Below are 144,179 nucleotides of genomic sequence, written 5' to 3'. Positions count from 1 at the left end.
TTGTTGCTCTGTTAACTGAGCCTATCTTTCATAGAAAATTTGTTGCTCTGTTAACAGAGCCTAATCTTCATAGAAAATTTGTTGCTCAGTTAACAGAGCCTAATTTTCATAGAAAATGTGTTGCACTGTTAACAGAGCCTATCTTTCATAGAAAATTTTTTGCTCTGTTAACAGAACATTATTTTCATAGAAAATTTGTGGCTCTGTTAACAGAGCATAATTTTTATAGAAAATTTGTGGCTCTGTTAACAGAGCATAATTTTTATAGAAAATTTGTGGCTCTATTAACAGAGCATAATTTTTATAGAAAATTTGTGGCTCTGTTAACAGAGCATACTTTTTATAGAAAATTGTATCCTCTGTTAACAGTATAATTTTCATTGAAAATTGGTAGCTCTGTTAACACAGACTTATCTTGAAAGCCTATCTTTCATAGAAAATTTGTTGCTCTGTTAACAGAGCCTATCTTTCATAGAAAATTTGTTGCTCTGTTAACAGAGCCTAATCTTCATAGAAGATTTGTTGCTCTATTAACAGAGCCTAATTTTCATAGAAAATGTGTTGCTCTGTCAACAGAATCTAATTTTCATAGAAAATTCGTGGCTCTGTTAACTGAGCCTATTTTTCATAGAAAATTTGTTGCTCTGTTAACAGAGGCTAATCTTCATAAAAAATTTGTTGCCCTATTAACAGAGCCTAATTTTCATAAAAAAGTTGATGCTCTGTTAACAGAGCCTGATTTTCATAGAAAATGTGTTGCTCTGTTAACAGAGCCTATCTATAATACAAAATTTGTTGCTCTGTTAACAGAGTCTAATTTTCATAGAAAATGTGTGGCTCTGTTAACGGAGCATAATTTTTATAGAAAATTTGTGGCTCTGTTAACAGAGCATAATTTTCATAGAAAATTTGTTGTTCTGTTAACAGAGCATAATTTTTATAGAAAATTTGTGGCTCTGTTAACAGAGCATACTTTTTATAGAAAATTGTATTCTCTGTTAACAGTATAATTTTCATTGAAAATTGGTAGCTCTGTTAACACAGACTTATCTTAATAGACAATCTGCAGTTCTGTTAACAGAGCCTAATATCTATAGAAAATTTGTTGCTATGTTAACAGATTCTAATTTTCACAAAAATTATGTTTGCTCTGTTAACAGAGTATAATATTCATAAACAAATTTTGTTGCTGTATTAACGGAGTCTAATTTGCATACAAAATTCTGGCTCTGTTAAGAGAGCCTAATAGAACATTTTTGCGCTGTTAACAAACTTTAATTTTCATAGAAATTATGTTGCTCTGTTAACAGAACCTACTATTCAGAGCTAATTTGTTGCCCTGTTAACAGACCCTTATTATTGTAGAAAGATAATTGCTCTGTTAGTAGTTCCGAATTTCCACAGAAAATTTGTAGCAGACCCTTATTTTCATAGAAAATTTGTACCTCTGAACCTAGGCAGTTTTTGTTATTGAACTTTAAGACCTGCAGCAAGTTGAGCCGAAGGTGTCAGCTTTTTCGTTATTTAAATTTCTTAATAACCACATTTCATTAAATACTTTTGTATGTCAAAAATTTGCAACACAAATTGCAAAATGCTTCTCTTTTGTACAGTAAAAAAATCTCTAGCGAGTTCATGTCACCAACCATCCTGCCAGCTACTAGTCACTCATCATCAACATTAAATAAATGTCCTTTTAGTGTAATTCACCGACCAGTCAAGTGTCAGAATTTATGTGTTAAATTGTTTGAAGCATTAAAACAAAACAAAGAACAACAACTGGACGGCAAGCAGCAGCAACAAACCATGACAATATAAAATGCAATAAAGTCTAAAGTTTTTTTTTTTATTTAAACAAAAAATAAATGCATGTTCGGTTAGAGGACTTTAGGACAACAGAACAGAATGTTTTTGAAAAATAAAAAAACGAAACAAACGAAATACGAATGAGCAGCCACTATTTGGCCTGCGGTCCTCTGTGCTGTTTAATGGATACTTGACTTGGATGATGTTGTTGTTTTTGCAGCTCTCTATGTTAGTAATGTTGCAATAATTGTTGAGCTTGTCAGTGTATCTGGGTGTTAAATTACAGAGGTTGTTTTGGGAAAAATGAGTACAAGAGTCATTTGGAAAAATGGGACTTGTTTTTGGGACCTTTGTTGCTGTTGTTGTTTTTGTTGTAGTTATTATAAATAATAGTGCATACAAAATATTTCATGTGAAGTGCATGTTCAGAGTTTGTTTTTGTTTGTTTTGTTTCTGTTTTTAATAGGGCTCACTCTTTGCAGGACATTCAAACTCCCTTATATTTGTATGTGTTTAATAGAAATTAAATTGAGTAACTATTGGTGGACGCATAACATTATTTAAGACGGTCTTTAATCTGTAGAACTCACAGAAAACCTAACAAAGGCCTTCTTTATATGTCGAATCTTATAAAGGACTTTTGTCTGTAGAATATCATATAAAGGTCTATAGAAGATCTCGCAAAAAAATTTAGAAGACTTCGAAAAAGCCTTCTGTCTATAGAAATCCGCGTAAAGATCTTTTTACCTTTCAAAGAACTCATAAATAATTTGAAATCTCATAAATGCTTTATAAAAGTCTTTGACTATAGGTGACCTCATAAAGGCCGCCTGTCTGCGGAAGACCTCAAAAAGGTCATAAATCTATAGAAGACCTCCTAAATGTATTCTATCTATGAAAGACCGTATCAAGGTCTTTGTCTGCAGGAGACCTCATAAAGGTGTTCTGTCTATAGAAGACCTCACACAGTTCTAAGCATTTTCTAAAAAAAATTAGACTTTGTTAAATATAATAAATAGTTGTTCCACAAACATCCCAGACGGTACAAGGCAGACTTCTGTCATATCAATAAGGGCACCCCGATTCATATTAGCTCAATGATATTGGACCTATTGTTTATCGCCGAGTCCGAACGGCGCGTGTTAAGACACCGCCTGTAGAGAAGTTTTACATGGCAGAAATACTCAGTAAAGGTCGCCAACATTACCGAGGGTTTTTTGACACCGTTGAAATTTTGACGTTGCCTGGCCGGGAATCGATCCCACGGCCTTCACCGTGTAAGGCGGGAGTGCATACCATTGCACCACGGTGGTACCCAGGCTTTGTTAAATAACAAAGCTAATCTTTTTCTATGAAAACTAGGCTCCGTTAAAAGAGATACCAGTTTTGCATGTAAATTAGGCTGTGTTATAAATTGTCTATGACAGAGCTTCAAATGTTCTATGAACATTAGGCCTTGTTAACAGAGCTAACATTTTTCTATGAAAATTGGGCTATAATTGGGCTATAATTTTTTTATGAAAATTAGGCTCTGTTAACAGAGCCAGACATTTTCTACTATAATTAGGCTCTGCTAACAGATTATACATTTTCCATGAAAATTAGGCTCTTTTAAAAGAGCTAAAAATTTTCTATGAATATTAGGCTCTGTTAACAGAGCTGTAGATTTTTCATGAAAATTAGGCTCTGTTAACAGAGTAACGAATTTTCTATTATAATTAGGCTCTGCTAACATATAACATTTTCTATAAAAATTAGGTTCTTTGAAAAGAGCTTAAAATTTTCTATGAAAATTAGGCTCTGTTAACTGAGTTAAAATTTTTCAGTGAAACTTAGGTTCTATTAACTCAGCTAAAAATGTTGTATGGAAATTAGGCTCTGTTAACAGGTCTACAAATTTTCTATGAAAATTAGGCTCTATTATCAGAGCTACAAATTTTGTATGAAAATTAGGATCTGTTAACAGATCTACAAATTTTCTATGAAAATTAAGCTCTGTTAACAGAGCTACAAATTTTCTATGAAAATTAAGCTCTGTTAACAGAGCTACAAATTTTCTATGAAAATTAAGCTCTGTTAACAGAGCTACAAATTTTCTATGAAAATTAGGCTTTTTACACTTTTTCTATGAAAATTAACTTCGGTTAACAGAGCAAAACATTTTCTATGAAATGTAGACTCTGTTAACAGATCTAAAAATTTCCTAAGAAAATGAGGCTCTGTTAACAAAGCTCCATATTTTCTATGAAAATTAGGCTCTGTTAACAGAGCTATACATTTTTTATGGAAATTAGGCTCTGCCAACAGAGCTACAAATTTTCTATGAAAATTGGGCTCTTTTTACAGAGCTACAAATTTTCTATGAAAATTAAGCCTTTTAACAGAGCTACAAAATTTCTGTGAAAATTAGGCTCTGTTAACAGAGCAAAACATTTTTCTTTGTTTGAAATTTTGACTCTGTTAACAGATATAAAAATTTCCTAAGAAAGTTCGGCTCTGTTAACAGAGCTAAATTTTATTTAATCGAGCTTTTATGACCTCAGGAGATTACATTGAAAAATTGATATCTAGCGAAGTCCTACACACATATCAACCGCTATGCGACGATCGTTTCGTTAGCTGGTTAGGCTAACATCCTCAGGCATATTAGATGTTGTTGTTGCTAGACAATTTTCGCCATTTGGAGCCCCTATTTATACATCCAATATTGCAAATTTGCATTTGTGAATTTCAAATTGAAGCTTTTTTAACTCATTTTTTTATTATACCCTATACCACAATGTGGAAAAGGGTATTATAAGTTTGTTTTGGTAAAAATTATGTAACACCGCGAAATATTCGTCGGAGACCCCCAATGTGGTATACCAATCTTCATATCTCGACGAGATAAAGCGATTTTGAGATGTGTGTCCGTCCTTCCGTCTGTCTGTCCATTATAAATTGTAAACACGCTCCAGGCCGCTATTATGGACCGATCGTCACGAAATTTTGTATGGAGGTCGGGTTCAGATCAGAATAGATCCCTATTCTTATTGGTGATGATCGTAAAATATTTAGCGGGTGAAATGGACCAAAAACATAATATTTATCCAATTTTCTAGCGGCTCTGTAGGTCTCAATAATAGTCCGATCAACGCGTAATTTTAAATAAGGTAAAAGTATATCACAAAGGAGAAGCTTGCAATTTGAGATGGCGATCGGATAATATTTAGAGGGTTAAATGGACTAAGACTTTTGTGTGAAAATTGTGAAAATTTTTAATATACAGCATATATCTTAATTCCTGGAAGTGACATTCCGGACAAGTGAGATATACTTGAAAGTGGAACGCTTGACCTTTCAATTGATGCCAATTATGTTGGTGAGCATGATCAGATAACAGAGTTACAGCCTAATATATTCCGTTATTTGTTTGTAGTGTAATAATAAACTCGCTAGAAGTCGCAATTATACATCAATAGTCACGAAATTTTGCACCTGGTAAGAGTATAGGTCGAAAAAAATGCCTACAATATTGAATGATGATCTGATATTATTTAGCGGGTAAAATGGACCATTACTTTTGTATGAAAAATATAAAAATTTTATTTTTGGTCAATATTTTAATTCCTTGAGGACATATATATTTTGCAAAGTAGCCTACATATGGAAAAAAACTACTGACCTTTCCTGTGATGTAAATTGCAATAAAGTGTTTGCTAGATAACGGGCCTACTGCTTATATATAATGGGTTGTGTGTAGAGAACCACATTTTTATCCCATGCTACATATTGTCTCTCCAAAGGTGTATGTAACACCACGAAATATTCGTCCTAGACCTCTTTTTTGGTATGCCAAAATGCATATCTCGACGAGATAAAGCTATTTAGCGATGTGTGTCCGTCCATTAAAAATTGCAAACAAGCTGAAGGCCGCAATTATGGACCGATTGTAACGAATTTTTTAAGGAGGTTGGGTTCGGGCCAGAATAGAAATGATTAGTTTTTGGTGATGATCGTGAAATGTTGTGAAATGGACCAAAAACAAAATTTTAACCAATTTTGTAGCGGCTCTGTAGGTCAAAATAATAACCCGCAAAATTTTAAACAAAGTTGGAGTTTATGATGAAGAAGAAGCGTACAAACTAACGTGAAGATCAGATAATACTTAGCGGGTTAAATGGACTGAAACTTTTGTGTGAAATTGGTAAAAATTTTAATAACGTAGCGGTTAAACAACAGAAGTAGTACTACAACATAAGTGGGTTTCATTACATTTTAGTTTGTGCGAACTAAATTTCCCTTTCCTGCTACAAAAATGTCTTTGTCATGCTAGATAACTTTTTGGTTTTGGTCATAAGTATTATACATTACATCTCTGATATTTGATAATTAAATTTTCACAATCATTGATAAGAAGTTCCGTGGAGAGCGATTGTCCAGAAATAGTGGCATTGGGTATCCCATGGTCGGCTCCGTCCAACTATAGACTTTTTTCTATGAAAATTAGGTTCTGTTAATAGAGCTACAAATTTTTTATGACAATTAGGCTCTTTAATAGAGCTACAAAATTTCTATGAAAATTAGGGTCTGTTAACAGAGCAAAACTTTTTTTGAAATTTAGACTTTGTTAACAGATCCAAAAAATCCTAAGAAAATAAGGCCCTGTTAACAGAGCTAAACATTTTCTATGAAAATTAGGCTCTTTTAACAGAGCAAAGCATTTTTTTGAAATTTAGACTCTGTTAACAGATCTAAAAATTTCCTAAGAAAATTAGGCTCTGGTAACAGAGCTAAATTTTTTATTAAAATTAGGCTCTGTTAAAAAAGTTGCAAATTTTCTATGTAAATTAGGCTCTGTTAACAAAGTTGCAAATGTTCTATGCAAATTTTCTACAGAGTTAAAATTTTTCTATGAAAATTAGGCTCTGTTAACAGAGCTAAAATAAAATAAATAAAATAAGGTAAATCGATGAAAAATATGCTAACATTTATCTGTTCTTATGTACTCTGTTATTAACAGAGCACCAAAATTGTTTTCTTTAAAAGCAAAAACTATATAAATTATTATTTATTTCAATAATTTAAATATATATCGACTCAAAATTTCAAAAATGTCCTTTCGTCGCAAGTGAAACATTGTAATAGCTTTTTTGGCGTGTATGAGTGCCATTAAATGCTCGGTGTTTGCATAATTTGTTGTTTCCGTTAATAGACATGACTGTTTTTTCACTCATTCTCTTTTTCGCTTCCATACTCCACTTAATATTCTACAGTAAACGGACACACAATGTGTCTTGTTCGTCGTAGTTTTTTGTCTTTTGATTTAAAAAAGTTTTTAGTTTTCTATCTCTATTTAAATTTTATACTCATTTCTAAGAGAGATAGAGAGTTAGTAAAAAATCCCATGAAATACAGGCTAAAAATAGAAAGAATAGTTGCGGCATCAGCAGTATAAGAAGCATGGAAAAAATAGAAAAAAACAATTTCGTTGCCATCAACAATGTCGTGATGGTAAAAGTAAGCTTAGCGTAACGTTATTGTGACAAAGTCATGGAAACGGATTGTATATTGCCTTAAGCAGTGCAAGTTGTGGACCGACCATACCCAAGGAGACCAGAGGCTTTGCCTAGTCGCCATGTTTTTTGCGCCTTCCTTCCTTCTTTACCACAAAACACCAACGTTAAGTGCCCAACCAAAATTTAATATCATTTTCATCATATATAAATGCAAATAAGCATTACGCCCCCTTTCCACTCTCTCCATTACTTTTGTCAATTGGCCTTATTTGCCTTGAAGTGCTGCCTGGTTTCTGTCTGTCTTTTGTTGTCTATTTTCCATTATTTCTAAGAAAAAAATTGAAAATATTTTCAAAAGGCTTTACACGGTAATTGCTTGTAAAGGCGCGGGCCAGCCCAGCACAAACTAGTCTTTATAGATAAAAAAAAATAGCAACGCAATGAAATGCTAATACCGCGATAATAGAATTTTCAGTTGTTTTTTTTTCTTAACAGACAGAAACGGACTACCATCTGCAACAAAACAGGATATTGTTAGCTTAAATATTCAATTTTGTTTTTGAAATAGAATTGAAAATAAATCGCATGAAAGGCTTTATTGTTAACAGAGCAATCTAAAGCATATTTATATGGACTCTGTTAATTGCAGAAAAATACACTGCGGGGATAAGCAAAAAAATATAGGGAAGACATTAAAAGGTCAAAAAGCTCTGTTAACAGAACCTAATTTCCATAGAAAATTGTTTGTTAACTTTCATAGAAAATTTATTTCTCTTTTAACAGAGCCTTATTTTCACAGAAAATTTGTTGCTCTGTTAACAGAGCCTTATTTTCATAGAAAATTTGTTGTTCTGTTAACACAGCTTAATTGTCATAGAGTATTTGTTGTTCTGTTAACAGAGCCTAATTCTCATAGAAAATTAGTTGCTCTGTTAACAGAGCCTAATTTTCATAGAAAATTTTTTGCCTATAACAGAGCATAATTTTCATAGAAAATTTGTTGCTCTGTTAACACAGCCTAATTTTCATAGAAAATTTGTTGCTCTGTTAACAGAGCCTAATTTACATAGAAAACTTGTTGCTCTGTTAACAGAGCCTAATTTTCATAGAAAATTTGTTGCTCTGTTAACAAAGCCTATCTTTCATAGAAAATTAGTTGCTCTGTTAACAGAGCCTAGTTTTCATAGAAAATTTGTTGCTCTGTTAACAGAGCCTAATTTTCATAGCAGAGCCTAATTTTCATTGAAAAATTGTTGCTCTGTTAACAGAGCCTAATTTTCATAGAAAATTTGTTGCTCTGTTAACAGAGCCTAATTTTCATAGAAAATATGTAGCTCTGTTAGCAGAGCCTTATTTGCATAGAAAATTTGTTGCTCTGTTAACAGATTCTAATTTTCATGGAAAATTTGTTGATCTGTTAACAGAGCCTAATTTTCATAGAAAAATTGTTGCTCTGTTAACTGAGCATAATTTCCATAGAAAATTTGTAGTTCTGTTAACGGAGCTTAATTTTCATAGAAAATTTGTTGCTCTGTTAACGGAGCTTAATTTTCATAGAAAATTTTTTGCTTTGTTAACAGAGCCTAATTTTCGTAGAAAATTTGCTGCTCTGTTTACAAAGCCTATCTTTCATAGAAAATTTGTTGCTCTGATAGCAGAGGCTAATTTTTGTAGAAAATTTGTTGCTCTGTTAACAGAGCCTAATTTTCATAGAAAATTTGTTGCTCTGTTAACGGAGCTTAATTTTCATAGAAAATTTCTTGCTCTGTTAACGGAGCTTAATTTTCATAGAAAATGTGTTGCTCTGTTAACAGACCTGATCTTTCATAGAAAATTTGTTGCTCTGTTAACAGAGCCTAATTTTCCTAGAAAATTTGTTGCTCAGTTAACAGAGCCTAGTTTTCATAGAAAATGTGTTGCTCTGTTAACAGAGCCTAATTTTCATAGAAAATGTGTTGCTCTGTTAACAGAGCCTAATTTTCATAGAAAATTTGTTGCTCTGTTAACAGAGCCTAAAAATTTGTTGCTCTGGTAACAGAGCCTAATTTTCATAGAAAATTTGTTGCTCTGTTAACAGAGCCTAATTTTCATAGAAAATTTGTTGCTCTGTTAACAGAGCCTAATTTTCATAGAAAATTTGTTGCTCTGTTAACAGAGCCTAATTTTCATAGAAAATTTGTTGCTCTGTTAACAGAGCCTAATTTTCATAGAAAATTTGTTGCTCTGTTAACAGAGCCTAATTTTCATAGAAAATTTGTTGCTCTGTTAACAGAGCCTAATTTTCATAGAAAATGTGTTGCTCTGTTAACAGAGCCTAATTTTCATAGAAAATGTGTTGCTCTGTTAACATAGCCTAATTTTCATAGAAAATTTGTTGCTCTGTTAACAGAGCCTAATTTTCATAGAAAATTTGTTGCTCTGTTAACAGAGCCTAAAAATTTGTTGCTCTGTTAACAGAGCCTAAAAATTTGTTGCTCTGGTAACAGAGCCTAATTTTCATAGAAAATTTGTTGCTCTGTTAACAGAGCCTAATTTTCATAGAAAATTTGTTGCTCTGTTAACAGAGCCTAATTTTCATAGAAAATTTGTTGCTCTGTTAACAGAGCCTAATTTTCATAGAAAATTTGTTGCTCTGTTAACAGAGCCTAATTTTCATAGAAAATTTGTTGCTCTGTTAACAGAGCCTAATTTTCATAGAAAATTTGTTGCTCTGTTAACAGAGCCTAATTTTCATAGAAAATTTGTTGCTCTGTTAACAGAGCCTAATTTTCATAGAAAATTTGTTGCTCTGTTAACAGAGCCTAATTTTCATAGAAAATTTGTTGCTCTGTTAACAGAGCCTAATTTTCATAGAAAATTTTTTGCTCAGTTAACAGAGCCTAATTTTCATAGAAAATGTGTTGCTCTGTTAACAGAGCCTAATTTTCATAGAAAATGTGTTGCTCTGTTAACAGAGCCTAATTTTCATAGAAAATTTGTTGCTCTGTTAACAGAGCCTAAAAATTTGTTGCTCTGGTAACAGAGCCTAATTTTCATAGAAAATTTGTTGCTCTGTTAACAGAGCCTAATTTTCATAGAAAATTTGTTGCTCTGTTAACAGAGCCTAATTTTCATAGAAAATTTGTTGCTCTGTTAACAGAGCCTAATTTTCATAGAAAATTTGTTGCTCTGTTAACAGAACCTAATTTTCCTAGAAAATTTGTTGCTCAGTTAACAGAGCCTAATTTTCATAGAAAATGTGTTGCTCTGTTAACAGAGCCTAATTTTCATAGAAAATGTGTTGCTCTGTTAACAGAGCCTAATTTTCATAGAAAATTTTTTGCTCTGTTAACAGAGCCTAATTTTCATAGAAAATTTGTTGCTCTGTTAACAGAGCCTAATTTTCATAGAAAATTTGTTGCTCTGTTAACAGAGCCTAATTTTCATAGAAAATTTGTTGCTCAGTTAACAGAGCCTAATTTTCATAGAAAATGTGTTGCTCTGTTAACAGAGCCTAATTTTCATAGAAAATGTGTTGCTCTGTTAACAGAGCCTAATTTTCATAGAAAATTTGTTGCTCTGTTAACAGAGCCTAAAAATTTGTTGCTCTGGTAACAGAGCCTAATTTTCATAGAAAATTTGTTGCTCTGTTAACAGAGCCTAATTTTCATAGAAAATTTGTTGCTCTGTTAACAGAGCCTAATTTTCATAGAAAATTTGTTGCTCTGTTAACAGAGCCTAATTTTCATAGAAAATTTGTTGCTCTGTTAACAGAGCCTAATTTTCCTAGAAAATTTGTTGCTCAGTTAACAGAGCCTAATTTTCATAGAAAATGTGTTGCTCTGTTAACAGAGCCTAATTTTCATAGAAAATGTGTTGCTCTGTTAACAGAGCCTAATTTTCATAGAAAATGTGTTGCTCTGTTAACAGAGCCTAATTTTCATAGAAAATTTTTTGCTCTGTTAACAGAGCCTAATTTTCATAGAAAATTTGTTGCTCTGTTAACAGAGCCTAATTTTCATAGAAAATTTGTTGCTCTGTTAACAGAGCCTAATTTTCATAGAAAAATTGTTGCTCTGTTAACTGAGCCTACCTTTCATAGAAAAATTTTTGCTCTGTTTACAGAGCCTAATCTTCATAGAAAATTTGTTGCTCTATTAACAGAGCCTAATTTTCATAGAAAATGTGTTGCTCTGTTAACAGAGCCTAATTTTCATAGAATATTTGTTGCTCTGTTAACAAAGCCTATTTTTCATAGCCTAATTTTCATAGAAAAATGTTTGCTCTCTTAAAAGAGCCTTATTTTCATAGAAAATTGTTTTTTCTGTCATAGAGTCTAATTTTCATAGAAAATTTGTTGCTCTGTTAACAGAGCCTAATTTTTATAGAAAATGTATTCCTATTTTGTTACATTGAAAAAATGAAAATCAATTTTTTCCTAGTCCACGAAACAAATAAAAATCAGTCAATTTAAATTTTTCCTTAAAAAAAGATACAACAACAAACAATCACAATTCCTCAAACTTGAGTAATCACACGTAAGCATTTATTTCGTTTTCAATTTGCTCCGTAAAGTAAAAGAAAAATAAAGCTTTTTTCTTGCTATGCCTAGTTGTCAACGTTAATTGATATTTAAATACTCGAAATGTCACAAGGAAATGTGTTGGCATTCATTTGTCTGCTCTTGAGAGTTGGATCATCAGTTGAGGGAGGGAGGAAAAATGATAAATAAGAAACTAATGGAAAAGACAGTGCACATGTTTCAAAAAGGAAATTATAGGAAAGTTAAAAGGAATTTGTGGGAAAATTACTGAGAATTGAATTTAATGTTTGAGGATTTAAGAATATTTGCACAAAAAATACTTTTTTTCTGAAAACCATTTTAAAATTCAATAAAACAAACTGTAACATCCTCATCTTCCAGTTAATTAAACAAGGCGTCCCACTAACCCAATTACCTCCCAATTCAAACTACCCTCTTTGTGTATTTTATTATTATTGCAAACATGTAAATGCCAAAATAACAGAACCAGAAGAAGAACAACAACAACAAATATAACTTTTAATTACTTAAGTTATTATAACATTCCCATAAAAATGTATATGTGTACATTTTTGCACTTTTTATCCTCATAAAAGTGTGAAGGTATGCATATGTATGTGTGCCTGTGTTTTTTTTTGCATAAATAAATATTCTTTTTCCTTGAAATCATATTAAACCATGGATGGATCCATGTGAAAAGCTTTTTACTCCAGCTTCATATTTTTCCCACTCACATCCATATGAATCTTGGCTTTTTTGTGTAATAGCTGAGCATTATACGGTCCAGCACTCAACTTCTGTTATACATACAAACACTTAGGAAGGTAGTTAAAATACCCTAAAAGCATAAAAATAAATAAAACTAAAGTTAAATGGAGTGAACCACTACAGAATTTAAAAAATAAATTCAAAACTAGTGTACTCCGCCCGGGGGTAAGAGAATGAATAATAACAGAGACTAATTTTCACAGAAAATGTTAAGCTCTGTTAACAGAGTGTGGTTTTCCACTAACCGCCCTTAATATCGATTTTTAAGGATATTTTTTCGAATAATTTTGGATTTTTTAAGAATATTCTTTACAATATATTTTTATCTCTCCGAAAATATTAGAAAAATTATTGCGGAAATTTAATATATACTTTTATACCCTCCACCATAGTATGGAGCAGGGACGTACGCAGGATTTCATTTCGGGGGGGGTCCCAACTTCACCAAAAATCATGGAAACTAAAAATGTTATGTATCGTTACGTAAAGCTATTTTAAAGGGTTTTTTATGATTTTATGTATGAGGGGCCCTAAAAACCTTCTGGCCTAGGCAACACGCAGTGTCGCCAGACGTCATTTGACATAAGCATACTCAGGACAGTTTGACATACGACCATGTGTTGTGTTGTTGAGGCTATTAGCATAATTTTTAAAAATTTGGATTTTGGAAATCCTTTTGGTGGAAGAACTTCCATGCAAAAAGTGCGAATATGTGGAATAGATATATACAGTGTTTTGAGGATATAAACAGTTCGACCCGAGAATAACGCCGTTTATTCTTTAAAGTACATATGGTAAATTTCAAATTTCTTTGCAATTCCATTGGAAGAAATGTTAAAAATTTTTTGCGAGCTCATCCGCAATTTTTGGAACAGAGATTATGAAAAAAGTTGTGTTTTCAAACCTTTTCGCTTTCACAAAATTGGATGCAGCGCTCCAAATTATTGGGAGTTTTATTTCCTTATAAAGAACAAATATTTAAAAATTCAATTTTTGCTGTAATAAGAAAATGTATATATAAAGCGTTAACAGCATTTAATATCTATCCGTAGATGCCTAAATATTTACTAAATTTATTTCTATTTTCGCGGAGAATCAAGGAATACTGAAAAAAATCTTGGAGTAAATTTAATTTATTCTAATTTAGAGTCCAAATAAAACTCGAAAAAATAAATTAAAAATACGTACAGATTCTAGACAACGCGTAGAAAAATATGAGACCAACATTTTAACGATAGGATTTATAACTGCCATATTACAGCAACAACAAAAGACGAAAACTTATTGTTGGAATATTATTTCAAAAATATATTTTTTGTTTAAAACGAAAAATAGAAAAAACATTTTTGGGAGTTATTCTACTATTTCGCTAAATTGCGATGCATGGACTGACGGACTTCGCTGAAACTTCTTCAGGGTAAATGCGATGACAAACCCGAAAGTGTATTTGCTTACTTTGATAAACAATAGGATAATGAAATAGAAAGTAATATTGAAATTACAACCAAAGAAAAAAAATACAAGTTAAAAAACGTATAATTCGCGAATTCTTTAAAATTAGTTAAGGCGCATGCGCTTTTCAGATGCAGCGAGTGCATCTCTATCAATATGTAGCGATTTTCCACTTTTCATTCAGCGGCAAAAGTGTGCCGTCAGCTGCATCTTACTGTTCAAAAAACCTTAATGTGGGTAAAAATTTCGCGATGTACATAAGATTATAAGGCGCATCCGATTTCAGTGACCGCCTACAAAAATACGTCATTATAACAAATTTTAAACAAATTCGTCAAGAACCGCGGATGTGCTACCAAATTCTATTTTATACGAAATACGAATATTACTCCAGAATCTCGGTAATTTATGCCACACGTTTTTGGAAAATAATATAATCTCGTATAAAGGATTACATTTATGTAAAAATAACCAAAGAAAATCGAGGTTCCATGCGCGGAATACTTTCAAAGTATCTATAACCGCCGTTTTAGTGGTTGGCTTTGAAAGCGTGAGGGTTCGTTAGATCAGGCGCGTAAAAAAACTAAAATCACGCGGGGTTCAAGGGTACCTGAGTCACAGTTGTAAATTTTGTAGCCAAAAAATATGTTTTTAAAGAAAATTTACGCACCAAAAAAATCCTATTACTAGGGAACTGTATGAAGCACACTCATGAGATATACATCAAACGACGTTGAATCACCAGTTCTACATTCCAATAAATAGTTTGGGTATTTATCTGGTTGCGCCCTCCAATTATAAGAAAAATTCAAAAAACCCATATTTCAAAACTTCAAAAGGTCAGCATCGATTTTAGGGGGATGCAGTGTATATATCGAAAAGTCATACATTATAGCCATGTTGCCCAAGGGGTATTCTTCAATTCTTTCTTTGATCTCAGGTCTGAATTTTCCGTGGTTTGACCAGAAATCAAGAAAGAACACAAAAAAACTTGTAAGGTTAGGTTAGGTTCAGGATGTGCAGCTGCCATGTTGACAGCTACTCCACTCGGAGACCTTAAGGTCCATTGTGATCATCCAAACTATTAAATTATGTGTGTTGTAGAGGTGGAAGATGTTGTATTGATGTGTGATGTGTGTTGTGTGGTTTGGGCTATTTGATTGTAGATGCTGGATATGGCTGTGTGTGTTGATGTTGGTTGAGTTGTAGGTGGTGATGATATGTAACTGATGTGAAAATAAAGGTGGTATTGAGGGCAAGTGATGGGGTGCCTGTTGTGGATAGAGCTATGTGATGCTGTGTGACTGTGGGTGATGATATAAGTCTGTTGATGTGCTGTGCTCATAGATGGTGGTGATGTGTAGCTGCTGGTTATATGGTGATTTTGTGCATTCAGGTGATGACAAGGAGATGTGTTAGGTATTGGTGATGTGGAGGACAAGTGATGAGGTGCCTGTTGTGGATAGAGCTGTGGATGATGATATGTGTCTGTTGGTGTGATGTGCTGTGTGGGAGGAAAGTGATTAGGTTGGAAAGGTTGGACAGGAAGGGAAGCGGAAGAGAGAGAGAAGAGTAAGAATAATTAGAATGATTAGTGACTGTATTGGAGAAGTCAGGTTATTTAAAGAGGGAAGATGGTTTAGTAGCTAACTACGATTTAGTTACTAACGGTTTTAGGTCTGTGTTGGCCTGCCCCAGAGCATCTTAAGGCTCTTGCAGTAAACCACCAACACTGTGGGGTCAATAGAGGCGAAGTAGGAAAGAGATTCAATCACATGTTCACCAAATAGTCTATGTCTTTTGACCATCAGTCTAGGACATCTGCATAGAAGGTGCTCGATTGTCTCCGTTTCCTCCTCATCCTCACATAACCTACAGTACTCAATGTTGTTGCCATCCCACTTGCAAGTCATGGATCTTATTCCGCAGTGACCGGTTATTACCCCCACAGCGGTTCTGATTTCTGATTTGCACAGCGAGAGGAGGGACGAAGTTCTACGCCATGAGATAACCGGCCAGATTGACTTAGATACCTTACAACCAGGCACATCCTGCCAAACTTTAACGGTTTCCTCTGCGTAGAGCTTACTGAGTTTGTCGAGGAAGAAGCAGAGAGGTGGCTTGACACTATCCTTGTAAAACTTGTAAACTTCAACACATTTTTACCCATTTTTTTAAATTACCACCAACACAGCTTCCATATAAATTATTTGTTATGGTTCATTTTATGCGACCCCAGCTAAACACTTCAATTAATATAAATATATTCATATTGTATAAAATATATTGACAGTTCGCGACTTATTAAATGGTGAACCTCAACTTCAACGATTGTAAAACATTTTTGAATATTACCATCTATAACACACTAATTTCAGTGCCATTAAAAACGTTTTGTATCATTGTAAGAAAATAACATTCTTTAAGTTATTTAAAAACACCAAAGTTTTACTATTTTACCAGAAGTGATAGAGTCAATGAAATCCAACTAAACATTCAGAAAGTTACATTAAATAAAATTATCAGGAGCTGGGCGATGCAATCTACGACTCATTGACTCCGAATCCAACTCGTAGTACTGTTTGAAACTTTGCAAAAACATTTTAGCTAAATCCTGAAAAAATAGGTTGAGTCAAAAAACTCCATCTGATACATCAATGGTTTCCAACAACCAATCACTTCTGTCAGCACAGCGGAGGCAAACTTATAAAAATTCATAACTTTTGATTTCTGAAAAACAAGAAAAAGTAACAGTCGGGTTTGTCTACAGAGATATACCCTCAGCATGTGTGAGTTGAGACTTTTACGAGTATATATAGACAGATCGAATACGGGATACATAGCCAATTTTTGTTCTGTAAATTGTATACCCAGGAAGTTTCAGAATTTCGTCTCCTTTCTTGGACGTATAAACTTTCCGACAATAACTTCGAAATATTTGGGGTGTACAACTTCTCGATTGTTGGCGTTCTGATAAAAAATGTGACTTCGATGAAAGCGCAAAAGTTTTGAATTTTTGTACAGACGATACCTGAAAGAATCTACTGATATCGTCCATTTTGGAAGTGGGCCTAATTTTAATTCGGTCAGCGTAAGATTTACAGCTTTTGGACCAATACTGATATAACCATTGACTCACCCACAAAAAAACAATATCGCTGTAAACAAGCCCTCAAGTGAATCGAACCATATTCGAAAGTACTCTAGGTCTCGAAAAAATCGAATTGGACTTTGCTCGCGATTTTAGGGAAACATTTTGAAGTCTGGCTGGGAAGTGTCCAAAGGAAGTTTGAACAAAATATTGCGAGATCCAAATTTTGGACAAAATATTTTGATCTGTTCGAGAGTTATAATGCGCTCGAGCCATACAGACTGACGGACGGACGAACTGGGATAAATCGACTCCAAATTGTAACGCGGGTTACATTTTTATCATTAGCCTAACAGCTGAGGGTACACTTGAACCAACGTTAAACCGGGAAGTTCTTGCGGATTCTGAAACAAAAAAATCGCTGGAGGGATTTTTAAATAAATCGCGGTCAAAGTTCACATTTTTAGGTTTTCGCGACTTTGCTTGGAAACTGCAAGTCCTATCGAAATGGGGCTAAGGGAAATTGCTGTCATGACATTGTTTTATAAGGAGACGATACAGTCAGTGAATTGTCCCAACTTGAATTTCTATATCTCAAAAATAGTAAAACGTTGGAAAATATCATAAAAGAACAAGAATTTTCACTGCTACAACATTTTCTTTATTTCCATTTGGATAACGCTTGTGGTTTTCCAGCAAAATGGTCAAAACCTGAAAAACCCTAAAAATGCGTTTTTTTATTTTTTTCATCTATAAACCCAGGTAGGTGTAAGCTTCATTCGTTTAAAGTTGATTCAAGAGCACCGTTATATACAATACAAATAACAGCAGATTTTAATACAAATAACCAAAGTTTGAGCATTAATTTCGTTTACGGTTGCTTTCAGCTACGAATTTGTTACTGATAGGATAAAATTCAGATGGGCATGCTATTTATAGCAGATATCATCACTGGATACCTGGAGAAGAACTGTTTTAAAAGAATTACAAAATCAAAACATAAACTTTGAACATATTAAATTTTTATGACGGATCCCAAAACCAAGCGTTTCCGCGGTTTTGGTTTCATTACTTACTCACTGGTAAACATTTCTTTTAGGGAATATAATTCGACTACCACCAAACACAATATGCCCCTTTCTCTCTGGGACCCCCATAAACAACCAAAATTTCGTGACCATCCGATCAAAATTACGACCTGTAGCGTGATTGAAAAAAATGGAAGATTTGGATGCATTACCGACTATTGTGGTATCTCCCTTGTTTGCCCACCTTCGCCAACCTACTTTACACCAATGTAAAGCCAATATTTTCTTCTTCCATTGACTGGCTTTGCCGTTGGATACCCCTACTAGAAGCCGATATATTCACAAAGAATAAAACTTTCAATTTGTCTCCACATGAGTTTTTCCCCATTCCGATCCCTAAATATTATCCGACTATCCCAAAATCAATAGGCTTCTTCCTCTGTGGGGTCCCCATCTACTCCCAAAATTTCGTGACTATCCGATCAAAATTCCAACCTGTAGCGTGATTACAAAAAATGGAAAAATTGGATATATTACTGACTTTTGCGATATCTCGGTTGTTTGGCCACTTACGTCAACATACTTTGCATCAATATAAAGGAGATCTTTTCTTCTTCCATTGACGGGCATTCCTTTTGGAATACTTCTACCAGAAGCGGAGATATTCGCATAAGAAAAAATGTTGACTTTTCTCCACATAAGCTTTTTTTTCTTCCGACTCCTGAATATTATCCGACTATCACCATCATCATCAACTCCCAAAAATTCGTGACGATCCGATCAGAATTGCGACCTCCCAGCGAAAATTCGGATCCGTTAGTCATTACGTAACCCATTACAAAGTAATGTAAACAAGCTTCTTTTCGCATTACCAGTAATCTGAAAGTAATGGGTTACTTCTTAAAAAATTTACAAGGCAAACCTACTTACTTTACTCCTCACTAAGTAATGAGGACGGCGGTACAGTGCGTGTGTGTCCGACTATAAATCCTAGGGTTGTGTGTTCAACGCTCACCGTCGGCACACGAGTTTTTGTTAATTAAAAAAATAACAGTTCGTGGTGCACATGTGCACTTCCCAAATCGCATACAAACCCATGATTTTGGGAGGACTTTTTTTGCTGGGCTGTAGCGCGATTTCGAAAAAAAAATTGAAAAATGGGATGTATTACCGACTATTGCTATATCTCCGTTATTTGGCCACCTACGCCAATCTACTTTGCATCATTGTAAAGGTGGGATATTCTACTTTCATAGTCAGGCTTTGCTTTTGGAAGCTCTCCATCCAAAGCACAATGGTCCCAAATCCAAATTTTCTGGCCAAAACTATTTTAACGTCCAATTTGTATTGAAATTAATTATTATTTATAATAAATGTGTATAAACAGCAATTCTTACGTTTTATCGACCAAAATGTCGAAAAACTGCCAAAATTTGTTGAACAGGGTGGTCCCGTTGTGTGGGGTCTAAACCAAAACATTGACTTATGTTAATAACTTTTGGTACGAAGGATTCATATCTTCCAAGAGGTCAAAATACCAAATTTCAGCCGAATCGGTCAAAAGTGTCGCTAAAATCCACAAAATATCTAAAATCGGACGGTACTTTTATGTGAGAGCTATGACAAAAAATGGACCTATTTTCAAAAAAATTATACATACTTGTTTTTTACACTCTGAAACCCATAAATATGAATTTTAAGGAAAGTCGGTTGATAGATGTGGGTATTACCGTTCTATTTCATTTGGATACTACGTACAGTCACAACAGGTATTTACAAAAAATTCTCCCATCTTAAAATAAAAAAATCCACTTTATTTTAACTGTGGCAAATTTGAGCACGATTTGACTTCTGAATTTATTAGTACAGACCCCCTGCTATCTTTCATATTTGATTTGGAGGTGGACATATTTGAACATTTTTTTAAAAGATATTTGTAAAAAATAATTTTTAATAGATATAAAAACATTGATTTTATTACGCTAATTTTACAAATTTCATCGTTCTTTTTGTAAATATTGTGAAAGTACTCATTAACAGCTTCCCGATTCATAATAACTTTGGTCTCACTTCTGTATATTTATGCAGCTACGCAATACAACAAAAATTGTATATTTTACAGCACAAAGTCTGTTTTATTTTTACATAAAAAAGTGTCAACTTTGGTACTGCGCCAATCAACGAATACTAACGTTATTTACAAAAACTAAATATTTTCAGATTACTTGATGTGTTTTTTATTATTCTGTGCAAAAAAAATTAAAATTTCGAAACTTCAAAAATAGGGGTTTGGCCAAAAATTTCCTGATTGAAACCTATGTGCAAAGCTGTGATATTTGTCATTATAATTAAAATCGCAAAAATGAAAAGTTGGGTTGTATTACCGACTATTGCTATATCTCCGTTGTTTGACCACCTACGACAACCTACTATACATCGTTGTAAAGACGATATTTTCTACTTTCAGTAGCAGGTTGGTGACGATCCGATCAAAATAGCAACCTGTAGCGTGATTACAAGGTTTAGATGGACAGACGGACGGACGGACACACATAGCCAGATCAACTTATTCATTATACCCTACACCACCTTGTGGTAAGGGTTATTATGTCTTTCTGCATTAGTTTGTAACATGCAAAAGGAAACGAGGTAGACCCATAGTTCCTTTTAGCGATATACATAGAATCACTTTCTGAGTTAATTTACGCATGTCCGTCCGTCTGTCTGTCAGTCTGTCCATGTATTTTTGTAAACAAAGTACAGGTCGCATTTATTGCCCGATTCGCATGAAAATTGGGGAAGATAGTTTTTTTGGACAAAGGACGAACGCTATTTATTTTGGTAAAAATCGGTTCAGATTTGGATATAGCCCCCATATATATCTTCGCCCGATTTAAGGCATTTGGAGCACGAAACACGCTATATATGTCCGATTTCAATTAAATTTGGAATGCGCGACGGTATTTAGTCTAGAAATAAGTGTGCCAAATTATATAGAAATCGGTTCGATTTTAGATATTTGATGCACGAAACGCGCTATATATGTCCGATTTCTATAAAATTTGGAACGTTTGCCGGGATTTGGCCTAAAAATAAGTGTGTCAATCCAAATCTGAACCGATTTCGATATAGCTCTCATATATATTTTAGGCAAATTTGAGGTATTTGATGCATGATGCTATATATGTCCAATTTTGATGAAATTTGGACTATGTGATGGAATTTGGTTTACAAACAAATGCGAAAAATTATATGGAAATCTGTTCTGATTTGGATTTAGCTCCCATATATTCATATTTTACATATTCACAGTGGGTATTATATAGTCGGCCCAGCCCAACTTTGATCCTTTCCTTACTGGTTTTGGTATATGGTAATATTCAAAAATGTTTTACAATCGTTGAAGTTGAGGTTCACCAATTAATAAGTCGCGAACTGTCAATATATTTTATATAATATGAATATATTTATATTAATTGTAGTGTTTTAGCCGGGGTCTCATAATATAGACCATAATAAATAAATTACGTGGAAGCTGTGTTGGTGGTAATATAAAAAAATGGGTAAAATGTGTTGAAGTTAGCAAGTTTTTTTGTATTTTTTCTTGATTTCTAGTCAAATCAGGGAAAATTCACACCTGAGCTCAAAGAAAGAATTGAAGAATACCCCTTGGGCAACATGGTTCTAATGTATGACTTCTCGATATATACAGTGCATCCCACTAAAATCGATGCTGACATTTTGAAGTTTTGAAATCCGGGTTTTTTGAATTTTTCTTATAATTGGAGGGCGTAACCAGATAATGACCTAAACTATTTATTGGATTGTAGAACTCGTGATTCCACGTCGTTTGATGTATATCTCATGAGTGTGCTCCGTACAGCTCCCTAGTAATAGGAGTCCAAAATCGAATTTTTGGTGCGTAAATTTTCTTTAAAAACCTATTTTTTGGCTTCAAAATTTACAACTGTGACTCAGGTACCCTTGAACCCCGCGTGATTTTAGTTTTTTTACGCGCCGGATCTAATGAAACCTTCTGCTCTCAAATCCATCCACTAAAACGGCGGTTATAGATACCTTGAAAGTAGGAAATTATGCCAAATTATATTTTTATGATTCCGCGCATTGAACCGCGAGGTTCTTTGGTTATTTTTACATAAATGGAATCCTTTATACGCGATTATATTATTTTCCAACACCGTGTGGCATAACTTACCGAGATTCTGGAGTAATATTCGTATTTCGTATAAAATAGAATTTGGTAGCACATCCGCGGTTCTTGACGAATTTGTTTAAAATTTATTATAATGACGTATTTTTTGTAGGCGGTCACTGAAATCGGATGCGCCTTATAATCATATGAACATCGCGTTATTTTTACCCACATGAAGCATTCTTGTGTAGTAAGATGCAACTGATGGCCCACTTTGGTCGCTGAATGAAACATGGAAAAATGCAAACATATTGACAGAGATGCACTCGCTCTATGCGAAAAGCACGTGCGCCTCAACTGATTTTAACTATTTCGCGCGTTATACGGTTTTTAACTTGTATGTTTTTTCTTTGGTTGTAATATCAATATCACTCTTTATTTCCTAATTCTATTGCTTATCACACTAAGCAAATATACTTTCACGATGATAAACTATTTTCCTTGAAGAGGTATTAGCAAAATAATTCAGGTTTTGTTTGGAAATTTAGCGAAATAGTAGAATAACTCCCAAAAAATGTTCTCAAATTTTTTGTATTAAACCAAAAAATATATTTTTGAAATAATGTTCCAACAATAAACTTTTGTCTTTTGTTGTAGCCGCAATATGCAATTTAAAATCCTAATCTATAAAATTTTGGTCTCACATTTTCCTGGACATTGTCTAGATTCTGTACGTATTTTTAATTTATTTTTTAGAGATTTTTATGGACTCTGAGTTAGAATAAATAAAATTTACTCCAAGATTCCTTCATTATTTTTTGTTTTTTTTCGCGAAAATGAAAATAAATTCAGCAAATATTTAGGCGTCTACGGATAGATATTAAATGTTGTTACCGATTTATATATACATTTTGGTATTACAACACAAAGGGAATTTTTAAATATTTTTTCTTTATAGGGGAATAAAACCCCCCATAACTTTTGGGCGCAGCATCCAATTTTGTGAACGCGAACAGATTTGGAACCACGATTTTTTTCTTATCCCATGTACCAAAAATCGTGAATGTGCTTGTAAAAAAATTTTTTAATTTTTTTTCGATGGAATTGTAAAGGAAATTTGAAATTTACCATATATAAGTATGGGTCTACGACCATTATTTCGATGCTTTACAAACTTTTTGGCAAAAACCAACTTATAATACCCTCCCCACATAGTGGTGTAGGGTATTAAAACTGTGAAATAATAGAAGAAAAGTGAATTTGTATGTTTTATGTAATCACTCTAGCGGTCGTAATAGTTGAGATAGAACGCTAAAATTTTGCACCCGAGTGTCTTTTTTCCATAGGCAGATCTAGTTCGAAGATGGGCTATATAGTTCCACGTTTTGGTATAGCCTCCACATAACGGTACCCCCCATTTTTTAAGGTATTTTGAGGATTTTATCTCCATTTTTTACCAAACTAGTTCAAATTTGACATTTGAGGTTCTTAATGGACTAGAACTTCACAAAAAAAATGTCAAGATAGGTCTACGTTTTGGCAAAGTCCCCATATAACGGTAACTCCCGATTTAAGATATTTTGAGGATTTTAGCTACATTTTCCTCCCAAATTGGCTCCAATTTGGAACTTGGAATTTCAAGAGACCAAGAAAGTTCTGTATGGTGACGGTAGGTTCACGTTTTGGTATAGGTCATATATAACGGTACCTCCCGATTTACGGTATTTTGAGGCTTTTACCTGCTTTTTTGACCAAAAATCTTCTCTACTCAAAATTGCCAAGAGAGGTGAACATTTTGGTATAGCCCCCATATAACGGTACCTCCTGATTTAAAGTATTTTGAGGCTTTTAGATACATTTTCTGACCGAATTAGTTGAAATTTGACATTTGAGGTTTCCATTTGAGGTTCTCCAACAAAAATTATGGACATAGGTCCACGTTTTATTGAAGCCCCTATCAGGGACGTACGCAGGAATTCATTTCGGGGGGGGCCCAACTTGACCAAAAATCACGAAATTTTAAAATGTTGTGAAAGGTTACGTAAAGCTATTTTAAAGGTTGTTAGCTGATTTTTTATTAATTATTGAGGCCCTAAATTGGCATTTTGCTTTCTTATTTCCGCACAGAGTAGCAGTTGTTTTCGCTATCGCAAAGATTTTCAGTATTCAAAGGTCTTACATTAATTTCTAAGAGTATCGGCTGTAATACGGAGTTTGGGATTTTGTTTGGTTGGAGAGCCTCCATGCTAAAAGGGGTTAAAATAGATCCACGTTTTAATGCATATTGATATAACGCCCTCTAATTTCAGTCCCATTATTAAAAAAAGTTCTTAGTTGGACAAATCTTTGAGCCTTTTAATGGTATTTGGTATACTGTAATACGTCAAGGTATTTTATTTTAATTATCTCTTTTAAATTATTTATCTAAATAGACACTAAACATCTTCTATGAAGTAAATACCTCCAAAAAGGAGAATAACTCGCATCCGCGAGTGCATATTGCACTTGTATCGAATAATTCCTATCGAAAATTGTCTAATGCTATTCTGTCAATAACCGAAGTGATTAAGTCCGTGCAATCTAACAAAAAGTACATTAAAACAAGGGAGCCAAGGCTATAGTCGGGTCGGAGCCGACTATGTGATTCTTTACACCACAGGGGTGCATAAGCTTTTGATTGGTAAAATTCAAAATATTAAAATTGGGATAGCTTAGCGCCTTTGCTCTGAATGTCTTCATTAACACAGGTCAATTTTTTTGAAACGCATTTAAGTGCATCGTCAGTACAACTCAAATAAAAAAAATGGAAAAGTGGGAGGTATGCCAGCCATCAATAGAATTCTTTTTCTGTGAGACCCCATCAACCCCCAAAAATTTCGTGAGGATCCGATCAAAATTTCGACCTGTAGTGTGATTGCACAAAAATGGAAAAAGGGATGTATTACCGACTATTGCGATATCTCTTTTGTTTGACCACCTATGAAATAATTTTTCAGAAGAAGCGTTTTTTATTTATTAGCTGTACGAGAAGAAGCTTTTGAACTCGATGACATTAACAATTTTCTGAATATCGGTTTTGCTATTTATTGGAATTCAAATATTTTGTAAAAAATAAGCAAATATCTCTATTCTGCCCACACCGATTAAGCAATCACTTGTGCCCAAAGTCGTAACTTGTAAACTGTTGGAAGTAAACTCATGAAAACTTGTCAATTATATTTCGAAAAGCAAGTAAAATCGTATCAGTCGGCTTTGACTTTTATCTATTGACAAGATTTGTATTCTGGAGGTTTTCAGAATTTTTGTGGCCTTTTTCGGACACATATCTTACCGACAAAAATATCGAAACTTTTGGGTATTTATCTTAACGATTGTGGAAGTTCTGAACAAATGTTTTTTCTTAAACTAACTTTGGAAAAATATTACGTCGTCCAAAATTTTTACCAAATCGGTTAATCCGTTTGAGAAATGTCAAGCGCTCCAGCCAGAGAGACAGACTGGGATAAATGACTGCAGATTGTCTGACCCGGATTTCGTCCAAACATTTGTGGAGTCTAAAACATTATTTCGATTAGGGAAATTTGTATTGTATCAAAGTGTATATATGTATAATCTCGTTAGCCTAATGGCTGAGGGTAAAATTATACACATACAATAGGAAAAAAATTCAAGCAGATTTTAGAAGTTTTTAAACCACAACAATTAATTTTTCTTTATTATTTTCTCCTACTTTTTATTTATTTTGTTTAGTTTCAAACTGAGCCTGCGTGGTTTATATGTTTCTAGATATACAATAAATAGTTACAAAAGTTGCTTATAATAACGACTAAAAATAAAAAAAAATCCTTAACGAACGTTTTTTTGACGAAAAGGGAAAAATATGAAGCAATTAACAAATCAACAGTGTCAATGATGACAGAAATAGAAAAGATAAGTATTTTTAAGGAATTTCATTGAAATAATTCAATCTGTTTTTGAAAGTCTGTTGAGAAACTGAAAACGACAATACTTGAAGTAAAGAGATTTTTTGTAACTGAGAGTTTCTAGAAATAGAAAGAAACTGGAAATAAGGCATCAGACATGAAGGTTGCCCACGTTTTAAAGAAACAGAGGCAGAGGATTTCAAGAAACCGATCAAATGAAGAGCCTAAAAACTGAAGAAAAAGCTGTGAATAATTATTTCTATCACACACAAATTTTAACATTTTACGAAAGCAGGACATAAGTTGGTTTATATTATTCTCGGAGGTACCCAGTATTACCTCAATACCACAAAGAATGTGAACAACAAAATTGTAGAAATAAATTTCTAATGGTTTTCGAGATATATTCCACGAAAACTCCTTGATATATCGACGCCTCCAAACAATAGTATGCTAAGTCGACTTAGCATGTTTTCAATTTCTTTAAATTTTTATATTTAACGTCCTTTAACTTAAATTCTGTCAAATTTTGGTAATAATCGGACTATCCGAACAGAAGTTATAAACAAATATTTACTTGGCATAGTACTGAAGGTCAAAGAAATTTCCAAACTTTGAGAGCTTCTCCTGCAAAACTCACTTTTTAGACTTAGCATACTATTATTTGGAGGTGTCGATATGGTGGAAGTATGGAAGTGCATGAAATGAACAATCTACAAAATGTAAGATTGTTCATTTCATGCACTTGCATTCTCACAATATTGAACCCGTAACATTTTTTAATACAGGATACCATAAAATTCGAAAATGACATAGCAAATACGGAGTATATTCAGGGCGGAACTCCGAATTTGTTTATTTTTTGATACTGGAACGATATGGCCTAAATTCAGAAAAATTTGAAAATTTCAAACAGAAATTTGAAAATGTTTCTTACAAAACTTGTAAATGAAGTACATTTTTAGTACATAAATTTCAAAACCACATTTCATTTAAAATCTCCACAACTAAAAAATATTTACGATAAACAAAAAGGTAATAATTTGTTGAAGTAGCTCAGCAAATTTTGTTCGACCAAATCATTTCGGGGGGGGCCCGGGCCCCCTGTGCCCCCCCCCCCCTGCGTACGTCCCTGGCCCCTATATAACGGTACCTACCCATCAGAGTATTTCATGGTTTCAGGGTATAAAAAGTTGAGCCAGGCCGAACTTACCGTTTTTTTTTTAATTAATTTCTCGTTAGAGACGAGCTTACTGACCAAGATGCTTTTTGAAAAAGGAAAGCCGACGATACGAACCCACACAATCACCACTGTGTGACATGCATGTTTCGCCTTTGGTTTAGGAAGGCTCCTCAGACACATCGACTGTGGGGCGGCTTCGCTATCCTCTAACTTATTTCCTCTTTCAAATGCAAGTTGTTTTTTTTACAAAGTTGAATTTTTTGTTCAAATCTTTGTATGGCTTTCATGACAAACGCTTAGCGTAGCCTTTGAAAGTTATGAGTTTGGTTCTGAACACTAACACGCCGTGACAACACTTTTTTCCATGTGTTTTTCAAGGACGTGGGTTCGAACCCCAGCCTGGCTCAAGCTGATTTTTATTTTTATTTGAAAATTTTGCCTATTAGGCGAAGGTCATTTTTTATTAATTTTTTTAATTAATTTCTCGTTAGAGACGAGCTTACTGACCAAGATGCTTTTTGAAAAAGGAAAGCCGACGATACGAACCCACACAATCACCACTGTGTGACATGCATGTTTCGCCTTTGGTTTAGGAAGGCTCCTCAGACACATCGACTGTGGGGCGGCTTCGCTATCCTCTAACTTATTTCCTCTTTCAAATGCAAGTTGTTTTTTTTACAAAGTTGAATTTTTTGTTCAAATCTTTGTATGGCTTTCATGACAAACGCTTAGCGTAGCCTTTGAAAGTTATGAGTTTGGTTCTGAACACTAACACGCCGTGACAACACTTTTTTCCATGTGTTTTTCAAGGACGTGGGTTCGAACCCCAGCCTGGCTCAAGCTGATTTTTATTTTTATTTGAAAATTTTGCCTATTAGGCGAAGGTCATTTTTTATTAATTTTTTTAATTAATTTCTCGTTAGAGACGAGCTTACTGACCAAGATGCTTTTTGAAAAAGGAAAGCCGACGATACGAACCCACACAATCACCACTGTGTGACATGCATGTTTCGCCTTTGGTTTAGGAAGGCTCCTCAGACACATCGACTGTGGGGCGGCTTCGCTATCCTCTAACTTATTTCCTCTTTCAAATGCAAGTTGTTTTTTTTACAAAGTTGAATTTTTTGTTCAAATCTTTGTATGGCTTTCATGACAAACGCTTAGCGTAGCCTTTGAAAGTTATGAGTTTGGTTCTGAACACTAACACGCCGTGACAACACTTTTTTCCATGTGTTTTTCAAGGACGTGGGTTCGAACCCCAGCCTGGCTCAAGCTGATTTTTATTTTTATTTGAAAATTTTGCCTATTAGGCTAATAATAATGGGGTTTTTAAGGTATTTTTTAATAATCGTGAATTTTTTAAATTATTTTTCTAATAATCGTGAAATTTTTAAAAATTGATGTTTTAACAAACATGGTTTTCTTAAAGAATATTTTTACAAAAATCGTCGATTTTTTAAAAATCATGGAATTTTAAATAATATATTTCCAAAATCTTGGATTTTTTAAAGAAAATTTTTTCAAAATTCGTGGATTTTTTTAAAGGAATGATTTTTCTAAAATCTTGGATTTTTTAATGAATATTTTTCAAAAACTGTGGATTTTAAAAGAATATTTATTAAATTCATGAATTTTTTAAATAATATATTTCAAAAATCTTGAATTTTTTAAAGAATATTTTTTAAAAATCGTTGATTTTTAAAGAAATTTTTTCAAAAATATTTTAAACAAGTAAAAAAGTATGAGTCAGCTTTGCCGACAGAGATATACCCTCAGCCTGTGTATAGTGAAAAAATTTTTTCCCAAAAAACGTATGTGTTTGGGGGGTTTTAAAAATTTTGGACATTTGAACCGACAAAAATGTTGATTAGGATTAAAGATCAAAAGTTTTGCGGAGGAGATACTAAAAGGAATGGATCGACATTGACCGTTATGGAAGTGGATCTCCAGCCACAACATATGGTGCCATATGGGGTTTTTACACTCTTCGGGCTGTTTGCTCAAGAAGTATGGACTTGCCCCTAAAAAAACTTTTACCATCGTAAATGAGGCAGCGAATGCAAGTTGCTTCAAAAAAATTCAAAGTGTTTCGATATCAGGTCTAAAAGTGAACTTATCCGAAATTTTGTGTGGGAGGTACCGGATAGAGTGGACAAATATAGTCCATATTTGAACCTGATCTATATCTGGTAGATATATTAGGATGTGTAAAATATAGACCAATTCTGCCACTCCCTTTAAGAGTTACCGTGCGAACAATTTTTCCGAACATTTTTGAACTTTTGTGGGGGAGGTACCTGAAGGAGTGGATCGATATGGCTTATCTTCAAACTTAAAGTATGTTTGGACAAAATATTACTAAGACCCTATTTTGGACCGAATCGGCAGATCCGGTCGAGAGTTATCGTGTGCTCCAACCACCTTACACGGTGTTATTGGGGTTTTTTGCAACTTTCATGCTATTTTCTCAGGAAGTATGGACTTGCCCTTTATGAAACTTGTACCATCGTATGGAGGGCAGTGAATACAAGTTGTTGAAACAAAAATCAAAGCGATTCGAGAGATGGCCCTAAACTGAATTTTTCCGAAATTTTGTGTGGGAGGTACCCGAAGGAGTGGACCTATTGAGACCATATTGGAACCTCATATTACTCTGGTAGAAAGTTTACACTATACAAAGTATGGACCAAATCGGTCACTCCCTTCAAGAGTTATCGTGCGCACAAACTTTCCGAACATTTTCGAACTTTTGTGGGGGAGGTACCGGAAGGAGTGAACCGATGTAGCTCATCTTCGAACTTAAACTAAGTTTGGGCTAAATATCACGAAAGCCAAAATTTGAATCGAATCGGTTCATCCGTTCGAGAGTTATCGTTCCAGCCAGCGGGACAGACAGACAGACAGACGGACGGACATGGCTAGATCGACTCTAAATTGTCTGAAACACATTTCGTCCAAACATACTTGGGGTCTAAAACCATTATTTCGATGAGGCACATTTTCATCGTATCAAAGTGTATATACCCTCCTTAGCCTAAAGGCTGAGGGTATAAAAATCGTGGATTTTTGAAGAACATTTTTTTAGGAAAATTTTAAAAGAAAAGTAATTTTTAAGAACATTTCTCCGAAAATCTTTTTATACGTGAAATTTGAAAAAAAAAATAATTTTCAAAGAATAATTTTCGAAAAGTCTTTTTATTTCAGAACATTTAAAAAGATCGTATTTTTTAAAAGAATTTTAATAAAAGATTTGATTTTGTTTTAATCGCGGTTTTTTATATTAGAAATGAAAAAAATTATTGATTTTTAAATATTTTTTAATCTTGGATTTTTAAAATATTTGTTTAAGGAAAACATTTTAAAGAAAATTAAATATTTTGCTTTTTTTGGAGTTAAACAATTCTCAGCTAATATAGAATAATTTATGAACACAAATTTCCTTATTTTTTACTAGTGACCCATTTCTGTAAATTTCTTCGAATCTTTTTTAAATCGAATTGAATTTCGTTTGAAGGAACATACGCCCTTCAAAAATTAAACTGCATAGTACGAAAAATGTATCTCATTTTCATTACAATACATTCCCCTCCATTCCATATACTCCAAGTGGCCACAAAGAAGGGAACAAAATAAAAAAAACAACACCACGACACATTTCATACCTCTGTGTATTTAAATAACAACTTTTCGGTTTGACGCGCACACTGGGCGACATACACACTCATTGGCGCTTGTGAATTTATTCAACCACAAAAATGTCACAATAAATTTCCGACCTTTTGCTGCCACTTAAATGCGTTACACAAAAAAGCCAACAACTGGAAAAAGGCAAACAACTTAACCATATCGATAACTAATGACAAAGAAGTGAGCGGTAGAAAATTCCGTAGCGTTATGTATGTAGATAAAAGATAAAATATTCGCAGTTGGGTTTTTAATACGGCTGTCGATGTTGGTTATTTTGTTGTTGAATTCTTATTTATTTTATTTCCTTTTAAGAGTATCATCGTCATTATCCGACTGCTGCTGCTCTTTACCACACAGAATGCAGAATGGTTTTTTCATTATGTTAACAAAATGAAGCATCCTTTAAGGCTGTGGTTTTTATTGAAAATACCAAAAAACGAAGTGGGGTGGTAGGAGTAAATAACGGTAAAATACATTGGTTCAGATGGCACAATCTACCACAATACTCAGTACAGCAACCATTACACAGTGTCATATATTCTGTACATACATACACATACATATGTATGCATGTATGTACCCAGCAAACCAATCGTACCGACATCTTAACGAAATCGGAACAAAATTCGGACGATGCGTCCGATGTCTGATCCGAAATCGTAACTATATCTTAACTAAAGTTGTATGAAGTAGTTGCCATAATTTCGGAACGAAGTGTCGGAGCGACATCGTATCGATTTCGATCCGATTTCGTAACGAAATCTGAAGAAAATCCTTGGGAAATTCGGAAAGGAAATTTCTTTCCGACATTCGTTCCGAAATCGGAACGAAATCGGTACAAAATCTGAACTACTTCCGCTCCGAAAAATCGTTTAGAAATCGGAACGAAATCTGAACGACGTTGCTTCCGAAATTGTTCAGACGTGTCGGACATCCGACATTTGGTTTGCTGGGTATGTCTGTATCCCACACACCATTTACGGAAAATATACTTTTGTATTCTAATGAATTTTAATGTATCACTTGAGCATTTTGTAAAAATTTTCCTGCAGTTTTGCTTTTAAACGTTCGTGGCTTTATCTCTTTCTGGTTTCTCAGAGTTTCGCATATTTTCTTCACTGGTAGTTGTTGTCAGGCTTGTTTGCGTTTTTTTATTCATATATGAATGTGATCTAAAGTGTTTTTGACATCGTTGACAATCACTTGACTCAGCTCTAATAATAAAGGGGTGCTTGGAAAAAAGTGTCATATTTTTTCGGTTGGTAGGAGAGAAACTCAAGTCAGATGTAAGGCAAAACTTTCGGAAAATTGCAAATTTAACATTTGACTTGAAAATTTTCGCATTCAACCACATCAAAGAAAAAAAGACACCCACACACATACATACGTATATAAAGTACTTCATTTATTTCAGTTTTTTTAACCTCCGCCGTGGCTGAGATACTTTTGAGTTGGTGTCATACGGGATTGACAAAAGCAGCTTCATAGTATTCATGCAATGAATGGGAGGAAAGTCTTGGAAAAATTTTGCTTAAAGAGAATAAATTACTTTGTAAAGATAGGAATAATTTAAAACAAATCCGTAATTATTAAAAATATTATATAAAAGAATGTTTGGGAGAAGTCCAGGAATATTAAAAATAAAATAAACTACTTTAAACAAAATATTTAAAAATCCAGGAATATCGACAAAATATTTTTAAAGAATTATTTAGAAATTCAAAATTAATAAAAATATTTAAATACACTATTTAATAAAACATATTTTTAAATAATGCACAATTGATTAATTTTTTTTATATCCACGATTTCATAATAGATGTATTTCATAAATGTAATATTTATAGAAAAATATTATTTTTTATTAAAAAATATTTTTAAAAGATCAACGATTTAAAAAAATATATTTTTAAAAATACACGATTTCTTTAAACATAATTTTTAAAAAATTACCTATTTATTAAAAAATATTTTTAAAAAATCCACGATTTATTAAAAAATATTTTCAAAAACCCCACGATCTATAAAAAAATATTCTTAAGAAATCCTCGATTTATTTTAAAAAATATTTATTTAAAAAATATTTTCAACAAAATCACCATTTATAAAATAATATTTAAAACAAGTAAAAAAGTATCAGTCGGCTTTGCCGACAGAGATATACCCTCAGCCTATGTGAATTTAGGGTCTTTTCACAATTTTGTGTCCCTTTTTGGACATATCAACTTGCCTTTGAACTTAGAAGTTAAACTAAATTTGACTAAGTATTAGGAGATCCCAAGTTTGGACCAAATTGGTTAGCCCGTTCAAGAGATATCGTGCATACAATTTTAGTGACATTTTTTTAAGTACTGGGAGGGAGCAGCGGAAGTTGTGGTATTGCCCATCTTCGAACTGAAACTAAATTTGGACAAAATATGTCGAAGGCCAAATTTTGGACCACATCGGTTGATCAGTTCGAGAGTTATCTCCAGCCACTACATATGGCTAGGGGTTCTAACACCTTTCTGGCTGTTTTCTCAAGAAGTATGGATTTGCCCTGAAACAACTTTTATCGTCGCAATAGATGCAGCAAATGCAATTTTGTTCAAAAAAAAAAGTAAATGTACCATGCTACAACCTAGTACAATACATCGGTAAAATCCTGAAGTCGTTAATTTCAACAAACTACAATATAAAAAATAGTATAAACTTAAAAGAAAAACTAAACAATATTCATTTGGAAAAAGACGAAATACTTGTGTCTTTCGACGTAATATCTTTGTTTACTAATATTCCAACCCATTTGGCAATAAAAAATATCATGGAAAAATGGAAAGTAATTCAAGAAAGCACAAAAATACCAAAGCAAACGTTTTTGAAAATTCTAAACTTTGTCCTGAAGGACAACAACTATTTTAAATGCAACGATAAATTCTACCAACAGACGTATGGTATGCCAATGGGCAATCCCTTGTCACCTACGATAGCAGATATCGTACTAGACACACTTCTTGACGATGTTATTACGGAACTTTACAAAAATGGTATTAAAATTAAACTTCTGACGAAATATGTGGACGACATTTTTGCGATCATAAACAAAAACGATGAAAACATTATCCTCAATCTATTAAATAACTACCACCAGAAACTCAAATTTACAATAGAAAAGGAAAATAACAAAAAACTACCATACCTTGATATGTGGATAATAAGAGATGAGGAGAAACTGGTAACAGAATGGTATACGAAAGATACTTCTTCAGGACGAATTATTAACTTTCACTCAACACAACCAAAAACTATGAAAATTAATACTGCGAAAAGCCTATTTAACAAGATAAATTTAATAACGGACAAAAAATTCATGGACAAAAATATTAAAAAATTTATAGGAATACTGAAGAAAAACAGTTACCCGCAAAACATAATAAATAATATAATTAGCAATCCGAAAAACAATAAAATTGAAAACCATAATAATAACGAAATCAAATCACAACTTTTTATCAGTGTACCATATTTACCCAATCTGACAGAATCAAAGAACTTAAAAAATATCATAAAAGGAACAACAACAATGATAGCACACAAATCGAACGAGACGTTGCAAACGATATTTAAGCGAACCAAAACCAAAGAAGAGAAACTTAAACAAAACAATGTAGTATATGAAATAACTTGTAAGGGTAATGACAATGAAGAATGTTGGAGAGTGTACGTAGGCACAACAAAACGTCAGTTAAGTGTGAGAGTGGGAGAACATGAAACAGATATCAATAAAGGAACAGAAAAAACCGCGCTTTCACAACACATAAAGGAAACTAAGCACACAGCAGATCTTAAAAATGTCAAAATTTTGGATAGGGAGAAAAAGGAGAACAAACGATACACATTAGAAAGCCTACGAATACAACAGAGGATAAGAAAATCAATAAACACAAAAGAAGACAAAGATAACACTAAGCTTCAGTATTCAATTGCGATAATGTAGGAACGGTTCTGTGATAAAATTAGCTTAAGTTTAACTGTGATTTTATTTATTTATTTAATTATTTATTAATTATTGTATTAAATGTATGTTGTGGAGTCCAGTTTTTAATACTATAAGGAATAAATAACGATGAAGAAATAAGAAAAGTGAGTTAAACTTAAGTGCAATAATTAACAACAAGCCATACACTAAAAAAATGTTAACTTTCATTTATTTTGTTACCAGAATTTCAAATAAAAGACGCTCTTGATAAAGTTGGAAAAAAGCCAACGAAACGTCGAGCAAAAATGAAATAAAATTCTTTTTATTATCATTTAAAACTATTACTGACCAAAAAAGCCCAGTAACCAACAATTTTAAAAAAAAAATCAAAGTGATTCGAGAGCAGGTCTTAAAGTGAACCTCTCCGATATTTTGTGTGGGAGGTACCCGAATGAGTGGACAAATATAGTCCATATTAAAACCTGATCTATGTCTGGTAGATATGGTAGGATGTGTAAAGTATGGACCAAATCTGTCGCTCCCATCAAGTGTTATCGTGCGCACACTTTTTCCGAACATTTTTGAACTTTTGTGGGGGAGGTACCTGAAGGCTTATGGCTTATCTTCGAACTTAAAATAAGTTTGGGCAAAATATTATGAAGGCCAAATTTTGGAAATCCTTAAAAAATTGTTTTAAAGAATTCACGTTTTATTAAAAAAATATTTTAAAAATTCACGTTTTATTAAAAAATATTTTAAAGATTTATTAAAAAACATTTTAAAAATTATTTAAAAAAAATCCACGATTTATTAAAAAGAATATTTTTAAAAATCCACGATGTATTAAAAATATTTTTAAAAAATCCACAATATTAAAAAATATTTTTAAAAAATCCACGATTTATTAAAAAATATTTTTAAAATCCACGATTTATTAAAAAAATATATTTAAAAAATTCACGATTTATTAAAAAATATTTTTGAAAGATCCACGACTTATTAAAAAATATTTTTAAAAAATTCACGATTTTTTTAATAATAATATTTAAAAAATACACGATTTATTAAAAAATAGTTTTAAAAAGTCCCCGATTTATTAAAAAAATAGTTTTAAAAAACCACGATTAATTAAAAAATATTTTAAAAAAATCCACGATTTATTAAAAAATATTTAAAAAAATAACTTGATTTATCAAAATATACTTTTAAAAAATCCACGATTTATTAAAAAATATTTGAAACAAATCCACGATTTTTTAAAAAATATTTAAAAAAATCCAAGATTTACCAAAACATACTTTTAAAAATCCATGATTTATTAAAAAATATTTGAAAAAAATCCACGATTTATTAAAAAATATTTGAAAAAAATCCACGATTTATTAAAAAATATTTGAAAAAAATCCACGATTTATTAAAAAATATTTGAAAAAAATCCACGATTTATTAAAAAACTATTTTTACAAAATCCACGATTTAATAAAAAAATATTTGAAAAAAATCCACGTTTTATTAAAAAATATTTGAAAAAAATCCACGATTTAATAAAAAAATATTTAAAAAAAAACAACGATTTAATAAAAAAATATTTAAAAAAAAAAACAACGATTTAATAAAAAAAATATTTAAAAAAAACAACGATTTAATAAAAAAAGTTTTTTTTAAAAAATCCTCGATTTATTTAAAAAATATTTTTAAAAAATCCTCGATTTATTTAAAAAATATTATTAAAAAATCCTCGATTTATTTAAAAAATATTATTAAAAAATTCACGATTTAGCTTGCCTGCAAGACGCCTCTATACATGGAAATCACCCCTGGACAGAAAGGACAATATTATTAGAAATCAGATTGATTATATTCTTATTAATAAACGCTTCAGCTCAAGCGTAAAAAAGACTTCGACGTACCCGGGGGCGGACGTGCCATCGGATCACAACTTATTAATGTCTAAATTACGAATTAAACTTTCTGCACATGCTAAGCGGGCCAACCACAAGAAAAAGATTGATGTACAGAAACTAGAGGAGCCAACAGTTCGAACAAATGTAAAGCAACTCTTAAGCAACGAACTCACCTCAGTAAACAGTGAAGATGCAGAAAATATTTGGGAATCCATAAAATGTGTCATTAAAACAATTGCTGACAACAATCATTCCTACACAGGAAAACCACAAAAAAAAAAGATTGGATGACAAAACAGATACTGGACATAATGGAAGAACGGCGAAAATATAAAAACACGAATTACGAATTGTACTACGAAATAAACAGGGAAATACAAATTAATATACGCCATGCCAAATATGAATACCTTAATGGCCAATGCAGGGAAATAGAGCGACTGCAACAATTACACGACGACTTCAATCTTCACAAAAAAATTAAGGAAGCTGCTGGGATATACTACAGAGGAATACCAAAAGTGGTATATAATGAAAATAATCAAGCGGTCTTGGATACTACTGAACAGAAAAATATATGGAGCAATTACATAAAAACCATTTTTACTGACGAAAATCGGTCAATCTATGAAAGACGGGTAGACCAACAATTATCCGGGATACCTATCACAAGAACAGAGGTTGAAACAGCCATAAAGGCATTAAAAGATAAAAAAGCGTGCGGTCCTGACGAGATTCCTTCAGAATTGTTAAAGTTAATTGATGGTAATAACGTAAACCTTCTTACGAAACTTTTTAACTACGTTCACGAAACTGGTAAATATCCCAAAGATTGGCTTACATCAACTTTTATAACCATCCCTAAAAAAAGTCGTCCAAAATTCTGTAATGACTACCGACTAATTAGCCTAATGAGCCATGCACTCAAAATATTTCTGAAGATCATTCACTCCAGAATCTACATGAAATGTGAAAAGTAGGGTGGGGCGATTTGTGTGGAAAAAAACCTTAATGAGCCCTTCGCGTTTCTGATTCCTGGGATTGAACTGAGCAAAAAAGTCCACTGGACCATATATCTACCGTGAAAATCGAGCCTCCCGATTTTGACTTTAAGTTTTTTATTGACGTTTTTTGGATATTTTGGCATATAACAGCCAAAACATTGGGAAATTCGATCCAACACAAAGACAAACATTGTAGCCAAGACAGTAATTGAAAACTCTTTAATACATCGCAAAAGCATTGGAACGCTCCTACAGGCAGTTTTGGCCTTAAGAATGTGCAAACTTTTCGGAAAATGTCGATAAATGACATTGTGCTACAAAATTTGACCCGAAAAATATTCAAGTGTTCTGATGCAAAACTATATCGTGTTGGGATCCATGGACAACGACAGTGCCTTTATTTCATTTGGGTCACTTCGTTTTATTTTTTTATAACGGTAAAATTAGTGAAAATCTGGTTTTGTTACATTTTCAAATTTAAACGGGCATATCTTATTTTTTTCCACAACGGATTTCTTTTGATCCTTCTTCCTTTTAAAGGGGTGCATAATGTCTTGTGAATAAGCTATTATTGTTTTAAATCGGTTAACAAATGGCTAAGTTATAGTGGTTTATGTCTGAAAAAACCCCACAAAAAAACTATAAAGGAATTTCTCATAATTTTCAAAAATATAATGTTTTTTGTTTTGTTCAATATTTATTTTGCAAATTATGAGAAATTCCTTTATAGTTTTTTTGTGGGGTTTTTCAGACATAAACCACTATAACTTAGCCATTTGTTAACCGATTTAAAACAATAATAGCTTATTCACAAGACATTATGCACCCCTTTAAAAGGAAGAAGGATCAAAAGAAATCCGTTGTGGAAAAAAAATAAGATATGCCCGTTTAAATTTGAAAATGTAACAAAACCAGATTTTCACTAATTTTACCGTTATAAAAAAATAAAACGAAGTGACCCAAATGAAATAAAGGCACTGTCGTTGTCCATGGATCCCAACACGATATAGTTTTGCATCAGAACACTTGAATATTTTTCGGGTCAAATTTTGTAGCACAATGTCATTTATCGACATTTTCCGAAAAGTTTGCACCTTCTCAAGCCCAAAACTGCCTGAAAAAGCGTTCCAATGCTTTTGCGATATATTAGAGAGTTCATAACTGCTGTCTTGGCTACAATTTTTGTCTTTGTGTTGGCTCGAAAATCTCAATGGTTTGGCTGTTATATGCCAAGATGTCAAAAAAACGTAGATAAATAACTTAAAGTCAAAATCGGGAGGCTCGATTTTCATCGTAGACATATGGTCCAGTAGACTTTTTTGCTCAGTTCAACCCCAGGAATCAGAAACGCGAAGGGCCCATTAAGGTTTTCAAATCGCCCCGGCCTAGTGAAAAGGCTATGGGGACCGGCCAGTTTGGGTTTAAAGATGGGATGGGAACCCGCGAAGCTCTACTCGCTTTACAAGCGTTAGTTCAACAAGTAAAAAAGTTTCAGTCGGCTTTGCCGACAGAGATATACCCTCAGCCTGTGCAAATTGAAACACTTTTTTCACAAAAAAACTTATGTATTTAGGGGGTTTCAAAATTTTGGTCTTATGAACAGACAAAAATTTTGATTAGGATTAAAGTTAAAACATTTTGCGGGAAAGGTACTTAAAGGAATGGACCGACATAGACCATAGGGGTGCCATAGGGGGTTTTTACACCCTTCGGGCTGTTTTCTCAAGAAGTATGGACTTGCCCCTGAAACAACTTTTACCATCGTAATTGAGGCAGCGAATGTAAGTTGCTTCAACAAAAATCAAAGTAATTCAATAGCAGGTCTTAAAGTGAACTTATTCCACCCATAAACATGGTGTCATAGGGTTGGTTTTCAACTTTCAGGCTATTTTTTCAGAAAGTATGGACTTGCCCCTGAGGAAACTTGTACCTTCGTATAGGGACCAGTGAATACAAGATGTTACCACAAAAACCAAAGCGATTCGAGAGCAGGTCCTAAACTGAACTTTTCCGAAATTTTGTGTGGGAGGTACTCGAAGTAGTTTACCGATTGAGTCCATACTGAAACCTCATCTAAGTTTGGTAGAAGTTACACGATCTGCAAAGAATGGACCAAATCGGCTATTCCCTACAAGAGTTATCGTGCGCACAAATTTTGCGACAATTTTTGAACATTTGTGGGGGAGGTACCTGAAGGAGTGGACCTATATGGCCCATCTTCGAACTTAAATCGAATCTGGACAAAATATTTCGATACCCAAAATTTGAACCGAATCGATTGATCCGTTCGAGAGTTATCGTGCGCACCAGCCAGCCAGCCAGACAGACCGACAGACAGACAGACAGACGGACGGACATTGCTAGATCTACTCAAAATTGTCTGAAACAGATATCGTACAAACATACTTGGGGTCTAAAACCATTATTTCGATGAGGCACATTTTTGGTCGTATCAAAGTGTAAATACCCTCTTTAGCCTAAAGGCTGAGGGTATAAAAATGCCGAAATTCGCAGAAAGACGTGTTCCTATGCTTTATTGATTATGAAAAAGCCTTTGACACGGTCCAACATGACAAAATGTTCGAGATTTTATTGTCCATTGGAGTAGAAGAGAAGGAGGTTGAATGCACAAAAAATTTGTACTGGCACCAAACAGCGCAAGTCAACGTCAATGACGAACTGACCGAAAATATTAATATTTCCAGAGGTGTTAGACAAGGTTGTGTCCTTTCCCCTCTATTATTCAACATATACGCTGAACGAATATTCCACGAATCAATAAATGGTGTCCGGAAAGGAATATATGTAAATGGAACGTTCATTAACAACGTAAGGTATGCCGATGACACCATTCTCATAGCCGATAATATGACAGCACTTCAAGAACTGGTTAACAGATTGACCACTTGCAGCGAAAAATACGGTCTTAAAATCAACATAAAAAAAAACGAAATACATGGTCATCAGTAAACATCATACATATGCTAATACGGCCCTATTAAAAATTAATGAAATAAATGTGGAAAGAGTCCAAAGTTTTAAATATCTTGGAGCGATAATCAACGACGAATGGGACATTTCTAAAGAAATAGCCTGCAGGATTGAAATGGCCAGAGACACATTCTTTAAATATAAAAAAGTTTTCACAAGCCATAACGTAAACTTAAAAACCAAAATAAGATATATGAAAACATATGTATGGTCTGTCCTATTGTATGGCATGGAAACATGGACCTTAAAATCCGTAGATATGAAAAAACTGGAAGCATTTGAGATGTGGACATATCGCCGCATCTTAAAGATATCATGGACACAATTCATATCAAATAATGAGGTTCTAAGAAGATTACATAAAGAAAAAGAACTGCTGAACAACATAAAGAGACGGAAAACGGCATACTTGGGCCACATTATGAGGAATCCGAAATACAAACTGCTGCAAAGTATTATCCGTGTAAACATTGAAGGAAGGCCTACTAGAGGGAGGAAACAACTACTATGGATCAACAACATCCAAGAATGGACCGGTATACGTGATGTCATAAATCTGCTAAGCGAAGCCAGAAACAGAGAGACTTTTGCCGATATTATAAACAATATTTAATAATTTAAGTACTATAATATAAAACTATTGTAATAATATTCTTATATTTGCATTTTGGTCGCCAACATTCGAAAATCGAATAGGCAAATAAAGAAGAAGAAGATTAAAAAAATAATTTAAAAAAATCCATGATTTATTAAAAAATAATTTTAAAAAATCCACGATTTATTAAAAAATAATTTTAAAAAATCCACGATTTATTGAAAAATAATTTTAAAAAATCCACTATTTAATAAAAAAATATTATAAAAAAATCCACGAATTATTAAAATAATATTTTAAAAAAAATCCACTATTTAATAAAAAAATATTATAAAAAAATCCACGAATTATTAAAATAATATTTTAAAAAAAATCCACTATTTAATAAAAAAATATTATAAAAAAAATCCACGAATTATTAAAAAAATAATATTAAAAAATCCACGATTTATTAAAAAAATAATTTTAAAAAATCCACGAATTATTAAAAAAATAATTTTAAAAAATCTACGATTTATTAAAAAAATAATTTTAAAAAATCCACGATTTATTAAAAAAATAATTTTAAAAAATCCACGATTTATTAAAAAAATAATTTTAAAAAATCCACGATTTATTAAAAAAATAATTTTAAAAAATCCACGATTTATTAAAAAAATAATTTTAAAAAATCCACGATTTATTAAAAAAATAATTTTAAAAAATCCACGATTTATTAAAAAAATTATTTTAAAAAATCCACGATTTATTAAAAAAATAATTTTAAAAAATCCACGATTTATTAAATAAATAATTTTAAAAAATCCACGATTTATTAAAAAAATAATTTTAAAAAATCCACGATTTATTAAAAAAATAATTTTAAAAAATCCACGATTTATTAAAAAAATAATTTTAAAAAATCCACGATTTATTAAAAAAATAATTTTAAAAAATCCACGATTTATTAAAAAAATAACTTTAAAAAATCCACGATTTATTAAAAAAATAATTTTAAAAAATCCACGATTTATTAAAAAAATAATTTTAAAAAATCCACGATTTATTAAAAAAATAATTTTAAAAAATCCACGATTTATTAAAAAAATAATTTTAAAAAATCCACGATTTATTAAAAAAATAATTTTAAAAAATCCACGATTTATAAAAAAAATTATTTTAAAAAATCCATGATTTATTAAAAAAATAATTTTAAAAAATCCACGATTTATTAAAAAAATAATTTTAAAAAATCCACGATTTATTAAAAAAATAATTTTAAAAAATCCACGATTTATTAAAAAAATAATTTTAAAAAATCCACGATTTATTAAAAAAATAATTTTAAAAAATCCACGATTTATTAAAAAAATAATTTTAAAAAATCCACGATTTATTAAAAAAATGATTTTAAAAAATCCACGATTTATTAAAAAAATAATTTTAAAAAATCCACGATTTATTAAAAAAATAATTTTAAAAATCCACGATTTATTAAAAAAATAATTTTAAAAAATCCACGATTTATTAAAAAAATAATTTTAAAAAATCCACGATTTATTAAAAAAATAATTTTAAAAAATCCACGATTTATTAAAAAAATAATTTTAAAAAATCCACGATTTATTAAAAAAATAATTTTAAAAAATCCACGATTTATTAAAAAAATAATTTTAAAAAATCCACGATTTATTAAAAAAATAATTTTAAAAAATCCACGATTTATTAAAAAAATAATTTTAAAAAATCCACGATTTATTAAAAAAATAATTTTAAAAAATCCACGATTTATTAAAAAAATAATTTTAAAAAATCCACGATTTATTAAAAAATAATTTTAAAAAATCCACGATTTATTAAAAAAATAATTTTAAAAAATCCACGATTTATTAAAAACATAATTTTAAAAAATCCACGATTTATTAAAAAAATAATTTTAAAAAATTCACGATTTATTAAAAAAATAATTTTAAAAAATCCACGATTTATTAAAAAAATAATATTAAAAAATCCACGATTTATTAAAAAAATAATTTTAAAAAATCCACGATTTATTAAAAAAATAATTTTAAAAAAATCCACGAATTATTAAAAAAAATAATTTTAAAAAATCCACGATTTATTAAAAAAATAATTTTAAAAAATCCATGATTTATTAAAAAAATAATTTTAAAAAATCCACGATTTATTAAAAAATAATTTTAAAAAATCCACGATTTATTAAAAAAATAATTTTAAAAAATCCACGATTTATTAAAAAAATAATTTTAAAAAATCCACGATTTATTAAAAAAATAATTTTATAAAATCCACGATTTATTAAAAAAATAATTTTACAAAATCCACGATTTATTAAAAAAATAATTTTAAAAAATCCACGATTTATTAAAAAAATAATTTTAAAAAATCCACGATTTATTAAAAAAATAATTTTAAAAAATCCACGATTTATTAAAAAAATAATTTTAAAAAATCCACGATTTATTAAAAAAATAATTTTAAAAAATCCACGATTTATTAAAAAAATAATTTTAAAAAATCCACGATTTATTAAAAAAATAATTTTAAAAAATCCACGATTTATTAAAAAAATAATTTTAAAAAATCCACGATTTAATAAAAAAATAATATTAAAAAATCCACGATTTATTAAAAAAATAATTTTAAAAAATCCACGATTTATTAAAAAAATAATTTTAAAAAATCTACGATTTATTAAAAAAATAATTTTAAAAAATCCACGATTTATTAAAAAAATAATTTTAAAAAATCCACGATTTATTAAAAAAATAATTTTAAAAAATCCACGATTTATTAAAAAAATAATTTTAAAAAATCCACGATTTATTAAAAAAATAATTTTAAAAAATCCACGATTTATTAAAAAAATAATTTTAAAAAATCCACGATTTATTAAAAAAATTATTTTAAAAAATCCACGATTTATTAAAAAAATAATTTTAAAAAATCCACGATTTATTAAAAAAATAATTTTAAAAAATCCACGATTTATTAAAAAAATAATTTTAAAAAATCCACGATTTATTAAAAAAATAATTTTAAAAAATCCACGATTTATTAAAAAAAATAATTTTAAAAAATCCACGATTTATTAAAAAAATAATTTTAAAAAATCCACGATTTATTAAAAAAATAATTTTAAAAAATCCACGATTTATTAAAAAAATAATTTTAAAAAATCCACGATTTATTAAAAAAATAATTTTAAAAAATCCACGATTTATTAAAAAAAATAATTTTAAAAAATCCACGATTTATTAAAAAAATAATTTAAAAAAATCCACGATTTATTAAAAAAATAATTTTAAAAAATCCACGATTTATTAAAAAAATAATTTTAAAAAATCCACGATTTATTAAAAAAATAATTTTAAAAAATCCACGATTTATTAAAAAAATAATTTTAAAAAATCCACGATTTATTAAAAAAATAATTTTAAAAAATCCACGATTTATTAAAAAATAATTTTAAAAAATCCACGATTTATTAAAAAAATAATTTTAAAAAATCCACGATTTATTAAAAAAATAATTTTAAAAAATCCACGATTTATTAAAAAAATAATTTTAAAAAATCCACGATTTATTAAAAAAATAATTTTAAAAAATCCACGATTTATTAAAAAAATAATTTTAAAAAATCCACGATTTATTAAAAAAATAATTTTAAAAAATCCACGATTTATTAAAAAAATAATTTTAAAAAATCCACGATTTATTAAAAAAATAATTTTAAAAAATCCACGATTTATTAAAAAAATAATTTTAAAAAATCCACGATTTATTAAAAAAATAATTTTAAAAAATCCACGATTTATTAAAAAAATAATTTTAAAAAATCCACGATTTATTAAAAAAATAATTTTAAAAAATCCACGATTTATTAAAAAAATAATTTTAAAAAATCCACGATTTATTAAAAAAATAATTTTAAAAAATCCACGATTTATTAAAAAAATAATTTTAAAAAATCCACGATTTATTAAAAAAATAATTTTAAAAAATCCACGATTTATTAAAAAAATAATTTTAAAAAATCCACGATTTATTAAAAAAATAATTTTAAAAAATCCACGATTTATTAAAAAAATAATTTTAAAAAATCCACGATTTATTAAAAAAATAATTTTAAAAAATCCACGATTTATTAAAAAAATAATTTTAAAAAATCCACGATTTATTAAAAAAATAATTTTAAAAAATCCACGATTTATTAAAAAAACAATTTTAAAAAATCCACGATTTATTAAAAAAATAATTTTAAAAAATCCACGATTTATTAAAAAAATAATTTTAAAAAATCCACGATTTATTAAAAAAATAATTTTAAAAAATCCACGATTTATTAAAAAAATAATTTTAAAAAATCCACGATTTATTAAAAAAATAATTTTAAAAAATCCACGATTTATTAAAAAAATAATTTTAAAAAATCCACGATTTATTAAAAAAATAATTTTAAAAAATCCACGATTTATTAAAAAAATAATTTTAAAAAATCCACGATTTATTAAAAAATTAATTTAGAAAATCCACGATTTATTAAAAAAATAATTTTAAAAAATCCACGATTTATTAAAAAAAATAATTTTAAAAAATCCACGATTTATTAAAAAAAATAATTTTAAAAAATCCACGATTTATTAAAAAAATAATTTTAAAAAATCCACGATTTATTAAAAAATAATTTTAAAAAATCCACGATTTATTAAAAAAATAATTTTAAAAAATCCACGATTTATTAAAAAATAATTTTAAAAAATCCACGATTTATTAAAAAAATAATTTTAAAAAATCCACGATTTATTAAAAAAATAATTGTAAAAAATCCACGATTTATTAAAAAAATAATTTTAAAAAATCCACGATTTATTAAAAAAATAATTTTAAAAAATCCACGATTTATTAAAAAAATAATTTTAAAAAATCCACGATTTATTAAAAAAATAATTTTAAAAAATCCACGATTTATTAAAAAAATAATTTTAAAAAATCCACGATTTATTAAAAAAATAATTTTAAAAAATCCACGATTTATTAAAAAAATAATTTTAAAAAATCCACGATTTATTAAAAAAATAATTTTAAAAAATCCACGATTTATTAAAAAAATAATTTTAAAAAATCCACGATTTATTAAAAAAATAATTTTAAAAAATCCACGATTTATTAAAAAAATAATTTTAAAAAATCCACGATTTATTAAAAAAATAATTTTAAAAATCCACGATTTATTAAAAAAATAATTTTAAAAAATCCACGATTTATTAAAAAAATAATTTTAAAAAATCCACGATTTATTAAAAAAATAATTTTAAAAAATCCACGATTTATTAAAAAAATAATTTTAAAAAATCCACGATTTATTAAAAAAATAATTTTAAAAAATCCACGATTTATTAAAAAAATAATTTTAAAAAATCCACGATTTATTAAAAAAATAATTTTAAAAAATCCACGATTTTTTAAGAAAATATTTAAAAAGAACCACGATTTTTTAAAATCAATTTTTACAAAATCCACGATTTATTAAAAAAATAATTTTAAAAATCCACGATTTATTAAAAAAATAATTTTAAAAATCCACGATTTATTAAAAAAATAATTTTAAAAATCCACGATTTATTAAAAAAATAATTTTAAAAATCCACGATTTATTAAAAAAATAATTTTAAAAATCCACGATTTATTAAAAAAATAATTTTAAAAATCCACGATTTATTAAAAAAATAATTTTAAAAATCCACGATTTATTAAAAAAATAATTTTAAAAATCCACGATTTATTAAAAAAATAATTTTAAAAATCCACGATTTATTAAAAAAAATAATTTTAAAAATCCACGATTTATTAAAAAAATAATTTTAAAAAATCCACGATTTATTAAAAAAATAATTTTAAAAAATCCACGATTTATTAAAAAAATAATTTTAAAAAATCCACGATTTATTAAAAAAATAATTTTAAAAATCCACGATTTATTAAAAAATAATTTTAAAAATCCACGATTTATTAAAAAAATAATTTTAAAAATCCACGATTTATTAAAAAAATAATTTTAAAAATCCACGATTTATTAAAAAAATAATTTTGAAAAATCCACGATTTATTAAAAAAATAATTTTAAAAATCTACGATTTATTAAAAAAATAATTTTAAAAATCTACGATTTATTAAAAAAATAATTTTAAAAATCCACGATTTATTAAAAAAATTATTTTAAAAAATCCACGATTTATTAAAAAAATAATTTAAAAAATCCACGATTTATTAAAAAAATAATTTAAAAAAATCCACGATTTATTAAAAAAATAATTTTAAAAAATCCACGATTTATTAAAAAAATAATTTTAAAAAATCCAGGATTTATTAAAAAAAATAATTTTAAAAAATCCACGATTTATTAAAAAAATAATTTTAAAAAATCCACGATTTATTAAAAAAATAATTTTAAAAAATCCACGATTTATTAAAAAAATAATTTTAAAAAATCCACGATTTATTAAAAAAATAATTTTAAAAAATCCACGATTTATTAAAAAAATAATTTTAAAAAATCCACGATTTATTAAAAAAATAATTTTAAAAAATCCACGATTTATTAAAAAAATAATTTTAAAAAATCCACGATTTATTAAAAAAAAATAATTTTAAAAAAATAATTTTAAAAAATCCACGATTTATTAAAAAAATAATTTTAAAAAATCCACGATTTATTAAAAAAATAATTTTAAAAAATCCACGATTTATTAAAAAAATAATTTTAAAAAATCCACGATTTATTAAAAAAATAATTTTAAAAAATCCACGATTTATTAAAAAAATAATTTTAAAAAATCCACGATTTATTAAAAAAATAATTTTAAAAAATCCACGATTTATTAAAAAAATAATTTTAAAAAATCCACGATTTATTAAAAAAATAATTTTAAAAAATCCACGATTTATTAAAAAAATAATTTTAAAAAATCCACGATTTATTAAAAAAATAATTTTAAAAAATCCACGATTTATTAAAAAAATAATTTTAAAAAATCCACGATTTATTAAAAAAATAATTTTAAAAAATCCACGATTTATTAAAAAAATAATTTTAAAAAATCCACGATTTATTAAAAAAATAATTTTAAAAAATCCACGATTTATTAAAAAAATAATTTTAAAAAATCCACGATTTATTAAAAAAATAATTTTAAAAAATCCACGATTTATTAAAAAAATAATTTTAAAAAATCCACGATTTATTAAAAAAATAATTTTAAAAAATCCACGATTTATTAAAAAAATAATTTTAAAAAATCCACGATTTATTAAAAAAATAATTTTAAAAAATCCACGATTTATTAAAAAAATAATTTTAAAAAATCCACGATTTATTAAAAAAATAATTTTAAAAAATCCACGATTTATTAAAAAAATAATTTTAAAAAATCCACGATTTATTAAAAAAATAATTTTAAAAAATCCACGATTTATTAAAAAAATAATTTTAAAAAATCCACGATTTATTAAAAAAATAATTTTAAAAAATCCACGATTTATTAAAAAAATAATTTTAAAAAATCCACGATTTATTAAAAAAATAATCTTAAAAAATCCACGATTTATTAAAAAAATAATCTTAAAAAATCCACGATTTATTAAAAAAATGATCTTAAAAAATCCACGATTTATTAAAAAAATAATTTTAAAAAATCCACGATTTATTAAAAAAATAATTTTAAAAAATCCACGATTTATTAAAAAAATAATTTTAAAAAATCCACGATTTATTAAAAAAATAATTTTAAAAAATCCACGATTTATTAAAAAAATAATTTTAAAAAATCCACGATTTATTAAAAAAATAATTTTAAAAAATCCACGATTTATTAAAAAAATAATTTTAAAAAATCCACGATTTATTAAAAAAATAATTTTAAAAAATCCACGATTTATTAAAAAAATAATTTTAAAAAATCCACGATTTATTAAAAAAATAATTTTAAAAAATCCACGATTTATTAAAAAAATAATTTTAAAAAATCCACGATTTATTAAAAAAATAATTTTAAAAAATCCACGATTTATTAAAAAAATAATTTTAAAAAATCCACGATTTATTAAAAAAATAATTTTAAAAAATCCACGATTTATTAAAAAAATAATTTTAAAAAATCCACGATTTATTAAGAAAATAATTTTAAAAAATCCACGATTTATTAAAAAAATAATTTTAAAAAATCCACGATTTATTAAAAAAATAATTTTAAAAAATCCACGATTTATTAAAAAAATAATTTTAAAAAATCCACGATTTATTAAAAAAATAATTTTAAAAAATCCACGATTTATTAAAAAAATAATTTTAAAAAATCCACGATTTATTAAAAAAATAATTTTAAAAAATCCACGATTTATTAAAAAAATAATTTTAAAAAATCCACGATTTATTAAAAAAATAATTTTAAAAAATCCACGATTTATTAAAAAAATAATTTTAAAAAATCCACGATTTATTAAAAAAATAATTTTAAAAAATCCACGATTTATTAAAAAAATAATTTTAAAAAATCCACGATTTATTAAAAAAATAATTTTAAAAAATCCACGATTTATTAAAAAAATAATTTTAAAAAATCCACGATTTATTAAAAAAATAATTTTAAAAAATCCACGATTTATTAAAAAAATAATTTTAAAAAATCCACGATTTATTAAAAAAATAATTTTAAAAAATCCACGATTTATTAAAAAAATAATTTTAAAAAATCCACGATTTATTAAAAAAATAATTTTAAAAAATCCACGATTTATTAAAAAAATAATTTTAAAAAATCCACGATTTATTAAAAAAATAATTTTAAAAAATCCACGATTTATTAAAAAAATAATTTTAAAAAATCCACGATTTATTAAAAAAATAATTTTAAAAAATCCACGATTTATTAAAAAAATAATTTTAAAAAATCCACGATTTATTAAAAAAATAATTTTAAAAAATCCACGATTTATTAAAAAAATAATTTTAAAAAATCCACGATTTATTAAAAAAATAATTTTAAAAAATCCACGATTTATTAAAAAAATAATTTTAAAAAATCCACGATTTATTAAAAAAATAATTTTAAAAAATCCACGATTTATTAAAAAAATAATTTTAAAAAATCCACGATTTATTAAAAAAATAATTTTAAAAAATCCACGATTTATTAAAAAAATAATTTTAAAAAATCCACGATTTATTAAAAAAATAATTTTAAAAAATCCACGATTTATTAAAAAAATAATTTTAAAAAATCCACGATTTATTAAAAAAATAATTTTAAAAAATCCACGATTTATTAAAAAAATAATTTTAAAAAATCCACGATTTATTAAAAAAATAATTTTAAAAAATCCACGATTTATTAAAAAAATAATTTTAAAAAATCCACGATTTATTAAAAAAATAATTTTAAAAAATCCACGATTTATTAAAAAAATAATTTTAAAAAATCCACGATTTATTAAAAAAATAATTTTAAAAAATCCACGATTTATTAAAAAAATAATTTTAAAAAATCCACGATTTATTAAAAAAATAATTTTAAAAAATCCACGATTTATTAAAAAAATAATTTAAAAAAAAATCCTCGATTTTCTAAAAAAACATTTTTAAAAAATCCACTATCGATGAAAAAAATATTTTTAAAAAATCTATTATTTATTAAAAATATTTTTAAAAATCCACGATTTATTGAAAAAAAACACTCGATTTATTTATTACTAAAAATATTTTTAAAATATCCACGATTTACTAAAAAATATATTTTTAAAAAACCCACGATTTACTAAAAAATATATTTTTAAAAAACCCACGATTTACTAAAAAATATATTTTTAAAAAATCTACGATTTACTAAAAAATATATTTTTAAAAAATCCACGATTTACTAAAAAAATATTTTTAAAAAATCCACATTTTATTAAAAAAAAATTTAAATAAATAAATATTTTTAAAAAATCCACGTATTTTAAATATTTTTAAAAAAATCAACGATTTATTATTTTTTTTTTTAAAACACGATTTATAAAAAAAAATTTAAAACATCTACGATTTATTAAAAAAATATTTAAAAAAAATCAACGCTTTAATAAAAAAGATTTTTAAAAATACACGGCTTACTGAAAAAATATTTGCTATAAAATCCAAGATTTATTAAAAAAAATTTATTAAATTCCACAATTTATTAAAAAAATATTTTAAGAAAATCCACGATTTATTAAAAATATTTTTAATAAATCCACAATTTATTAAAAATCTTTTAAGAAAATCCACGAATTATTAATAAAATATTTTAAGAAAATCCACGATTTATTAAAAAAAATCCACGATTTATTAAAAAAACCACGATTTATTAAAAAAATCCATGATTTATTAAAAAATATTTTTAGAAAATGCACGATTTATTGAAAAAGTATTTAATAAAAAAGATTTTTAAAAATACACGACTTACTGAAAAAATATTTGCTATAATATCCAAGATTTATTACAAAAAATTTTATTAAATTTCACAATTTATTAAAAAAATATTTTAAGAAAATCCACGATTTATTAAAAAATATTTTTAAAAAATCCATGATTTATTAAAAAAATGTTTTTTTAAAAAATCCACGATTTATTAAAAATATTTTTAATAAATCCACAATTTATTAAAAAAAATATTTTAAGAATATCCACGATTTATTAAAAAATATCCACGATTTATTAAAAAATAATTTTAGAAAACGCACGATTTATTGAAAATGTATTTAAAAAAACCGATTTGCTAAAAAATATTTTAAAAAATCCACGATTTATTACAAAGCCAGACTATTTTGAAAAAACAAAAAAAAAAAATATAAAATCTGCGGTTTGTTAAACAAAATTTTTATAAACTCCACAATTTGTTAAAAAATTCCACATTTAAAAAAAATTATAAAATCCACGACTTGTAAAAAAATGTACGATTTGTTAAAAAAAAATATTTTTAAAAAATCCACTTTTTATTAAAAAAGTATTTTTAAAAAATCCACGATTTATTAAAAATATTTTTGAAAAAGTCCACGATTTATTAAAAAATGTAATTAAATAATCCACGATTTATTAAACATTTCTTTTAAAAAATACGCCATCTATTATAATTTAAAAAAAACGCGATATATTAAATAAATATTTTTAAATCAATGATTTTTTAAAAAATATTTTTAAAAAATTCAGGATTTATTAAAAAATATTTTTAAAAAATCCACTATTTATTTAAAATGTTTTTAAAGAATCAGCGATTTATACAAATATTTAAAAATTCTTAGTTCACTTTGCTTTTTACAACCCCCACAACAGAATATTTTACATGTCACTTAAAGCTCGCTTGCCTCGAACAAATGTAAAATTAATGTATATTTTCTTGCCAAAAAAATCTGTCATATCTTGTCAAGACCCATCCATACATTTCCTTTTAAAGAAGAAACCCTGCGGAAGATGCCTCACTTATTGCAACAAATGTAGGCGTTTTTTGTGGTATGAAAGAGATATTATAAAACCAAAACGCTGTTTGGGATAATGTTCAAATACATATTGCATTTTACAAAGTGTCAGGATTTTCAATGAAATTGTGGTGATGTTTTGTAATGCTCTAAGCCATATGTTGGTCTCATATCCTGTTCTGACTGACTTCATTTCCTTTTTTATGGCAAATTTTTCATATGGAATTTCCTACACCAAAGTGTAGAGTTTTGCATTACACATGTTGAGATTTGGCAATAGGATTTAACATTTTTTATTTAATAATTTAAATTGTTAAATTTGTTTGACTTTTTTCAATACTAATTAACATTCAGTCTGCAAAAGAAAACATAGTTAAATTATTGCTATTTACATAAAAAGGCCTTTAAATCTCTAGGGTAATTAATTGAACAATTCATTGGAATTGAGGAAAAACTAAATGTTAAAATGTAATTGTTGCTTTTTTGACTTTCGAATTATTTCACCTGCATTCATTTATTCATTCATTTGGGATTTTTTTATGCGAAATCATCATACAGATGTTATGAATACCCATGGGTATGGGTTTTGCAACATTATCCGGGAAATGTGTTTAAAAAACCCAAGCACAGGGTTTTTATCTTTGAATACTTTTTCGCCATAAGAATGTGTCAATATGCCAAAAGTTAAATGCATGTTTTCAAGCTTTCCTTTTGCCACTAATGGAATTCCATTAACTGTTTTTTCAGATGCTACATTTTTTTGATACAAAATTGCGTTGGGGATATATAAAAATATTATATAAACATTCAGGTAAGTAAACATTTAAATACATTTTTTTATATTCTTAAATAACAAAGTCAAACTACATTTTTGGCAAAAAATAAAATGTGGCGTTCTACTTTCAACATTGAATTTCCAAATTAAATATTATTATTTAGAATTGTATGTCTAAAATTATTATGACTACATTAAGATCACAAACACTTATTCCACAGTAAAACTGTAATGGATTTTTTAGGAATTCATTCACACAACAAATATTAAATAGAAAAGCAATAACACTTCTTTTTTATTTTTGAAAGCAAAAGGAAGCTCTTTCTCTAACATTGACTAACAGATTGTTTACTGTTAGTCAATTTCATATTTAACAATTTCCTTCCGTTTTCATTTAAAATAAATTTGTAAACCAACAGAAAAAATATTGTCGTTTTTTACAAACACAAAGTTTATATAAAATATTCATATAACCACAAATGCACATAAAATCCACATTTACACACACATATGCATGCATATGAAAAGTGTGTAGCATATGGTTTCTTTTGAGCGGGGACGGGTAACAAAAAAAATTATTTAATATGAACAGAAAATATCAAAATTTTGTTTTTTGTTTCTTTTTTCTATAAGGATTTTTTTAGAAAAGGAAACAAATTTGATTTAATTAAAAATAATATTAGATTAAATAAAACAAGTGAGCAAATTCTATAGTCGGGACGGGGCCGACTATGTGATACCCTACAACACTACCTCTATGCATAAGCTTTTCACTCGTAAACATTTCATTTAGGGAGATACTAAAGTTTTTACCTATCTGGCTTTTGTACCAAATGACTTAAAGCGAACTGAACCAAAATAATTAATATTTATTGTTTGTTTTGTTTTGCTTGAAGTTTCAATCTCATTTTGTTGTTTTTATACCCTCCACCAGAGTATGGAGGGTATATTAAGTTTGTTTTTCTGTTTTTAACGCATCGAACTAATCATTTGCGACCATATAAAATATATATATTCTTGATCAGGATCAAATTCTAAGACGATCTAGCCATGTCCGTCTGTCCGTCTTTTGTAATCACTCTAGCGTTCGCAATAATTTTGCACCCGAGCGTATTTTTTCCATAGGCAGGTCAAGTTCGAAGATGGGCTATAGCGGAACACTTTTTGGTAAAGCCCCCATATAACGGCAACTCCCGATTTTCGGTATGTTATGGATTTTAACTACATTTTTTGATCGAACTACCTGTAATTTCACGTTTGTGGTTCCCAGTGGTCACGAAACATCTCCACCAAAAACCGTCAACATAGGTCCATGTTTTGGTATAGCCCCCATATAACGGTATCCGCCGATTACCGGTATTTTGAGGATATTAGCTAAAATTTTTGTCCGAACTACCTGTAGTTTGACAGTTGAGGTTCCTAGTAATCACAAAATATCTCCACCAAAAACTGTCAACATAGGACCATGTTTTGGTAGAGCCCCTATAAACGGTACCTCCCCATTTTCGGTATTTTGTGGATTTTAACTACATTTTTTGACCGAACTATCTGTAATTTCGGGTTTGGGGTTCCCAGTGGTCACAAAGTATATCCACCTAAAACTGTCAACATAAGACCATGTTTTGGTAGAGCCCCTATAAACGGTACCTCCCAATTTTCGGTATTTTGTAGATTTTAACTACATTTTCTGACCGAACTATCTGTAATTTCAGGTTTGGGGTTCCCAGTGGTCACAAAGTATATCCACTAAAAACTGTCAACATAGGCCCATGTTTTGGTATAGCCCCTATATAGCGGTACCTCCCGATTTTCGGTATTTTGAGGATTTTAGCTAAAATTTTTGATGGAACTACCTGTAATTTGAGAGTTAAGGTTTCTAGTAATCACAAAACATCTCCACCAGAAACTGTCAACATAGGTCCATGTTTAGGTATAGCCCCCATATAACGGTACCTCCGACTTTCGGTATTTTGTGGATTTTAACTACATTTTTGACCGAACTACATGTAGTTTTACGTTTGGGCTTTCCAGTGGTCACAAAATATCTCCACTAAAAACAGTCAACATAGGTCCATGTTTAGGTATAGCCCCCTATATAACTGTACCTCCCGATTTATTCTTTTATATAGCCCCATATAAGGTTCCCTACCGAGTATATACATTTTTTATGTTTTTTTTACCTAATTTAGGTATCAGTGGTCACAAGATATCTTTGCCTAAAATTGTGGACAGGAAAGAATATAATTTTTCCGTTTTAGTTCAGAATATTTTATGGTGGAGGGTATAAAACGCTTTTTTACTTGTTAAGTCTGAAGTATTACACCAACGGCTTAAACTTCATCATTACTTCCTGTTACAGAGAGTAATGTTTTCAAAACGAAATGAAAGTGTTGCAAAAGTTTACTGATCGCTACCAATATTATGATTTCATCCCGTCGAAGGGAATTATCAATTTGCTTTTCAGCTTTTTGAAATTATGCCTTTTTTAGCGAAAACCCGAACTTTTTAAGTGTCTAGTATTCTCAAATAAAACAGAATCACACTCACTTTTCGGCTTTCCCAAAAAACATCAGAACAAAAATATTTGCAAACAACTATCAGCACGTATCAACTAAGAACTCATGGAACAAGTTGAAAAAAAGGAAGTAAAAAAGAATCAGTCGGCTTTGCCGACAGAGATATACCCTCAGCCTGTGCAAATTGAAACACTTTTTTTCACAAAAAACTTATGTATTTAGGGGGTTTCAAAATTTTGGTCTCGTATGAACCGACAAAAATGTTGATTAGGATTAAAGTTCAAAAATTTTGCTGAAAAGGTACTTAGAGGAATGGACCGACATAGACCATGGGGGTGCCTTAGGGAGTTTTTACACCCTTCGGGCTGTTTTCTCAAGAAGTATGGACTTGCCCCTGAAACAACTTTTACCATCGTAATTGAGGCAGCGAATGTAAGTTGCTTCAACAAAAATCAAAGCGATTCAATAGCAGGTCTTAAAGTGAACTTATCCAAAATTTTGTGTGGGAGGTACGGGATGGAGTGGACAAATATAGTCCATATTCGAACCTGACCTATATCTGGTAGATATTATGAGAATGTGTAAAGTATGGACCAAATCGGTCACTCCCATCAAGAGTTACCGTGCCCACAATTTTTCCGAATATGTTTTGAACTTTTGTGGGGTAGGTGCCTGAAGGAGTGGACCGATATGGCTTTTCTTCGAACTTAAAATATGTTTGGAAACAATATTACGAAGGCCAAATTTTGGCCGGAACCGGCATTTCCGTTCGAGAATTATCTTGCGCTTCCACCCATAAACATGGTGTCATAGGGTTTGTTTTTCAAATTTCAGGCTATTTTTTTTCAGGAAGTATGGACTTGCCCCTGTGGAAACTTGTACCTTCGTATAGGGGACAGTGAATACAAGATGTTACAACAAAAACCAAGGCGATTCGAGAGCAGGTCCTAAACTCAACTTTTCCGAAATTTTGTGTGGGAGGTACTCGAAGGAGTTTACCGATTGAGTCCATATTGGAACCTCATCTAAGTCTGGTAGAAATTTCATAATGTGCAAAGTATGGACCAAATCGGTTACTCCCTTCAAGAGTTATCGTACACACAAATTTTCCGAACATTTTCGAACTTCTGTGGGGGAGGTACCGGAAGGAGTGGACCGATATAATCCATCTTTGAACTTGAACTAAGTTTGGACAAAATATTACGAAAGCCAAATTTTGGACCGAATCGGCAGATCCGTTCGAGAGTTATCTTGCGCTCCAACCACTACACACGGTGTCATAGGGTTTTTTGTAACTTTCAGGCTATTTTCTCAGGAAGTATGGACTTGCCCCTAATGAAACTTACAGCGTCGTATAGAGGACAGCGAATACAACTTGCGTAAACAAAAATCAAAGCGATTCGAGACCAGGTCCTAAACTGAACTTTTCCGAAATTTTGTGTGGGAGGTACCCGAAGGAGTGGACCGATTGAGTCCATATTGGAACCTAATCTAAGTTTGGTAGAAATTACACGATGTGCAAAGTATGGACCAAATCGGTTATTCCCTACAAGAGTTATCGTGCGCACAAGTTTTGCGACAATTTTTGAACATTTGTGGGGGAGGTACCTTAAGAAGTGGACCTATATGGCTCATCTTCGAACTTAAATCGAATCTGGACAAAATATTTCGATACCCACAATTTGAACCGAATCGATTGATCCGTTCGAAAGTTATCGTGCGCACCAGCCAGCCAGCCAGACAGACAGGCAGACGGACGGACATTGCTAGATCTACTCAAAATTGTCGGAAACGGATATCGTGCAAACATACTTGGGGTCTAAAACCATTATTTCGATGAGGCACATTTTTGGTTGTATCAAAGTGTAAATACCCTCTTTAGCCTAAAGGCTGAGGGTATAAAAACATCACCACAGTTGCCTGTGAGTGAGTGTTTTTGGAATTGATTTCACATTCCTCATTGGATTGTTTTAAGTCTTTTTTTATACCCTACACCACCTTGTGGTAAGGGGTATTATGTCTTTGTGCATTAGTTTGTAACATACAAAAGGAAACGAAATAGACCCATAGTTCCTTTTAGGGATATACATAGAATTACTTTCTGAGTCGATTTACGCATGTCCGTCTGTCCATGTATTTTTGTAAACAAAGTACAGGTCGCATTTATTGTCCGATTCGCATGAAAATTGGGGAAGATAGTTTTTTATATATATATATATATATATCTTCGCCCGATTTAAGGCATTTGGTGCACGAACCCCGCTATATATGTCCGATTTCAATGAAATTTGGAATGTGCGACGGAATTTAGTCTACAAATTAGTGTGCCAAATTATATAGAAATCGGTTCAGATTTGGATATAGCCCCCATATATATCTTCGCCCGATTTAAGGCATTTGGTGTACGAAACACGCTATATGTGACCGATTTCAATTAAATTTGGAATGTTTGCCGGGATTTGGCCTAGAAATAAGTGTGCCAAATTATATCGAAATCGGTTCAGATTTGGATATAGCCCTCATATATATTTTCGCCCGATTTAAGGCATTTGGTGCACGAAACACGCTATATATGTCCGATTTCAATGAAATTTGGAATGTGCCACGGAATTTAGTCTAGAAATAAGTGTGCCAAATTATATAGAAATCGGTTTAGATTTGGATATAGCCCCCATATATATTTTCGCCCGATTTAAGGCATTTGGTGCACAAAACACGCTATATATGACCGATTTCAATTAAATTTGGAATGTGCGATGGTATTTAGTCTAGAAATAAGTGTACAGATATCGGTTAAAATTTGGATATAGCTCCCATATATATTCTCGGCCGATTTTAGGTATTTGATGCACGAAAACCGATTTCAATAAAATTTGAAATGTTTGCCGGGATTTGGCCTAGAAATAAGTGTGCCAAATTATATCGAAATCGGTTCCGATTTGGATATAGCTCCCATATATATTTTAGGCAGATTTGAGGTATTTGATGCACGAAACACGCTATATATGTCCGATTTTGATGAAATTTGGACTATGTGACGGAATTTGGTCTACAAATAAATGTGAAAAATTATATCGAAATCTGTTCTGATTTGGATTTAGCCCCCACATATATTTTATATATTCACAGTGGTGTAGGGTATTATATAGTCGGCCCCGCCCGACTTTGATCCTTCCCTTACTGTTTTTTTTTTTTTTTTTTTTTTATTTTCCTCATCTGTGAACATTGTAGATTCAGAATCCCAGGTTTAAGCACCTTCCATATAAAGTTGGTTCAGACGCACCGTGATGTTAGACAGTAATTCCTTTATCTAAATGCTACATTGATATAATTTGCATCAAGTGAGAGGTCAAGATTTGGTTCGCTTGTTTAGTTTTCGTAAGTTGTCCGAATATACCACCAGAATTTAAATTAATGATTAAAAATTAAATTTGGATATTTTTCCCACAAAATTTATGGTACATTTTACCCGCTAAATACTATCCGATCATTATCAACTATTATTGGCGCCATCCTTGATCAAAACTATTACCTCGTGCAAACATTTATCAGTATTGAACTATAACTGTGGCCTCTAGCGTGATTAAGGTTACACTACCCACAACTAAAACTGAGGGATCCCTGTATATACTAGGATGTAACCCTGTTATCTGACCCTGTACATCAACATACTTAGCATCAATGGAAAAGTAAATCGTTTCTCTTCTAAATATAACTTACATTGGTTTAACATAGTTTCCAGGAATAAAGATTTATGTATGTAGTTATTTCACTAAAAACTTTACCAATTTACACACAAAAGTTCTGGTCAATTTAACCCGTCATCACGTTAAATTGAAAACTACTTCTCTGTCGTAAACCCAAACTTTACATAAAATTTCACGCCGATCAGGCTACCTTTGCTACCTACACAGCCGCTACAAAATTGGATAAAAATAGTTTTTGGTGAACCCCCTAAATATTTAACGATCTATTCTGCTCTGAACCGGAGGAAATCGTGAAGATTAGCCCATAATAGCGGCTTGTGGCATGATTGAAATTTTTAATGGACAGACGGACACACATCTCAAAATCTAATTTAGTTTGGTTGCTATTCGTTCCCCAAAAAGTACTTTTTTTAAAAGTCTACTAAATATTGTTTTTATATAATCTTTGGAGGTTTTTAAATGATTTTTGTAGAGTTGGGCAATCTCGTTCAATTGAACGATCCGGATCACTATCTCGTTCAATGGACACCGGTAATTTCTTTGACAAAACTGCGTATACTTAATTTCACACGTTGGTTTTTATGATGTTACTCATTAGTCTTTGAACGAGGACAGTGATCCGAATCGTTCAATGGAACGAGATTGCCCAACACTACATTTTTGGTGATTTTCAGAAAAAAAAAAATTGCATATTTTCTGAGAGGTAGGATATTTTTCTTTGGGTAAACCAAAAAATAGGTGCAGGTTCACGTAGGTTTGAGAGATATGCGACTTTTTCAGAAAGTCGTTGAAATATTCATATATCTATATTTTTGAAAATATGACAGAAGAATCGGCATTAGACGTCATTGTTGGTTTCGTTTATGCCAAAATGTGTTCACCAATACTAAGAAATGTGGCTTTTTATAGTTTAAAGACCATTCTTGCTAATTTCATTCATATTATAGAGAAAAAAATGGTCACATTGGATCAGTTTTCGAAAGACATCGTAAAGTACCTAAAAAAATCATAGTTACACCAGATGCTTTTAGGTGATAGACTCATTTGCAGAACCGTGTAATAAGATAAACATATCCTCAATCGAAACGTTCATTTTGTAAAATGAATGTTATATAAATGACACTATACTAAAAATAAAAAAATCTCAAAAATGCTGTAATTTTTTTTATTAGAACATTTTCTATTCAACGAATACAAATTTTCAAGTAAACTAAACTGGCAATAAATCCCTAACACCTTCAAAATATCTCGAATGGGGGACCCCCCATATTGGAGCTATAGCAAAACGATAACCTACGTTGCTAATAATATGAACAAAAAAAATGTCAAAATACAAACAAATATGTTGGTAAATGTGCATTGAACCTTTAAAACATGTCATATCGGCCGGTATCGCTCAATGGGGACTATACCAAAATACAAACATATATTCACAAAATTTTGTACAGATGTTCTCCATCCACTGAAACCCCAATATACCAATTTGCAGCAAAATCGGTTGAAAAATGAACCTAATACGTAAAAACGATTGCCACCGATACGGAGGGACTATAGGAAACCGTGGGTCTAGGTGGCCCATATTTATCCACGTAAGCCCCGCAAATATAAGAAACATTTTTTGGAAAAATTTAGTAAGCTACGTCCTTTACATTAAAAGTTATGAGTATAGTTCCGCTAAAGTGCCCACATTTCGCACTGTGAGTTGTTTGAAAAATAAGTATTTAAAAAATTAACGATAATTGAAAAAACATTCCTAAAAAGATCCAATTTTATTGAAAAAAAAAATATTTTTATAAAAACCTTTTCAATTAAAATTTTTTTTTTTAAATATCCAATTCAATCTCAAAATATGCTAAAAATCCTCGTTAATTGAAAAAAAAAAATATTTTTTATTTTTTTTTTAAATCCATATGAATACAAAAAAAAAATATTCTTAAAACATCCTAGTTAATTGTAAAATCCACCTTAATTGAAAATATACATTTAAAAAAACCACGTTAATTAAAAAAATTTTATAAAAAAATCCACGTTAATTAAAAAAAATCATAAAAAATCCACGTTAATAAAAAATGTTCACAAAAAACCACGTTAATTTAATAAAACTACTCTAGAAAATCCGCTTTAATTGAAAAAAAAACTGTTTTAAAAAGTCCACGTTATTTGAAAAAAATATGCTCAAAAAATCCACGTTAATTGAAAAAATATACTTAAAAAACCATTTTAATTGAAAAAAAAAATATATTCTTCAAAAACCCACGTCCATTAAAAAATACACTTTAACTGAAAAAACATTCTTAAAAAAACAAAGTATTTAAAAAATTCACGTTAATTGAAAAAAATCTTATAAAAATGTACTCTATTGAAAAAATATTATTACAGAATCCACATTAATTGAAAAAATATTCTAAAAAGGTTACTTTTATTGAAAGAATATTTTTAAAACATCCTCCTTAATAAAAAATGGTTCTTAAAAAGCCAAGTCATTTGAAAAAAAAATATTTTCAAAAAATTCACGTTAATTTAAAAAAAAAATATTTAAAAATCCAAGTTAAAAAAATGTTCATAAAAATTCCATTATTTTAGAAAATCCACGTTAATTTAATAAAACTATTTTAGAAAATCCACGTTAATTTAATAAAACTATTTTAGAAAATCCACGTTAATTTAATAAAACTATTTTAGAAAATCCACGTTAATTTAATAAAACTATTTTAGAAAATCCACGTTAATTTAATAAAACTATTTTAGAAAATCCACGTTAATTTAATAAAACTATTTTAGAAAATCCACGTTAATTTAATAAAACTATTTTAGAAAATCCACGTTAATTTAATAAAACTATTTTAGAAAATCCACGTTAATTTAATAAAACTATTTTAGAAAATCCACGTTAATTTAATAAAACTATTTTAGAAAATCCACGTTAATTTAATAAAACTATTTTAGAAAATCCACGTTAATTTAATAAAACTATTTTAGAAAATCCACGTTAATTTAATAAAACTAGTTTAGAAAATCCACGTTAATTTAATAAAACTATTTTAGAAAATCCACGTTAATTTAATAAAACTATTTTAGAAAATCCACGTTAATTTAATAAAACTATTTTAGAAAATCCACGTTAATTTAATAAAACTATTTTAGAAAATCCACGTTAATTTAATAAAACTATTTTAGAAAATCCACGTTAATTTAATAAAACTATTTTAGAAAATCCACGTTAATTTAATAAAACTATTTTAGAAAATCCACGCTAATTTAATAAAACTATTTTAGAAAATCCACGCTAATTTAATAAAACTATTTTAGAAAATCCACCCTAATTTAATAAAACTATTTTAGAAAATTCACGTTAATTTAATAAAACTAATTTAATAAAACTATTTTAGAAAATCCACCCTAATTTAATAAAACTATTTTAGAAAATTCACGTTAATTTAATAAAACTAATTAAATAAAACTATTTTAGAAAATTCACGTTAATTTAATAAAACTATTTTAGAAAATTCACGTTAATTAAAAAAAAAATTTAATACAACTATTTTAGAAAATTCGCGTTAATTTAATACAACTATTTTAGAAAATTCACGTTAATTTAATAAAACTATTTTAGAAAATCAACGATAATTTAATAAAACTATTTTAGAAAATCCACGTTAATTTAATAAAACAATTTTAGAAAATCCACGTTAAGTTAATAAAACAATTTTAGAAAATCCACGTTAAGTTAATAAAACTATTTTAGAAAATCCACGTTAATTTAATAAAACTATTTTAGAAAATCCACGTTAATTTAATAAAACTATTTTAGAAAATCCACGTTAATTTAATAAAACTATTTTAGAAAATCCACGTTAATTTAATAAAACTATTTTAGAAAATCCACGTTAATTTAATAAAACTATTTTAGAAAATCCACGTTAATTTAATAAAACTATTTTAGAAAATCCACGTTAATTTAATAAAACTATTTTAGAAAATTCACGTTAATTTAATAAAACTATTTTAGAAAATCCACGTTAATTTAATAAAACTATTTTAGAAAATCCACGTTAATTTAATAAAACTATTTTAGAAAATCCACGTTAATTTAATAAAACTATTTTAGAAAATCCACGTTAATTTAATAAAACTATTTTAGAAAATCCACGTTAATTTAATAAAACTATTTTAGAAAATCCACGTTAATTTAATAAAACTATTTTAGAAAATCCACGTTAATTTAATAAAACTATTTTAGAAAATCCACGTTAATTTAATAAAACTATTTTAGAAAATCCACGTTAATTTAATAAAACTATTTTAGAAAATCCACGCTAATTTAATAAAACTATTTTAGAAAATCCACGCTAATTTAATAAAACTATTTTAGAAAATCCACCCTAATTTAATAAAACTATTTTAGAAAATTCACGTTAATTTAATAAAACTAATTTAATAAAACTATTTTAGAAAATCCACCCTAATTTAATAAAACTATTTTAGAAAATTCACGTTAATTTAATAAAACTAATTAAATAAAACTATTTTAGAAAATTCACGTTAATTTAATAAAACTATTTTAGAAAATTCACGTTAATTAAAAAAAAAAAATTTAATACAACTATTTTAGAAAATTCGCGTTAATTTAATACAACTATTTTAGAAAATTCACGTTAATTTAATAAAACTATTTTAGAAAATCAACGATAATTTAATAAAACTATTTTAGAAAATCCACGTTAATTTAATAAAACAATTTTAGAAAATCCACGTTAAGTTAATAAAACAATTTTAGAAAATCCACGTTAAGTTAATAAAACTATTTTAGAAAATCCACGTTAATTTAATAAAACTATTTTAGAAAATCCACGTTAATTTAATAAAACTATTTTAGAAAATCCACGTTAATTTAATAAAACTATTTTAGAAAATCCACGTTAATTTAATAAAACTATTTTAGAAAATCCACGTTAATTTAATAAAACTATTTTAGAAAATCCACGTTAATTTAATAAAACTATTTTAGAAAATCCACGTTAATTTAATAAAACTATTTTAGAAAATTCACGTTAATTTAATAAAACTATTTTAGAAAATCCACGTTAATTTAATAAAACTATTTTAGAAAATCCACGTTAATTTAATAAAACTATTTTAGAAAATCCACGTTAATTTAATAAAACTATTTTAGAAAATCCACGTTAATTTAATAAAACTATTTTAGAAAATCCACGTTAATAAAACTATTTTAGAAAAACCACGTTAATTTAAGAAAACTATTTTAGAAAATACACGTTAAATGAAAAAAATATTCTTAAAAAATCCACGTTAATTGAAAAAAATATTCTTAAAAAATCCACGTTCATTGAAAAAAATATTCTTAAAAATCCACATTAATAATATTAAAATATTTTTAAAATTTACGTTAATTGAAAAAAATTTTATATTGAAAAAAATTATTACAGAATCCACATTAATTGCAAAAATATTCTTAAAATGTTGCGTTTATTGAAAGAATATTTTTAAAACATCCTTCTTAATAAAAAATGGTTCTTAAAAAATCCAAGTTAATTAAAAAAAAATATACTTAAAAAAATCCATGTCAATTGAAAAAAAAACATATTCTTAAAAAATCCACGTTAACTGAAAAAACATTCTTAAAAACCCACGTTAATTGAAAAAATATTCTTAAAAATCCACATTAATAAAATAATTTTTTTTAAAAATTTACGTTAATTGAAAAAAATTTTATATTGAAAAAAATATTATTACAGAATCCACATTAATTGCAAAAATATTCTTAAAATGTTGCGTTTATTGAAAGAATATTTTTAAAACATCCTTCTTAATAAAAAAAATTGTTCTTAAAAAAATCCAAGATAATTGAAAAAAAAATATTTTCAAAAAATTCACGTTAATTAAAATAATATATATTTTAAAAATCTCCACATTAACTGAAAAATATTTTTAAAAAACCAAGTTAATTAGAAAATTTTTTTATTAAAAATAGACGTTTAATAATAACATAACAATAACATTTTAACGTTGAACATTTTAAAATATTTTTAATATTTAACATGGTTTTATAAATTTGTTACCCTAGCTGTTTTCTTTTGTAACTAAACTTTCTGACTGAAGTATTTTGATGTTATGTTGATGTAAATATTTATCAATTAAATTTGAAATAAAAATCAAAAAACAATAAGTAATATCTACTAAATTTATATACGAAAAATGTAACACAAATTCTTGAGGACAAGATATAACAAACAAAAGATATACTGCTTGTTGTGATATTAAAATGTTTATATCACCACAACATATAAAAACATATGAGTAGATTGATGTGTGTTTGTGTACCTGTTGTTGTTGTTATCTTATCCTGAGATTCATAAAATGTGATACGTTTGCACAAATAACGTAAGTAGCCCAAAGGTATATCACAGTTATAATAGAAATCTTGATAAAATTTCCTTACAGAAAATTATGAAATATTTTTGGAATTCATACGTAGTGAAATAAGATCTTCCAATACGGTGGAGGGTATGTGAAAGATATGATGAGTTGTGTTTGTGAGGATCAGAGGATGCGCGGTGATGATTTAAAGTGCCTATATTGTGTAGAGTTTTCGTGGATTTTTACAGGATGTTTTAAAGTCATGTGGTGTAGATGTGTTTTGGTGAGAATATCCAGGAATGTCCTTGTTCTTGAACATTGCTCCTTTGGTTTTGTTCTGAGAATTTTTATCTGTTAGACTTTCTTTGAAATTTGAGTTTATTGTTGTTATTTTTAAAAAGTGTCATTTATTTTAATTTGTTTTCTATATCCTTGCTGATAGTGGTGTCCTTTGAGCAAAGACTGCTCTAGCTGATAAGTTTCCCGGTTAATAATTTCAATATTTTCTGTGGTGGTTTCATGCAAACTCTGGCTATCATGTTGTATTTCCTTTTCTCCGCCACTTTCTACTTCCAAAGGATTATCATCATCGGCACCTTGTAATACGGTTTTTGTTGTAATTGCTGTTTTATTATTCTTGTAATTCCCATTCATTGATATTTCCATAATCGCTTATTGTAGAATTTGTGTCATATTATGACCATCAAAGGACTCGTATTGTCCATGGCCACATAAACATTCCTGCCTTCCTTGTTGTTTTCTTCTTCTTTATTTGCCGATCCGTATTCGGATTTTGGTGATCATACAATTACAAATTGAATATTTTAGATGTATATTTAATATCTATTGTGTAAATTTATTCTGCAATGGTGAGTTCTCTATTCCTCGCAGCATTTATAAGGTTGTTCTCATCTGGCGTATTTGTCCAATCTAGAATATTTTTTATCCATGACATTTCTCTTCTTCCTCTTGGCCTTTTTCCCTCAATTTGTTGTTTTGGTTGTTGTTAATTACAAATGTTTCATTCCATATTCCCATGTAATTTCTTGTAACGTCCATAATGTTAAATGTTTGATTATGAGTGGAACCAAACGACAGTCCCTTATCACCATCATCAGCAGCAGCAGGAAAATTGATGATGGATGTCTGATGGTCATGTAGAGGATTTGCAACAGTTAGATTAGATAAATTATCATTAGTTAGAACTTCATTATGATCATCATAGTCGTCGTGTGCATTAAAACTGTGATTATCCATTTTGTCATTTGCATTCATAACAGATTCATTGTCACTCATTTGTTATTGTTGCACATCTCCATCATCACTGCTCTTCATAATCTGATGCTGTCATGATGATGAAGACGACGTTGACTGGTGTGGTGTTGATGCATTTCATCAACATCATCGTCAATAATGGCAACATCGTCATCATCATCACCATCGTTTCGTTGCATGTTACTCCCTCCTTCCTGCTGTAAATCATATTCTTCCAACATTTCGCACATGATGTGCAGATACAATAACGGATAATCATCATGAGTTAGTCTTGTTGTTGTTAAATGCTCATCTTCCTCTTCAATGCCATTGAAATCTTTAATCTGTATCTGTTGGGTCTTTACATTCACCAGCTGTGGTGGAGGAGGATGTTCAGTGATGTTGCTGACTGGATGGCTGATTAATTTTGGAGTTTCAGCATAAATTATTGCATTTTTATACCCTCAGCATTTATGCTAACGAAGGTATATACACTTTCATATTGGCAAATGTGCCTCATCGAAATAATGGTTTTAGACCCCAAGTATGTTTGAACGAAATCCGTTTCAGACAATTTGGAGTCGATTTAGCAATGTACGTCCGTCTGTCTGTCTGGCTGGAGCGCACGATAACACTCGAACGAATTAACCGATTTGGTCCAAAATTTGGCTTTCGTAATATTTTGTCCAAGTGTGACGTAGGGGATGGAAGATACCAAGGAACGGTCCTGACCGGCTTTAACATGACAAAGCCCACGATTTATCTTGGTCCCTCTTTCATCTCAAGTGACACTGACCTCCCTGTGGTGTCACCTGGGGAACTGCCTTTAACACCAGTTAAAGGTAGTGAGCTAACATGAGCCCCGCGTTCGCCCATAAGAACGTCAAACGTTTTAAGGACCATGATCTGTGAATCTGCACCTAGAATGTTCGCACTCTTTATAGAGAAGGTGCAGTTTACGCATTGGCAGATGTACTTGAAAAGTAAAAGGCCGACATTACTGCCATACAGGAAATACGATGCAACGGGAAAGGCGTCACAACAACACCTAGAGGTGACGCACTTTATTATAGCTGCCATGACACAAAGCATGAGTTTGGTTGCGGATTTGTAGTTGGTCGGAGGTTTAAACATCTAGTCTCCAGCTTCACCCCAGTGAATGAAAGACTCGCTGCAATTCGATTAAAAGCAAAATTCTTCAACATCAGCTTTATTTGCGCTCCTGCTCCCACTGAAGACAAGAACGAACAGACCAAAGATATATTTTATGAGTGCTTAGAAGAAACATATGACCGTTGCCTTGCCCATGACATTAAAATTATTCTAGGCGATTCTAATGACAAAATTGAAAAGGAGGATATCTTTGGCCAACAGTCGGGGAATTCAGTCTCCACAGTGAAACATCTGACAATGGTATGATGCTGACAGACTTTGCAGTTGCAAGAAACATGGTAGTTAGCAGTACCAGATGTAAGCATCTTGATATTCATAAGGGCACCTGGCTGTCGCCAGATCAAAAAAATCAAATCAGGTGCAAACATAGACTCGGACCACTACCTTGTTGCAGCAAAGGTACGTACCAGATTAAACGCAGCAAACAAAGTGCGAACAGACACAACACGGAAGTTGGACATCGGTAAGCTGTAATCACAACAGATAGCCCCAACATATTCCACTCAACTGGCCAAACTGCTTAATCAAAGCACTCCTCGTCCTGATAACATATCAGGACAATGGAAAAACATTGCCCACTCCATGCAAACAGCCGCAAAATCAGTACTTGGATACCAGAGGCCTCCACCAAGGAATCCATGGTATGACCAGGAGTGGTGCGCTGCTACCGAAGAGAAAAATGCGGCATATAGGACTACTTTACTATCCGTAGCAACGCGTAGCGCATGAGAGAGGTATCGGAAGAAAAGGAGAGAGGAGAAACGTCTTTTCCACAGGAAAAAGAGAGAGATGGAAAAGCGGGAGTGTAAACAAGTCGAGATGTAGAGGAGACAGAAAGAAGTCCGAAAATTCTACCAGAGAATGAAACATCAAACTGATGGCTTTGGCACTGGCACATCCTCCTGTAGAGACCAGCAAGGTAATTTGGTAACTGATACAGATAGTGTGTTAAGGATATGGAAAGAGCATTTTTCCAAACTGTTGGTATCCAATAGCAGCGAAGTCGACGAAGATACCACCGATCCAATCCCAGAAGATGGTATTGAATGTATACCACCCGGCCAAGATGAGGCAAAGACAGCAATAAACCGGCTGAAGAATAATAAGGGAGCAGGAGCTGATGGCCTACCAGACGAGCTATTTAAAACCGGAGGCGACACGCTGATAAGGTGTATGCATCAGCTAGTTAGCTCCATCTGGCAGGAAGAAAGCCTACCCGACGATTGGAACTTGAGCATCATGTGTCCCGTCCATAAGAAAGGAGATAAGACTTTATGCTCCAACTACAGGGGCATAAGTCTTCTCCCTATCGCCTACAAGATAGTGTCAGGGATATTGTGCGAACGACTAAGCCCATGGTCGACGAAATAATTGGACCATACCAATGCGGCTTTAGACCTGGCAGGTCCACCATTGACCAGATATTTACCCTGCGGCAAATCCTGGAGAAGACCCAAGAGATGCAGATCGACACCTAAAGCAGCCTTCGACAGCCCGCTACGTTCAAAGGTAGTCCAAGCAATGTCTGAATTTGGTATCCCCGCAAAGCTCATTCGGCTTTGTAAATAACTGACACAAGATCTTCAGTTAAAATAGGAAAAAACCTCTCCGAAGAGTTTTGTACCAAAAAAGGTTTCAGGCAAGGAGACAGCCTTTCGTGTGATCTTTTCAACTTCCTGCTAGAAAAGGTTATACGAGAGGCAAACGTCAAAAGAAGTGGCACAATCTACACCCATAGCCACATGTTACTTGCTTATGCTGATGATATAGACATCATGGGACGATCAGTAAAAGAAGTAACTGATACCTTTATAAAGGTCGAATGAGAATCTGCTAAAGTGGGTCTGGTGGTAAACGGTGAGAAGACCACGTTGATGGTGTCGACGCGCAATGCGTCCATTGAGCTCGGACCGACTGTGGAAGTTGGTTCCTATAACATTGAGGTAGTAAAAGACTTCGTCTACCTCGGCACCTCCGTAAACACAACAAACGACATCAGTTGTGAAATAAAATGAAGAATTGTATTGGCCAGCAGATGCTTCTTTGGTTTAAGTAAGCAGTTTAAAAACAAAGCCACATCTCGTGAAACAAAAATAACGCTCTACAAAACACTGATACTATCAGTGCTAATGTATGGCTCTGAAGCCTGGGTACTTGCGCAAGCAGATAAGGCAGTGCTTGGCGTGTTTGAGAGAAAAATTCTTGAAAAGATCTACGGACCGATCTGCGTTGACGGTGAATATCGACGCCGTATGAACCACGAGCTGTATCTGCTATACAACGACATCAATATAGTTAAACGTTTTGAGATGCAGCGATTGCGTTGGCTAGGCCATATAATAAATTCGAGCCACATGGCGGTGCACGCAGAATTGGCAAGCCAAAGAATAGATGGCGCAAACAAGTGGGTGAAGAGATGACAAGGCGCGGTATTCCAGAAACCAAAGCGCAAAATAGAGAGAATTGGAGATCTTTTCTTAGTTCGGTCTATGGAACAAATGTTCTGTAATTGGCCAGCTAAGTAAGTAAGTAACATTTCTTCGAGACATAGATCCGGTTAGAATATGGACTATATATGTCAACTCCTTCGGGTACCTCCCACACAAAATTTCGGAAAAAATCAGTTAAGGGCCTCCTCTTAAATTGTTCTGATTGATCTTGCAACATGTTGCACTCAAAGCCCCTTTTACGATGGTACAAGTTTTTTTAGTGCAAGTCTATACTTCTTGAAAAAATGGGCCGAAATCTGAAAAAACCCCTACGGCCAGAATGTGTAGTTCGACAACTCTCGAATCGAATACTGCGTTGGTCCACACTTTGCATATCGTAATATTTCTTCGAATATTAAATGAAATTCGAAGGTGGTGCTTATAGGTCCTCTCCTTCCGGTTCCTCCCCCCAAAATTTCTTAAATATTCGTTTAAATGGTACGCTCGATACCTCATAAACATAGCAACCGATTTGGCACTTGATCTTGAAATATTTGGTCCAAACTTATTTTATGTTCAAAAGTGGACCCTATCGGTCCACTCCTTGGGGTACAACCCACACAATTGAACAACATTTTTGTTTAAGTGCGCTTAAGGGTCTGTGCGAGAATCCTTTTGATATTTTTACCGAAGGTTGCAGAAGTTGCCCTGTTTACAGCGATATGATGTTTTTCGTGGGCAAGTCCATGTTTCCTGATATAATGGTCCTATCGAGAAGAACTACTCTTTAAATAAGACCCACTTCCAAAATGGACTATATCGGTCCATTACTATATCACCTCCCCGCAAAACTTTTGAGATTTTAACCTAATCCATATCTTTGTCGGCAAGTTCATATGCCCAAAATTCTGAAGACCCCTAAATACATACTTTTTTTGGAAATACGTGTTTCAATTCACACAGGCTGAGGGTATTACCACCTACATAACTGTTCAACATTTTTATGCGGTTAAGGGCCTGTTCGAGGATCCTTTGGACATTTTTGCCGAAGGTAATCCTAGTGGCCCTGTTTAAAGCGATATTATGTTTTTTGTAGGGAAGCACATGTTTCCTGAATCCCAAAATATCCCACTTCCAAAATGGACTATGTCGGTCGATTCCTTTAGGTACCTCTCCTGCAAAACTTTTGTGCTTTAATCCAAATCCATATTTTTGTCGGTTCATACCCCAAAATTTTTAAAACCCCCATAAATACATACGTTTTTTGGGCATAAAGTGTGTCAATTAACACTGGTTGAGAATATATCTCTGTCGGCAAAGCCGACTGATACTTTTTTACTTATTCTCTTTATGTTCCACATGGAGATTGGTTGGCTGCTGATGAGTTGAATTGTTGTCGTCATCATCAGGCGCAACATCAGCAGTCTGATCTTCTATAGAAATATCATTATCTGTATACTCCTCGTCGTCATAATAAGAATTTATTCCATCATCATTAAGGTAAGTTATTTATGACGAAAAAAAGAAATGTTTGCACAAAAGAAAACCATGGCCATTATAAATGTAGTTGTGATGTTGTTATTGTGATGGTGTTGTGGTGATAGTAATCATGATGCGGATACGATTGTTGTGATGATGAAAACAAAAAGAAACAAGTGAGCAAAGGCTATAGTCGGGACGGGGCCGACCATGTGATACCCTACACCACCACATCAATAGGCTTCTTTCTTTTTTGGGACCCCCATTAACCCCCAAATTTTCGTGACGATCCGATCAATATTGCGACCTGTAGCGTGATTTCCAAAAAAATAGAAATGTGGGATGTATTACCGACTGTTGCGATATATCCGTTATTTGGTTACCTACGCCGACCTAGTTTGCATCATTGTAAAGACGGGATCTTCTACTTTCATAGTCAGGCTTTGCTTTTGGAAAATTTTCAATCAAAGCTGTGATATTTGTCAATATAATTAAAATCGCAAAAATGAAAATTGGGGTTTTATTTGCTACTATTGCGATATCTTCGTTGTTTGATCACCTACGAGCACCTACTTTACATCATTAGAAAGGTGATATTTTCTGCTTTCATTGTCAGGTTTTGCTTTTGGTATACCCCATATAGAAGCTAAGATATTGGCTTTAAAAAAAACGTTGTCTTTTTATCCACCTAAGTTTTTTGCCCTTTCCGACCCCTAAATATTATCCGACCATCACCAAAATCAATAGCCTCCTTCCCTTCGGGACCCCCATCAACATCCAAAACGATCCGATCAAAATTGCGGCCTGTAGCGTGATTACAAGGTTTAGATGGACAGACGGACAGACGGACGGACGGACGGACTGACGGACGGACACACATAGCCAGATCGACTCAGCTCGTCGAGACATTCATTTTGATGTATATAAGTGTGGGTCTACGACCATTATTTCGATGCGTTACAAACTTTTTGGCCAAAACCAACTTATAATACCCTCCCCACATAGTGGTGTAGGGTATAAAAACAGAAAAAAGTGGAATACCATAATGAATTAATGATGTCAGTTCAGCAGGTGGCAAACAGACAGACACAAAATAACACACACACAGACAAGGAAAATGTAACAATTCACAAATTACTCTTTTGCCAAGATGTACAACAATTTTTTCTAGTACTCTCCAGAAAGACGCACACATATAACAAATGTGGGAAACAAAAAAGAATGATAGAGTTGCTGGGTACTTCTTCTAACAAACAAATCTGAAAGCGGAAATGTTTACATTTATAAGTAGCATAAATGAGTGTTGAGTAGAACACACAAAAAGTATAACCCAGTGTTATACAATACAATAAGGAGCGTTTTTATTATTTATTTTAAAAAGTTCTGGTTAGATATCTTTAGTCACTTTGATTCTTTTGAACATGTGGATTGTTAGTAGAGTTGTGCCAAAGGAACTATATGGAACGATCAAGTTCACTTCGAAGTTCCAATGGGCCACATTTTTTCTTTGAACAAACTGCGTATACTTAACACATCACGTTACATTTCATGATGTTAGTCATACGTAACTAGTACAAGGAACTAGGAACTAGATTACCCAACTCTAGTTGTTAGGAGCCTTTAATCTCAATGATGAAGAAAAAAAACCAACATTTAAGGGAGTATCAGTTGGCTCGGAAGTAATGTTTGGTTATTACGATAGTAAGGATCATATTCAGAAAGTCCATTTTCCTTTTCGACTTTAACAAGTCTATTGAAAAATCCACGGCCTTAACTTAATAAAACACAAAACTTAAAAAACACATTTGTAAAAATCGTTTTTTTTTACAGTGTTTTATTTTTAACTTGCTTTGGTGTGTGTTTAGTTCAAATCTGGCAACTCATTTTTAACACGGTTGCAGTTGACCAATCGAACTAAAACTTTGCACACTTTTCAGATTTGGATGACAATACACGAATATGAAGTCAAAGCCAATATTGGTCCATTTTTACACTGTTTTACAGTGTTTTATCTAATTTGCTTTTCAAATCTGGTAACTAATTTTTCACACAGTTGCAGTTGACCAATCGAACTTAAAATTTGCACACATTTCAGATTTGGATGACAATACATGAATATGAAATCAAAACCAATATTGGCCCAGTCTTACAGTGTTTTTACGGTGTCTAACTTAACCCCCTTTTCAAATCCGGTAAATCATTTTTTATATAGTTGCAGTTGACCAATCGAACTAAAACTTTGCAAACTTTTCAGATTTGGATAACAATACATGAATATGAAATCAAAACCAATATTGGTCCATTTTTACAGTGTTGTACAGTGTTCAATTTTACATGCTTTTCAAATCTGGTAACTCATTTTTAACACAGTTGTAATTGACCAAGCGAACTAAAACTTTGCACACTTTTCAGATATGGATGACAATACATGAATATGAAATCAAAACCAATATTCATCCATTTTTACACTGTTTTACAGTTTTTTTTATCTAATTTGCTTTTCAAATCTGGTAACTCATTTTTCACACAGTTGTAGTTGACCAATCGAACTAAAACTTTGTACACTTTTCAGATTTGGATGACAATACATGAATATGAAACCAAAATCAATATGGGTCCATTTTTTCCTGTAGCTCCCATCCAGCGGTACCACTCGATTTAAGGTATTTTTTCGTCATTTTAAGCCCGTATTGGCTGTTCTTGACAACTAGGGTTCCCAATGGTAAGGAAACGTGCCCATTAAAAATTATGGACATAGGTCCAGGTTTTGGTATAGCCCCCATATAGCGGTACCGCCCGATTTCAAGTGTCTTAAGGATTTTATCTTAATTTTTAGCCAGAATTGGCTGTAACTTGGCATTTGGAGTCCCCAATGGTACAGAAACTTCCCCACCAAAAATTATGGACATAAGTCCAGGTTTTGTTATAGCCCTTATATAACGGTACTACACGATTTCAGGCATTTTAAAGTTTTTATCTAAATTTTCGGCCTAAATTGACTATAATTTTGTTCTCAGTGGTCAAAAAAATGTATTTACTAAAAAGTTAAAAATAAAATATAATTTAAAAAAATTAAGTAACAGTGTTTTATTTATAAATGCTCTTAAAAGTAGAAAATAATTTTTCATGATGGAATCTCTCAAATAAAACGCTTGCCGTTCAATATTGTCACAATTTCTAATTCAAATGCAAGCTTTTTATTTGAGAGATTCCATCATGAAAAATTATTTTCTACTTTTAAGTGCATTTATAAATAAAACACTGTTACTTAATTTTTTTAAATTATATTTTATATTCACAAGCAAACCTCCAGCTCTTCGATACCAATATTGTAGTACTATTTGTCTTTTTCTTTAAATTGGCCTCAGTTTCGCGATCACCTCTTCATGCATCGAAAATTTGTTCCCAGCGAGCATTTCAAACACTAATCCGAATCATCAATACGTCGTTATTTTCGGTCAACTGTAAGCTGGTGTTTTACCCACTTTCCACCGAGCTTTCTCATAACTTTTCATATCATTGGATATATATATTCAAAATTTAATTTACGGTCACTTGAAAAAAATTTGCGGATTTTTATATCCCCAGCTTCTCAGCTAACGATAATAGTATAACACTGTGCAACAGTTTTAAGGTGATCTTGTGCAAACAATTCGAACTGAGGATTTTTTGAAAGTACAGACCTAAACGACAAGAAATCCTAGTTGGTTTTTGTTGTGTCAGATCCAGCTCGGATTTTATGGCCCCATCTAAACATGGTTAAATATTGAGTTTTTAAAGAAATTAGGGGCTATATCTCTGAAACCAATGCGAATCTTCTTCTGACCTCTGAAGCAAATTTGTAGATAAGGACAAGAATAAAATATGTGGAGAAATAATGAACTCGAAAAACTGCACTTATTGCCTCAAATTTCAAAATATATGCAAAAATTCCACAATTTTTATACATTTCGCACCGTATCTCCAAAACCGTTAATGTTTTCTTTTGGAAAAATATTCCCTGGAATGTAATACACAACTCTTCAGAACATGTCATTGTTGTAAAATGCCTCTATCATGTAGTACTTTTCGTACCCATAAGTACGACTTTCCAAAACTACCTGAATCCTTCACTTCTACAGTAACAATAATTCCAAATATCAGGATCCGTTCACCCAAATCTATATTTAGTACCATTTAATACTTCTCTTACCCATAAGTACGATTTTTTAAAACATACTCAATCATACACTCCATCAATAATATTAATTCCAAATTCCAACTCTATCCGTTTACTTAAATCAAAATTGTACCAAATTTAGTGCTTTCCGAACCATAAGTATGAATTGCAACAACTCCTTCAGTCATACACTTCAACAGTAATCTTAATTTCGAATTTCAGGAGTTCAGCTCTATCTGTTCACTCAAATCCAAATTGTTCCAAATTTAGTACTGTTCGTACCCAGAAGCACGAATTTTCAAAACTACCTGGAACCTACAGCCGAAGAGTAATCTTAATTTCAAATATCAGGAGTCCAGCTCTATACATTCACTCAAATTTAGTACTGTTCGTACTCATAAGTACGAATTTCCAAAACTTCCGCTATCCCACACTCTAACAGTAACCTCATTCAAAACTTCAGTCTTCCAGCTCTATTCGTTCACAAAAATCCATGTGTTGTAATTTAGTACCATTTTGAACTTTTCGTACACATAAGTACGAATTTCCAAAACTACCTAAATCCTCTCCACTCCAACAGAAATCTTAATTCCACATTTCAGGATTCCAGCTCTATCTGTTCACCCAAATCCAAATTGTATCAAATTTAGTACCATTTAGAACTTTTTGCACTCTATGTACGAATTTCCAAAACTACCTTAGTCCTACACTCCAACAGTAATATCAATTCCAAATTTCACGATTCCTGCTCTATCCGTTCATCCAAATCAAAATTGTACCAAATTTAGTACCATGTAGTACTTTTCGTACACATAAGTAGGAATTTACAAAACTACCTCCATATCTCAATCCTACGTTCCTACAGTGATCCTTATTCTAAATCTCAGGATTCCAACTCTATTCGTTAGCCCAAATCCAAATTGTACCAATTTTAGTACCATTCAGTACTTTTCGTACAAATGAGTACGCATTTCCAAAGCCACGTCGTTGTATCAATCCAACTTCTAAACCTTGATTCTCATTCCAAATTCCAAGCTTCTAGCTCTATCCGTTCAGATAATATCAAATTGTACCAAATTTAGTACATTTTAGTATTTTTCGTACATTTGTAGTTCGAATTTTTGAAAGCCATTCGGTACGTTTATTCTATATTCCATCAGTGACCCTCATTCCAAATTTCAGAAGCTCTACCGGTTCGCAAAATACAAGTGGTACCATATTTAGTACCTTTTAGTAATTTTCGTACCGTTCTAGTTCGCCTGGGCGTTGATTATCAGTCAGTCAGAGAGTCAGTCAGTCATCATTACTGAACTCTTTTATAATATTAGAATAATGTGGTGAAATCCGAAATGCGAGAATAAACTGTTGGTGTGAACTGTGTTTGAAATACTTGTTGTAAAAGATATGATGCAAAATACCTCTGAAACAACATGAATTAAGCATTTTAGAGTTTCAGAATGTTCTAAGGAATTGTTGAGAACTTTATTTGGAAGATTTTTGCAAAAGGTTACTTGGTTCAACTCCCAGACCAGAAGTTCAGCTATTATGTTAAAGTTTCTATATTTTGATGCCCTGGATGGAGTTTATCTTATGTGGGTTCTTTAAAAGATAAGATCTATTAGCTTAGGGCTACAATATTGCTAAAGACAGCAAGGCCAAATTCCTATTCGTTTCTGAGATAAAGGCCTGATAAATGCAAAAAAGTGTAGATTTAGCCCGGTTTAGATGAGGCCATAAAATCCGAACTGGATCTGACAGGACAAAACACTACTAGGGTTTTTGTAGTCTAAATATGTACTTTCAAAAAATGCATACTAGAAGTTGTTTGCATTTTCAGTGTTGCATAGTGTAAAAATTCAGGGTGCGTCTGAACCAACATTAAATGGAAAGTGCTTACACCTGGGAAGTTTTTGTCGATTCTGAAACTACAATATTCATAGATGAGAAAAATTAAAAACAAAAATCTCCAAAGCCCTCTTTAAATAAATCGCCATCAAAATTCACATTTTTTATACCCTACACCACTATGTGGGGAGGGTATTATAAGTTGGTTTTGGCCAAAAAGTTTGTAACGCATCGAAATAATAGTTGTGGACCCATACTTATATACATATATCAAAATGAATGTCTCGACGAGCTGAATCGATCTGGCTATGTGTGTCCGTCCGTCTGCCCGTCTGTCCATCTAAACCTTGTAATCACGCTACAGGCCGCAATTTTGATCGGATCGTCAACAAATTTTGGGTGTTGATGAGGGTCCCGGAGGGGATGAAAAAGTCAAAGTTTTATTTTAAAGCGTACATCTCCACATCTATAAGGGGTATATCAAAAGCAAAACCTGCTAATGAAAGTAGAAAATATCACCTTTACAACGATGTATAGTAGGTTGTCGTAGGTGGTCAAACAATGCATCGCATTTTTCGATTTTTTTTGTAATCACGCTACAGGTCGCATATTTGATCGGATCGTCACGAATTTTTTGGGAGTTGATGCGGGTCCCTCTGAGGAAGAAGCCTATTATGTTTGGTGATAGTCGGATAATATTCAGAATCGGAATAAGCAAAAATCGTATGTGGAGAAAGTCAACGTTTTTATTACAGTGTTTTATTTAACTTGCCTTGGTGTGTGTTTAGTTCAAATCTGGTAACTCATTTTTAACACGGTTGCAGTTGACCAATCGAACTAAAACTTTGCACACTTCTCAGATTTGGATGACAATATACGAATATGAAATCAAAACCAATATTGGTCCATTTTTACACTGTTTTACAGTGTTTTATCTAATTTGCTTTTCAAATCTGGTAACTCATTTTTCACATAGTTGCAGTTTACCAATCGAACTTAAAATTTGCACACTTTTTAGATTTGGATGACAATACATGAATATGAAATCAAAACTAATATTGGTTTATTCTTACAGTGTTTTTACGGTGTCTAACTTGACCCCCTTTTCAAATCTGGTAACTGATTTTTAACACGGTTGCAGTTGACCAATCGAACTAAAACTTTGCACACTTTTCAGATTTAGATGACAATACATGAATATGAAACCAAAAACAAATATGGGTCCATTGTTTCCTATTGCCCCCATATAACGGTACCACCCGATTTCCGGTATTTTGCTTTTCAAATCTAGTAACTCGTTTTTCACGCAGTTGCAGGTGACTAATCGTACTTAAACTTTGCACACTTTTCAGATTTGGATGACAATACATGAATATGAAATCAAAACTAATATTGGTCCATTCTTACAGTGCTTTTACGGTGTCTAACTTGACCCCCTTTTAAAATCTGGTAACTGATTTTTAGCACGGTTGCAGTTGACCAATCGAACTAACACTTTGCACATTTTTCAGATTTAGATGACAATACATGAATATGAAACCAAAACCAATATGGGTCCATTTTTTCCTATAGCCTCCATATAACGGTACCAGCTGACTTCTGGTATTTTGAGGATTTTGTCTTCATTGTTAGCCCGAATTTGCTGTAACTTGGCATTTGAAGTTCTCAATAGTCCAGGAACTTCCCCACTAAAAATTGTGGACGTAGGTGGACGAAAGGTTTAATATAGCCTACATAAAGGTTTAATATAGCCTACAATTTCAAGCATTTTAATCTACATTTTCTGCTCAAATGGACTGTAATTCGGCATTTGGGGTTCTCAGTGGTCAAAAAATGTATTTACTTAAAAGTTAAAAATAAAAAGTAATTTAAAAAAATTAAGTTTCAGTGTTTTATTTAGAAATGCACTTAAAACTAAAAAATAATTTGTCGCTTAGCCTCAATAAATATATTCTTTCTCATGATGGAATCTCTCAAATAAAACGCTTGCCGTTTAATTTTGCCACCATTCATAATTTAAATGCAAGCGTTTTATTTGAGAGATTCTATCATGAGAAAGAATATATTTATTGGGGCTAAGCGACAAATTATTTTTTAGTTTTAAGTGCATTTCTAAATAAAACACTGAAACTTAATTTTTTTAAATTATTTTTTATTTTTTATGCGAATATCTCCGCTTCTGGTAGTAGTATTCCAAAAGGAAGGCCCGTCAATGGAAGAAGAGAAGATCTCCTTTATATTGATGCAAAGTATGTTGGCGGAAGTGGGCAAACAACCGAGATATCACAAAAGCCAGTAATATATCCAATTTTTCCATTTTTTGTAATCACGCTACAGGTTGGTATTTTGATCGGATAGTCACGAAATTTTGGGGGTAAATGGGGGCTCCACAGAGGAAGAAGCCTATTTTGGTGATAGTCGGATAATATTTAGGGGTCGGAATGGGGAAAAACTCATGTGAATATATCGGCTTCTAGTAGGGGTATTCCAACGGCAAAGCCTGACAATGGAAGATGAAAATATAACCTTTACATTGGCGTAAAGTAGGTTGGCGAAGGTGGTCAAAAAGGGAGGTACCACAATAGTCGGTAATGCATTCAATTCTTCCATTTTTTGCAATCACGCTACAGGTCGTAATTTTGATCGGATGATCAAGAAATTTTGGTTGTTTAGGGGGTCCCAGAGAGAAAGAGGCATATTATGTTTTGTGATAGTCGGATTATATTCCCTAAATGAAATGTTTACCAGTGAAAAGCTTATGCACAGGGGTAGTGGTGTAGGGTATCACATGGTCGGCCCCGTCCCGACTATAGCTTTTGCTCACTTGTTTTTTAGGTTTTCACGATTTTGCTTGGAAACTGCAAGACCTATCGAAATGGAATTAGAGAATTTTCACAGCTAAAATGACTAAAACCAAAAATAAACTTAAAAATTTAATTTTTACCGCGATTTATTTAAAAACCTTGTTTTTGGATTTTTCTCATCTATGAACATTGCTGTTTCAGAATCTTGCAAAAGCTTCCCAGGTGTAAGCGGTTATATTTAAAGTTAGTTAGGGCGCACCGTACATGATAGACTCAGTGAGTGCATTGTCCCAAATCGAACTTCTATATCTCAAAAATGATAAAATCTACAAAAATATCATGAACGTTATTCTTGTAGAGAATTCTCACAGCTACAACATTTGCTCTAATCTCATTTTAATAGGACTTGCAGTTTCCAAGCAAAATCGTAAAAAACCTAAAAACTCCTAAAAATGTGAACTTTGATAGCGATTTATTTAAAAATCCCTTCGTCATTTTTTTATTTTTTATTTTTCTCATCTATGAACATTGCTGTTTCAGAATCCAAAAAACTTGTCAGGTGTAAGCACCTTCCATATAAAGTTGGTTCAGGCGCACCGTGATGTTAGACAGTAATTCCTTTATCTAACATTGATATCATTTGCATTAAGTGAGAAATCAAGAGTTGAGTTTCAAGTTTAGTTTTCGTAAGTTGTCCGAATATGCCACCAGAATTTAAATTACTGATAAAAAAATTAAATTTGGATATTTTTCCTACAAAAGGTATGGTTCATTTTACACGCTATATACTATCCCATCTTTATCAACAATTTTTGACACTATCCTTGACCAAACCTATTACCTCGTGCAAACATTTTTCAGTATTTAACTATAACTGCGACCTCTAGCATGATTAAGGTTCCACTACCCACAATTAGAACTGAGGCACCCCTGCATATACTAGGCTGTAACTCTGTTATCTGACCACGTACATCAACATAATTAGCATCAGTGGAAAGGTCTAGCGTTCCTTTTCTAAATATAACTTACATTGGTTTAACATATTTTGCAGGAATAAAGATTAGTCATTTCACTAACAACTTTACCAATTTTCACACAAAGGTTCTGGTCCATTTAAACCGCTAAATACTATCTGATCGCCTCTTTAAATTGCAAGCTACTTCTCTGTCGTAAATCCAAGCCTTACATAAAATTTCGCGCCGATCAGACTACCATTGCTACCTACAGAGCCGCTACAAAATTGGATAAAAAAAATTGTTTTTGGTCCATTTCCCCTCCCTAAATATTTCACGACCATCGCCAAAAACTATAGGGGTTTATTCTGGTGTGTACCCGACCTCCAAACAAAATTCCGTTAAGATTGGTCCATAATTGCGGCTCGTATCGTGCTTACAACTTTTAATGGACGGACAGATGGTCGGACGGACGGACACATATCTCAAAATCGCTTTATCTCGTTAAGATATGAATTTTGTATACCACATGGGGGGTCTACGACGAATATTTCAGGGTGTTACGTTAATTTTTCGAAAAAAAACAAAGTTATGACACTGTGACACAAAATGGAACTTAAAGTCTGGGGGTGGAAAATTCTTTTGGAGATAAAAGCTCTTGGTGAGTATATTAAGAACCCAAAAGGAAATTTTCGCCATAGGTCAAGTTTCTGAGATATTGCGTGATGAACCTTTTAATTTTCCCCTATAATGCCTGAGAATATAGCTTTATATCTCTGTTTGGTGTTGTTGTAGCTTTGTTTTGAGATCACATGTTTTCAGTCAAATCGAATGGCGAATATTTTCGTAGAATATGGACATCTAAGGCGCTTCTGAAATACTTACCACAAATAGCTCTTGTAATCATGAAGACATTAATAAGATATTTTCTTGGAGGATAGATCCGGTTATCTCAATTTTGAACCGGATATACCGTCATAACTTCAAGATTGATTTTTTCTTTCCTTCATTTAATTCATACTGCATATTGATTGTCGGTATCTGCCCCACAAACTGAAAAATTCCTATTATTTAAATTGTCTAATGTAAATAACTACTAAAACATTTTTTTATTATTTTTTACTTACGATCTTCAACACACATCAGCCTATCTTCCATAAGCTTTAGGCCTGTGGGAAAGGCACATGAGATGCGTGGACTGCGTTCATTAATTCGCGGCGCCGCACAGAGCGCTGTGGGGCCAAAGCTAGGTTTATGAAGCAACAAATCACAGGAGCAAGATAGACCTTCAAAATTCCGTGTAAATGTTTATAATGGGCCTAGAAACTAATCTGCCAAATTTGGTAAATATCGGATGGTATATAGATATAGCTCCCAAATATATGTTCGCCCGATTTCAAAAAAATTAATGGAAAATTTGGAAAATTTGGTTGGTTATTCGGAATCTAGGAAGTCCAACTTACTTAGTCAAAACCAAGTAAAAAAGTATCAGTCGGCTTGGCCGACAGAGATATACCCTCAACCTCAGACCTAAAGAAAAGAAGTAATACACAATACTTCTGACGTCTATATAATACGATGTACAACGTTTGGACCAAATCGGTTTCTCCCTTCGAGGGTTATTTTACGTACTACCCAGTTTAGTTGGTACCGCCAGGCTTTTTGGAGCTTTTGCACCATTACCTCAAGAAGTAAGGACTTTCGGCAGAAAAAACATGTACCGTCGTAATGTAAAAAGCGAAAGTGATTCGAAGGTCAACGTTTGGACCGATTCGGCTAATCCATTCGAGAGTTATCGTGCGCTCCAGCCGCTAGACATGACGCCATTACAGCTGTCACACCATTTTTTTCAGGAAGTATGGACTTGCCCCTAAAAAAAACGTATACTGTCTTAATGGGGTCAGCGAATACAAGTTGTTACAAAAATAAGCAAAACGATTCGAGGGCAGGCGTCAAGCTGCACTTTTCCCAAATTTTGTGTGGTAGGTACTCGGAGGAGTGAACCTATATAGTCCATATTCAAACCTGCTCAATGTCCTGTAGAGATATTGCGATATGAAAATTATGGATCAAATCGGTTAATGCCTTTGGCCTGTCTTCGAACTTATACTAAAATTGGGCACAATTTTATGAACGCCAAATTTTGTATCGAATCGACAGATCCGTTCGAGAGCTATCGAGACCTCCAACCACTACACATGGTGCCATAAAGTTTTTTTACAGCTTTCGGACTCTATAGGCTTGCCCTTGATAAAACTTGTACTGTTGTAACGGGGGCAGGGAATACAAATTTTTAAAACAAAAATCAATGCGATTCGAGAGCAGGTCCTAAACTGAACTTTTCTGAAATTTTGTGTGGGAGGTACCAGAAGGAGTGGACCGATCGGGTCCATGTTGAAATCTCATGTATGTCTGGTAAAAATTTCACGACGTGCAAAGTATGGACCAAATGGGCCGATATGGCCATCTTCGAACTTAAACTAAGTTTGGATAAAATATTACGAAAATCGGTTCATCCATTCGAGAGTTATCGTGCGCTCCAGCCAGACAGACAGACGGACGGACATTGCTCAATCGACCTCCAATTGTCTGAAAGGGATTTATTGCTATATAACTATGTACATCCAGGCCCCAAACCGTTTTTAAAAATTTAAATCACACCCTCCACTATTAATTAAAAATAAATTTTGTTTAGCTTTATTAGCTTTATTTATTTAATAATTAAACATATATGAATTTAGTTTTTTTAGCCACAATTTTATTAAAATCTGATGCAGCAAAATTTCTTGCATTTGATAGCGAATAACTGAGTGTATATTTAAAACAACAAAAAAATGAAAACAGCATTTTTGTCAGCACAGTGTCTGTAATCGAAGCAATCGAAAATATTTAGCAATTTCATAGTTTGATTTTTCGACTTTCGCGCCGCTATATCAGTGGTTTCGTCCAGGGTGCGCCGGCAGACATAAATGTGAACAATGACCATTAACAGCTTGACAGTTATTAAGGCCATCGGCTTGCATCGGGTTGACGATATGGATGATAGGCATGAATTACCATGGGATGTTGTAGCTGTAATGGGAAGAACAAAGTAACAATTAGAATTTGTAGGAAATCGATCGTATACATTTTTTAGAAAGGATGAATCCCAAACCTTTACAATTAATAATGTACCAATTAGTTTGGCTTAAAAATTTGTTAAAAAAAACCACACCTAAATAGTTGAGGCTGGGCTAAAAATCTGTTTGTAAAACACACACCAACATAGGGGATCTGGGTTGACAAATTTGTTTAAAAAACCACGCCTACATAGGTGAAGCTGGGCTTAAAAAATTGTCTAAAGAACCTGCGTTTATATAGGAGAACCTGGGCTGACAAATTTATTTAAAAAAACCATGCCTATATAGGCGTGGGTTTTTCTTAACAAAACGTTCAGCCAAGCCTCAGCTATGTAGGCGTGGCGTTTTTAAGCAAATTTTTTAGCCAAGCCTCAGCTACGTAAGCCTGGGTTTTTTAAAAAAATTTTTCAGCCGAGCCTCAGCTATGTAGGCGTGGGTTTTTAAACAAATTCGTCAGCCCAGCCGCAGCTATGTATGTGTGGACTTTTAAACAAACTTTCAGTCCAACCTCGTCTATGTAGGCGTGGGTTTTTTAACAAATTGTTCAGTCAAATGTAGGCGTGGGGCTTTTTAACAAATTGTAGGCGTGGGGCTTTTTAACAAATTGTTCAGTCAAATGTAGGCGTGGGGCTTTTTAACAAATTGTTCAGTCAAATGTAGGCGTGGGGCTTTTTAACAAATTGTTCAGTCAAATGTAGGCGTGGTGCTTTTTAACAAATTGTTCAGTCAAATGTAGGCGTGGGGCTTTTTAACAAATTGTTCAGTCAAATGTAGGCGTGGGGCTTTTTAACATATTGTTCAGTCAAATGTAGGCGTGGTGCTTTTTAACAAATTGTTCAGTCAAATGTAGGCGTGGGGCTTTTTAACAAATTGTTCAGTCAAATGTAGGCGTGGGGCTTTTTAACAAATTGTTCAGTCAAATGTAGGCGTGGGGCTTTTTAACAAATTGTTCAGTCAAATGTAGGGGTGGGGCTTTTTAACAAATTGTTATGTAGGCGTGGATTTTTTAAACAAATTTGTCAGCCCAGGTTCTCCTGTATAGGCGCAGGTTCTTTATGAAAATTTTTAAGCCCAGCCTCACCTATGTAGGCGTGGTTTTTTTTAAACAAATTTATCAGCCCAGCTTCTCCTATATAGGCGTAGGTTCTTTATGCAAATTTTTAAGCCCATCCTCATCTATGTAGGCGTGGTTTTTTTAAACAAATTCTTCAGCCTTTTTTAAACAAATTTGTCTGCCCAGCTTCTCCTATACATGCGCAGATTCATTATACAAATTTTTAAGCCCAGCTTCACCTATGTAGGCGTGGTTTTTTTAAACAAATTTTTCAGCACAGATCCCCTATGTAGGTGTGGGTTTTACAAACAAATTTTCAGCCCAGCCTCAGCTATTTAGGTGTGGATTTTTTAAACAATTTTATAAGCCAGCCTCAGCTACGTAGGCGTGGCGTTTTTAAGCAAATTTTTTTTGAAGCTGTGTCATGAAAATTTTGTTAAAAATCCCCACGCCTACATTTGACTGAACAATTTGTTAAAAAGCCCCACGCCTATATTTGACTGAACAATTTGTTAAAAAACCACACGCCTACATTTGACAGAACAATTTGTTAAAAAGTCCCACGCCTACATAGACGAGGTTGGACTGAAAATTTGTTTAAAATCCACACATACATAGCTGCGGCTGGGCTGAAAAAGTTGTTAAAAACCCCATGCTTACATAGCTGAAGATGGGCTGAAAAAAATCGTTAAAAAAACCGCGCCTACATAGGTGAAGCTGGGCTGACAAATTTGTTTAAAAATCCACGCCTACATAGGAGAAGCTTGGCTGACAAATTTGTTTAAAAAATGCACTCCTACATAGGAGAAGCTGGACTCAAAAATTATTTAAAAAACCCCCGCCTACATAGCTGAGGCTAGGCTGAATTTTTTTTTAAAAAACCCACGCCTACCTAGTTTAAGCTGTGTCATGAAAATTTTGTTAAAAACCCCACGCCTACATTTGACTGAACAATTTGTTAAAAGGCCCCACGCCTACAATTTGTTAAAAAGCCCCACGCCTACATTTGACTGAACAATTTGTTAAAAGGCCCCACGCCTACAATTTGTTAAAAAGCCCCACGCCTACATTTGACTGAACAATTTGTTAAAAAATCTACGCCTACATAGACGAGGTTGGACTGAAAATTTGTTTAAAAGTCCCCACATGCATTGCTGCGGCTGGGCTGACGAATTTGTTTAAAAGTCCACACATGCATAGCTGCGGCTGGGCTGACGAATTTGTTTAAAAGTCCACACATGCATAGCTGCGGCTGGGCTGACGAATTTGTTTAAAACCCTACGCCTACATAGCTGAGGATCGGCTGAAAAATTTGTTTAAAAAACCCACGCTTACGTAGCTGATGCTTGGCTACAGAATTTGCTTAAAAACGCCACGCCTAATAGCTGAGGCTTGGCTGAATGTTTTGTTAAAAAAAACCACGCCTATATAGCTGAGGCTGGGCTGAAAAATTTGTATAAAAAACCCATGCCTAGATAGGTGAAGCTGGCCTGAAAAATTTGTTTAAAAAATTATATGCTTAAATAGGTGAAGCTGGGCTGAAAAATTTGTTTAAAAACCCACCCCTGCCTAGGTGAAGCTGGGCTGAAAAAATTGTTTAAAAAACTCACGCCTACATAGCTGAGGCTGGGCTGAAAAATTTGTTTAAAAAACCCACGCCTACATAGCTGAGGCTGGTCTGAAATATTTGTTTAAAAAACTCACGCCTACATAGCTGAGGCTGGGCTGAAAAAATTGTTTAAAAAACCCACGCCTACATAGCTGAGACTGGGCTGAAAAATTTGTTTAAAAAACTCACGCCTACAGAGCTGAGGCTGGGCTGAAAAATTTGTTTAAAAAACCCACGCCTACATAGCTGAGGCTGGGCTGAAAAATTTGTTTAAAAAACCCACGCCTACATAGCTGAGGCTGGGCTGAAAAATTTGTTTAAAAAACCCACGCCTACATAGCTGAGGCTGGGCTGGAAAATTTGTTTAAAAAACTCACGCCTACATAGCTGAGGCTGGGCTGAAAAATTTGTTTAAAAATCCCACGCCTACATAGCTGAGGCTGGGCTGAAAATTTTGTTTAAAAACTCACGCCTACATAGCTGAGGCTGGGCTGAAAAATTTGTTTAAAAAACCCACGCCTACATAGCTGAGGCTGGGCCGAAAATTTGTTTAAAAAACCCACGCCTACATAGCTGAGGCTGGGCTGAAAAATTTGTTTAAAAACTCACGCCTACATAGCTGAGGCTGGGCTGAAAAATTTGTTTAAAAAACCCACGCCTACATAGCAGAGGCTGGGCTGAAAATTTTTTTAAAAAACCCACACTTACTTAGCTGAGGCTGGGCTGAAAAATTTGTTTAAAAAACCCACGCCTACATAGGTGAAGCTGGACTGAGGACTCTGACTCTATGGACGCCGCCAGTCCAGGTTGCAGAATTTTTGAACCTGAATACAGAGGAACCATATAAATAAATAAACTATACGAACGAACATTTTTGTGTTTTATAACAACAACACCATTCTGAATTTGAAGGGTAGATGGCGCTAGAACAGGTATTTTGTAGTTGTAATCTAACCTTTTTTTCGGCTTCGTGCAGCAACAGAAAGAACACTGGCCTGATTTAGACATAAATTTAATGTCAAAATGTGAAAGGAGGATATCTGTTGTCCAACTAGCCTCCTCAATTAAACGTCCTCCATCCTTCTCAATGAAACATCTTAATGATATTTATTTACTTTGAAGATCAAATGTTATCTCTTCGCTCCTCCAAGACATGCAAAAATACAAAATATTCTCCTTTGTGGGAAAAACCACAGAAACATAAAGTCTTTAAATAAATCACATTAGCTTGACATATGTATGTATGTAATTCACATTGTTCGTCTTATATCAGCACAAACTCCATCATTTGCCACTTTTTGTTTTCTTCTTGTGGATGGGTTTAAATCAAATTATAATATTTCATGCCCATCCACGCTCAAACCTACTTCCCGGCAAAAAAAGAAGAATAAACGCATCACCACATTCCGACAAATTTGTTGTATTTCCTTGAAATGGTGAAGAAGTTGGCTGTGATGTTCTGCGATGTGCTGTGTTGGTAGTTAAAATGGCAGTATAGCAGAAATGGGGAGTGTGTCAGTGGAACTGCTTGAAACGGATTTACAGCTGCTATAGTTTCCCGGTCCCCGGTTTCTACTTGTGTTGGATGGCTGTTATGATGCCTTAGTTGTTTTCCTTTTATTCTACTGAGTATTTATGTACAACGTTCGCACGCCAGCAAAGCAATTGCATACGCTTCTGTTGTTGCGTGGCTGCTTATTGCATAATTTATGTGCGTATGGAAATCCTGGATGGTACTTTGCCTGCACACCGCCCGCTTTTGTGTGTGTGGGAATTATTGTGTGTTCATATGCAAGAATAAATTCATGTATGTATGCAAGAGAGAGTTTCCATGAATATAAGAGAAAACTGTGTTTTATCCAATCTGGTGTCAGAATATCTTTCATAATTTACAAGATATATATACGCACTCACACATGCTCGAGCTGTAATAAAATATTCCCTACCACAAGCAAGTTTGTGACTTTTCAATATCAGAGTAACGGAATGCACGTGCAATGTTAAACTCATGCACTCACACTCAACACACAAATACATATATAGCTGCATGTATCCCCCAAAGAATATCTTGGAAAAAAATGAAAATCATGAATTATTATTGTAGCGGTAATGTTGTTGAGGAGACCCAGCAGCAACAAAAACATGAATGGAAATTAAAAGGCAAAAAATGATACCAACAATGGCCACAGTTTTCACACTCAAAATATAGTGGCTTTTAATTTGCTGCCCAACATAACTGCTGTCCAGTTGCTAAAGGCAGAAGTTACAAGGCGTCATGGTGTGTCATCACTACATATAGGAGTATGCACACATGAATATGCTTCACTTCATGTTTAAAATTTATTAACACCCTCACGGTACTTCAACGCCATAAGGTGTGGTACAAAAAGAAAAACAACAACAATTGTTGCAAAAAAAAAACAACAAAAACGAAACAAGTATGTAATACATAACAATGCGGTAGTTATGTATAACTACTATGGGAGAGATTAAATATTATTCTTTAAACTTATTTAACGTTAAAATGCCATTGATAAGATTCTATCAGGTTGCGGTAGTGGTTTGGTAATTTGGCATTTATTACACTTTAAATATTCCGCCCATACGTATGCTTATCAGTGAGGGTTTCTCGGAATGTCGATGCAACTCTCATATTAATCTTAAAGTGTAGATGGCACTAGAATTAATAAGTCTTTCTTCATAAACTTCGTAGATGGGATAATAGGAGTTTTTTTTTTAAATTAAAAAATTTACAATTTAACTATTCCGCCAAAAATATATTCCCATCAATAAAGGGTTCTCCGACAACTTATTAAATATATTCGTAAAATAGAAACATAGATGGTGCTAGAATTAGAACCCTGAAAAGCTACCTCCAAGTCTCTTAAGCCGCGCAACAATTTTACCTATAAGGACAATCATAACTTTGGTTGAGGTGTCGGTTGCGCCATTCGGCATTTATTAGAATTTAAATATTCCCCCAAAAGTATGAACATCAATATTAGTTTCCCGTATAACTCATGCACCACTTTTCGTAAAACTGAAGTGTAGATGGCGCTAGCATTAAAGAGTCATGCTCCACTAACATCGTAGGTGATATAACGACAGATTTTTATAGGAAAGTGTAAGAATATGAATATTCCGCCCAAAAAAACTATGATCATTAATAAAGGTCTTATCAATAAATGGGTTTCAGACAACCTATTCAATATATTCGTAAAACTGAAATGTAGATGGTGCTAGACATAAAAACATTTCACATCAACATCGCGAGATATTGGTTTCATCGTAAACCAATAAAAATCGAAGTGTCCTATAAATAGATCCCTAATGCTAAAAGGTAAACAGTGGGCCGCAGTTAAAATTTCCACACGATCAGAGAAGATTTGAGAGTTAGCCTAAATTTGGGTTTACACCTGAACATGGCTTATACAATTAAAATATTCTCCCCAAAATATGCTAATCAATATAGATTTTTTGAGAAACTAATTCTGAGCTATATATCCCCGGCAAAATTTGAGAGAAGGGGTTCCATGTGATGACGTGATTTCATGGCATCTTTGGCATTGGTTCAAACGAAGCCGTGAAAGATCAGATCTTTTCATAAGGATTTGAACCAATGCAAAGGAAGTCATGAAAGATCCGATCTTTTCATCAGCATTTGAACCTATGCAAAGGAAGTCGTGAAAGATCCGATCTTTTCAGCAGCATTTGAATCCATTCCATCGATCCAATAGAAATGAATTTTGTGTTTTTATTTATACACATGTTTCTAAATATATAAAATTAATTATCTACAGTAGACTTGATGTTGTCGGAGACTCGAATTCACAACGAACCTTGTTAAAACTCTCGTCGTAATCATAATGTCATTGCAAAGGGTTGGTGAAAATGACATGCCAAAGCATTGGGGGAAATGACATGCCACAGCATTGATGAAAATGACATGTCAAAACATTGGTGTAAATGACATGCTTTGGATCCAAAAATGAATAACATCTTTTGGGGTCCACGCACATACAAAATTCATCGATGATGATGCTAAAAAGATGACATGCCAGATAACTTTCACCCATGATTGAATGGCATCTTTGGCATCGAACATTTTGCTGGGTCTGAATTAAATGAATGATATCCCCCTAACATTGTGATGAAGTGATGATTTTTCTCAAATTACAAAATTATGTGCAATTTTGTAGGTCACTTACATATGTAACTTCGTCTTATCGGCAGAGTTTATAGAGAAGTTTCGCATGCTTAAAATACTAATGAAAAGTGGTTTCGCTAATGGTGGTTTTAAAACTCCAAAGAAAAATGTGATGCGCTTGTAAGTAATCGATCTGGTAATGATACAATGGTTCCGATAACTTGGTCATGTTGTGGGAATGTTGCTGCTCGTATTTGGAAACATCGAAGATAGAGAATGTAATGTTTGAAGGACCTGGACAAGGAATATTCAGATATACTCTGGAAAAATTATCAATATTATGCATACAGTTTAACCTCTTGCCATTGATAATTTCTTCAGCTCGAAGTGCACCATGGTACCTAAACACATTTTAAATCCACATTTAAATTGCCTTTAAAAATTTACGTTTAATTTTTTGTAAAGTTCTTTAAAAAAATATGTTTACATTTTTGTGAAAAAATTCACGTTTAATTCTTTTAATTCTTTAAAAAAAACACGTTTAAATTCTTTTAAAATGCACGTCTAATTTTTTAAATTCTTAAAAAACAGGTTTAAAAATTTTTAAAATTCTTAAAAAAACATCGTTTAAATTTTGTTTTAATTCTTACGTTTCATTTTTTTGAAAAGTTCTTTAAAAATATATGTTTACACTTTTGTGAAAAAATTCACGTTTAGTTTTTTAATTCTTTACAAAACACGTTTAAAGTCTTTTAAAATTCACGTCTAATTTTTTAAGTGCCTCTTTCTGTATGTCGAAACGAAAAAGTGTGCGAATGAAACACGTCCAAACTTTAGCTTTCGAAATATTTTTACCTTTGCTTTTGATTCAAAACAAAAAACAAATTTGAAAAAACATACGAGTTTGATAGTATTCATTCTTTCTTTCGACAAAGAGAAACAGGCAGTAAATTAGTAAAAAACACGTTTAAACATTTTTAAAATTCTTTAAAAGACACGTTTAAACATTTTTAAAATTCTATAAAAAACACGTTTAAACATTTTTAAAATTCTTTAAAAAATTCTTTATAAAACCCACGTTTAATTTTTTTTTTTAAATTCTTTACACAATCCACCATTAATTTTTTTAAATGCTTTAAAAATTTCAATTTTAATTTTTTTAAATGCTTAAAGCATTTTTAATTTTTTTTATTAAATCGATTAAAAAATTTAAATATTTTTAAAAATTCTTTAAACAATTTAAATTTGTATTTTTTTGTCTTTAAAAAATTACATTTTAGTTAGTTGAATTTTTAAATTTGTATTTCTTTTAATTCTGTAAAAAATGAAATTGTTTTTTTAATTTTTAATTTTTTTAAAAACTTGTTTCAATAATTCAATTATTTAAATAAAATAAAAAATGAATTGTTTAAAGAAAAAATGAATGAATTATGACTTGTTGAAATAATGTTTAAAAAATTTTAAAAATTCAAATTTTTTGAAGAACTTAAAATTTATCCTTTTTAAAGAATTTATAAAATATGGAACGTGGATTTTATAAAGAATAAATACAAAAGATTTTTAAAAATATAAAACGCGGATTTTTAAAAGCTTTTTAAAAATATAAAACGCGGTAATTTTAAAAGATTTTTAAAATTATAAAACGCGGATATTTTAAAAGATTAAAAAAAAGTAATAAGCCTAAGCCTAAGATTTTTAAAAGTTTTTAAAAAATTTAAAAAATAAAAATTTCAACTGTTTAAAGTATTTTTAAAAAATCAAACGTGGATATTTTACAGAATTAAATTAAAAATTTTAATTGTTAAAGAATATTTAAAAACATTAAAATTTTAATTGTTTAAAGAAATATTTATAAATTTGTTTTTTAAAAAATTTGCAAATTTAAATTTTTTAAAGCATTTGAAAATTTAAGTTTGTTTAAGGGATTTAAAAGTGGATTTTCAAGGAATTTAACAAAGTAATTGTTTAAATAATTGAAAAATAACTATTTTAAAGAATTTAAAAATTTAAATATTTCAAAGAATTAAAGAAAAAATTAAATTCTTTAAAAAATTATTTTTTTGTTTATAAGTTTTTTTTTAATTTTTTTTTTTAATTTATCAAAAAAGTTAATTTTTTTGTTTACAATTTTTAAAAAGAAATTAAAATTTAAAATTATTTCTCGTTGGAGTCAAGCTTAATGGCCGAAGATTTTTTTGCAAGTGCCGGAGAATCGGAAACACACAACCGCCATTATATGACCGGTTTCGCTGTTGGTCGCAGCTCATCAGACATATCGGCTGTGGAGTGGCTTCTCTGTTATTGAACTTAACATTTCTCAAATGCAAGTTCTTTTTAACAGTGAAGTGCTTTTTCCTCGGTTCAATCTGTATGGCTTCCACGACAAATGCTTTTAGCGCAGCCTTCGGACTGTACCAGGTGGTAATAACACTTTTTTCATATGTTATTTAAGGATGTGGGTTCAAACCCTAGCCTGGCTCAAGCTGATGTTTATTTATTTGAAAATGTTGCCTATTAGGGCGAATTTCATTTTAATATTAAATTTAATTTTAAAATTTTGCAAGTGAAAAAAAATTCGCTAAAATATCCAAGTTAATTTGTTTAAAAATTCTTTAAAAAACACTTTTAATTTTCTTAAGTTCATAATTTTTTTTTTTTAATTTCTTATTTTCTTTTAATTCTTTCAAAAATCAACCTTCTTTAAAAAACCCACGTCTAATTTTTTGCCAAAGTCTTTAAAAATCCACGTTTAAATTTATATCTTTTTTAATTTTTTTTATAAAATTTAAATTATTATTTTTTTAATCTTTAAATATATTAAATTTTTAATTTTTCAATTCTTTCAAACGGCACATTAAAGTTTTTTTTTTAAATTCTTTAAAAAATATTGACATTTATTTTTTCGTAAATTACTTTTTTTAATTCTTTAAAAAATAAAATTGTATTTTGTTTAAATTATTAAAAAAATTTATTTATTTTGTTAAGACTTTGTCTTATCGGGCTTTGAGGTTCTTAATGTGTCAATGAAAATAAAGATTATTTATTCCATTTTTTATCCGACGTTTCGTTGGTATTTGCCAACATCTTCACGGATAATTTATTTATTAAATATTTAATCTTACGTCAGGTTTTACATTTAGTTTTGTTAAATTGAAGGGGTTTTTTCATAAAAACGATTAATAAAAGCAAAAATTAAATTAATTTTTTGCTTTAGTTTCTTTTTAGTTCTTTAAAAAACTACGCTTAAATACGCTTTCAAAATCCACGTTATGAAAATTCTTTAAAAAAATCCACGTTTTGAATTTTTTTAAAAAATCCACGTTTTGAAAATTCTTTAAAAAAATCCACGTTTTGAACTTTTTTTAAAAAATCCACGGTTTGAAAATTCTTTAAAAAAAATCCACGTTTTGAAAATTCTTTAAAAAATACACGTTTGGAAAATTCTTTAAAAAATCTACGTTTGGAAAATTCTTTAAAAAATACACGTTTGGAAAATTCATTCAAAAAATCCACGTTTGGAAAAATTCATGTTTGGAAAATTCTTTAAAAAATCTATGTGTGGAAAATTCTATAAAAAAATCCAAGTTTGGAAATTTCTTTAAAAATTCATAAAAACGATTAATAAAAGCAAAAATTAAATTAATTTTTTAGTCATTTTTTGCTTTAGTTTCTTTTTAGTTCTTTAAAAAACTACGCTTAAATACGCTTTCAAAATCCACGTTATGAAAATTCTTTAAAAAAATCCACGTTTTGAATTTTTTTAAAAAATCCACGTTTTGAAAATTCTTTAAAAAAATCCACGTTTTGAATTTTTTTTTAAAAAATCCACGTTTTGAAAATTCTTTAAAAAAATCCACGTTTTGAAAATTCTCTAAAAAATACACGTTTGGAAAATTCTTTAAAAAATCTACGTTTGGAAAATTCTTTAAAAAATACACGTTTGGAAAATTCTTTAAAAAATCAACGTTTGGAAAATTCTGTAAAAATCCACGTTCCAAATTATTTTTTTAGTCATTTTTGCTTTAGTTTCTTTTTAGTTCTTTAAAAAACTACGCCTGAATACGCTTTCAAAATCCACGTTTTGAAAATTCTTTAAAAAATCCACGTTTTGAAAATTCTTTAAAAATCCACGTTTTGAAATTTTTTTAAAAAAAATCCACGTTTTGAAATTCTTTAACAAAATCCACGTTTTGAAAATTCTTTAAAAAAATCCACGTTTTGAAAATTCTTTAAAAAAATCCACGTTTTGAAAATTCTTTAAAAAATCAACGTTTGGAAAATTCTGTAAAAATCCACGTTTGGAAAATTCTTTAAAAAATCCGCGTTTGGAAAATTCTTTAAAAAATCCACGTTTGGAAAATTCTTTAAAAAATCCGTGTTTGGAAAATTCTTTAAAAAATCCGTGTTTGGAAAATTCTTTAAAAAATCCACGTTTGGAAATTTTTTTTTAAAAATCCACGTTTGGAAAATTCTTTAAAAAATACACGTTTGGAAAATTCTTTAAAAAATACACGTTTGGAAAATTCGTTAAAAAATCCACGTTTGGAAATTTTTTTTAAAAATCCACGTTTGGAAAATTGTTTAAAAAATACACGTTTGGAAAATTCTTTAAAAAATCTACGTTTGGAAAATTCTTTAAAAAATACACGTTTGGAAAATTCTTTCAAAAAATCCACGTTTGGAAAATTGTTTAAAAAATCCACGTTTGGAAAATTGTTTAAAAAATCCACGTTTGGAAAATTGTTTAAAAAATCCACGTTTGAAAAATTGTTTAAAAAATCCACGTTTGGAAAATTTTTTAAAAAATCCACGTTTGGAAAATTCTTTAAAAAAACTACCTTTGGAAAATTCTTTAAAAATTCACTTTTGGAAAATTCTTTAAAAATCTACTTTTGGAAAATTCTTTAAAAAATCCACGTTTGGAAAATTCTTTAAAAAATCCACGTTTTGAAAATTCTTTAAACAATCCACGTTTGGAAAAATTCCAGTTTGGGAAAATTCTTTAAAAAATCCATGTGTGGAAAATTCTTTAAAAAAATCCAAGTTTGAAAATTTCTTTAAAAATTCCAGTTTTGGAAAATTCTTTAAAATATCCACGTTTGGAAAATTCTTCAAAAAATCCACCTTTTGAAAATTATTTAAAAAATCCGCGTTTGGAAAATTCTTTAAAAAATTCACGTTTGAAAAATTCTTTAAAAAATCCACGTTTTGAAAATTCCAGTTTTGGAAAATTCTTTAAAATATCCACGTTTGGAAAATTCTTTAAAAAATCCACCTTTTGAAAATTATTTAAAAAAACCAAGTTTGAAAAATTCTTTAAAAAATTCACGTTTAAAAAATTCTTTAAAAAATCCACGTTTTGAAAATTCTTTAAACAATCCACGTTTGGAAAAATTCATGTTTGGAAAATTCTTTAAAAAATCCATGTGTGGAAAATTCTATAAAAAAATCCAAGTTTGGAAATTTCTTTAAAAATTCCAGTTTTGGAAAATTCTTTAAAAAATCTACGTTTGGAAAATTCTTAAAAAAACCACGTTTGGAATATTCTTTGAAAAGCTTTTTTTCCGTTTTCCCTTAAATGGGCTTTCGGGTTCTCCCTACTTTTTATCTCCCATAATGCATGATGCGGTACTCACCATAAGCAGTGCTGTAATGGGTAGAACAAATTTACCTTTGAAAACGGACTGCTTATCCTAATATGTCCTGCTTATCCTAATAGATGCTATCCTCAAATGTGGTTATGGAGAATGAATGACGTAAATATTCCGCTGCATATAAAATCTTATGCCGTTGCCAACCATAATAATTGGCCTTAGAGATGATGTTCAATTTACCATCGACCCAGTAAATGCGTCTTCGCATCAAATCCATAGTAATGCCATTTGGCTATTTAACATCGGAAAGAGGGAGAAGAAAATAAGAAAATTAAATATCTCGAACATAAGACATGGAGCAAAAAACCGACAGCTTTAAAGTATTTACTGCCAGCATGAACAAGAAAACGTTCAGAAAACAACACGAAGAAGATAGAGGCAATCCACAACAACTCCTCAGCATGTGTTACAACTATGGGATGGCCAACTAAAGCACAACCATTTATTGGGGATTTTATTACAAGCAGTTGCTTGTGCTGGCTGGAAGGACCATGTCATGGCTTCCATTTCCCGAAGAGGGAGCTTGGGGAGGATGTGAGTGTTTAAGGTCGTATGTCAACCACTTATTCTTCTTCATCATAATGTCAAGTGTCAATCAAGTAGATGTGTTGGCTTGATGTTACTAACGCCTGGTTTTTTGTTGTCATACTTATTGTTCTCCTTTCAAGAGAAGTCTGCTATGTGGGTTTTTATTTTTCTTCTTCCATCTACTCCTTTATTGATTGTTTGTTTGTTTGCATTACTTACCCTTCTATGGGATCCAATGCTATTAACCGTGGTATATCCAATTCATCTTCATCGGTAAAGTAGATGTGATTGTAAATCCAATCGAAAGCCAAACCATCTGAGGTAACAGGGCACCCTCGTCAATGGATGGCCTGAAAGATTAAACAAAAAGTGAATTAAATGAATTGTGGCCACAAAACAACAAAACGGACAATGAATAACAAATTAAACAATTGTCTGGGGACCAGAATAAGCCGTAAAAGGGAAAACGTTTTGGAGGTTAGTTGAACGACTAGACGTTTAATGATTGATGTTTTAAAATGAAAGTGAATAACAATTTTCCATTAGAAAACTCTATTCAACCAGGCAGAATAACAATTTACCCACAGAAAACTCTATTCAGCCAAGCTGAATAAATATTTTTCCATTGAAACCTCTATTCAGCCAAGCCGAATAAAAGTTTTCCCATGGAAACCTCTATTCGGCCCGGCTGAATTGAAGATTTCCCACGGAAACCTCTATTCAGCCAGGCTGAATTCAAGTTTTACTACGGAAACCTCTATTCGGCCCGGCTGAATTGAAGATTTCCCACGGAAACCTCTATTCGGCCCGGCTGAATTGAAGATTTCCCACGGAAACCTCTATTCGGCCCGGCTGAATTGAAGATTTCCCACGGAAACCTCTATTCAGCCAGGCTGAATTCAAGTTTTCCTACGGAAACCTCTATTCAGCCTGGCTGAATTGAAGATTTCCCATGGAAACCTCTATTCAGCCAGGCTGAATTAAAGATTTCCTATGGAAACCTCTATTCAGCCAGGCTGAATTGAAGTTTTCCTATGGAAACCTCTATTCAGCCAGGCTGAATTGAAGTTATCCTATGGAAACCTCTATTCAGCCAGGCTAAATTGAAATTTTCCTATGGAAACCTCTATTCAGCCAGGCTGAATTGAAGATTTTCCACGGAAACATATATTCAGCCAAGCTGAATTGAAGATTCCTACGGAAACCTCTATTCAGCCACGCTGAATTGAAGTTTTCCTGAGGAAACCTCTATTCAGCCAGGCTGAATTGAAGTTTTCCTATGGAAACCTCTATTCAGCCAGGCTGAATTGAAGTTTTCCTATGGAAACCTCTATTCAGCCAGGCTGAATTGAAGTTTTCCTATGGAAACCTCTATTCAGCCAGGCTGAATTGAAGTTTTCCTATGGAAACCTCTATTCAGCCAGGCTGAATTGAAGTTTTCCTATGGAAACCTCTATTCAGCCAGGCTGAATTGAAGTTTTCCTATGGAAACCTCTATTCAGCCAGGCTGAATTGAAGTTTTCCTATGGAAACCTCTATTCAGCCAGGCTGAATTGAAGTTTTCCTATGGAAACCTCTATTCAGCCAGGCTGAATTGAAGTTTTCCTATGGAAACCTCTATTCAGCCAGGCTGAATTGAAGTTCTCCTATGGAAACCTCTATTCAGCCAGGCTGAATTGAAGTTTTCCTATGGAAACCTCTATTCAGCCAGGCTGAATTGAAGTTCTCCTATGGAAACCTCTATTCAGCCAGGCTGAATTGAAGTTTTCCTATGGAAACCTCTATTCAGCCAGGCTGAATTGAAGTTTTCCTATGGAAACCTCTATTCAGCCAGGCTGAATTGAAGTTTTCCTATGGAAACCTCTATTCAGCCAGGCTGAATTGAAGTTTTCCTATGGAAACCTCTATTCAGCCAGGCTGAATTGAAGTTTTCCTATGGAAACCTCTATTCAGCCAGGCTGAATTGAAGTTTTCCTATGGAAACCTCTATTCAGCCAGGCTGAATTGAAGTTTTCCTATGGAAACCTCTATTCAGCCAGGCTGAATTGAAGTTTTCCTATGGAAACCTCTATTCAGCCAGGCTGAATTGAAGTTTTCCTATGGAAACCTCTATTCAGCCAGGCTGAATTGAAGTTTTCCTATGGAAACCTCTATTCAGCCAGGCTGAATTGAAGTTTTCCTATGGAAACCTCTATTCAGCCAGGCTGAATTGAAGTTTTCCTATGGAAACCTCTATTCAGCCAGGCTGAATTGAAGTTTTCCTATGGAAACCTCTATTCAGCCAGGCTGAATTGAAGTTTTCCTATGGAAACCTCTATTCAGCCAGGCTGAATTGAAGTTTTCCTATGGAAACCTCTATTCAGCCAGGCTGAATTGAAGTTTTCCTATGGAAACCTCTATTCAGCCAGGCTGAATTGAAGTTTTCCTATGGAAACCTCTATTCAGCCAGGCTGAATTGAAGTTTTCCTATGGAAACCTCTATTCAGCCAGGCTGAATTGAAGTTTTCCTATGGAAACCTCTATTCAGCCAGGCTGAATTGAAGTTTTCCTATGGAAACCTCTATTCAGCCAGGCTGAATTGAAGTTTTCCTATGGAAACCTCTATTCAGCCAGGCTAAATTGAAGTTTTCCTATGGAAACCTCTATTCAGCCAGGCTGAATTGAAGTTTGAATTGAAGATTTTCCACGGAAACCTATATTCAGCCAAGCTGAATTGAAGATTCCTACGGAAACCCCTATTCAGCCGCGCTGAATTGAAGTTTTCCTACGGAAACCTCTATTCAGCCAGGCTGAATTGAAGTTTTCCTATGGAAACCTCTATTCAGCCAGGCTGAATTGAAGTTTTTCTACGAAAACCTCTATTCAGCCAGGCTGAATTGGAGTTTTCCTACGGAAACCTCTATTCAGCCAGGCTGAATTGGAGTTTTCCTACGGAAACCTCTATTCAGCCAGGCTGAATTGGAGTTTTCCTACGGAAACCTCTATACAGTCAGGCTGAATTGAAGTTTTTCTACGGAAACCTCTATTCAACCAGGCTGAAATGAAGTTTTCCTACGGAAACCTCTACTCAGCCAGGCTGAATTGAAGTTTTCCTACGGAAACCTCTATTCAGCCAGGCTGAATTGAAGTTTTCCTACGGAAACCCCTATTCTGCCAGGCAGAATTTAAGTTATCCGACGGAAAGCCCTATTCAGCCAGGTTGATTTGAAGTTTTCCTAGGGAAAACCCTATTCAGCAAGGCTGAATTGAAGTTTTCCTACGGATACCTCTATTCAGCCAGGTTGAAATTAAGTTTTCCTATGGAAATCTCTATTCAGCCAGGCTGAATTGAAGTTTTTGTATGGAAACGTCTATTGAGCCAAGCTGAATTGGAGTTTTCCTACGGAAACCTCTATTCAGCCAGGCTGAATTGGAGTTTTCCTACGGAAATCTCTATTCAGCCAGGCTGAATTGTAGTTTTCCTACGGAAAACCGTATTCAATGCTAAAATTTAAACGATTTACTTCAAACAAATAAAAATGTGTTAATAAAAACCCTCTTCCTAACGTACAGAAAATTTCAATAGAAATCAGACAACATGGACCACCTACTGAGTTCTATTGGCAAGAGAACACACAGGCTAGATGTTTTGAGCCATAATCAAAAGAATTCTTTCACTATACCTGATAACTGATATTAGTTATACAATGAGCCTTAAACCCACTACCGATACAAGGAAGGGTTGGTGTGGCTTTTGACATTATGCTGTTTACCGTGAAAATTCATTGCCTCCCTTTCAGGAATGGCCATGGAAATTCTTGATAACAATATGGAAAACTCATTCAGGTTTGTGTCAAGCCAGTACGGTCGCTACTCATTTAGAATTTTGAAAATTCAACCCCATCTTCACCTTCAAATCCCGCTGCTTCAAATCCGCCAAATACTCATTTGTAAATGCTTTGTGTGGTCACATCACTTCAGAAGATCATTCCCTTGCGGAAAACGAAATATAAAGCTGTCGCAGATTTTGTATTATTCACAATCGATGTAATTTGCATGTGGTCCAAGGCGATTTTCCGTATATCATGACGACGGGCCAACAGCAATGAGGCATGTGCTTCAGTAGCCTTACAGCGCGTATGATTGTGTGGGTCACGCATATAACCCTCAGCACACTCACATTTATAGCCAGGATTTTCGGCAAACACATATACACAGGTTTTGTTGTTGATTAATTTGTAGCTGGAAAAGAGGAAAATGAACAGATTATAATTTAATATTATTTTAAAGATTTTTTCAAATTTATTATAAGAAAATGCAGAATAGCGTTTTCAAATAGATAACTTCTAGCTGAATAGAGGTTTCCGTAGGAAAACTTCAATACAGCCTGGCTAAATGGAGGTTTCCATAGGAAAACTTAAATTCACCCTGGCTGAATGGAGGTTTCCATATGAAATCGTCCATCCAGCCTAGCTGAATAGAGGTTTCCATAGGAAATCGTCCATCCAGCCTGGCTGAATAGAGGTTTCCATGTGAAATCGTCCATTCAGCCTGGCTGAATTGCGGTATCTATAGGAAATCGTCCATTCAGCTTGGCTGAATCGAGGATTCCATAGGAAATCGTCCATTCAGCGTGGGTGAATAGAGGTTTCCATAGGAAATCGTTTATTCATCTTGGCTGAATATAGGTTTCCATAGGAAATCGTCCATTCAGCGTGGCTGAATAGATGTTTCCATAGGAAATCGTTCCGCCAGGCTGATAAGCGTTTTCTAATGGAAAACTTCTATTCAGCTAGGCTGAATAGCGTTTTCTAATGGAAAACTTCTATCCAGCCAGGCTGAATAGCGTTTTCTAATGGAAAACTTCTATTCAGCCAGGCTGAATAACGTTTTCTAATGGAAAACTTCTATTCAGCCAGGCTGAATAGCGTTTTCTAATGGAAAACTCCTATTCAGCTAGGCTGAACAGCGTTTTGTAATGGAAAACTTCTATTCAGCCAGGCTGAATAGCGTTTTGTAATGGAAAACTTCTATTCAGCCAGGCTGAATAGCGTTTTCTAATGGAAAACTCCTATTCAGCCAGGCTGAATAGCGTTTTCTAATGGAAAACTTCTATTCAGCCAGGCTGAATAGCGTTTTCTAATGGAAAACTTCTATTCAGCCAGGCTGAATAGCGTTTTCTAATGGAAAACTTCTATTCAGCCAGGCTGAATAGCGTTTTCTAATGGAAAACTTCTATTCAGCCAGGCTGAATAGCGTTTTCTAATGGAAAACTTCTATTCAGCCAGGCTGAATAGCGTTTTCTAATGGAAAACTTCTATTCAGCCAGGCTGAATAGCGTTTTCTAATGGAAAACTTCTATTCAGCCAGGCTGAATAGCGTTTTCTAATGGAAAACTTCTATTCAGCCAGGCTGAATAGCGTTTTCTAATGGAAAACTTCTATTCAGCCAGGCTGAATAGCGTTTTCTAATGGAAAACTTCTATTCAGCCAGGCTGAATAGCGTTTTCTAATGGAAAACTTCTATTCAGCCAGGCTGAATAGCGTTTTCTAATGGAAAACTTCTATTCAGCCAGGCTGAATAGCGTTTTCTAATGGAAAACTTCTATTCAGCCAGGCTGAATAGCGTTTTCTAATGGAAAACTTCTATTCAGCCAGGCTGAATAGCGTTTTCTAATGGAAAACTTCTATTCAGCCAGGCTGAATAGCGTTTTCTAATGGAAAACTTCTATTCAGCCAGGCTGAATAGCGTTTCAATGGGATGTAACACACATTCACATGTTTCGTGCTTACCCCGTTTCATATTCAACTCTATAGCCAATTGGTTGATCCACGCGCTTATGCAAACAGCCACCATTTTCAACGGGCCCATTCATTAATGCCACACTTATTGGCCAGTTCATTTTCGGCAACTGGACAATCGTTGCGTTTATCACACACCATTGACTAGGGAATAGATTGGCCACCACCACAATCGAAATGAGTTGTTGAATCGCTCACAGTCTGCCTGAAAGGGAGAGAAAGCCAACCAAAGCAATTTGGAATTTGCTGTAATTTCCTTTAAACTCTCAATAAAACCTCAGACTTACCGCAATTAAGTTTATCACCCTTGTCTGCACAATCATATTGGTCATTCCACGATAGGTGGCCGGCAATGCATGAACGATCACTGCACTGGAATTGATCTGGACGACATGTTTAATTTTTGCAATTACTCTGGACTTCATCACCATCCGGGCAGTCACGTTCTCCGTCACACAACAAGCTGGAGTGCAGGCAGGTGATGCGGTCTTTGCACTGGTATTCATGGGCCAGGCAGAAGATTTTGGTGTTGGTTACATTTTTACAACCCTGGAAGAGGGACAGAGAAAGAGTGAGAGAAATCGTTAAAGGGAGATAACAACTAATTTGGATAAATATTAATAAGATTTGAATAAATCAGTTGTGTTTCAGTTCATGCACCACCTTGTAAGGAACGTGCATCAATTCCCAAAAATTCAGTACAAAAAAATCAAAACCACATAACAAGCAAAAATTCTGAAACTACAACTTCAACTTCATAAACTAAAGCGCAGAAAGTCTTGCAATCCATTGATGGTCACAGCCGTCCGCAAGTAATCCAAGCAATCAAATGTTCATTATTCCCATGACACATCAAACCCATCGAAAAACATTCCATTTGTCCTGAAACTGCTGTTGCCTTCCAACTTTGGGGATTAATTACAACATGAATTAAACTGTTCTCTATAGCAGTTTTTTTTGGACTCCTTTACATTTCTCATCTATACCATCAATGTCAAAGTTGATTGTTTTGTTAGCTTCACAAAACAGAGCAAAAAGTAATACAAAGCTAACTAAAGGGAGCTACAAGTGACATTAAGAAATAGTATACACCATGGTTCCACTAGAAAACTTCAATTCAGCCTGGCAGAATAGAGGTTACCATGGGAAATCTTCAATTAGCATGCCTGAATAGAGGTTTCCATGGGAAATATTGAATTCAGCTTTGTTGAATAGAGATTTCCAATAGGAAATCTTCAATTCAGACTGGCTGAATAGAGGTTTCCGTAGGAAATCTTCAATTCAGCCTGGCTGAATAGAGGTTTCCGTAGGAAATCTTCAATTCAGCCTGGCTGAATAGAGGTTTCCGTAGTAAATCTTCAATTCGCCTGACTGAATAGAGGTTTCCATAAGAAATCGTCCATTTAGCCAGGCTGAATAGAGGTTTCCATAAAAAATCGTCCATTTAGCCAGGCCGAGAGGAAATCTTCAATTCAGCCTGGCTGAATAGAGGTTTCCACAGAAAATCTTCAATTCAGCATGGCTGAATAGAGGTTTTCATAGGAAATCTTCAATTCAGCCTGGCTGAATAGAGGTTTTCATAGGAAATCTTCAATTCAGCCTGACTGAATAGAGGTTTTCATAGGAAATCTTCAATTCAGCCTGGCTGAATAGAGGTTTTCATAAGAAATCTTCAATTCAGCCTGGCTGAATAGAGGTTTTCATAGGAAATCTTCAATTCAGCCTGGCTGAACAGAGGTTTCCATAGGAAATCTTCAATTCAGCCTGGCTAAATAGAGGTTTCTATAGGAAATCTTTAATTCAGCCTGGCTGGATAGAGGTTTCCATAGGAAATCTTCAATTCAGCGTGGCTGAATAGAGGTTTCCATAGGAAATCTTCAATTCAGCGTGGCTGAATAGAGGTTTCCATAGGAAATCTTCAATTCAGCGTGGCTGAATAGAGGTTTTCATAGGAAATCTTCAATTCAGCCTGGCTGAATAGAGGTTTCCATAGGAAATCTTCAATTCAGCCTGGCTGAATAGAGGTTTTCATAGGAAATCTTCAATTCAGCCTGGCTGAATAGAGGTTTCCATAGGAAATCTTCAATTCAGCCTGGCTGAATAGAGGTTTTCATAGGAAATCTTCAATTCAGCCTGGGTGAATAGAGGTTTCCATAGGAAATCTTCAATTCAGCCTGGCTGAATAGAGGTTTCCATAGGAAATCTTCAATTCAGCCTGGCTGAATAGAGGTTTCCATAGGAAATCTTCAACTCAGCCTGGCTGAATAGAGGTTTCCATAGGAAATCTTCAATTCAGCCTGGCTGAATAGAGGTTTCCATAGGAAATCTTCAATTCAGCCTGGCTGAATAGAGGTTTCCATAGGAAATCTTCAATTCAGCCTGGCTGAATAGAGGTTTCCATAGGAAATCTTCAATTCAGCCTGGCTGAATAGAGGTTTCCATAGGAATCTTCAATTCAGCCTGGCTGAATAGAGGTTTCCATAGGAAATCTTCAATTCAGCCTGGCTGAATAGAGGTTTCCATAGGAAATCTTCAATTCAGCCTGGCTGAATAGAGGTTTCCATAGGAAATCTTCAATTCAGCCTGGCTGAATAGAGGTTTCCATAGGAAATCTTCAATTCAGCCTGGCTGAATAGAGGTTTCCATAGGAAATCTTCAATTCAGCCTGGCTGAATAGAGGTTTCCATAGGAAATCTTCAATTCAGCCTGGCTGAATAGAGGTTTCCATAGGAAATCTTCAATTCAGCCTGGCTGAATAGAGGTTTCCATAGGAAATCTTCAATTCAGCCTGGCTGAATAGAGGTTTCCATAGGAAATCTTCAATTCAGCCTGGCTGAATAGAGGTTTCCATAGGAAATCTTCAATTCAGCCTGGCTGAATAGAGGTTTCCATAGGAAATCTTCAATTCAGCCTGGCTGAATAGAGGTTTCCATAGGAAATCTTCAATTCAGCCTGGCTGAATAGAGGTTTCCATAGGAAATCTTCAATTCAGCCTGGCTGAATAGAGGTTTCCATAGGAAATCTTCAATTCAGCCTGGCTGAATAGAGGTTTCCATAGGAAATCTTCAATTCAGCCTGGCTGAATAGAGGTTTCCATAGGAAATCTTCAATTCAGCCTGGCTGAATAGAGGTTTCCATAGGAAATCTTCAATTCAGCCTGGCTGAATAGAGGTTTCCATAGGAAATCTTCAATTCAGCCTGGCTGAATAGAGGTTTCCATAGGAAATCTCTATTCAGCCTGGCTGAATAGAGATTTCCATAGGAAATCTTCAATTCAGCCTGGCTGAATAGAGGTTTCCATAGGAAATCTTCAATTCAGCCTGGCTGAATAGAGGTTTCCATAGGAAATCTTCAATTCAGCCTGGCTGAATAGAGGTTTCCATAGGAAATCTTCAATTCAGCCTGGCTGAAAAGAGGTTTCCATAGGAAATCTTCAATTCAGCCTGGCTGAATAGAGGTTTCCATAGGAAATCTTCAATTCAGCCTGGCTGAATAGAGGTTTCCATAGGAAATCTTCAATTCAGCCTGGCTGAATAGAGGTTTCCATAGGAAATCTTCAATTCAGCCTGGCTGAATAGAGGTTTCCATAGGAAATCTTCAATTCAGCCTGGCTGAATAGAGGTTTCCATAGGAAATCTTCAATTCAGCCTGGCTGAATAGAGGTTTCCATAGGAAATCTTCAATTCAGCCTGGCTGAATAGAGGTTTCCATAGGAAATCTTCAATTCAGCCTGGCTGAATAGAGGTTTCCATAGGAAATCTTCAATTCAGCCTGGCTGAATAGAGGTTTCCATAGGAAATCTTCAATTCAGCCTGGCTGAATAGAGGTTTCCATAGGAAATCTTCAATTCAGCCTGGCTGAATAGAGGAATCCATAGGAAATGTTCAATTCAGCCTGGCTGAATAGAGGTTTCCATAGGAAATGTTCAATTCAGCCTGGCTGAATAGAGGTTTCCATAGGAAATCTTCAATTCAGCCTGGCTGAATAGAGGTTTCCATAGGAAATCTTCAATTCAGCCTGGCTGAATAGAGGTTTCCATAGGAAATCTTCAATTCAGCCTGGCTGAATAGAGGTTTCCATAGGAAATCTTCAATTCAGCCTGGCTGAATAGAGGTTTCCATAGGAAATCTTCAATTCAGCCTGGCTGAATAGAGGTTTCCATAGGAAATCTTCAATTCAGCCTGGCTGAATAGAGGTTTCCATAGGAAATCTTCAATTCAGCCTGGCTGAATAGAGGTTTCCATAGGAAATCTTCAATTCAGCCTGGCTGAATAGAGGTTTCCATAGGAAATCTTCAATTCAGCCTGGCTGAATAGAGGTTTCCATAGGAAATCTTCAATTCAGCCTGGCTGAATAGAGGTTTCCATAGGAAATCTTCAATTCAGCCTGGCTGAATAGAGGAATCCATAGGAAATGTTCAATTCAGCCTGGCTGAATAGAGGTTTCCATAGGAAATGTTCAATTCAGCCTGGCTGAATAGAGGTTTCCATAGGAAATGTTCAATTCAGCCTGGCTGAATAGAGGTTTCCATAGGAAATCTTCAATTCAGCCTGGCTGAATAGAGGTTTCCATAGGAAATCTTCAATTCAGCCTGGCTGAATAGAGGTTTCCATAGGAAATCTTCAATTCAGCCTGGCTGAATAGAGGTTTCCATAGGAAATCTTCAATTCAGCCTGGCTGAATAGAGGTTTCCATAGGAAATCTTCAATTCAGCCTGGCTGAATAGAGGTTTCCATAGGAAATCTTCAATTCAGCCTGGCTGAATAGAGGTTTCCATAGGAAATCTTCAATTCAGCCTGGCTGAATAGAGGAATCCATAGGAAATGTTCAATTCAGCCTGGCTGAATAGAGGTTTCCATAGGAAATGTTCAATTCAGCCTGGCTGAATAGAGGTTTCCATAGGAAATGTTCAATTCAGCCTGGCTGAATAGAGGTTTCCATAGGAAATCTTCAATTCAGCCTGGCTGAATAGAGGTTTCCATAGGAAATCTTCAATTCAGCCTGGCTGAATAGAGGTTTCCATAGGAAATCTTCAATTCAGCCTGGCTGAATAGAGGTTTCCATAGGAAATCTTCAATTCAGCCTGGCTGAATAGAGGTTTCCATAGGAAATCTTCAATTCAGCCTGGCTGAATAGAGGTTTCCATAGGAAATCTTCAATTCAGCCTGGCTGAATAGAGGTTTCCATAGGAAATCTTCAATTCAGCCTGGCTGAATAGAGGTTTCCATAGGAAATCTTCAATTCAGCCTGGCTGAATAGAGGTTTCCATAGGAAATCTTCAATTCAGCCTGGCTGAATAGAGGTTTCCATAGGAAATCTTCAATTCAGCCTGGCTGAATAGAGGTTTCCATAGGAAATCTTCAATTCAGCCTGGCTGAATAGAGGTTTCCATAGGAAATCTTCAATTCAGCCTGGCTGAATAGAGGTTTCCATAGGAAATCTTCAATTCAGCCTGGCTGAATAGAGGTTTCCATAGGAAATCTTCAATTCAGCCTGGCTGAATAGAGGTTTCCATAGGAAATCTTCAATTCAGCCTGGCTGAATAGAGGTTTCCATAGGAAATCTTCAATTCAGCCTGGCTGAATAGAGGTTTCCATAGGAAATCTTCAATTCAGCCTGGCTGAATAGAGGTTTCCATAGGAAATCTTCAATTCAGCCTGGCTGAATAGAGGTTTCCATAGGAAATCTTCAATTCAGCCTGGCTGAATAGAGGTTTCCATAGGAAATCTTCAATTCAGCCTGGCTGAATAGAGGTTTCCATAGGAAATCTTCAATTCAGCCTGGCTGAATAGAGGTTTCCATAGGAAATCTTCAATTCAGCCTGGCTGAATAGAGGTTTCCATAGGAAATCTTCAATTCAGCCTGGCTGAATAGAGGTTTCCATAGGAAATCTTCAATTCAGCCTGGCTGAATAGAGGTTTCCATAGGAAATCTTCAATTCAGCCTGGCTGAATAGAGGTTTCCATAGGAAATCTTCAATTCAGCCTGGCTGAATAGAGGTTTCCATAGGAAATCTTCAATTCAGCCTGGCTGAATAGAGGTTTCCATAGGAAATCTTCAATTCAGCCTGGCTGAATAGAGGTTTCCATAGGAAATCTTCAATTCAGCCTGGCTGAATAGAGGTTTCCATAAGAAATCTTCAATTCAGCCTGGCTGAATAGAGGTTTCCATAGGAAATCTTCAATTCAGCCTGGCTGAACAGAGGTTTCCATAGGAAATCTTCAATTCAGCCTGGCTGAACAGAGGTTTCCATAGGAAATCTTCAATTCAGCCTGGCTAAATAGAGGTTTCTATAGGAAATCTTTAATTCAGCCTGGCTGGATAGAGGTTTCCATAGGAAATCTTCAATTCAGCCTGGCTGAACAGAGGTTTTCATAGCCTGAATTTAGATTTTGAAGTTGTTGCGAACGAGGTGACAGACTTATGGTCTATTTTTCTAAGACGATTCGAATTTAAATTCGTTCGAACTGCTCCCAAGCTCCGGTTTTTGTAGAAATTTTTTGTTTTATTGGAAACACAAATGAAACAAATATTTTTAAAAAATAGAACTTTGGTAATAGTTCGAACGAATTTAAATTCGTATCGTCTTAGTGAAACAGTCCATTAGTATACCCTTTTAGCATATTGAAACTAACACAATTTTCTTTCATTGACAATTCACTTGTTACATTATTGGGTTGGGTGTGGAAAGATTTTTTCCAAGAATTTTCTTTAGCTGCTGCTCATTTATTGTTTTTTTTTCGAGTCTTTCACTTTTCTCACTGGCAGTGTAGAATGGTCATTTGTTTTTTGTTTTTGTTTAGAGAACTTTGACGGCCAAGCTGACAGGCAGACATCGGTTGTTAACTTAATGTTGCTTTGTAAAACATCATGTTTTACTGTAATTTTCTCAAATTTACACTTCTCCCTTTACCAAAGGCGGGAAAAGGAATTTTTCCAAGAATCCTGTTCTGCTTATCCTTCTGTGTTGAGTTTTCACTTCTCCGGTGTGATTAATTCACGCAATGATTCGCCCTTGCAGAAGAATTAGATTAAATTCGTTTTGAATGAAGTAGCCAGTGATTAGGTTGTGTTATTGAAATGTCAAAGAAGGACAATAAAAAAAGTCTTAAAAAAGAAGGCAATAACAAATTATTGCAATTAAATCAAGTGCGTATAGGTCTGTTTTCTATTAGGGGTTTGACGGAGGTCCTTCCTGTTACGTGGAACCGGAAAAGGAGGAGTTGAGAAATGAGCTCTGATCCTGTAGACATGAAAACCTAATACGGGTTTTACCTGTCTCCTCTCACTAGGTACTAATAAAATCACCAATTTAAAGGCTTCAGAAAACCTGCAATACATAAAATACAATAAAGTCGCTACAGACTCCCTTTTACTTTCGAACGTAAATACCAATCCGACTCTCGCTTGCATATGGTGCCAAACAACATGAAATTCATTTCTCTTGAAGCCTTCCAAAAAAGCTTTGGGAAATTGGCCAATAAAACAATGTTCACCACGATGTTACTTGCCTCAAATACTTCTATATCCTCAACCTAGCCTGGCAACTAAAGAAGCATCGAACAACACCACTGCCATGGGCTCACACATACATACTTCCCAAAAGCAATGACAATGCATTTTTTTGTTAAAAGAGTTTAAACACAATCAGAATAATAAAAGCAACAAGAGGATTTGGATTTTTTTTTGAGGCTTCTATTTTCTAGTCTACTTATAAGTGAAAGCAATGCTAAATATTTAGAACAGAAAATAATGAATAGTAAAAATATTATGAAAGGGAAAGCACAGGAAAACATCCTATTCAGCCTGGCTGAATAAGGTTTTCTGTAGGAAAACTTTAATTCAGCGTGGCTGAATAAAGTTTTCAGTAAGGAAAACCTGCTATTCAGTTTTATATTAAAATTTCTGTATGAAAGCTCTATTCAGCCAGGCTGAATTGACGATTTCCTATAGAAACCTCTATTCAGCCAGGCTCAATTGACGATTTCCTATAGAAACCTCTATTCAGCCAGGCTGAATTGACGATTTCCTATAGAAACCTCTATTCAGCCAGGCTCAATTGACGATTTCCTATAGAAACCTCTATTCAGCCAGGCTGAATTGACGATTTCCTATAGAAACCTCTATTCAGCCAGGCTGAATTGACGATTTCCTATAGAAACCTCTATTCAGCCAGGCTGAATTGACGATTTCCTATAGAAACCTCTATTCAGCCAGGCTGAATTGACGATTTCCTATAGAAACCTCTATTCAGCCAGGCTGAATTGACGATTTCCTATAGAAACCTCTATTCAGCCAGGCTGAATTGACGATTTCCTATAGAAACCTCTATTCAGCCAGGCTGAATTGACGATTTCCTATAGAAACCTCTATTCAGCCAGGCTGAATTGACGATTTCCTATAGAAACCTCTATTCAGCCAGGCTGAATTGACGATTTCCTATAGAAACCTCTATTCAGCCAGGCTGAATTGACGATTTCCTATAGAAACCTCTATTCAGCCAGGCTGAATTGACGATTTCCTATAGAAACCTCTATTCAGCCAGGCTGAATTGACGATTTCCTATAGAAACCTCTATTCAGCCAGGCTGAATTGACGATTTCCTATAGAAACCTCTATTCAGCCAGGCTGAATTGACGATTTCCTATAGAAACCTCTATTCAGCCAGGCTGAATTGACGATTTCCTATAGAAACCTCTATTCAGCCAGGCTGAATTGACAATTTCCTATAGAAACCTCTATTCAGCCAGGCTGAATTGACGATTTCCTATAGAAACCTCTATTCAGCCAGGCTGAATTGACGATTTCCTATAGAAACCTCTATTCAGCCAGGCTGAATTGACGATTTCCTATAGAAACCGCTATTCAGCCAGGCTGAATTGACGATTTCCTATAGAAACCTCTATTCAGCCAGACGATTTCCTATAGAAACCTCTATTCAGCCAGGCTGAATTGAGGATTACATATAGAAACCTCTATTCAGCCAGGCTGAGTTGACGATTACATATAGAAACCTCTATTTAGCCAGGCTGAATTGACCATTACATATAGAAACATCTATTCAGCCAGGCTGAATTGACGATTACATATAGAAACCTCTATTCAGCCAGGCTGAGTTGACGATTACATATAGAAACCTCTATTCAGCCCAGGCTGAATTGAGGATTACATATAGAAACCTCTATTCAGCCAGGCTGAGTTGACGATTACATATAGAAGCCTCTATTCAGCCTGGCTGAATTGACGATTTCCTATTGAAACCTCTATTCAGCAAGGCTGAATTGACGATTACATATAGAAACCCTATTCAGCCAGGCTGAATTGACGATTACATATAGAAACCTCTATTCAGCCAGGCTGAAGTGACGATTGCATATAGAAACTCTGTTCAGCCTAGGCTGAATTGAAGTTTTCCTATAGAATAAATAGCGGACCAAAATGATCTTCGTAGGTAAGACCCAATAGTTTTCTTATAGAATTCCACAAGCTTTCTCATAGAAGGCCACAATGTTTTATTATAGAGTCCCGTAAGGTCTCCTTATAGAAGACCACTTGGTCTTCTTATAGAAGACCACAATTTCTTCTTAAAGTAGACCGCAAGGTCTTCTTAGAAAAGAACACAAGGTCTTCTTATAGAAGACCACAAGTCTTCTCATAGAATATAACAAGGCCTTCCACAGATTACCGCAAGGTGTTCATATAGACGACTACAAAAGAGAAGACCAAAATATCTTCTTAGAGAATATTAAGGTGTCGGATTTGGGCAAAAACTTATTTGTTAAAAATTCTCCGATATATTCTTAGGCGAAAATCTTTAGTGGGGGTATTCCAAAAGTAATGCCTGTCAATAAAATTGGAAAATATCACCTTTATAATGATGCAAAATAGAATGGCGAAGTTGGTTGGAAAAAAGAAATTATCGCCTTTACAATGATGTAGATTAGAGTATCGTAGGCAGGGTACGTTAAAATACTTAAATAATATTTCCAATCGTTTCGTTTCGTATTTTCCATAGGAACAATACAAAACAGAACATAACCAACGTTGGCCGAGCTCGCTGTTTAGTTTCGTTTTATTTACATTCGTGAGTGCGAACAAAACGAAAAGCAAAAAGTACTCAACTCCACAAGATCAGATAGAAAACGGAATAGTACTGAACACATGTGAATAAATCAAAAACGTTTGGTTGGTTGATAAAATTCACTGTGGTATGCTGAATCAGCATGGCTGATGCTAAATTATTGTGTTGTTAAGCAATCACATGTGTGTGTGTGCCTGAGTGTGTCACTGACCATAACGCACAGCAAACGTTTGCCAAAATTCTTTTTGTTTGGGTGGTGAATGAAACATCTCGGCAAAGCATAGCCGAAGTACATTCCAGCAATCGTACACTTTTCATCTTTTTACATTGAAAAGTTTGTGGTTTTGTTTTGGTTGTGAGAATGAAACGATTCAGAGAAGCTGAAAAGTTTGTGGCTTTGTGTGATTGTTACGGGAATCGTTTTGTTTGTTTCCGTTCATTGATCGTAGGTGGTCAAACAACGGAGATATCGCAAAAGTCGATAGTACATCCCATTTTTCTTCTTATAGAATACCACAAGAGGTTGTTACAGAAGAGCAAAATGTCTTCGTACAGAAGACCACAAAGTCATCTTATAGAGAACCACAAAGTCTTTTACAGCAGACCACAGGGTCTTCTTATAGAAGACCGCAGAATCTTCTTATGGTAGATCACACGTTCTTCTTATGGAAGACCACAAGGACTTATTATAAAACACCTCAAGGTCTTCCGATGTAAGACCATAAAGTCGTACTAAATAAGATCGCAAGCTCTCATTTTAGAATACCACAAGGTCTTTTTATGGATAACCATAAGTTCTTCTTATAGAAGACCGCAAGTTCTTCTTATCGAAGACCACAAGTTCTTCTTATAAAAATTCACAAGGACTCTTAGAACACCACTTTGTCTTCTTTTAAAAGGCCAGGAGGGCTTATAAGACCCGTTGGTCTTCTTCGCTTTTGAAATCCATTATCTTAACGTTTCATCCTTGTCAGACATTCCATTATTCCATTTTTCATAGAAATGAAAATTATTTTCTTTCCAAATGACAATTTGTGAAATTGTAGAACAAATTGTCAAATTACTTTCTCTTGAGTTGTTCTTTTCTACAATTCAAAAGTAATTAATAATTTCAAGCCAACTAGATGTACAATTACAGGATACATTTTTATTGTCAAATTTGTTGTGTACTTTTAGGTGATGACGGCAAAGCGCTGCTGGCCATTTGCTAAGAGGACACTTCAAAAACAATTTAAATTATTATGGCAATGAGAAATTAGAACGGAGTCCATTGTAATGGATAAAAAATATTGTATTATTCTCAGATAATGAATGGATGGATGATGCTAGAAATGCTGAGACTTTTAATTGGGTCATGGAAAATGTTATTCAATTGTTTGCCTAATTTTAAGAAATATGAAAGAAAGAAAATAAGTGAATATTTCGACTATAAAAAGATGGTGGTTAGCAGGTAACAGTATTGGTTTTAGGCAGGTCGAAAAACAAACACTCAAAATTATTAACGCGCCATCTAACGGTATTGATATTGTCAGTTAGGGATAATATCAAGCTCGGCACGTTTGAGTTTATTACGACTTTAACATCCGAGTCTATAACGCCTTTGACTATATTGTGTCCTTGTAATCGCCTACGACCTTACAGGGCCATTCATCTACCTCTATTCAGTCTTCCTCAGAATTTGGCATGAAGTCAAAAATTATTCAGTATTGAAATAACCACGACATATTCCATTAAAATATGCTCCAAACATTTACGCCTCTGAATGCCCCTTTCTGTGAAAGAGACTGTGAATATGCTATGGATTCTACTTACGATTTTTTTCATATGGGACATTAAAACCTGTCCCGTTAATCCATACAAATGATTTATGGTCATTAGTAGCCTTTTTTAAAAAGGACATTACAATAATTATTTACCATTAATAATGAAATAATAGCAAAAGTAATCATCAGTTATGATTGTTGTAAATATTTACAAAAGTATTACCAACAACAAAACAACTTGAAATTATAAACCACACAGTGATGAATGCAATTTCCCCTTGTCTTCCCTCACAGAAATCCTGGCAAATAAACGTGAACGTTTAAAATGCAATTGTGAAAAAAGAACAAACGATTTCCCTAAACAAAGGATGCAGTGGAGGAATTGCAGAAAAATGGCAACACAAACTATACGCAAATAAAAAAACTACTATCCAAAGGGAGTCCATAATTTATACATTACTGGCTGGCTGGATGGTTGGCTAGCTGGATGAATGACTGGCTAGCTTTGGCTATGAAACTGTTAGGGAAAAAATAAAAATACGACAAACATAAAATAACCCACTAAAGCTATTTAATAAACAATTCTGGGCACTATGGCTCATACAAACAATACTTTCCCTCCACAACAAGAGGAGACTCCAGTCAAAAAAATATCACCAATATTTCAAGACTTCTTGCCATTTTGTTGTTGATATATAAAGGACTGTTTAAAATATGCAAGAGATTTTTTGCATTGTTCTTTTTGCATCCCCTTCTACAAACTTCCATAAAAATATATACAAAACCGTAGCATTTAAAATTGCATAAAAACTTCCCCCAGGAAAAACCATTAAGATTTATGTAGCCACAACATAAAGACGCCAACCAACCGACTACCAAAAACCTACCCCAGCTAGCAAGCAACATAAACTTATTTTGTTCCGGTCTCTGGTCAACAACTATAACTTTAACATACGATTATGTGGTCCATACTAAATGAAAGTTGTTTAAAGGCATAACAAAATTTAAAGCATATATTAAGGCGGAATAAGCTTTTAACAATTTATATATGTGTGTATAAAAGAGTGGGGTTCTATAAGAAGACCTTATGGTCTTCTATTAGAAGTTCTGGAGTTCTTTTATAAGAAGCCCTTGAGGTCTTCTATAAAAAGACATGGAGGTCCTCTGAAAGAAGACCTAGTGGTCTTCCATAAGAAGGCCCAATATCCTTCTAAAAGAATACTTTGTGGTCTTCTCTAAACAAATCTGGCGTTCTTCTACAAGAACACCTGGTGGTTTGCTATAAGAAGGAATAGTAGTCTTCTATAAGAATACTGGTGGTCATCTATAAAATAGGTGGTGCTCTTCTGGTAAGAAGAAGGCCTGGTGGTCGTCTATACGAAGACCTGGTGGTCGTCTATAATGAATTTGGATATTTTCCCACAAATTGTTGGCATTTTCCCTTGACCAAAATTCTTACCTCGTGTAAAATTTGTCAGTATTAAACTTTAACTGAGAACACTTCTAGCGTTGTTATGGATACTATACACACAATTAAAACTGTGGAATATCTGTATATAGTAGGCTGTAAGTCTGTTATCTGAGCACGTACATCAACATAATTGGCATCTATAGAAATGGCGAGAGATCGTCTTTCAAAAACAACTCACGTGGGCGGAATTCGTCAAAAAGGAATAAAGATATAAGATTGGTATATTAAATTGTTTTAATAATGTTTAATACAAAAGTTTCGGTCCATTTTACCCGGTAAAAAACTATCTGATCATCATGTAAAATTGCAAGCTTCTTTTCGCTGATCGGACTAGGATTGCGACCTACAGAGCAGATACAAATTCGGATCAAAATTTTGTTTTTGGTCCATTTCACCCCCTAAATATTTCACGATCATCACCAATAACAATAGCGATCTATTCTGATGCAAAACCGACCTCCATACCAAATTTCGTGACGAAGGGTTCATAATTGCAGCCTGGAGTTTGATTACAATTTATAATGACAGACGGACACACGGACGGAGGCACGTCGCTATATCGCTTTATCTCGTCGAGATATGAAAAATGGTATATAATATTGGGGGTCTACGACAAATATTTTGCATTTTTGGCAAAACAAATTTATAATACTCTTCTCACATTGTGGAGTAGGGTATCACAAGTAAAAAAGTATCAGTCGGCTTGGCCGACAGAGATATACCCACAGCCTGTGTACATTGAAACAATTTTTTCCAAAAAAGGTATGTCCTTAGAGGGTTTTAAAAATGTTGGGCGTATGAACCGACAAAAATGTTGATTAGAATTAAAGAGCAAAAGTTTTGCGGAGAAATACTTAAAGGAATGGATCGACAATGACCATGAAGAGGATCTCCAGAAACTACATATGTGCCATAGGGGGTTTTTACACCATTCGGGCTGTTTGCTCAAGAAGTGTGGATTTGCCCCTGAAAAACTTTTACCATTGTAATTGAGGCAGCGAATGCAAGTTGCTCCAACAAAAATCAAAGTAATTCGATAGCAGGTCTTAAAGTGAACTTATCCGAAATTTTTGTTTGGGAGGTACTGGATGAAGTGGACAAATATAGTCCATATTTGAACCTGATCTATATCTGGTAGATATATTAGGATGTGTAAAGTATAGACTAATCCGGCCACTCCCTTCAAAAGTTACTGTTTAGGTGAGGGAGGAGAAATCGATAGGCTTCGATAACTCAGTAAAGGAATGATGAGCAGTGGGGGTGAAAAGAATAAAATAAAACAACAAAAGCAGTATCAGTTTAAATATAATAAATGATTGCCGTTTATTGATCGTATTTCTTTTCAAACAACAACAAAGATTACCTTCTGTAATCTGTGGTGGCGACAGAGGCCGGTTAGTAAACGCGAAGACGTTTGGGTTACTACGCGAAGTTAACTATTCAACGGTTGATTGACAAGTGAACGCAGAGGTTCTTGCAATCGCAGAGGATTGCAGCGATCGCAGAGGATCTGAGTCGATTTATACTACTACATTTACATATTCCAATGAGAGAAAACTCAACAACCACCGCTCGTTAGCATCAACACTCTACGGTCTCCGCAGAGGGAACTTGCTGAGGTGATGCACGATGATGTCAATCAGCATCCGTGATCGACTGAGCTCGGGAAGTTGAGCTGGAATGTATCAAACCTAAACATTCCGCCTCCCATGCTAGACCAATTGTCTAGCATTTTATTACAAAATTGGAATATATTCGATTCAAATGCTAGGAAAGAACGTAAAGTCAGATTCCTAAGTGAGCTATGTACAATATACCGATATTAACTTTCAAGATAGTGTGCGAGCGATTTAAGTTATTATGTTTAACAATTATGCACTTGGTGATTTATAAAGTGGTCGATTTCAATTTCGTGTCCGATTTGCCATTGTGAACTATATTCACTTTCGCAGTTTCCAGGAGCACATTATTATCTATTGAAACGATAGGAACCGGATTTAGCTTGTTTTTGTCGGCAGTTTCTCGACTTTTGACATTTGTAAAAGCCGGAGATGTGCATGGGCGTGACAAAGAACAAGTAAACACTCGACTTTTGACCTTTGTAAAAGCCGGAGAGTGGTTTGGGTGCGAAAAAGTAGAATTAAGTTCTCGACTTTTGACATCAGTAAAAGCCGGAGAGGTCTTCGAATATGATGAAGCAATAACTTTTTTAATTGGTGGCCGGTGAAGAAGGCTGTAATGCCTTTGCTTGCAGGAATTGCAACTATGTTTGCTGTTACAGTTTTTAACAGCATGACCAGGAGATAAGCAATTTATACAGCAGTTATGCTTTTTTACGATCAAGAATTTGTCCTCAAACGATAGTTTAGTAAACTTAGGGCAGAGACGCAGAACATGTCCCTGATTAGGACAATTGGGGCAAGTGTTTGTCAACAAATTTGTGGATCGAAGGGATAATATATTCTTGGATTTATGTACCGACAACAATTTATTGGAGGATCTTGATGGAGCAACATTCGTAGTTGATGATTTTGTGACTTGATTTCCGTACAAGTTTTGGACACACATCAGTGTTTGTATCCTCTCTGTGAGGAAAGCATCTAAGTCTTTCCAAGAAGGCAAAGACGACTTGTTTTTGATACTTTGCTCCCACAGAGTCAAAGTTAACCTTGGCAACCTTTGCAAACAAATATAAACAACTATTGGATCCCAATGATCCGTAATGACGTCATAGACGGCCATTGCAGCGAGGCAACTATTAATCCCTCGCTGGATTGTTTTCAAACCCGAAACTGTTTCGCGAGGTGAAGTGGGAATATCAAACAAGGTTTTGATATAGTTGTTCACCACGATGCGCTTATTGTCATACGCATCCGACAAAGCTTTCCACGCTAAAGGGAAACTACAATTGGTGAGTGGAAATCTCGAAACGATTTCGCGAGCCTCACCGGAGGTTTTCTGCACTAAATAGCAGAGGCGCTTAACGTCTGACAGACGTGAATTTTCAACAAATAGGGTGGTGAAAATATCCCTAAACGAGGGCCAAGACATGAAGTCTCCACTAAACACATCGATATCAAGGGGTGGCAACAAGAAGCTATGAGTACCGACAGGGTCACTAGGGCAATTGCATGTACTGCAAGAAGTTTCAGGTGGAGCAGGTACGGAGGGAGAAGTAGACTGCACAGGAACAGGTAAGACAGTTGTGTCCAATAATAGATTAGATGGGGGTGCTACTGGAGGAACATTCAACAAAACACTAGGTGGAGAACTCTTATGCAAACTAGAATTGAGAGGAGGTAGTAAGACTGGTGGAACTATAGCAGGTGAAAGAATTTCAGTGCCTGAAGACTTAAGGCGTTTAAGATGTTTGTCAATGTTAGACAAACAGCGGATATAGGCCATGTAGTATGTACCATATTTTTCCTCAACGACATCAAAAACATCAGCCTGTGCAGTCTCGGATGTCGTGAGGTAGTTTTTGCACTCATCATAAGCGCACTTGACTTTGTGCCACAATTTTTGAAATTCTGAATTGCGAATTTCGAGAGTGAAGACATTATATGTGGACTCATCAATCCGTTCAAAGGATGCTACAAATTTCAAAAATATCTCCGAAGCTCTAACAAAACGAGTGTGTGGGGTGACTGACATTTCGGAGTTTAAATGCACAAATCAGCGAAAATCTACAATTGAATATGCAAAGAATGTTGTAAAAAGGATATTCAGTTGAAGCACAAATTGCTATAGCTCAAAGGAAATAAGGTATATCCACAAAAAAACCTCCAAATTTCTACGAATTCCACAGAAAAATAGCAAGGTGTGGTGATATTTGAAATTAAAGTAGGGTGATATAGGAGAAAATTTAAAGAAACTTCCTCAGGGCGAACAAGAACTACTTTAATTTGGTGAAATTGCAAAAAAATCCCAAATATATGAGATTGTATATGGTAATACAAAGTGTAGGGTGTATGTTGAGGTGAACTATGTCAATGATAGGGTGTATTTGTTGAAATTCCAACGACAAATAAGGTATTTGTACGAAAAAGAAATATTTGCCCAAGAAAATCAACGCAGATAAAATGATTTGTAAGAAATATATCTTATCTGGTTGACACGTTGGTGCAAGATATGCCAAAAGTAGGGTGTATTTGTCCAAAAATACCAAATTCCCTACGGAAAGTCAAACAATTTTCCAAAATTTGTAAGTAAAAACTCCAAAAACAATATAAAATGCCGAAAAATAAATAATTTTCACGTATGTTCTCTACTAGAAATATGTGGAATAAATGTCGAGTGTAGGGTGAATTTGTCCAAAAATTCCAAAAACCCTACTACCGATTAATTAAATTTCAAAAAATTATCGAAAAATAATTTTCAAAATTAATTATTAAAAAAAAACAATTTGCTGTTTTACCCCACTGTGCTATTTGTACTATCTTACCCCACTGTGCTAACCACACAAGCGACGCTAGCAGAGAAATGGACATGTGTAAGCAGCGAAGCTCCCACTAAAGAACAGACGTTGCAAACGACCAAGCAAGTGAGTGCTGAGGATCAGCAGCGGTTTTCTAAGGAACGCTTAAAAGGGCGCGAAAGTTGTTGGTAGAATTACCATGTAATTTCTCAAATTAGAATAAATACCTGACCGACAAAGGTAAGAGAATAGAAAAACGAATGTGTTTTGTTGGTGATGGACGATCTATACAACAACGAAATCAAATGCAGAGAATTTGGATGGTGCGTTGTATTGTAAATTTGGCAGTGCAAATTTTCAAAGGGTTTTAAGTAAACCGAGGGGGAAAACAACGCCAAATATTTTTGCTTGGCGAGGATCGCAACAACAAAATAAACCAAACGACAATATGTATATGAAGTGTAACAATGTGTGTTATGTTGTTGGTGTAAATTTGCCAATGCAAATTCTCAACAGAAGGGCTTCGTTAGAAAAACCCTGGGGAATAACAACAACAATCGGTGCAATGAGAGTTATTATTTACCGATTGGAGATTAGATGAGTTTTGTTTTTGTAAATATCACAGCGAATTCTCACTAAAGGTATCGGCCTTTCAAATGAGATCAACAACTAAACGAGTTGAGTGATATTATGAAGAAAAACGAAGAAGTTTTGTATGATCAACGTGACGTAGGGTGATCAGTACAACAAAATAAAACTAGCAACAACTAGGGTTTCAAATGGAGGAACGAAATAATTAACACACGTAGTGTTCGGGTGACGTAGGAGATGGAAGATACCAAGGAACGGTCCTGACCGGTTTTAACATGGCAAAGCCCAGGATTTATCTTGGTCCCTCTTTCATCTCAAGTGGACACTGACCTCCCCGTGGTGTCACCTGGGGAACTGCCTTTAACACCCGTTAAAGGTAGTAAGCTAACATGTGCCGCGCGTTCACCCATAAGAACGTTAAAAACTTGGGTTTGGGCCTTTCAGCCTACTATGAAAAAACGAAAGAAAAGAAAAACAAACCCCTCTAAAGTTGACGAACCCCGCAAACGTTTTAAGGACCATGATCTGCGAATCTGCACCTGGAATGTTCGCACTCTTTATAGAGAAGGTGCAGTCTTCGCATTGGCAGACGTACTTGGAAAGTACAAAGCCGATATTACTGCCATACAGGAAATACGATGGACTGGGAAAGATGTCACAACAACACCTAAAGGTGACGCACTGTATTATAGCTGCCATGACACAAAGCATGAGTTTGGTTGCGGTTTTGTAGTTGGTCGGAGGTTAAAACATCTGGTCTCCAGCTTCACCCCAGTGAATGAAAGACTTGCTACAATTCGATTTAAAGCAAAATTCTTCAACATCAGCTTTTTCTGCGCTCATGCCCCAACCGAAGACAAGGACGAACAGACCAAAGATATATTCTACGAGAGCTTAGAAAAAACATATGACCGTTGTCCTGCCCATGACATTAAAATTGTTCGAGGCGATTTTAATGCCAAAATTGGAAAGGAGAATATCTTTGGACAAACAGTTGGGAAATTCAGTCTACATAGTGAAACATCAGACAATGGAATGAGGCTGATAGACTTCGCAGCGGCAAAAAACATGGTAGTTAGCAGTACCAGATTTAAGCATCTCGATATTCATAAGGGCACTTGGCTGTCTTCAGACCAAAGAACAATAAATCAAATTGATCACGTTGTGATAGATGGAAGACATTCATCGAGCGTGTTGGATGTACGATCGTTCCGAGGAGCAAACATAGATTCGGACCATTACCTCGTTGCAGCAAAGGTACAGACACAACACGAAAGTTGGACATCGCCAAGCTGCAAACACAACTGATAGCCACAGCATATTCCACTCAACTGACCCAATTGCTTAATGATAGCGCTTCTCGTCCCGATAACATATCAGCACAATGGCAAAATATTGCCCACTCCATGCAAACAGCCGCAAAATCAGTACTTGGATACCAGAGACCTCCACCAAAGAATCCGTGGTATGACCAGGAGTGCCGTGCTGCTACCGAAGAAAAAAATGCGGCATATAGGGCTACTTTACAATCAGTAGCAACGCGTAGCGCACGAGAGAGGTATCGGGAGAAAAGGAGAGAGGATAAACGTCTTTTCCGCAGGAAAAAGAGAGAAATGGAAAAGAGGGAGTGTGAACAAATGGAGATGTACAGGAGACAGAACGAAGTCCGAAAATTCTACCAAAGAGTGAAGCATCAAACTGATGGCTTTGGTACAGGAATATCCTCCTGTAGAGATCAACAAGGTAATTTGGTAACTGATACAGATAGTGTGCTCAGGATATGGAAAGAACATTTTTCCAAACTGTTGGTATCCGATAGCAGTGAAGACGGCGAAGATACCACAGATCCAATCCCAGATGATGGTATTGAATGTATACCGCCCAGCCAAGATGAGGTAAGGACAGCAATAAACCGGCTGAAGAATAATAAGGCGGCAGGAGCAGATGGCCTACCAGCCGAGCTGTTCAAAACCGGAGGCGACACGCTGATAAGGTGTATGCATCAGCTAGTTAGCACCATATGGCAGGAAGAACGCGTACCCGACGATTGGAACGTGAGCATCCTATGTCCAGTCCACAAGAAGGGTGATAAGACTGTGTGCTCCAATTATAGGGGCATAAGTCTGCTCCCTATTGCATATAAGATAGTATCTGGCATATTGTGTGAGAGACTAAAGCCTATGGTCAATGAAATTATTGGACCCTATCAGTGCGGCTTTAGACCTGGCAAATCCACCATTGACCAGATATTTACCTTGAGACAAATCCTGGAAAAGACCCAAGAAATGCAGATCGACACCTTCCATCTTTTCGTCGATTATAAAGCATCATTCGACAGCCCTATACGTTCAAAGGTGTTCCAAGCTATGTCTGATTTTGGTATTCCTGCAAAGCTCATTCGACTTTGTAGAATGACATTAACTGAGACGAGATCCTCAGTTAAAATTGGAAAGAACCTCTCCGAAGAGTTTACTACCAAAAGAGGTTTCAGACAAGGAGACGGCCTGTCGTGTGTTCTATTAAACATCCTACTGGAAAAGGTCATACGAGACGCGAAGGTCAAAAGAAATGGAACGATATACACGAACAGCCACATGTTACTGGCTTATGCCGACGACATTGACATCATGGGTCGATCGGTAAAAGAAGTAACTGACACCTTTGCAAAAGTCGAAAGAGAATCTGCTAAAGTTGGTCTGGCAGTAAACGGCGTAAAAACCAAGTTGATGGTATCGACGCGTAATATGTCCATAAACACCGCACCATCTGTGAATGTTGGTACCTATAATTTTGAGGTAGTAAAGGACTTCGTCTACCTCGGCACCGCCATAAACACAACAAATAACATCAGTTGTGAAATACGAAGAAGAATAGTGTTGGCTAACAGATGCTACTTTGGGCTGAGTAAGCAGTTTAGGAATAAAGTCACCTCTCGTCAAACAAAAATAGCACTGTACAAAACACAGATACTACCCGTGCTAATGTATGGTTCCGAAGCATGGGTACTTGCCCAAGCAGATAAGGCAGTGCTTTGTGTGTTTGAGAGAAAAATTCTTCGAAAGATCTACGGGCCAATCTGTGTTGACGGCGAATATCGGCGTCGTATGAACATCGAGCTGTATCAACTATACAATGACATCAATATAGTTGAACGAATCGAGATACAACGATTGCGATGGCTAGGCCATGTTATAAGAATGAGTGATGATGAACCCGCTAAAAAGGCGTATAAATACGGGCCGCATGGAGGTTCTCGCAGATCTGGAAGGCCAAAGCTTCGTTGGAGCGAACAAGTGAAACGAGATATCACAAAGCTACATATCCCAGATTGGGAAAATACAGCAGCAAACAGAGAGGATTGGAGATTTTTTCTTAGTTCGGCTTATGGAACAAATGTTCTGTAAAAGGCCAGCTAAGTAAGTAAGTGATGTTAATAGTCGACCAGAGTGATTTTTAGCTACAATTAGGAATTGCAAGGCTAGAAACGACGATTGGAAGTTATGAGTGTTAGTTATTATGGTGAGACCGATTGACTTGGAGCAAATCAAACAAAACTAACAACAACACGTATTTGGATTTGTATGATCACCGCGACATTGGATAATCAGTACAACTACGATTTCAATAAGTTTTGTGTGGACTGTATTGTATGGTGGGGGAATGAAGGCAACGAATTTAATGCACTCGCGTAGGGAGATTGAAATTCGACCAACGATTTATTTTTATATTAATGCTCAAACGAAACGAAAAATACTAACACTCGCGGTAGCTCACTTTTTATGGAAATCTGAGTTTACGTACCTGGTGTTAGTATGGTGATTTGTTGATGTAATTAATGATAGCAATGATATGTGACGTGAGATGGTCCAATGATTTCTCCGCGCAAAGCAACAACAAAAGCTTCAATTCTCGTTCAAGAGAGAGAGAGAGAGCAACAACAATACTGGCGTCTATCTGGCTCGATGCGACCAATGTTTAGGTGAGGGAGGGGAAATCCATAGGCTTCGATAACTCAGTAAAGGAATGATGAGCAGTGGGGGTGAAAAGAATAAAATAAAACAACAAAAGCAGTATCAGTTTAAATATAATAAATGATTGCCGTTTATTGATCGTATTTCTTTTCAAACAACAACAAAGATTACCTTCTGTAATCTGGGGTGGCGACAGAGGCCTGTTAATATACAACAAAGGATTACCAATTGTAATCTGTGGTGGCGACAGAGGCCGGTTAGTAAACGCGAAGACGTTTGGGTTACTACGCGAAGTTAACTATTCAACGGTTGATCGACAAGTGAACGCAGAGGTTCTTGCAATCGCAGAGGATTGCAGCGATCGCAGAGGATCTGAGTCGATTTATACTACTACATTTACATATTCCAATGAGAGAAAACTCAACAACCACCGCTCGTTAGCATCAACACTCTACGGTCTCCGCAGAGGGAACTTGCTGAGGTGATGCACGATGATGTCAATCAGCATCCGTGATCGACTGAGCTCGGGAAGTTGAGCTGGAATGTATCAAACCTAAACAGTTACCGTACGAAAATTTTTTCCCAACATTTTTGAAATTTTGTGGGGGAGGTACCTGAAGGAGTGGACCGATATGCCTTATCTTCGAACTTAAAATATGTGTGGACAAAATATTACTAAGGCCAAATTTTGGGCCCAATCGCCAGATCAGTTCGAGAGTTATCTTGCGCTCTAACCACCTCACACGGTGTCATAGGGGTTTTGTGCAACTTTCAGGCTATTTTCTCAGGAAGTATGGACTTGCCCTTGATGAAGCTTGTACCGTCGTATGGGGGGGCAGTGAATACAAGTTGCTAAAACAAAAATCAAAGCCATTCGAGAGCAGGTCCTAAACTAAACTTATCCGAAATTTTGTGTGGGAGGTACCCGAAGGAGTGTACCGATTGAGTCCATATTGAAACCTCATCTATGTCTGATAGTCATTTCGCGATTTGCAAAGTATGGAACTAATCGGTTACTTCCTTCAAAAGTTATCGTACGTACAAATTTTCTGAACATTTTCGAACTTTTGTGGGGGAGGTACCGGAAGGAGTGGACCGATATAACCCATCTTCGAACTTAAACTAAGTTTGGGCAAAATATTACGAAAGCCAAATTTTGGACCGAATCGGTTGATCCGTTCTAAAGTTATCGTGCGCTTCAGCCAGACAGACAGACTGACGGACGGACATTGCTCAATCGACTCCAAATAGTCTGAAACACATTTCGTCCAAACATACTTGCGGTCAAAAACCATTATTTCGATGAGGCACATTTTGCCCGTATGAAAATGTATATACCCTCGTTAGCATAAATGCTGAGGTATAAAAACATCTTCGATGATTTTTTCTTTAGGAAAATTTATTTTCCATGAACTTTTCAATAGGAAAAATTATCTCCGATGTCCTCCTCTATAGAAAAATGTATCTCTGATAACCTTCCCACTGACAGACATATAGGTAAGTGACATATACAGGTAAGTGTATATGATGACCTTCGATGACCTTTTTTCTATAAGTCATCTTCGATGAATTTTTCTATAAGAAAAGTCATCTTCGGTGATTCTTACATCATAACCTTTTCTATAAGAAAAGTCATCTTCAATGACCTTTTCTATAAAAAGTCATCTTCGATGAATTTTTCTATAAGAAAAGTCATCTTCGGTGATTCTTACATCATAACCTTTTCTATAAGAAAAGTCATCTTCAATGACCTTTTCTGTAAGAAAAGTCGTCTTCGATGATGAACTTTTCTATAAGAAAAGTCATCTTCGACGACCTTTTCTATAAGAAAGATCACATTCGATGACTTTTTCTATAACAAAAGTCATCTTCGATGACCTTTTTTATAAGAAGTCATCTTTGATGACATTTTCGATAAGAAGTCATCTTCGATGAATTTTTCTATTAGAAAAGTCATCTTCAATGACCTTTTCTATAAGAAAAGTCGTCTTCGATGACCTTTTTGTTATCGACGATGAACTTCTCTATGAAAAGAGTCATCTTAGATGACCTTTTCTATAAGAAAATTTATCAGCAATGATCTTGAATAAGAAAAGTCATTTTCGAAAAAGTCATTTTCATTGATTTTCGATTAACTTTTCTATAGGAAAAGTCATCTTCGATTACGTATTCAATAGGAAAAGTCAACTCGATTAGTTTTTTCTGTAGAAAAACTCATCTTCTCTTCATCTTATAGGAAAGTTTTTCCTCGAAAATTCATTTTCACCCTCATAGTATTGCTTTTAAGGACTTCCATTCGTTGAAAACGCTGTTCTTTGATATTCGGCTACTGTTGGCTTTTGACCATCGCTGTTTATTTTGATACGGGTAATATAATTTTTTAATACAATTGAATTAATTGAATAAATATCAAAAACAGAAAATACACCTTCCACACAGGCAAAGAATATGGAGACACTTGATGCCTCTTCATTCCATTGTACCATCTTTATGCAGAAAACAAAGAGAAGAGGAGCAAACACAGGAGCATCGTCCTTTAGAATATTTTCTTATTAACACTGAAGTACCATTTGCAGTTGTGGTCTGCAAATACAAATGTATTATCTTTATGGTCGGTATGACTTGGCTGTGCCGTATGACTTGACTACATGGATGGCCGGTTGGGATGGTAACCACAGCCGTAGCATAAAACTTTGTTACTGTCGTGCCAACATCACCACCACTACTGCACTCTGGCTGTATGTATGTGTGTGCGTATTTAATGTGGTTGCTGGTATCGACATGGTGAACATGGCTGGAAACAAACATTAATTGTGTTTAAAAGGAAATGCAAGGAAGATCTGCGTAGCACAAACAAACACAGACATACATACATTTACGCACAAATGGGCCAGCATAAACGATATAAAGAACAGAATTGTGCTTAGTGTGGTCCTGGTGGTTTACATTTCTCTTTTTCCTGATTCTCTTTCCAGCATAACAATGAGTCGCAGTAATGAAATTAACAGCCATCTTGTGCAAACACAGAGAAATGTTGGTGAAAGGGTTTCTGGGTAAAAGGGATAACAAATGCAAGGGCTAGCTACTGATACCCCTAACTGGATACGAGACACTCCCAAGTAATAAAGTAAACCAGTATGGCGAATATACTTGCATGCTTCTTTTTCTGCTTCTTCTGAAGTATGAATACCATATCCTGGTATGGTTACCAGCACCACAACACACGCATAGAATTTGTCCTTTTGTCTATGTGTGCGAGAAAATGCAATTGACTGCTGTTTGTATTTGTGTTTTAGAAAAAAATGTGCATGCTTGCCTTTTGCAGTTTATTTAAAAGCCAGAATGCCCTTGCATCACCAAAGTTAGAGCCGGGGGTTAATTTATACATGATAGCAAAGCTAAATTTCATGGTTTTGCGGTCCGAGTTTATTTAGGTTAAAATGCAAAGGCGCATTCACTCTATTTAATTTGAACAAAGCAGGAGTGGAACTGGGAACCGGAATGAGAAGAATTCTAAACATAAAAATTTGGTGTAGTAAACAGGAGGAAAGCGTTTTTGTTAGTATTGGGAGATTATATTTATTCTGTTATGGCTTAAAAGATCATAGACAAATTATCGTATAGACAAGGAAATACTCATGTTATGTGCTGTCAACCGACTCAAACAATGGGAAAAGTCATCTCCGATGAACTTTCCAAGTGGAAAAGTTTCTAATGGGAAAAGTCATTTCCGATGAACTTTTCTATAGGAAAGGTCATTTCCGATGAATTTTCCAATGGGAAAAGTCATCTCCGATGAACTTTCAAATAGGAAATTTCATATCCGATGAACTTTCCAATGGGAAAAGTTATCTCCGATGAACTTTTCAATGGGAAAAGTCATCTCCGTTGAACTTTCCAATTGGAAAAGTCATCTCCGTTGAACTTTCCAATGGGAAAAGTCATATTCGATGAATTTTCCAATGGGAAAAGTCATCTCCGATTAACTATCAAATAGGAAAATTCATATACGATGAACTTTCCAATGTGAAAAGTTATCTCCGATGAACTTTCCAATGGGAAAAGTCATCTCCGATGAACTTTCCAAGTGGAAAAGTTTCCAATGGGAAAAGTCATTTTCGATGAACTTTTCTATAGGAAAGATCATTTCCGATGAATTTTCCAATGGGAAAAGTCATCTCCGATGAACTTTCAAATAGGAAAATTTATATCCGAAGAACTTTCTAATGGGAAAAGTTATCTCCGATGAACTTTCCAATGGGAAAACTCATCTCCGATGAACTTTCCAAGTGGAAAAGTTTCCAATGGGAAAAGTCATTTCCGATGAACTTTTCTATAGGAAAGGTCATTTCCGATGAATTTTCCAATGGGAAAAGTCATCTCCGATGAACTTTCAAATAGGAAAATTCATAACCGAAGAACTTTCCAATGGGAAAATTTATCTCCGATGAACTTTCCAATGGAAACAGTCATCTCCGATAATCTTTCCAATTGGAAAAGTCATCTCCGATGAACTTTTCTTTAGGAAAAGTTATCTCCGATGAACTTTTCTAGAGGAAAAGTTATCTCCGATGAACTTTTCTAGAGGAAAAGTCATTTCCGACGAACTTTTCTAGAGGAAAAGTCATCTCCGAGGAAAAGTCATCTTCAATGAACTTTTCTAGAGGAGAAGTTATCTCCGATGAACTTTTGTAGAGGAAATGTCATCTCCGATGAACTTTCCTAGAGGAAACTACTTTTCTAGAGGAAAAGTCATCTCCGATGAACTTTTTAAAAGAAAAGACATCTCCTATGAATTTTTCTAGAGGAAAAGTCATCTCCGATGAACTTTCCTATAAGAAAAGTCATTTTCGATGAACTTTTCTAGAGGAAAAGTCATATCATCTCTGATGAACTTTTCTATAGGAAAAGTCATCTCCGATGAACTTTTCTATAGGAAAAGTCATCTCCGATGAACTTTTCTATAGGAAAAGTCATTTCCGATGGACTTTTCTAGAGGAAAAGTAATCTCCGATGAACTTTTTTATAAGAAAAGTCATCTCCGATGAATTTTTTTATAGAAAAGTCATCTCCGATGAACTTTTCTATAGTAAAAGCCATCTTCTATGAACTTTTCTTAGGAAAGGTCATCTCCGATGAACTTTTCTAGAGGAAAAGTCATCTCCGATGAACTTTTCTAGAGGAAAAGTCATCTCCGATGAACTTTTCTAGAGGAAAAGTCATCTCCGATGAATTTTTCTAGAGGACAAGTCATCTCCGATGAACTTTTCTATAGGAAAATCATCTCCGATGAACTTTTCTATAGTAAAAGTCATCCTTTATGAACTTTTCTTAGGAAAAATCATCTCCGATGAACTTTTCTAGAGGAAAAGTCATCTCCGATGAACTTTTCTAGAGGAAAAGTCATCTCCGATGAATTTTTCTATAGGAAAAGTCATCTTCGATGAACTTTTCTATAGTAAAAGTCATCCTTTATGAACTTTTCTTAGGAAAAATCATCTCCGATGAATTTTTCTATAGGAAAAGTCATCTTCGATGAACTTTTCTATAGTAAAAGACATCTTTTATGAACTTTTCTTAGGAAAAGTCATCTCCGATGAACTTTTCTAGAGGAAAAGTCATCTCCGATGAACATTTCTAGAGGAAAAGTCATCTCCGATGAATTTTTCTAGAGGACAAGTCATCTCCGATGAATTTTTCTATAGGAAAATCATCTCCGATGAACTTTTCTATAGTAAAAGTCATCCTTTATGAACTTTTCTTAGGAAAAATCATCTCCGATGAACTTTCCAATGGGAAAAGTCATTTCCGATGAATTTTACAATGGGAAAAGTCATCTCCGATGAACTTCGCAATGGCAAAAGTCATCTCTATAGGAAAAGTCGTCTCCAATGAACTTTTCTATAGGAAAAGCCACCTCCGATGAACTTTTCTATAGGAAGAGACATCTCCGATGAACTTTTCTATTGGAAAAACCATCTCCGATGAACTTTTCTATTGGAAAAACCATCTCCGATGAACTTTTCTATAGGAAAGGCATCTCCGATGAACTTTTCTATCGGAAAACCATCTCCGATGAACTTTTCTATAGGAAAAGCCATCTCCGATGAACTTTTCTATAGGAAAAGCCATCTCCGAAGAACTTTTCTATAGGAAAAGCCATCTCTGAAGAACTTTCCTATGGGAAAATTCATCTCCGATGAAATCTTTCCTATAGGAAAGATCTTCCCTTTGTATAAACAATTATTGAAAAAAATTGTAAAAAAAAACTATTTTGATATGAGAGAAGTCTGTTTCGAAAAAAACAAAATTTTTATTTTGTAAATTGAATTTCTCTAACTTTCCAATTTTTAACCAACATCCCATAGTATAACAAATATCTTACTTAAAACTTAAACTAACTCCTGTTCTGTTCTCTGCCAACTCTTTAACAACTCAAAACAATGACAAAACTTGCAACAGTTTGAAAATATAAATGGATTTTTCATGTAGCAATTGTTTCTCATTGTTCTCATTGTCTTAATGTGTGTCGCTCACTGGCTTTGTTGCTGCAACAAAACTCGACAGCAGCACTACTTTTTATATTATACATATTTCCATTTTCCATTTATTGTGACATGAAATTTCGTAAAATTAAAGAAATCCATCTGAACATTACTCACCACTTCATCTGAGTCATCATAACAATCTATCACCATCACATTTCCATTTATTGTGAATGCAGCAACCACTTGAACAGGTAAATTCATGAGCACAACATGACACCTTGGCGCAATTCTTTTCATCCGACCCATCACCACCATCGTCATCGTGATCGCATATCCAACGTTTTTGTATGCAACGTCCTTTGCTGCAGATGAACTCATCAGAGCGACAGGTATCATCTGTAAGAGTGTTGGTTTTTTAATTTGTATTGCGGGGTAAATGATTAATTAAAAAATTCACAGAGTGGTGAGGGAGAGAGTGGGAATAAAAAGAACATTTAATATTAGAAATCACTGGGGAATGAATTGTCTTCATTAAGATTAGTTTTTCTATAGTATGTCTGCAGAGTATTGTTGTATTTAAAGGAAAGAGATTGGAAATTGTGTTAAAAAATGATGTAAAAACAAGACACATTTTGTTAATTTGTAACTTAATCTCAAAATATGAACTGGATTAATAAAATTTTAATAAAAATTTAAAAGAGTATATGTACGCTTGGTTTACAATTACAAGGATAAGCTTAAGACAATATTAATTGCTTAAGCTTCTTCTACAATTACAAGGGTAAGCTTACAAACAACGGTTCCGTTTCGATTATACTATAATTATGACATAAGCTTTTAACAACAAATTTCTCAAGACTTTTATAAGCTTAAGCCTTATGTTGGTAAGGTTATTATGATATAATTCTCAAGCTTTTTTGGTTTATTGGGATGGCTCTCACACAATGACACCCCCAAAAGTTAGCAAGAGAAAAATATGTTGGCTACCATTATTCTAACCGAACCAAATATATATTTGGAATAATATTTTAACAATAAGTTTTTCTATTTGTTGTTGCTATACTATGCAATTTATAAAGCCAAGGTTTATAATGTTGGTTTCACATTTTTACACGTTGTCTAGATTCTGTACGTATTTTTAATTTATTCTTTGGAGGTTTATATGGACTCTGTGGCAGTATAACTTAGATTTGATTTTTTTGATTTTCCGCGATAATAAAAACAAATTTTAGAAATTATGGTGCGTCTACGGATGGATATCAAATGCTGTTACTGATATATGCATACATTTTCTCAATACAACAAATAAGAAATTTTAAAATATTTTTTCATTATAAGACAATAAAAACCGCTATAACATTTGCGCGCTTCGGTCAATTTTTGAACTCAAACAGGTTTGAAACCAGAATTTTTTCATTAACCTATATATCAGAAATCGTAGATGTGCTAGCCAAAAAGTAGACAAAACATTTTTAAATTTTTTTCAAATGGAATCGTTAAGAAAATTTGGGTTTTACCATATACCCTCGTTAGCATAGATGCTAAGGGTATAAAAATGGTAATACCTACGAAAATGTCATAGAGGCCAATCTTGTAGAGAATTTTTACAGCTAAAACGTTTGCTCTAATCCCATTTCAATAGGACTTGTGGTTTCCAAGCAAAATCGTGAAAACCTAAAAAACCCTAAAAAATTAAATTTGGATACTTTTCCCACAAAGGTTATGGTCCATTTTACACGCTAAGTACTATCCGATAATTATTCAACAATTATTGGCACTAACCTTGACCAAAATTATTACCTCGTGCAAACATTTGTCGGCATTGAACTATAACTGCGATCTCTAGCGTGATTAAGGTTACACTACCAACAATTAAAACTGAGGATCCCTGAATATGACGGACTGTAACTCTGTGTTCTGATCACGTACATCAACATAATATAACTTACATTGGTTTAATATAGTTTCCACTGACAACTTTCAATTTTCACACAAAAGTCCATTTAACCTGCTAAATATTATCTGATTATTACGTTAAATAACAAGCTACTTCTTTGTCGTAAACCCAAACCTTGCTTAAAATTTCGCGCCATTGCGATCCGCTACAAAATTGTATACAAATTTTGTTTCACTCCCTTAATATTTCACGATCATCACCAAAAACTGGTCTGAAAGCGACCTCCATATAAAATTTCGTCGAGATTGCTTCATATTTGCGGCCTGTAGCGTGCATACAATTTTTAATGAACGGACAGACGGATGGGTGGAGACACATCTCAAAATCGCTTTATTTCATCGCGATATTATTTTTGATATACTGCATGGTGTTACATGAATTTTTCGAAAAACAAACTTTCAGGTTGTGGTGTAGGGTATACAAATTAGAAAATTCCATAGGCAATTAACACAAACCTTCTTATATGTTGCATTTTGAAGAAGGCATACATACGTAAAAATCGAAATATGTACGTATGTATGTATTAGGCCGTTTCAATTTGAAAACCTTAATGGGCGCGTCTCGTTTCTTATTCCTGGGATTGTACTAAGCAAAAAAGTCCACTAGTGCTTATGTCTACGGTGAAAATCGAGCCTGTCGATTTTGACTTGAAGTTTTTTATTCACGTTTTGTGGAGATTTTGGTATACAGCCAAACCATTGAGATTTTCGATCCAACACTAATACATAAATTGTAGCCAAGACAATAATTAGGAACTCTGTAGTACGTCGTAAATCATTGGAACGCTCCTTCAGGTAGTTTCCACCTTGAGACAGTGCACATTTTTCATTTATGGAAATTTTCTGAAATATTTGCACTGTCTTAAGGCCAAAACTGCCTGAAGGAGCATTCCAATGCTCTATGATTAATTATTGTCTTGGCTTCAATTTTTTGTCTTAATGTTTGATCAAAAATCTCAATAGTTTGGCTGTTATAGATTTGCAATCGTGTTCTTGTGTTTTATTTTTTTCAGTTAGTCTTTTCTTATCATCTTCTTTTTAAATCTTTTAAAATTTTGATTGATTCGTCATAGTTGTTTGGAATTTTTGTTTAAAAAAAATTATTTTCAGCTGAGGTTAGAATCTTCAATGGGACTTCTTCAATTTCTTGTTTATTGACTGGCTGCTTTAATATTCTTCAGCTCCCTCACCTTCATAATCACCGGAATCCATACCGACATCCTCGTAATCCTTTTCGAGGGCAGCCAAATCTTCACGGGCTTCGGAGAATTCATCTTCTTTCATACCCTCACCGACGTACCAATGACGAAAGCACGCTTGGCGTACATCAAATCGAAATTATGATAGAGACGAGCCTAAGCTTCGGCGACAGCAGTGGTGTTGGACAACATGCAGACGGCACGTTGTACCTTGGCCAAATCACCACCGGGCACAACAGTGGGTGGTTGGTAGTTAATACCGACCTTGAAACCTGTGGGATACCAGTCAACGAATTGAATGGTGCGCTTGGTCTTAATGGTGGCAATGGCGGCATTGACATCCTTGGACACAAGTTTTTGACCATCTGGTTGGCGGGTCCAGTAATTTCGGCAACGGACAATTGTTCATGGTAGGCTTTTTCGGCCGAGATGACGGGGACATAGATGACCAAGGGGAAATGGATACATGGGTAGGGAACCAAGTTAGTTTGGAATTCAGTCAAATCAACGTTGAGGGCACCATCGAAGCACAACGAACCAGTGATGGAGGATACAATTTGAGCGATCAAACGATTTAAGTTGGTGTATGTGGGACGCTCAATGTCCAAGTTACGACGGCAAATGTCGTAGATGGCTTCATTGTCGACCATGAAGGCGCAGTCAAAGTGTTCAACCACAGCAGTCGAGACTTGGGGAGCTGGATAGATGGCGAATTCCAATTTGGATTTCTTGTCATAATCGACATACAAACGTTCCATCAACAAGGAGTTGAAGGATTGGAAGATCAAGAAACCTTGGAGACCGGTACATTGATCAGCCAATTTACGTATACAGCCCAAGACCAAGTCGACGAGCGTAGTTGTTGGTAGCGTCTTCCTTACCAGTGATCAGGGTTCAGGGTGGAACAATTGACGGTAGGTGCCGGTACGGACTTCATCGACTACAGTGGGTTGCAAATCAACGAAGACGGCACGGGGTATATGTTTGTCAGCGTCAGTTTCACTGAAGAAGGTGTTGAAAGAATCATCACCACCACCGACAGTCTTATCAGAAGGCATTTGAACATCAGGTTGGATGCCATGTTCCAAGCAGTACAATTCCCAGCAGGCGTTACCAATTTGGACACCAGCTTGACCGACATGGATAGAGGTACATTCACGCATTTTGAGCTTTCGTTTTTTTAACAACTACACACAGAAAGTATCAAATTAAAGTTTGTTTTTACGTCTCAAGTTCTAGACAAAATTCCGTCAGACATTCCAAATTTCATCATAATTGGACAGATATAGAGTGTTTGGTGCAGCAAATAGGTGAAATCGGGCGAAAATATATATGGGAGCTATATTCAGATCTGAACCGATTTCGACATAATATGACACACTTATTACTAGACCGTGTTCAGTCACGCAATCCAAATTTTATCAAAATTGGACAGATATAGGGTGTTTGGTTCAGCAATTACGTCAAATTGGCCGAAAATATATATGGGAGCTATATCCAAATCTGAACCGATTTCGATGAAATTTGGCACATTTATTTTTAGACTGAATTCAGTCACACGTTCTGTATTTCATCGAAATCAAACATATATAGCGTGTTTGGTGCAGCAAATACCTCAAATCGGCCGAAATTATACATGGGAGCTATATCCAAATCTGAACCGATTTCGATGAGATTTGGCACATTTATTTTTAAACCGAATTCAGTCACACTTCCCAAATTTCATCAAAATTGGACCTATATAGCGTGTTTGGTGTAGCAAATACGTCAAATCGGACGAAAATATATATGGGAACTATATCCAAATCTGAGCCGATTTCGATATAATTCGACACACTTATTTCTAGATCGAGTTCAGTCACACATTCCACATTTCATCAAAATCGGACGTATATAGCGTGTTTGGTGCAGAGAGTACCTCAAATCTACCGAAAATATATATGGGAGCTATATTCAAATTTGAACCGATGTCGATGGAATTTGACACATTTATTTTCAGATCGAATTAAATCACATATTCCAAAATCGGGCGTATATAGCGTGTTTGGTGCAGCAAATACCTAAATCGGCCGAAAGTATATATGAGAGCTATATCCAAATCTGAACCGATTTTCACCAAAAGCAATAGCGTTCTTCCTATAGCAAAAAAAAAAAAAATTATATTCCCCAATTTTCAGCTGAATCGGACAAAAAATGCGACCTGTACGTTGCGAACAAAAATACATGGATAGACGGACGGACGGACATGCACAAATCGACTCAGAAAGTGATTATATGTATATCCCCAAAAGGAACTATGGGTCTATTTCGTTTCCTTTTGTATGTTACATACAAATGCACAAAGACATAATACCCCTTACTACAGTGTGGTGTAGGGTATAAAAACATATCTAAAGTGTACATTGGGACGCACAGAGGGGAAACATAGGTCTAAAGTTGCTCAAAACTCAAAATATGAAAATCGTTTTTTTATGAAAAAAATGTTGATAAACGGCAACAAGACTCTTTTCTACATTTGCTATACCCATCCTCGACTTTGTAAGATTAACCAATCCAATGCAGCAGTCGATTGAACTCAGCCATACTGAAAACAAAAAGTAAATTTTCGAAAACTAAGAAATTAGGTGGACATTAAAATGACATTATTTCCGCCAAAATTTATATTTTTCAAGATTTATTGTTTTTGTACAGTCTCAGAACAAGATTAGCATTTAAAATTTTCAGATTTATTTTACATCTTTGCTCTTTAATAATGGTGATACATATCCTCTTTATAACAATTTTTTATGATAATTTTTTAAGATTACTACAATTTCAATAGTGAAAAAGTCTATTTCCCCGTCGTTTCCCGACCATAGTTTCTTCTAATGTTTTATGCGCTTAAGTCTCAAATATCAGATTCAATCATAAAAAATTGTGCATATTTGCGCCATTCCGAAAAAATCTAATTTTTCTCAACTAAAATATGAAATATTTTAGTATGGAATTGCAAGATTTATTCACACTAAATTTTGCTCCGCCTTATAACAGGGGCTCTTATTTATCAGACTAAACCAACACCTATCAAATATGTCTGCATTATTCAGAAATATTCACGGCTTTTCTCATGTGAATTGAGAAAAATTTAATTTAAGTAAGTTTCAAAAAATAAAATTTGGAATGAAATAAATGTATATGGGACTATAAATACATCTGTACCGATTTGTTTGAAAATTGGCTCAATGTTTTTTGTTGACTAGTTCAGGTTGCATGTGTCAAATTTCAGTGATTTTGGTGCATTTTTATCTCATATCGGATGCGAAGATAAATGGAAGCTGCATCCAAATCTGGACCGATTTTCATTATTTTCTATAGGATTAATCCTTGTACAGAAGATATGCTTTGTGCAAAATTTTATATCAATCCGACTATAAATGAGCTTTCTAGGGCTTTTGATCAAATTTTAACACAACTTTCCCCTCTGTGGGACGGCCCAAAAAACTACAAAGTTTTTTTTTTTTTTGAAACACCTACCCCCTAAATTTTTCCCATTTGATCCAAAAACCTTGTATATGAAATTTTATGGTGATCGGTTAACGTTTATACGTGCCACCAGAGGGATTTTGGTCTCCAAGGTAATTTGTATGTGGCCAAAGGTGCATTTTCACGAAAATTCTCCACAATCCGCATTTGTGGTCCAATCGATGAAAATTTTTAACCAGTTCATTGTTTCGGCTAGTAAACCAATCCTAAAAAAACTGTCAAATTCGGGTCAGATTTTGATACAGCCCTACATACCTATATCGAAATCTGATCCGATTTTCACAATTTTTTGTAGGATTAGTTTTTGAGCCACAACAATAAACTGGTAAAAAATGTTCATCGGTTGGACCATAAATGTGGAGTTTAGATTTTTTTTTAAATGCACCTTTGGCCCCATATAAATTACTATGGAGATAAAGATCCCTGTGGTGGCATGGGTTAACGTTAACCCACCGCCATAAAATGTCATATATACGGTTTTGGGATCAAATGGAAAACAAATTACCTCAAAAAAAACCTTGTCGTTTTTTGGATTGTGTATATGTGTGTTGAATGGGTGTATTGAAACATTTACCGCCTTTTTATGTGTGCGCATGAAACACCCCCAAACTTTAGTTTTGAAAAAATTATTTCTTTGCTTTTGCTTCAAAACAAAAATACAAATTTCAAAAACACACTCGATTTTGGAGGCTTTTTTCATACGATTTCATTTTCTTATCGACATTCATAAACAGGCTGTTATTGTATGTGTAGTACATACAAAGTAAACGAAAAACAAATTTCGAAAATATTTAACAAATACAAATTCTGCATGAAGCCTCATCGGAACCGTCTGAACAATCTTTGCTCTGATCACACATCCAGGCCAGCGGTGAACATGTTTTTATTTCTGCAAAATAAATAAATAAATAAATAAATCAAAGAAATGTGTTTTTAATTTAGATTAGTTTTTAAAATACGAATTTAAAAAAACAAGTAAAAAAGTATTTGCCGACAGAGATATACCCTCAGCCTATGGGAATTGAAAGTTTCATATACCGTCAAATCGAATTTATTTAGGTACTTTTCAGTATTTTGTGGCATTTTTTGGACATTTTAACTTGCGGATGAAAATGTGGATTAGGATTAAAGTTCAAAAGCCTTGCAGAGGAGGTACTTACAGGAATAGACCGACATATCTATTATGGAAGTGGATTTTATTTTGGGAGTTATATCTTTTCGATATATATCGAGCCCACTAGTCATTTCAGTGGGTCATCGTATAAATTTTGGACCCTTATGCCAGGAAGCATGGACTTCTCCATAACATAATATCGCTGTAAACAGAACTTAAACTGCACTTAGGCATAAATGTGGGGGAGACACCTTAGTGTAAGTTAAACTAAATTTGGACAAAATATTAGGAGATTCAAAGTTTGGGCCAAATTCGCCCAAAATATATCGTGCATATCATTTAAGTGACATTTTTTAAATATTCGGGAGAAATACCGGAAGTTGGGGACCGCTTTATCTTATCTTCGAACTGAAATTATGACTGAAAATATGACGATGGTCAAATTTTGGACCAAATCGGTTGATCAGTTCGAGAGTATCCACTACATATGGTGCCATAGGGTTTTTTACACCCATTGACCCGTTTTCTCAGGAAGTATGGACTTGCCCCTGAAAAAGCTTTTACTGTCGTAATTGAGGCAGCGAATGCAAGTTGCTTCAATAAAAATCAAACTGATTCGAGAGCAGGTCTTAAAGTGAATTTATCCAAAATTTTGTGTGGGAGGTACCCGAAGGAGTGGACAAATATAGTCCATATTCGAACCTGATCTATATCTGGTAGATATATTAGGATGTGTAAAGTATGGACCAAATCGGTCACTCTCTTCAAGAGTTAACTTGTCCACAATTTTTCCGAAATTTTTTTAACTTTTGGGGTGGGAGGTACCTGAAGGAGTGGACCGATGTGGCTTATCTTCGAACTTAAACTAAGTTTGAACAAAATATTACGAAGGCCAAATTTTGGACAGAATCGGCAAATCCGTTCGAGAGTTATCTTGCGCTCCAACCTCTATACATGGTGCCATAGGGGTTTTTTAAAGCTTTCGGAGTATTTTCTCAGGAAGTATGGACTTGCCCCTGATGAAACGTGTACCGTCGTATGGGGGGCAGAGAATACAAGTTGCTACAGAATAAAATCAAGGCGATTCGAGAGCAGGTCCTAAACTGAACTTTTCCCAAATTTTGTTTGGGAGGTACCCGAAGGAGCGGACCGATTGAGTCCATATTAGAACCACGTCTAAGTCTGGTAGAAATTTCACGATGTATGGACTAAATCGATCACTTCCTTCAAGAGTTATCGTGCGCACAAATTTTCCGAACATTTCCGAACTTTTGTGGGGGAGGTACCGGAAGGAGTGGACCGATAAAACCCATTTTCGAACTTAAACTAAGTTTGGACAAAATATTACGTAAGCCAAATTTTGGACCACATTGGATCATCCGTTCGAGAGTTATCGTGCGCTCCAGCCAGCCTGACAGACTCCAAATTATCTGAAACACATTTCGTCCTAACATACTTGGGGTCTAAAAGCATTATTTCGATGAAGCACATTTTGCCCGTATGAAACTGTATATACCCTCGTTAGCATAAATGCTGAGGGTATAAACATATGTGTGGTGGTTAAAAAAGTTAGTACAACATTTAAAACAAAAAGAATGGACTTCAACTCTTTTAAAACCCTAAAAAAAATTATAAAAATATATTTCTAAAAAAGGAAAACTTCTAATATAAGGGAATTTAAAAAAAAAACTTTGTTTTAATTTTTTTAGGTTCACTTTTTTACCACTCGAAGGTTTAGAGCAATTGCAGTTATGTGGGCTTTTTTCCTGTAATTATGACAATTTTATGTGTAGATTCAAATGGTACCACAATATTTTAATTCCACTTCAAATAATTTTTATATTTGTAAATTATACATTTTGCCGTAAATATAAAATTCACTTTGTAATCATTTTACTTTGTGCTTAAAATGTCACTGACAAAGTAAGCACTATTATCTGTAATTATAGTTCATTGCGATTTATTTTCTCATTCATTTGCTTTAATAAATATTTGTGCTTTTTATGACATTGTTTTCCTACACCTATTTTCAATTTATGTAATGGCGTTGATAATTAAAAGCAATTAAAATAATTTTATTATCTTTAGTTTTGTAAAATACTGCTTTAATTGGATCAGCAGCGGCAAAAGCATCATCATTATATTTGGGTATAGGTATGCATATGTTTGTAATTAGGTTTGATGTGTATGTGTGAAGCATTAAGAAAGATAAACAGGATTATTGGAAAAATATAATAATAAAATAGAATGTTGAAAATGCTCTTTAAACATAATTACCAATGCTAATTTCATTTATTTGCATGAGGTTCAATTCAAAGAGCATTAAAATTAAATAAAAACGGGTGTAGCTGAGGTATTGTTTGTGGGTATGGCAATAACCTCCTTTAATGGGGCTAACATAAAATGGGGCTATCGCAGTAGGTTCAAGATAATTGTACGTATGTGATTGCACCTATAAGAACGATAACAGGCTTGGGTTTAGGCATTGGGTTAGTAACTCACCCTTAGAAAAAAACACAATAAAAACTCTCAAATATTGATGACCTATGAACATCTTTGAAGGCCTATGATATTCGAATTTGCACCATTGATGGAGATTGGGATGAGAAAGGCTTCACAACAGCGCCTAATTAGGAATTATGGTGTGTTATAATCGGCTCAATCGGCTTTGCCCCCAGCTATATACCTTCAGCGTGTGACATAATGTGAAGAAACAAACGCAGAATAGTTTGTTTTTCCAAAACATTATTGTTGTAATGACTACTGCGAAGTCTATTCGAAATAAAGCCTAGAAATTATTTGCGAACAGGTCTCAACCTGTTTGTACCCAGGCCTTAAAGGTTTGGTTTTGTATTGGGAAGGTACCGAAAATAGTGCGCCGATATAGCCCTCTTTGAATTTGATATAAGTTTGCATGAACATTTACGATGTGCAAAGATTGGACATAATTCGGGACTTCCTTTAAGAGCCATACCCCCGATTATAACATGAGCCTCGAGGACTACATGCTGTATTTTTGTTTTTTATACCCTATACCACTTTGTGGAAAAGGGTATTATAAGTTTGTTTTGGTAAAAATTCATGTAACGCCGCGAAATATTCGTCGGAGACCCCCAATGTGGTATACCAATCTTCATATCTCGACGAGATAAAGCGATTTTGAGATGTGTGTCCGTCCGTCCGTCCGTCTGTC

The 144,179-nt window shown here is 33.1% G+C and overlaps 2 pseudogenes; both read right to left on the bottom strand.

Moving 5' to 3' along the window:
* Positions 1-67,757: 67,757 nt before the first annotated feature.
* Positions 67,758-140,747, bottom strand: LOC141396320 (low-density lipoprotein receptor-like; annotated as a pseudogene).
* LOC141396321 (tubulin alpha-1 chain-like) lies at positions 136,319-137,580 on the bottom strand (annotated as a pseudogene).
* Positions 140,748-144,179: the final 3,432 nt, after the last annotated feature.

Source organism: Musca autumnalis, unplaced genomic scaffold, assembly GCF_047663935.1.
Source record: "Musca autumnalis isolate F117 unplaced genomic scaffold, ASM4766393v1 scaffold_230, whole genome shotgun sequence".
In the NCBI taxonomy this organism is placed as follows: domain Eukaryota; kingdom Metazoa; phylum Arthropoda; class Insecta; order Diptera; family Muscidae; genus Musca; species Musca autumnalis.
Note: the sequence above shows the minus strand (reverse complement) of the source record. Positions and strands in the feature narration are given on the sequence as shown.